This window comes from Phodopus roborovskii, unplaced genomic scaffold (genome assembly GCF_943737965.1).
Source record: "Phodopus roborovskii unplaced genomic scaffold, PHOROB, whole genome shotgun sequence".
Classification (NCBI taxonomy): Eukaryota; Metazoa; Chordata; class Mammalia; order Rodentia; family Cricetidae; genus Phodopus; species Phodopus roborovskii.
Genome location: NW_026126447.1, coordinates 6,372,847 through 6,517,025, shown reverse-complemented (window position 1 = coordinate 6,517,025; position 144,179 = coordinate 6,372,847). Strand labels below are relative to the sequence as shown.

Below are 144,179 nucleotides of genomic sequence, written 5' to 3'. Positions count from 1 at the left end.
GCCATTGCCCCACCCAAACAGGGTCATCTGTTAGCCATTTTAAGGGTAGGGATTTTGGTTCCTCTGTTTGTTTGGCACTTGTATTCTGTTTTTGTGCAGCCTGGATATTTGGTGTCTGTCTTGAATAATACTTTATAATATTTTTTCCACAATCATGAGGTCCTTTATGGTTCCTATCTAATACTGGAGGAATGTTAATCTGTGTATTCCATTACTGTAATAGATCATGACCCCATAAATTCATCACTATATCAGCCACTTATAGTCTCAACCCTCCTTTCTGTCCAATCCTACACATTCAATCCATCTCGTGTTCTGTTTTACCTGAGACAGGGTTCCATCCCTAAAAATTGAGCATTTACCTCTTGCAGGGGCCATCTTCAAGGCCAAGATTTATTAGTATGATAGTTATGTCAGCTCCCATGTCAACAATGCCTCCAAAAAGTCTGTTATTCATCTTAACTATCAATCTAGGCCTTTGACTGTTTATAGAGGTTTGCCAAAATATACATTTTCATATTCTTCTTTCATGTTTGATTCAGCGTCCATCACTAGTTTGTCATCCAGAGCGGTATGAGTTTTTACAATAGGCACTGGATTTTCTAATTGTCCTGTGGGAGATTGTCCTCCACAGTGACTGGGAATGTGTGGACCACCTTTGACATGGGGCCTTCAAGAAGACCCCCAGGGAGTTTCCCAATTTTAAAGTGTTTCCTTGCTTGACTCTTGTCGATCTACACTCATTGGTCCATTATCAGCCTTTGCCACACCTTCTACATAACCCAGAAAGGCTGAGGCCTTCTGTTCTATTCATTCCTAGGAGTGTTATTTCTAGAAATGTTTTGCCTACAATTTCTTTTTAGATGTCCTATCTTACCACAGTTAAAACAGCTGACATTTTGATATCATTTCAAACCTTTGGAGATGGCTTCTCCTACCCAAGCTTCTATGCCACCATAGTTAAGACCTCTATTATCTTGATGTCTTCTCAGACCTTTAGATATGGCTTCTCCTACCCAAGCTTCAGTGTTATTGTCATTATACTCAATGTTTCCTGAATATAGGATCCATTCATCCACCGGTGCTGATCTGATTTTTAAAGGCCAAAACATTTGTTTGCATTGTGGAGTCACATTCTCATAAGCTAAATATTCAATGAGTATTTGCCTAGAATCTGTGTCTGCTATCTCTAATTGTACTGCCCTACACAATCTTTCCAGGAATACACTAAAGTGTTCCCTCAGTCATTGCCTTATCTTTGTATAGGATTCTATCCTCCCCCCCCCCCAGTTCATGAACCATATCCCAAGCATTCAAGGCTGCTGTACTGCATAGAGACAAGATGTGTTCATCATAGGCAGCTTGGTTTCTGAGTCAGCATAAAGACCCTCACCAAGAATTTTATCTTGGGGAGCTTTATAACCTTTATTTAAGCCCTGAAGTTCAAGAGCTTTTGCTTCCTCTCTTCATAAAGCCCTCCATTCTAATTGAGAGGAGTTTTCAAGGAAAGCTGATATTAATGATCCCAATCCTTAGGGATTACCTTGTTATTCCTTGCCCATGATTCTATTAATTGCTTCACATATGGTGAGTGCATGCCATAAGAGACTACTGCTTCCTTTATACCTTTTAAATCTTTCATACATATTGGTTCCCACTGATATGCAATGACACCTTTTGGGTAGGTTTTTTTTTTTTTTCTGGTTTTTCATTAATAGATATAGGGTTTTTTTTGCTGCTTTTTCATTAATAGATATAGGAAAAGCTCCCCTGACTGTAAATGGTGTAGAAAATTTTAAGTCTCTTCCATGCCTTGTTACCTGTAGTTTTTCTTCTGATGCATCAAATTGAAGGTCTTCTAAGGCCTGCAATCTATTTATCATTGACTCTTTGAGTATATGAATTTCTTGAATCATATAACTTTCTAGAGACTTCATTGCATCAGTTTCTTGCTTTCTCCAACTATGAATGAGTCCATGTTTTTAATATTCTCATCCTTAGATATTATCTGAATGGCATGCAAACTGTCTTCCAGAAACAGTGTTCTATCCACTAGCTTGCCATTATCCTCAGACATGGAACAGATTCTATCTGCTAGTCTTTCTATTTGATGTTCCAGGTATTTAACCTTATTAGTAGCTTCGTCCAGCCAGAAACAAGCTGTTTCTGCTAGCATGTTAATGCATTGCATTGTTTCTGTTTTGGTTATTGAGGCATTGGACATGGAACAAATTATGTTTTCTACTTGGTCATTTTTATGTTCCATGTTTTGTATTCTACCTGTCAGCTATATATTGCCATCTTCAATATTCTGAACTTTTTTTTTTCTAAGCATTCTGTGGTTTGCATTCTGTTTCATTTTTGCTTTGTTTGTTTGTTTGTTTGTTTTGCTCTCTATTGTCATTTTCAATATTTTGAATCCTTGTTACTAAGTCTCCTATGGTTTTTACAAGTTCCTTATTGTTTGCTCTAATCTCAAACCATTTCTTTAAGAATATCATATTAATGATGAAACCCATTGCTATTAAAATAAATGTTTATATTGGTTAAGTCATGATCTTCTGCTAAAATTCCTTCTACATATGAAGTAAAAGAATCCCTAAAGTCCTGCATTGTAAGATTATCCGCCATAGGTATGGAACAATTGATCTCGGATATTATATCAGCTTGAATTGCGAAGGATGTTGCAATTACCTTAGGTGTAATTCTGCTGTCCAGGAATTTTGATGCTTTTAGTTGTAGGTCTCAACTTGTGTACCATCAAATAGTGTCTGGCAACAGACAATCCTTCTGATCCCGGTCCCTGTAGAATAGCTCTTAACAAACTAAGGGAAGCAAAATTTTGTTAAATGAAAGAGTGAAACAAGCCTTGTGCAAATTGCTGGGACCACAGGGCTAACAGGTGTCACCTCCAACTAGTGCAGCCGAGCTGCAGGAACCCACAAGCAAGGCAGGTCCAGACGCTGGGCCATGTGTGAGAACACACAAGCGGGGCGAGCACCACAGGATTCTGTGCAAATGCAACGTGAGGGAATGGGCAGGAGATAAGCAGTGGTCTCAGGGCAAAGATGCAGATAAAGGAGTTGTAGGGCAGACACAAATGTCTCACAAGCAGTGTATCCACCTAGTAAGGCAAGGGACCTGCCTGTTAAGGGATGGTGGGGGAAGGGAATTTTGTCTGCCACCTGGGTGAAACCCAGGTCCCATGAAAATCCTGATCCCACTTCTTACACCAGATATCATGGTTTAATAATGATCAGGATAAACAAACAAACATGTTTATTCGGGGAGAAATAACTTACAAAATAGACAGATGAACACTAGCAGATTCCTGGTCCCAAGGATGCTTCTGGATCCTCTCCTGTCTGTGGCCTGCCAGCAAGAGAACGCTCCCAGGCTCTTCCTCAGACCTAGTTTCCCAGGTAACTTCTGCCCTTGTCTCCACCCACAATGGGCATGGTCAGTGTCACAGATGCAGACAAAGTGAATATCTCACTACAGCAGAGGGATGAGGATTTCAACAAGCTAGAGACCAACCAACACTAGAGAGTGAGATAGGGACTAAAGAAAGATTAGATGGATGTAACACAGTTTGTATGTAGCCTGTTGAACTGACATGCAAGAAACAGAGAGACTGGGCCCAATAACAAATACATAAATCAGGCATGGTGGAGTATGCCTATAATCCCAAAATTCAAGAGGTGGTGGTGTAAAGATAAAGAATGCATATTATCTTCAAGAACATGGCAAGTTTAAGTTTAAGTTTGAGGGCAACCTGTGATATATGAGGCCTAGCTAAAACAGAGATGTAGCAAGCTTTCTTTTCATACTACCTTTTTATTGCCAGACTGTAAATGACAACATGGCAACTTACTAATTATGAAAGCTTGGCTTTTAGCTTTGACTTGTCTCAACTAGCTCTTGTAACTTAAATTAACTCATTTATATTACTCTACATACTGGCACATGGCATTAACTCTTTTCTGGCTGGCAACTTCAGCTTTCTTCTTCCCAGAGTTATGTCTCTGCTCAGAAGTCCCATCTATACCTCCTGTCTACTTACTGACCACTCGGCTTTTTATTACACCAATTACATCATCATGTCATGTGCAAATATCCCACAACAAAGAGAGCTAGGAAAGGAAGGTTTAGAGAGAGAGAGTGAGAGGAAAGCATGAGTGTGAGAGAGGAGAGATATAGTTGAATAAGAAAGAAAGGAGTCTAAGAGTAAAGAGAGACAAAAAATAAGTGAACAGTAAAAGAAAGAAGGATATAGAAAGGGTGAAAGAAGAGACAAGTGGGAGATAAGAAAGATAAGAAGAGAGAGATGGGACAGGAAGTGAATATGTATGAAAGAGAAGAAAGAAAGAGGGGAGAGAAGGGAAGGGAAATCTAGGGCAGAAAGAGATGAGATGTAGAGAAAAAATCTGGAGACAATGAAAAGAGGGGAAATAGAGAGAAGTGAGCTATGAGAAAGAAGAGAGAAGAGAGAGCAAAGAAGGTAAGGAGAGAATAGAAAGGGGGAGATATGAGGGAGAGAAAAGAGGCAGTATTAGAGAAATGAGAGGAGTGTGAGAGAAAGAATACAGAAAGAGCAAGAGTAGAGAAAGGAGAAGAGAGAGTGGAAAGAAAAAGATAAGAGAAAGACTAGAAAGAATTGATAGTGAGGGTAAGGAGAGAGAAGTGAAGCAGAAAGAGGTAAAAGATCAAGGAGAGGGGGCAGAAATATGATAGAGAGAAGAAATACAGAAAATGGAGGACAGATATTGGAGAGAGAAAAGAAAGATTAAGAGGGATAAAGGTGATTGACACGAGAGATAAGGAACAAAGAGGGGAGACAGAGAGGGAAGAAGGAGACTGAAAGTGGAGATGAAGAGGAAAAAAAAGATAGAGAAGAGAAAATTCAAGAAGAGAAGTGAGACGGACAGACGAGGAAAGGGAAAAGGGAGGAGCATGAGAGATGACAGAGAGATAATAGAGATTGAGAGTGACAGTGAGGAGAGAGAAAACATAGAGAGGAGATGGAAAGGCAAACGGAATAAAGAAGATAGAGAGATGGGAGAGATAAATATGAGAGATAGAATGAGGACAGAGAAGACAAAGTGGAGTGAGAGAAAGAAGAAAGAGAAAGGAGTGGGAGAGATAGGAGAGAAGGATGAGAGGGGGAAGAGTGAGGACAAAAATGTGAAAGATGAGTGAGGACGGGATGGCGCAGGGGAGAGATAGGAGAAATAGGGAGAAAGATCAGAGAGGGAAAAGACAAATGGGAGAGGAGGGAGACAGAGAGAGGAGAGACTGTAGAGATAATGGAGAAAGATGGATTGAGAAGGGAAGGAGGAGAGAGAAAAGAGAATGAGGGTGAGGGAGAGAAAATAAAGACAGGGAAAGGCAGAGGGAGACAGAAAGGACACAGCAATGAGACCTAGAGAGGAGAGAGGAGGAATGCAGATGCAGATTGAAAGAAGAGAGATTGGAAGTAGAAGAGTAAGGGAGGGGGAGGAATGAGAGTGGTAAGAGGGAGACAGATAAAGGAGAGACAGATGTGAAATAAAAGGGAAGCAGAGTGGAAAGAGTGAGACAAATGAGAGAATGAAAGAGAGGGCAGTGAGGGGACAGAGAGTAAAGATATGAATAGGAGGTAGAAGAGAGAGTGAGGGCAGAGGAGTTATAGAAAGGGTAGATAGAATTGGGGAGGGAGAGAGGAGAGAAAGGGGAGAGCAAGATAGCAAAATGAAAGATAAAAGGATGTGAGAGATGAGTAAGGGGGAAGAGAAACTGGAGCGAGATCGGGACTAATAGAAAAGAAAGACAGGAGATAGAGAGAGGGAAGAGAGGACAGAGGAAGACAGGAAAATAGAGAGAGGTGGGGCAGAGTGTAAAGAGAGAGGAGAGAGATATAGACAGAGTTGAAAAGAGTAGGGGAGAGAGAAGAGACAAAGAAGAGGGTAGAGACACAAGAGTGCAAGAGGGAGAAGAGAAACGCGCAGAGAAAGGAGACAAAGAAGGACAAGAGATGTGAGCAAGAGAAGAGAGGGAGATGAAAATGAGACACAAGAGAGGAGGGTCAGAGAGGAGATAAAAGAAGAAAGGGGAGAGCAGATAGGAGACATAAGAGACATAAGAGAGAGGATATAAGAGAGAGATGATAAGAGAGAAAAATAAAGAAAGGAAAGTGATGTGAGAGAGGAAAGGAGAGAGAAAAGGAAAGGGAATACAGGAAAGTGAGAGGTATGGAGAGGAGAAATAATAAAGAAAGATAGGAGAGATAGTAGAGAGAGATGTGAGAGACGGTGTAGAGAAGAGCTGAATGGATGAAGAGAAGATGTTAAGAGGGGTAAGATAGAGGAGGGAGTGAATGAAACAGGAGAGAAATAAGAGAATGGAGAGATTTGGGGACAGGGGAAGTGGGGAGAGAGAATGAGAATAGAGAGAAGGGAGAAGAAGCAGAAAGAGGAGAGATACTGAAGACATAGAAGAGATAGTGAGATGGAGAAGAGGAAGTGAGAGGAGGGGGAGAGACAACAGACATAGAGAGCAAAGACACAGAGAGAAGATAGATATAGAGAGGAGAAAGAGAAAGATTTTGAGTGGTATAGGAGAATATAAAGAAGGGAGACATGAAAGAATGAGAATAGCAATAACAGGAGGAGGTGAGAGAGTGAATAAAGTGTGGGAGAGAGACACAAGAGGGGGATAGTGAGAAATAAAGACACATGGGGAGATCAAGACAGGAAAGTGAGGGAGTATGGGAGACAGGGTTGATATATGTAATTGATATGTACAGAAAGGCAGGAGAGAAAGGGAGTAAGAGGGGATAAAGAAAGGAAGTAAGACAGAGAGAGGGGAAGAGAAGAGATTTGTGAGGAATAGAGAGGTATTATAAAGGGGAAAAGATGGAGAAAAGTGGAGAGAGAAAGGAGATTAAAAAAGAAAGATTAGAGAAAGGGGAGTGCAATATGAGAGAGACAACGGAAAGGGAGGAGAGAGAAAGGAAATAGAGAGAGGAAAGGGGACTGTGCAGATAGAGAGAAACAGAGAAGGGAAAGAGGGAAAGACATAGGAGAAATGGCCAAAAAGGAGAGGCAGTAAAATGGGAATGAGGGCAGAGAGAGGAGTAAGAGGGTGAGAGAGCAGGAAGAAAGATCAGAGTAAAGACAGAAAGTGAATGAGAGGGAAGGCAGAGGAGAGAAAAGGGAGATAGAGAGAGGAGAACGATACCAAGGGAAGAGAATGAGGGTAAATATAGGAGAGACAGGGAGAAAGGGGGAAAGATGTTGGAGAGAGAGTGAGATAAGAGTGATGGGTAGAGAAGAGAGAGCAGGAGAATGGAGAGAGGACAGGCAGAAAGATCAGAGAGAGAGATACAGGCAAAGTGGGAGGGGAGACAGATAAAGGAAAGGGGGCATATAGGAGAGTAATAAACAGAGAGAGGCTGGAGAGAAAGAGGGGAGATAGGAGATGGGAGAAAGAGAGGCGTGATGAGATTGAAGAGAGAGGGAGATGAGACATGGGAGAGAAAAGAGAAAGTAAAGAGAACAAAAGTAGAACAAAAGAATGAGGGGTGAAGAGATAGAGAGACAAAGTGGGAAGAAAGAGTGGGGAGAATGAGAGTGGAGAGATAACAGAAAGAACATAATTCAGAGAGGTCAGAGATGAGAAAGATGGGAGAGAAAGGACACAGAGAAAGAAGAAAAGGGAGGGATAGGGAAAGAGAGAAAAGAGATGGCGGGGATATGGGAAATACAAGAGACCTGGGTGGCACAGGAGAGTGGTAGCCACAGTTGTGAGGGAGTGGGGAAAAGTGAAAAGCAACAGAAGAGAAGTTGGTGAAAATGAGAAAAAAAGAGTGAGATGTTGGACAGGAGACAGTATTAGAGAGGGGAGAAGAAAGAGCAGAGACAGCAGAGTAAGAAGAAAGAGTGGATGGAGAGTATGGTAGTTTGAATGTAATTGACCCCCATAATCTCAAATGCAGTATCACTATTAGATGGTGTGGCTTTGTTGGAGTGGACATGGCCTTTTTGGAGGAAGTGTCACTGTGGGAGCAGGCTTTGGGGATGACTATGCTCAGGATACTGCCCATTGCCTCAGTCGACTTCCTGCTGCCTTCAAGACGCAGGACTCAGCTCCAACACCATGTCTGCCTGCATGTCACCATGCTCCTCACCATGATGATAACGAATTAAACCAATGAAACTGTAAACCACCCTCTATCAAATGGTTTTCTTTATGAGTTGTCATGGTTATGGTGTCTCTTTACAGCAACAAAAACCTAACCGAGACAGTGAGAATAGGGAAATGTTGTGTATTTGTAGATTTAAAAAAAAAATAACCATGAGATCAAGGAGATGCTAAGGCAGAGCAATTGATCGCTTTTTTATTGTTTAGGATGCATTGGGGCTGTACATTTCACCCTTGCCTGCTTTCATATGACTACATGAGTGTGTACCAGTGTACTAGTACACCCACAAACAGTGATAGGTCAGTAAATGCATCTTGTATATGTCCGCTTGTACATTAGTGTGCACTCTAGTACCAGTATATCTTTGTTCACTGTTGTGTAACTGCATCCGTATGCACTGATGTACCAGTACATCCATATGCAGTGCCACACTTCAGCATCCGTGTGTCCTGTTAGTATTTGCATATTGTACACACTACAAAGACATCATCCATATGCTCTGGTTCTTATGCACATCCATGTGCTAAGCTACACTGGGGTATTTGTGTAGAATTCTCTCCTCTTCACTAGTACAGTGTGTTTAAAATGGTACAAAAACATCCATGTGCAGTGCTGTAAGCTGCTCTTCCTGATTTAGTGTGCACTACAGTAGTAGCCACATTAGTGCTTACTTTGATACCAGTACATCCAAGTGCACAGCTGTAGTGCATATCCATGCATGTTCTTGCCTAGTAGTTACTTGCACTCTAGTTCACTTGAACATACTTCTGTCCTTCTGTCATATTCATGTGTGCTTCTATAGTGGCACATCTGTGTGTATGCATGTCTTGATACATCGAGTGTGTTGCTGTACATCCATGTGCACTGCTTTTCATAGGTATCATCTGTTCCGCTGTACTCATATATACATGTACAGAAACTTAAACTAGATCATCAGTGTGCAGATTCTGCACTAATAATTCCACATCAAGATTCATTGCTACAGTAACATACTCGCTGCATTACTTTCTAATAGAGTTACAGCAATCCATGTGCAGTTCACTTGTGTTGCAACCTTTCTTCCTGGTATACTTTTACACAATTTACACTGTGTACATGTCCGGTCAATTTCACTTCTCTACTCCTTTGTGTGCAGTGCTGTTCAAATTCAAGCATGTGCAGAATTTTACAAGTTCTCATGCCTACTCTGTTTTCAGGGATATCAATTTACACAGCAGCATTAGTTCATCTGTATTTGCAAAGATGATATTCCTTGGTGTTTTCCTAATAGCTCTGTTCTTTTAGTGCCTCTGTGTACCATGACATACTAGTATATGTTTATGTGCTCGTGTCTCATACTTCCATGCATGCTAGTGTAATTCACCCATGAATCCTGCTGTAGTAATATATCCATGTCATTTTTATAAAGGTACATCTATGTAGACTGTACTTAAGGTCCCCCAAGTCTGCTGCTTTGTGATACCATGCTCAAGTACTCCTGTAATGTGGAATCTTTCTGAATCTATTACTTGATTTTCCATGTGTGCTTCTGTACTATTACACCATTATGTAGGCTCTACTCGTGCATCCATAAGTGAAGCTTCAGGAGAACAAGCATAATGACTCCTGTATTATTGAATCTATGTGTATTTCCATGTGTGCTGCAGTACTAATTATACCCATGTGCAGTGCTATTCACAGACATCCATGAGTTCTTGTGTACTAGCAAATACATGGTCCTATCAACTAGGATGTCGATGTGCAGTATCTACTTGTGTATTAGTACATCTATGGCCATGTACAGTGCAGAAATAATAAGTCTGTGTGTTTTTCTTTACTACTGAATGCATTTTCACTGCTGTTTGTATGGATCTATTTGTGGTACCATAGTAGTACATCCATGTTTGCTGCTATACAACCAATGTACTAGAACATTGAGGTAAACTGATTTACCACTAAATATGTGCATTGTTTTTCTAGTATAGGCACGTGTACTCCTGTATGAGTGTGCTCTATTATCTTAGTTAATGAACACCTATTTACACTCCATTAACAGGATTTTGTGTTTCGCTAAGACACTGATATGAAGTGCACTAGTAAGAGATACTTTTATGTTATAATACTATTGCATCCATGTTCAGTGTTATACATGTGTGCTCCTAATTAGTACTTCCATGAGTGTTGGTTTATTAGTATATCCATATATACTGCTATGGTAATATATTCCTGTGTGCCTTTGTAATAGTATATTTGTGTATAGGGTCCAATAGTACATGTAAGCCCCTTGAGCCATGGGAGTGGTTAGGCCCCTCTCCCCAAGGACCTCTAACTGCCAGGTTCCACCCACAGAATACTCTATTGCCCTAGCTTCTGGAACCTGCCCTCCACCCTATACATTAAAAAGCCAAATCTATGGACATGAAATCCCATCAATCTCTACCCTAAAAAGTTTGCCTCCTTCCCAAGAAACTCTATATAAGCCCTGTATCCTGGTCAGCTTGCTGCTGTTTCTTGCCCTACCAGAGACAGCCACTCCTCTGGATTTTTCCTCACCCCTCTTATGTGAGGTTTGGTGTGTGGTGTGGCTGTGATAGTTCATGGCTCCCAACTACCAGGATACCCTTCCATCCAAGCTGTAATGCTTACAGTACATGCATGTGTGAAATTCTATAAGTACATCCCTAATCACTACTCTACTATTAAATTTGTGTGTCCTTCTTTACTAGTACAATCATGAATATTTCTATAGTACATAGTAAGTTCCAGGACAGCATAGGCAATCCAGATCTTAAACAAAACAAAAATAAATAAATAAATCACTTCGGACCATTGAAGTGAAATGGCTTATATGGAAAACAAAACAAACAAAAATAAATAAAAACAAAACTAAAAAAACAAAAAAAAAAAACAATGTCAGTAAGCCTGACTACCGAAATTGCATCCCTGGGCCCAACATGATAGAAGGAGATAAAAGACAAAGAACACCTGTATCTGCCCTCTGACTTTCACATACACACTGTGGAACACCCTCCTTACCCCATACATATAAAATGAATTTATTTACTTATCAAGGGGCTCCAGAAACGTATTGCTCATGTCTGTGTCATGTGTAATGGTTTCAATTCAATGGTGAAAAACTAAAGGTGGTGTTTGTGCGACCTCTTCTGGCAAATGGGCCTCCTTGCATTTTTACCTGAGAAATTCAGAAGTGCATAGCAGGCTGAGCATGCCCCCTGCCTTAAGTCCATTTTGTCGAATGTCATTGGTCATTTTTTTTTTTCAAAAATGACAGCCTAGGTTCCTCTAACCTGAAAGATAGCCCCCACTGCTTCCCATTCATCTCCCTCCACCCCTTTGGACTGAGAAGACCATGATTTTTTTCTTAAAAAATTGTATGAGTATATATTCACAACCATAGTAACATCTGGAGGGGCTTACAGTTATAGGGATGTTTCATTTTTTAAGTGGATAGTGTAACCTTACCTTTCATGACTATTACATATATTCTTGTTCATGGGAAACACCAACATTAAACTGCAGGTGAAGTTAAAGAAGCTATGGAAAGTCAAAATGTAGAAACAAATAAATAAATAAATAAATGAATAAATAAATAAATAAATAAACCCAAAAAACTATGATAAGGGCCAGGGGAGAAATAGGGAAAGAAATCTGGACAGTTAAGAGCACTGTATGTGGATCTGGTTCCAAGTACCTATATAGAAGCTAACAATCACCTGTAACTTCCAATTCCAGGATATGCAATAGCATTTTCTCTCTGCCTGTGCTTGGCACTCATGTGGTGCACCCATAAACAGCATAGTAGCAAAATACCCATAGACATAAAAAAAAAAGATTGAGAAGAGATAGGGGGCTATGGAGGGAGGCAGGGCAACAGGGGAAGGAGGAGAGAGACCACACACACAGATTAGATACAGGTACAAGTCCCAGTTACAACCATGTTGGAAAAAATATTTCCTATGCAGAAAACCCAGGGTTGGGCTTTATTCAACTAGAGCCATAGAATGTCAGAATTATGCAGCCAATCAGAATTACCTGTAATCTGATAACACACACACACGCACATACAAGTGCTCTCATTTACACAGCAAGAACTGCTTGTTGGGAAATGTTAGGCAAAGTTGTTCATCCTAACCTAAAAAGGATTATTTTGTAAGACTAACCATGAAACCATAAACTTTGATATGTGTTTTCAGATTACTATGTAATGATAAACTAACTTTAGTCAATGGAACTATGTAAGTATGTCTCAAAGAAAACTCCTACCTTTAGTCAATAATAATGGTAAATGTATGTCTTCCTATAAATACCCCTATAAATAGCAATTGTCTCAAAAAGCACAAGAGGATGCTATAGGATATTTGGCAAGGAAAGAGGTATCTATACAAAATAATACTGGAGTTGGTATAAATAACTGTATTCTAAGCCAAATACATAAAGGTTTATAACCCACTTGTTTCTCCTAACATTATTACAGATTTATTGAATGTGGCCTACAAAGTATCATAGGGAAAACATGGTTTGTAGGCTTTGCATTTTTATACTAATGTTTTATTCACTTTAGTTCTTGTCTTCCTGCACTGGTTGCTAGGCTTCTGAATCATCTTGTCATGATGAAGTTTGATATTACACTCTGTATCTAGCAGCGAAACAACACTCTTCATATGGAATGTCAAGTTTATCTGGGAGTCTCTTTACTGAGAGATGTACCTTGGAAAAGGATTTCATTCTGTTTGTGTTTAGCCTGGAACTTTTGGTATAGATCAGGCTGGTCTCCTTCTCCCAGAGATCTGCCAGCCTCTGCCTTCCACCTTAAGTACTGGGACTAATAGCATATGGCATCATGCTAGGCAGTTTTTTGCATCTCACAACTACAAATGATTAAGTTCTGATTAGCTCACTATAAAATATGCCATTTGTTTATGGGATTTATGACAATGATTGAATTCTTCCATGACATCTGACATGGCTGAAGGTGGATGTCCTTATCAGTACATAAAAGTGAAAAACTTTTATCTGGGTATTTGGAGGTCAGTGTCCCATTGAACTAGACAGGCCTGGGTTGTCTAATGTCATGTCCTAGGTTATGAAAGACCTTTGGAGTTTTGCCAGGCTGAGAGGTGAGCATGGATCCCACTGGAAAGCAATTGTGCCTTTCCTTGACTAGGGTTGGGTTTTCATTAGAAAATGGAGGGGAGGGTGACTCAGATCTGCCCTCACAGTTCTGAAACAAACTAAGGCAACTATGCCAGACACTGCTCAAGTGCACTGAATTAGTACTTCCACTAGGTGGCAATCTACATTTGATATTCACATCCTCATAGCCTCACAACAAGCACAAGAAGACATTGTATAAAAAGAGTTCAAAACCAAAATACCACCCTTCTTTTCCCTAATGTAGAGTGTGGCTACCATGCCCAGCTGCATCTTTATACACAGCACACATCTGTAGTCAGAATGGAAAAAGGTGATATTTTAAGCCTTTACATTAGCATGAATTAGAAGGTGGATAGGACCCTATTACATCACATAATGTAATACTGGAGGCTTTAGCTAATACTACAGCACCTGCTGAATCCTCCTAGACCTCCACCCCCACCTCCAGTGAATCACACAGATCTTCTACTCCAAACTTTCTCCCCCTGCCCAACCCATTGCCTTGTCCCAGCCCCCAATTCCAGCAAGTACTCCCTGGCCACTCTGACCAAGGAAGCAAGTAGGCTAATAGGAGATTTTATTATTATTATTATTATTATTATTACTTAATATTTTTCTTTTTTACATATCAATCCCAGTTCCCTTGCATCCTCCCATGCCTCCCACATCCCCTCCTCTCCCCAGGGAAGGTGAGGCCCTCTGTGAGGGATCATCAAAATCTGTCAAATCATTTGGGGTAGCACCTAGGCCTTCCTTTGTGTCTCTAGGCTAAGAGAGTATCCCTCCATGGGTAATGGGCTCCCGAAGTCGATTTGTGTACTAGGGATACATCCTGGTTCCACTGCCAGAGGTTGCATAGACTGCCCAGGCCTCCTAACTAACACCCATGTTCGGGGGTCTGGGTTGGTCCTATGCTATCATCTGGGGTCCATGAGCTCCCCCTTGTTCACGTCAGCTGTTTCTGTGAGTTTCTCTAGCCTGGTCTTCACCTCTTTGCTCATCACTTCTCCCTCTCTGCAATTGGATTCCAGGAGTTTGGCTCAGTGTTCAGTTGTGGGTGACTGCTTCTGCTTCCATAAGCTACTAGATGAAGGCTCTAGGAAGGCATTTTAAGGTAGTCATCAACCTCAGAAGCAAGTAGGCTAATGGAAGATTTTAACGTTTCACTCCAGTCTTCTTAGTCCAATCCTCCAGTCTCATCCCCAGCTCTGCAGCAGACCTTTACTGTGGCTTCTCCTCATTCTCTGCTCCCATTCCCAGGGATGGACTAAGCATATTGTAGTGGAACACCTTGCTTTCATTCCTCCTGTGATTCCCATCCATGCCCCTTCTCAGCCCCTCCCCATTCACAAGTGTCAGAAACACATTCTACCTGGAACCACCATACTATTCAGGACACCAGAAGAATTTCCTATGTGGCAATGTACAGCCAACACACTTTACTATAAACCAGAGTGGAAACAAAAACCAAGAAACAAAACACCCACCCAACAAAGACAAGACCAGATATCAGCACCTAAATTTCCACTTTTCCAATGTGAGATGTCTATATTCTAGCATAAAAACAAAATCAATAACAGCCAGGACAGTATGTCTCTACTAGAGCCCAGCAACCCTACTATAGAAGTCCCTGAATATTTCAACATTGTTAAAGCACAAAAAAGACCTTAAAACATCATTTATGAATATGATATAGATCATCAACAAGGAGATGAATAAATCCCTTGAAGAAACCTATTAAAACACAAACAGTGGAAGGAAATGAATGAAACCATTCAAAACTTGATAGTAGAAATAGAATCGATAAAGGGAACCCAAACTGAACAATGATTTCAAGAAATTTGGAGGCAAATGGATGGAACTAGAAAAAATTCCCGAGTGATGCAACACAGACCCAGAAATACAAATATGGTATGTACCTACTCATAAGTGGATGTTAACTGTAAAGTAAAGGACAACCAGGCTACAATCCACAGAGCCAGAGAGGCTAGGTAGGAAGGAAGGCTCGAGGTGGGGGAAAGGGTCACTTGGATCTCTCTGGGAAGGGGAAATTATAGAGATTTCTTGGGTGAACTGGGGCTAGATAAGGATGGGAACCTGAGGGATCAGGTTGGAGGGGTGGAATAGTAAGAAGAGTGAAAGAGACAATGGCAAAGGATAAATATTATATGTCTTCACTAGTAAGGGGATGTAAGGCACTAAGTAAATAATGGCCAAGCTACAAGCTGTAGACCCAGAGAGGTTAGACAAAGAGTAAGGGACTAGAAGAAACAGATAGATCTTCTTAGGAAAGAGAAATAAAATAGATAATTATGTATGGATGGGAGGGCTGGAATGGAAGGATCAAATGCAGACAGAGGGGGTTGAGGGAAGAAATGTGGTGAGAGACAATTGAAATTAAGGAATATTTTGAGTAATAGTACGTAAACCTAATACAACAAAAACTTCCTAAAATACATACATACATGAAGGCACTCTAAATGAAATCTCCCAATGAAGGAGACAAGGTCTCAATTGGCCATTTCTTGTAACCAAACAAAGCTTTCAGTTACTGGGTCTGGATTACATCTAATTGAGTTGTTGGCCAGAGGGGTCCCATGAGAATCCACAAACAACCCAGTTTATTGCCAAGACAATAGGTAATTATCTACACACTGATAACAAGGCCTCATTACTGAGGACAACACATACACAACTCATTGACCACAGAAAAGTGGAGCTGCTGCCTACCTAGAGCTTTCAACCATGCATGCTAGCATCTTTGGTGCAGGGAGGTACTCCCCACTCTACTATAGAGTAACATAAATATCAACACAGCCTGCAAGGTATGCTAGGGCAATAGTGGCACAAAGCTTGTGGGAGTAACCAACCAATATCTGATCTAACTTAAGGCCCACTCTATGAGATGAAAATTTTCCCTGACACTGTTTGCGTGACCAAGAATCAAAGACTAGATAGCCCATGGATCTAGAGTAAAACTAAGAAAATAAAGTGATAAAACAACTCCTAATGATGTTCTTAGATCAGTGCCTTGCTAGGTCATCATTGACGTTTCCTCTTGCAGCAGCAGATGACAATAAATACAGAGATGCACAGTCAGACATTACATAGAGAGTGAGACCTTGGAACACTCAGCCCTAAGTGGAATGTCTCCATCAAATCTCTCCTCATACCCCCAGAGCTCTGGGAACCCAGTGAAAGAGGAGGAAGAAAGAGTGTAAGAGCTAGATGGGATGGAGGACACCAATAAAACTAGGCTTTCTAAATCAACATGAGCAAATCTCATATGAACTCACAGAAAAAGAAAGCATGCATGGGGCCTTCATGGGGCTACACCAGGTCCTCTGCATATATATTATGGTTTACAGTTTAGGAGGTCTTTCTTTCTCTGTCTTTCTTTCTTCTTCCTTTCTTTCTTCCCTCCTTTCTTCCTTTCTTTTATTCTTTCTTTGGGGATTAGGGAGAATTCGAGACACAGTTTCTCTGTGTAACATCCCTGACTGTCAGGAGCTGAAAGGTATAATTTGTTTCATGTCAGATACCTCAATAACCAAAACCAAAACAATACAATACATTAACAAACTAACAAAAACAGCTCACTCCTTGTCGGAGGAAGCTACTAATAAGTTTAAAAAACTGGAACATCAGTGGTCAAAGATGCACACGTGGTCCCCGGGAGACAGGGAAAGGGACAAGATTTCCCTAGCAAATTGGGAGCATGGGGGGGGGGAGGGAGTTAGGATAAAGAGAAGGGGAGAAGAGGAGGGGAGAGAAGGGCATGAGGGAGTAGGAAAATTGAGTCAAGGAAAGAATATAAGAGAGCAAGAAAAGAGGTACCATAATAGAGGGGTCCATTATAGGTTTAAAGAGAAATTTGGTACTAGGGAAATGTCCAGAGATCTACAAGGATGACCCCAACTAACAATCTAAACAACAGTGGAGAGGCTACCTTAAATACCCTTCCCCGATAATGAGATTGATGACTACCCTATATACCATCCTAGAGCCTTCATCTAGTAGCTCATGAAAGCAGAAGCATACACCCACAGCTGAACACTGAGCAAAACTCCTGGAATCCAGTTGCAGACAGGGAAGAATGATGAGCAAAGGAGTCAAGACTAGGCTGCAGAAAACCACTGACACAGAAACAGCTGACCTGAACAAGGGGGAGCTCATGGACCCCAGACTGATAACTGGGAAACCAGCATAGGAACGACCCAGACCCCTTGAACGTGATTGTTAGTTAGAAGGACTGGGCAGTCTATGGGTGGGGCCTCTGGTAATGGATCAGTATTTATCCCTAGTATATAAATGGATTTTGGGAGCCCATTCCACATAGAAGTGAAACACTTAAACTAGCAAAGAAATGAAATGAAGCCCAAATAATTGGAATGCCGGGCGGAATTTGCTAACCATCATCCCTAAGATATCAGGATACCAAGAATTCACACTGTCCCTCCTTTCAGTGAGTTAGCAGGTGGTAAATAGGGTCCTTAAGAAATAAAGAGATAGCTGCAACTCCAGTTTGCCCAGACAAGATTAATTAGCACACCCCGAGGCCCTAAGGTCTGCTGACCCTAACAGCGAGACCATCTGGCCTCAAAGGGTCACATACTCAATGGACAGAGGGTCCCACCCCCTCCCTAAGCTTGTGGGTTTTGCCTTTAAAAATGCCTGGGCCTGGAGAATGATGCTTCTCTCTAGCCTGTGTGCTGAGGGGGCCCATTTGTGCAAACTTTTCCTGTTCATTAAAGCCTCTTGCCTGTTGCATCAACTGGACTGGCCATTGAGTTCTTGGGGGTACCGACTGAAACTGAGAGACTCCTCATTCTGAGGGTCTTACAGAGGGTTTCTCTTCAGCCTAGACACATGGGGGGAGGGCCTAGACCCTGCTCCAAATGATATGACAGTGCTTAAAGATCCCCCATGGAAGGCCTTACTCTACCTGGGGAGAGGAAAGGGGATGAGAGGGAGAGTGAGGAAACTTGGATTGACATGTAAAACAAGCTTGTTGAAAATTTAAATAAAAAATATTATAAAAAGTGGGCAAAGTTGAAAATAATTAAGTTACACAAATCCCTACAAACACTGACCTTAGAATGGTGACTTTGAATTAGAAAACGTACATGAAATTGTTCATGAGAAATGCTCAGATTAATCCATTGTTTGAACATGAAGATCAATGAAATTGAATGACATGAAGTAGAATATAATACCCACATACAAACCCAGACAGACATCATCTCCTGAGTTTTGACGAAGATGAAAATAATACATTGAAAGAAAGATGGTGTTTTCAACAAGTTTTATTGGGAAAACTTGAAATCCACGTGTAGAAGAATGAAACTCGGTCCTGGACTCTCAATCTGCTTAAAAAAGCAACTCAAAATAATTGAAGGCCTTAATATACAACCATAATTCTAAAAATATTCAAAATACTAATAATATTTTTGGGTTACCTCATATTAAGTTCCTTGTCTACAGTGTTTTGGGGGCTTTTCTGAAGCAAGTACAGGCTTATTAGAAGCCATTTTATAATTTAACCAGTTAAAATTAGCTATGTTAGAAGAAAGGACAATAATTCCTTGTGCATGTCCTTAAGCAGCCATCTGGGCTGGGGTGACTGTTCCAGAGACATATTCCTACTCTCTTCTGCATAACTTGGTCATCTCATACCCAGCTATGAACTGTCTTCTTTGTCTTCCTCAGCACTGCAGATTCTTCTGTTTAACCCTTGATCTTCCTTTTAACTACAGGCTTGGTTCTCAGTGTAACATCCATGAGCAGCGTTCATTCTCCATGTTGAATGTTTTCACAATACCTATAAACAGTTCCTGCCTTAATCTATACTACTCCTGGTTACATTATACTTAAGAAAAATGCATAGGTATTTATTGTCACACTATTTACAATAGCCAAATTATGGAAACACCCTTAGTATTCCAAAGGACATGAAAAGAAAAAGAAAAGGTGGGTTACATACATAATGAAATTTTTTAAACCATAAGGAAGATTGAGCTTGTATATTTACGAGAATATGACGCAACCAGAGATAATCCTATTAGTGAGAATAAGCCTGTCTCAAAAATATAAATATCACATGTTCTTTTTTTTATTATTCAACATTTTTTTCTTATTTTACATATCAATCCCAGTTCCCTCTCCCTCCCATCCTCCCATAGCACCCACTGGCCCTCCCATCTCATCCCCCATCCACTCCACAGGGAAGGTGAGGCCTTCCATGAAAGATCATCAAAGTCTGTCAAGTCATTTGGGGTAGGGCCTAGGCCCTCCCCAGTGTCTCTAGGCTAAGGGAGTATCCCTCCATGGGGAATGGGTTCCCAAAGTCCCTTAGTGCACTATGGATACATCCTGATTCCACTGCCAGAGGACCCATGGACTGCCGCAGGATATTTCAGTCTTGGTAGCTGATGTTTTATCTAAATAACAGACTTGGGCTCAGGTGTGTTTACTCTTGACTCTGCAGGCCTAATGGCAGGTGTCGCTACCAAATGCCTGGAGGATTAAGGGAAGTAATTGTTTGCCCCTCATACATGATAATAGAAGTCTTCTGCCATTATCCCCACTTTTGGTTGGGTACTTAAGAAAGTTGAAGAATAAACTCAGGGCATTCAGTATGGACTAGATTTTGCCCTCCCAATACTGTGCTATATATCTGTCTTTTCTTTTATTGTCTTTAGCTAGCTTTTTTCAATCCACACTACCCCTCTCAAGTATGAACTGTGGGCAGGTCGGCTGGCTCCAACTGCAGCCACGAGAAGCCCAGCTTCCCACATGTGTGCTTACATAAATTACACATGTGCACACATAAACATATATATGCACACACACAAACATAAACATGGACACACACTAACATAAGCATACACACATAAACATAAATACATACAAGTGCACATACCTTAAATACATACATAAAAAACACATAAACATGCACATGTATGCCCACATAAATATTCACATGCACACATACATGAATATAGTTATATACACATATGTAAATATACAATATAACATATAAAACCACACAGACGTACATATATACATGCACATAAGTATGTACATATATATATATATATACACACAAAATATACATAGTATACAAACATAAATATACACATGTACACAGATAAATATGCACAAGTACAATAACACAAACATGCAGTACAAATACAAACACTGATATATTCAGATAAATATATACATGTAAACATAAACAGTTACCAAAAAATATAGGCCTGAACAAACGCAGGAAATTTTACATGTACACACATATAAATACACTCATGTACACACACATTAACATACACTTACACACACCTAAAACTACACATATATACACTATGTACACAAAGATAATATACCCATACAAACATGTGCACATATGTAAACACAACCATAAAACATGTACTCACACATAAATATATATACATATATACACACACAGAAATGTACATATGTACACTAATACATACACAACCACAAACACAAGCATAAATATACACACACGTCACGTCTACCTCGACCAGCAAGGAAACACAACCACTACTCTTCTTCAAGCAGTTTATTCAGGAACTTTGTACATCAGCTTCTGCTTCTGCTTCTCCTTCACCCAGCCCCAGCAAGCCCTTAAATGTGTGCTCACTGCCCAATCAGCTCATGCCACCTGGCGATCCCAGATAGGCCACAGAAGGAGGAAGCACACCAGATCCATCAAGCACTTCCAAATAAGGCTTGTTTACAGCTAAGCTCTGCAGCTAAGCTCAGACTACCTGGCATCCAGCCAGGCTCCACCTTGTATGGGCTTCCCACACACACATACACACATATGAATACACACATAATATATGCATATACAACATAACTTTACATAAGTACTGTTGTACATCTACTCATCCTAGATAGGACCAAAGGAAACTAAGATAGTTTTATTGGTGTTACATATAGGAATATGGGTGAGGGGCTACTCAAAGATAGCTGCATTAAAAATCCCACCCCAGCTTGGGTGACAGCTCACAAAACTAGCAACATGGAGCACAATGCAGTATACAATCATCTCAACAGGTTAATGAATGTCCTTCCAGGTGCCTCTGCTGATCTAAATCGCTTCAAGGCAGCTTGGCTGGTTTCTGCTTCTTCCAGGCAACTGGTCTGGTCTCAGTCTTTGCAGCTTTTCTCTTCTGAGAGGTTTCTTTGCCCCTCAGTTTCCTTTTACCTGAGGACTGGCAGAGAGGAACCTACTAAATCTGGTCAGTTTCAGGAACTTCCTGAAGCCCATTTGAGTTATTTACCTTCCTTCTTACAAATCTGCCCTGCAGGATAGAATGTTTCAATCTCAGAAGCAGCTGTTATGCAACACCTTGCCCCCTTCTTCAACACTTACAGTCTTTCTGCCTCCACTTCCACTGTGATCACTGAGCCTTGGAGGGTTGAGTATAGATGTTTACCTATTACTAAAAATAGATCATCATGCTGCAGTAACAGTCATTTGTTCTCAGGAGCTTTTCCAGTGGTTATGAGTTGAAGTTGATAACAGCAGTCAGTGATCTATGAATAGAAACACATATGTTTAGAAGTCAGTGTAATAGGCACATCACATCTATCTAGAAAAACCATAGAAATTGCTTCACTGTTGGGATCTACGACCTACCCAGCTATAGGTTTTAGGCCTGGCTTATATTACCAGATTTGAACTACCTCTTGTGGAGCAGGCCACAGCCCTCAGCCATAGCTTTCTGAACTCCCAGTGACTTCTAATAGTAAGGGGCATTGGAGTGGGGGGGCAGCTGTTTAGCTTGCCCTACAAGGATCTTAGCCTACTCAAAACCCTTTTGAGCTCTGTCCCAACCCCATATAATAATTTTTATCAAGTTATACAGAGGATGCAAGGTATGATATGAAAATCTTCCAGAAAATGGAAAGATCTCCCATGCTCTGGGATAGGTAGGACAAACATAGTAAAAATGGCAATCTTGCCAAAAGCTATCTACAGATTCAATGCAATCCCCATTAAAATCCCACCACAATTCTTCACCGACCTTGAAAGGATAATAATTGACTTTATATGGAAAAACAAAAGACTCAGGATAGCCAAAACAACCCTGTACAATAAAAGAGCTTCAGGAGGCATCACCATCCCTGACTTTAAGCTCTACTACAAAGCTATAGTTCTGAAAACAGCCTGGTATTAGCAGAAAAATAGTTAGACCAACAGAATTGAATTGAAAATCCTGATATTAACCCTCACACCTATGAACACCTGATTTTCGACCAAACAGCTAAAAGAATACAATGGGTCAAGGACAGCATCTTCAACAAATGGTGCTGGCACAATTGGATGATGGTGTGTAGAAGACTGCAGATAGATCTATGTCTATCACCATGCACAAAACTTAAGTCCAAATGGATCAAAGACCTCAACATAAATCCACACTGAACCTCTTAGAAGAGAAAGTAGGAGGTACCCTTGAACAAATTGGTATAGAAGACTGCTTCCTACACATAATTCCGGGGGGCACAGACACTGAGCGCAACAATTAATACATGGGACCTCTTCAAACTTAGAAGCCTCTGTAAGGCAAAGGACACAGTGGACAAGACCAAATGGCAGCCCAGCCCACAGACTAGAAAAAGATTTTCACCAATCCTACATCCAACAAAGGGCTGATTTCCAAAATATACAAAGAACTCAAGAAACTAGTCAACAAAACACCAAATAACCCTATTAAAAATGGGGTACAGAACTGAAGAAAGAATTCTCAATAGAGGAAATCAAAAAGGCTGAAAGACACTTAAGAAAGTGCTCAACATCCTTAGCTATCAGGGAAAGGCAAATCAAAACAACTTTGAGATACCATCTTACTCCTGCCAGAATGGCTAAAATTAGAAACACCAATGACAATTCATGCTGGAGAGGATGTGTAGAAAGGGGAACACTCCTCCACTGCTGGTGGGAGTGCAAACTCGTTCAGCCATTTTGGAGATCAGAATGGCGGTTCCTCAGGAAAATGGGAATTAGTTTACCACAGGATCCGACAATACCCAAATGATCCACATCCCTGCAACAGAGACATGTGCTCAACTATGTTCATAGCAGGATTATTTGTAATAGCAAGAACCTGGAAGCAAGATGTTCCTCAACTGAAGAGTAGATAAAGAAGATGTGGCACATCTACACAATGGAATACTACTCTGCAGAAAAATAAAAATAATGGAATCTTAAAATTCACAGGCAAGTGAATGGTTCTTGAAGAAACCATCCTGAATGAGATAACCCAGTCACAAAAAGAGGAACATGGTATGTACTCGCTCATATATGGATTTTAGACCTAGAGCAAAGGATCACCAGCCTATAATTCACACCACCAGAGGAACTAGGATACAAGGTGTATTCTAAGAGATTCATATAAAGTCCCCCACAGAAGGGGGAAGGGAGAAGTCCCCCAGGCCACAGGGGAAGTGGGCGGGGCAGTGAATGGAGAGAGAGGTAGGTGAAAGAGGAGTAGGAGAAGAAAGCACATGCAACTAGGAAGAATGAGTCAGGGAAGGAATAGAAGACAGAAGAGAGAGAGAGGACACAAAAGAGAGAGAGAGAGAACATTATTGGTTTGAAGGGAAAACGGAACCTAAAGAAAGATCTAGAGACCTACAATACTGCCACCAACTAACAATTTGAGCAACCGTGGAAAGGCTACCATAAATGCCCTTCCCGGATAGCGAGATCAACAACTAACTTATCCATGGAGCCCTCATCTAATACCTGTTGGAAACAGAAGCAAACACCCATACATAAACACTGAGTCGAATCTGAATCCAGATACAGATGGAGAGGAAAAGACCGGGTTGCAGAAACACAGAGACAGCTGACCTGAACAAGGAAGAGCTGACAACCCCCAGACTGATAGTTGGGAAGCCAGCATGGGACTGACTCAGGCCCCCCTGAATATGGGTCTCAACCAGAAGGACTGAGAATTCTAAGGGACCTCAGACAGGATGTATCCCTGATGCACAAAAGGACCTTGCGAACACATCCCCCATGGAAGAATACTGCCTTAACCTACATACTGGAGAGAAGTCCTAGTCCCTACTTCAAATGACTTGACAGATCTACATGACTCCACCTGGATGGCTTTGCCCTACATGTGGAATTGGGGTGGGTGGAGGGGTGGGGAGGGTGGTCAGGGTGCATGTGAGGGGGCAGAGAAGGTAAAGGGAGGGAGGGAGGAAGAGGGAACTGGGATCAACATGTAAAATAATAAATTAAATAAAAAAAATAAATTAAAAGAAAAGAAAAGAAAAAAACAGTCAAGGAATACTTCAGCAGCCTCCCACTACTTCACTTAGGCATAACTTTCTAGCTCACTATGCATGCTTTCAAGACCCTATAAAAGCCTGGGCCTTGGCCTAGCCCTCTACTCTCCAATAAATACCTTGTGTGAGGTTTGTCTAATGGTGTAACTTTGTGGCATTTCTTGACATCTGATTGCTAAAATGCCATTTGTGTCAGTAAAACCCTTTCATTGGCGTAGTGCCTCAGACTTTCATTGTGTCTGTGCTCCCCCTTGAGATCTAAGCCATACTGGGATCCTATCCTTCATCTCTGGTCCACCCTCAACAAACTCATCTTCCTTTCCTGTGGATGAGAACTCATGTCTGAGCTTGGTTTTCCATTTTCTTCTGACAAGCCTTTGAGCCTCACTGAAACCCTCGTACAAGGCCCCAAGTCTCTTTGGGAAGTTAGCCTTGACCCCCACAGAGTGCAGTTTTGACCCATTAAATGACTTGGTCTCCTTTGGTCCTCCCTGAGTCCTGGGCACACCCTCAACTAGAGACTGTTGTGACCATTTTTTTCTTCCCCACCCCTTCTCATCCATGAGAACAATGACATCCTTACCCTTTCATTCCCCTTTGGGATGCCTCTTAGACAATTTCCAACCTCTCCACCTAGCATCTAACCTGAAAGGCCCCAAATTTATTCACTATTGCAATCAAATTTTTCCTCAATATTCCTTAGTTAATCAATCCAAATGACTTCTTAATAACACTATAGATCCCAATATTATTTGGGACCTTTGCAACTACTGCAAATGATCAGGGAAATGTAGCTTACCCATTCCCTACTTTCCAGTTTTATCTACATTCCAGCTCTCTCTTATTTCCACTCCAAGCTCTCTCTGTTCATCCTGTTCCTCCGCCCAGCTCATTCTAGCTATGAAGCCGGAACCAGATGATTCCTCCACTATTTCCCATCCAGCTAACAAGCCTCTCCCCTATTTACCTCAATCCTCAGCTCCTCCTCTTTCTCTAATCCCTTCCTTTTCCCTTTTTCCTCTCCTAGAAACAGGCCACCTGAATCAACTCTCCTTGCTGCCCATTTTCACCCTAGCAGCAGCCCATAGTCCTCCTGTTACTTGTTCTCAACATGTGACTCCCTCTACTTCCCCCAATCTGGTCTAACCCTGGCATGGTTCTCCCTTTGTGGGAAGTAGTTGCTAGGGTGAATGGCTTGGTCAAGATACATGTTCTTTTCTCATTACGTAATCTCTCTCAAATAGAAAAGAGGGAGGTATTTCATACCATTAATTACTCTACTTTAATTAAAGAGTTCCAACATATCACCCAATCTTACAGCCTTGCCTTCTATGACATTTACATAATCTCACCAACAGCATTCTCCTTGAGGAGCATGGACCAGGATAGGACAAATACAGATGAAATTCACTAAATTAACACTGCCCACCAAGTTGGTAATGAGGCTGTTCCCAACTGGGAGTCTGAATGTAACTACAATACCCACCATGGGTTGAGGGCATTCTAGGTAGGGTTCAATGTATAATTTGCCTCATTGCTGGTCTCCACAAGGCTGTCATTAAAGCAGTGAAAAAAATCCAAGAGGTCCTCCAGGACAAACATGAAAAGCCATCTCAATTTGTAAGGTGCCTTACAAAGGCATTCTTATAATATTCCAATGTGGATCCTAAGACCTCAGTTAGGAAATAACTCCTTACCACCTATTTTTTTTCTCCCAGAGTTTCCCTACATTAGGGCCAAATTTAAATGCCCACACAGGGGATGCAGAAGTCTTAGTGCTGATCTTTAAAGTGTAGCATAGGAGTTTGTTTGGGAAAAAGTTCCCAAACAAAAATGTCTGATGTTGGTGGATGCCTTTCAGTTGGCTATAGCAATTGCTCAGATTCCCTCTCCTCCCAAAGCCTGAGAACCTCTAGGTCCCTGCTCCAAATAATGTGAGGTCAGTCACTGTACCCAGGCATGCCCAAGCCTTCATAAACCACTTCAATCATGCCCAAAGTGCCATCAAAAGGGAAATTTGTCTGTTAGTGGCCCCATGTCCCTCATGGCATGGTGACATTGAACCTCTTTCACCATTCAGCTGACCTAGGTCTGGCCATGGACAACTGAGGGGACATGGGGCTCCCTTGGCTTGACCAATGCCCTCTCAAACAAGGAGCCATGGTAGTTATCATGGTATCATAGTAACCCATCTTCTTCCTTCAGGACACTGAGGCCACTTACTCAGTCCCAACAGAATTTGTCAGAGTAGTGAGACAGCTTTGGGAATCTCACCAAATCCTACTACTTAGCTGTATCTTTAGGGGTATCCCCCTTTACTCATTACTTCCTAGTTGTACTAACCTGACCTGCCCCTTTGCTGGAAAGGGAACTCCTAGTCAAAGAGAGAACCTCTATTTCCTTCACTCCCCCAATCCACTTGACCAGTGGTTCACCAACCATCTTCCTCTTCTTTCTCCTCCAAACCACACAATCTGACACACTTTTCACTTTGCTTGCCTCTCAGTTGGATCTCCAAGTATAGGACACACAAAACTCCTCTAAAGCCAAACATCATTGCCCTCTTATTACCCAATTACAAAATCCTATTACATCACCCAGGCTCATTACCTACTCTCTCTCTCCAAAGTCTCAGGGGACTTAAGACTCTTATTTATGACCTCTTAAGAAAAGGCCCTTTGTGCCCCACCTCTTCCTCTTTTAAAACCTCTGTGCTCACAGTTTAAAACCCCAACAGAACCTAAGGGTTGCTTCAGGATCTCCAATTATTGGCTCTGTAGTTGTTCCTCTTTATTTCATAGTGCCCAACACCCATACTATCCTCTCTACCATCCCCTCAGGGACCTCTCATTTCTCTGTCCGTGAACTCAAGGGTGTCTTCTTTTTCATTCATCTTGACTTCCAGTCACAAAATATGTTTACCTTTACTAGGACTGACCCAGGCATTCACATTTCCACCCAACTCCCCTTGGACCATCCTACTCCATGGGTTCCAGGACAACCCACATCTTTGGGCAGGCTTTGGCCTCTGATGTACTCTCTGTCTCTTCCTGAATCTAAGCTCATCTACAATATGTAGATGATTTTCTCCTCTGTAATCTGGCCCTTAAAATTAGCCAGGCTGCCACCTCTGCTCTACTAAACTTTCTATCTGTCAGGCAATATAGGGTCTTACCCTCTAAGGTCCAGTTGTCCACCCCTCAGGCCATTACCCTAGATACAAATCTAATTCAGTCACTCACAGTCACAAGCAAGGATTCCAAATTCTATTGTTCACCTGTTTAGCCACTTCTTTCCTCCACCTGTTCTAACCATCCATCTCTCCTTGCCTACTTGGTAAATGTCTTCTCTCTGGCTACTGGAGCCTGCTACTCCCTCCAGTAAGCCCACCACATGGGCATCTCCATGCTTTGCCCTCAGAGGCCCCACAACATAGTCAATTCTCTATTTACTAAGATACTTACTCCTGTCCCTCTATTGGAACCTTCCATGTTTCCTTGCCTCCTTGTCTCCTCTCTCTAAGAGCTTTCTGCTAAGTCCTGCAGCCTCTTTGTGCCCTTCTGAGCCTCTAGGACCTTGTCCCTCCTGTCTTCTGGAAGTCTTAATAGCTTCTCTATGCCTCTCCTCTGCTTCTCTTGTCTCTCAGCTCCAACTTGGAACTTATAAAACTGATTTTGGTGGATTTTGTTTTACTACCCTTTCCCTCTCCTTTCACAGACTTGGATTTTATTAAAGCCTTGTTTTGTTACTACAAACAGCTTAACCTCATTACAGCCCAATGATCAAAGCTGGCATACTGAATTTTAAAATTGTCTCTATGGTAACACCTTCTGACATGACACAAACAAGTAATCTGAAAACAATTATATCTAAACATGCTCTCTCCTCCTCTATTTCTTCCTATCTACACATGTCCAGGGTAGCTCTTGCATATAGACTTTTAATATTCAGGAGTCCCCCTACCTCTAACCAACAACCCTTCTAATAGGGTTAATAAATTGCTTTGTAGCAGGCTGTCAAAGGCTGATCCAACTCCCTCTAACTTCCTTATCCATCTTTCTTTCATAGGGACTTACCCCCATACCTGTTTTCTCTATGGCCAAAAAGAAGATTACTGTAAACAGTGGCCAGAAACTTATAGAGGTTGCCTATATTGGTCCTAAAAACACCATGGGAAAAAATTTGTGCCATTCCAATCCCCCTTCTCTTCTTTACAGAAAGATCCTTCCACCTCTACATTTTCAAGACTCATGGGACACCAGGTGAAAGGAGAATATCACTGGCAAACTATAGGAGCTGGTGATAAAAATACAGAGTATATACACCAGTCTCTAAACATCTAGGTATAGAAAAATAAAAGATGTGATCTAACATTCATCAAAATATCTTACCTCTATACTACCTCTCCTCTTGGATGATACTAATCCCACCTCTCTGTCCTCTTGGTCACTCCATCTCTTGTTTCAGATCTTAGCTGCCACACATCAGCTACTGCATAATACTATGCCTGGCTGCATTGAAGATTGCGGGTTTTGTGTGCCTTCCACGTCAAACCCATTACCACCACTTATGGCCTCACCCATTGGTCTATTAGACTCTCTCATCTCACCACTTATTAATTACTCTGAACCAAATATTACTACAGCCCTTTATCTCTCCTACTCTTTGGTATCAAAGACTGACTCTTTAGACTGTAATAATACCCTAACCCTCAGCACTACCCCCCACCCAGCCTCAGTACCCAAATGTTCACAATGCCACTATCTTTTGTGGCACCCATCCACTGCCTACTCACCAGGTTGGCTAGGAATTGTGCCCTGGTGTTCCTCCTTTTTCAATTAAAGGTGATATCCAGTAAAGAACCCTTGCTAGTTCCTCTCTTCATTCAAGACCTCCAACAGGTGGTTTAGACCATCCTCATACTTTAGGGCCAGAGATCTACTAACAATGGAGAAGGGTGGCCCTTGCCTTTTCCTCAGGGAGGAGTGTTGCTTCAATATCAACCAATTGGTTATAATGAAGGACAAGATCGGACAACTCCAGACAGATCTCCAAACATGTAAGGAACACCTCTATGTTTCTAGCCCATGGATCATTGATGGTCCAATGTGAAATGGGATACTTTCTTAACTCCCTTTCTCTTCCTTTTCCTAATCCTACTAATTGTTTTCTGTCTTATAAATTTTTTCTCTAGATTTTTCAACATCAATTTCAAAAGAATTTTAACCAGACCTTTCATCAGTTGTTATTATATGATTATCAGCTTTTGGCTATAGAAGCAGAGGCCCATGACACCTGACCATATTCTGACAGTGAAGATTAAGTTTACCTCAAGGTCTTAAATGCCCCCAAACAACAGGAAGTAGTCCAATGATAAAGTTGCCCTCTCTTTTGTTACCTGATTATTTGTTAGTAGTAAACAAAAGGGGGAAAAATTCATTAAATTATGTCAGCTATATAACAAAGCCTTTTCCAGCATATCCCATAACTATCCCATAACAAATATTGGGGTTACAAAGATAACCTTGGTGAAGCACTGTGAACATTTGCTGTCATATGGTATAAGCCAGTGTCAGATGATCCCAAAGGTTTACAACTAAGAAGATACTGAAGTTGAACAAAAGCCAGAGTTGACAGAGCATGGCAGGATTCCATCCATTTATATTAATTGCTTTCTCTACAGATCAAAGCTTAGTACAAAGTGTGGATAGGAGGCACTAACTTAATTAGCTTTCTGTAGTCCTCAGTCATTCTCTCTGAACCATTATGTTTTCATATCCTGGATCCTCCACAGAACCTCCCTACATTTCTCCACACCTAATAAACTCAGTGGGCCTGACTTAATATGTTCAGCCCTACTCAGGGCCAAAGGTAAATATAGTCTTTCTCTCAGCTGCTGCACCTGCTTGCTCTCTAGGTGAGAGAGACTGGGTTGTCACTGACCTTGCAGCTGTGATTGCCTCTCCATCCACCATACCTGGATGTTGGGGGAGTCCTTGGCTAGGAAAACAATCTCCACACCTAGCATATTCTTTTGCTGGAGGGAATTGTGTACTACTTAATCTGCAAGTATAATTACCCACCCATGGAACAGATTTGATTGTCTTTACCTGTAATGTTCTATCATGGATGTCTTCTGTGAACTGTGTACCTCAGGCTTTAAAGTAGTTGTTCTTAGCCTGTGGGCTTTGGCAACATGGAGGTTGCATATTATATATTCTACATACTATTATTATTCATAACAGTAGAAAAATTATAGTTATGAAGTAGCAATGGAATACTTTTATGGTTAGGAGTCACCACAACATGAGGAACTGTATTAAGGGATATTGGCATTAGGAAGGTTGAGAACCACTACTTTAAAGCCTTTTAGCTCCTTAGTGCACAATTTGGCTTTCTGTCATTTCTTTCCTGCTACATTTGTCATCAAATAACCCAGACACACTTCTTCCTCTGTTGTACATTTTTCTTATCTCCTCTAGCTTGTTGTTTTACTTTAGAGACACTCTTTACATGCTGGTCTAAGTCACTGAAATCTGTCAAAGCTTTTCCAACTTTATTAAGATCCTGTGCCACCAAAGGGCTCAGCAAAGCTGCTGAAGTTCCACACCAGTCTCGAGACCCTGCTGGATCAACATTTCCTTTAACTCCTCTGTGAACACAGTTTATGTGGTCCAGTTAACCAGGGTTCAAACACAGCTTCTCTTATTCCTAACCCCTTCAGTAGCCTCTGCCCCTCTTCTGTAGTCCTCCAGTTCCTGATGTTTATGGGAACCTCAGAGGGCGATAACTAAGTTTTCCTAATGGCTTTGAAAAGCCAATCCATCATGGACTGATTTCCTTCATACTGTCTTGGGTTATGCAGTCTTTGCCTTAAGGAAGGATGGTTAGTTATGTTACTCAGTTTTCCTTTCTCCACAGCAGTATCTACTTCCATTCCTCACAGCTTCACAAGCCAGGCTGAGGCATGTTCTTTCATTGCTTAAGTCTTCCCTAATTTCAGCAATTTAAATTCTGAGTATTTCCTATTCACAGTAGCATCTTGCATTAGCCCATGGTTACAGCTTTTTTTTTCTATTAAAGGTTGAGCTTGAGAGGTACTGTTTATTGCTTTTATCATCTCTCTTTCATCCACTTGTTTATATAATTTAGTTGCCAAATTAGAGGTTAGCACAGAGGATGCTAGCCACATCTTCCTTTATTGTTGCAACTGCTCCTATACTTGAACAAGTTCCTGCTTTACACAATCAAGTTCCTGCTTGGCCTCCCTCTCAGCCTCAGAAGCAGTTTTTGCTACACACAACAATGCCAGACAAACTCTACCACTTCTTGCCAGAAGTATTGCCTCTTGTGAACTAATCTCAAAGACTACAACATTTATTCTAAAACTTTGAATGTTTTCAGGGCATCTCCAGATTATTGTGGTGGACCACACTCATAAAGTAGGCATGCCACCCTATGCCATACAGAGAAATGAAGACTGCCTTCCTGCTATTCCTTCTCCAGATACTCCTAACACTCATGGTTACTGTTAGTTGCATGTCTTGCCACCTGTAGCAAGAACTTTCCAACTGCTGACATAGCATAAAGGCAAAATAACATACACAATATAGAAAAGAACAACTGTATCAGCATTTCTTACATAAATGTTCCTCCCTCAAGTTTTTCAGCCTCAGTAACATGCCTTGTTATCCATACAGTGCACTCACTCCTCCCCAGCTCACCTTTGGTTCTATTGGGCCCCTATTTGGGTACCAACCATGTTTGTTATCTGACAAAACGTTTCCTGGGGAGACACAACACACATGTCCACTCTCCCCTGATAGGTTTTCCATGACAGAACAAAGTATGGATATCACCATAGTCCAATCTGGAGAAACATAAGTTGTGTTATTGGTGAAGGGTTACTTACAGAAGCAGAAATGACTCAAAGACAGCTGCATCAATAAAATCCACCCTAGCATGGGAACTGGGAGGATAATGCTCAGCCTGCAGGCATAAAGAACATCTTTCGAATGCTTTGGTTGGTCTAAACCTCTTCCAGGCAGCTCAACTGGTTTCTGCTTTTTACAAGCAGCTCAGTTGAACTCAGAGTTTTCTTTGTACCTAAGCTTCCTTTCATTTTAGAGGGAAGCTCAGCCTTTAGTTCTTTATTCTGCCAGGAAGGGACCTAGTGAACCTAATCCGTTTCAGGGACTTCATGAAGATATTTGAGTTGTTAACCTTTCTTCTTAAGGATGGTAAATTTTCAGTCAGAGAGGAAACTATTACACAACAATTATACACTCAGAAATATACACATGTATACACACAAAAATGTGCACAGGTAAAATACATAAACATATACACTAACACACATATACACATATAAACACACTTAAATATACACATGCACACATACATAAGTATAAAATGTACATATACATTAACATAACCATATACATACATAATCATTGATTTGTATACAGAGATTATGTATGTACATGTGTATATTTATGAGTAAACATGAGTATATGTATATATTTATTTTTGTGTTCATGTGTATGTTTTGTGTGGACATGTATCTATTTAACGTATGTTTACAAATGTCTATGTTTATGCTGGTGTATATACATGGGTATATTAATGTTTGTGTATTTACATGTGAATGTTTATGCATGTGTTTATATGGTGTATATTTTTGTATGTATATATGGACAATTATGTGTGTGTACATGTGTACATTTATGTGTGTACATGTATATATTTATATTTGTGTTCATGTGTATGTTAGTATGTGTTTACACAAGTGTATTTATTTGTGTGTACATATGTGTATATGTATATTTGTGTATTTATGTGTGTGTGCATGTGTATATTTATGGGTGTATCGATGTGTATGTTTGTTGCTCGATAAATATAATAAAAGACCCAGAAACTGATATTGGGTTTCGGTTTCAAGCTTCAAGCTGAAGATCAGAAAAGCAAAGTAGCCAGTCATTAGCTTTTACCTGTTCCTCAGGCTGAAAGGGCTGATCCTGCTGCCTCTCCTCAGGGTGGCTGGAGAACCCTGAGACTGAATATCTTCCTGTCCTCAATGTGGGAGAATGAATCCCTCCTGTCTTCATTGTGGCTGGAGAATGAATGCCTGATACAGTCCACTGAAGACCCTACACCTATCTTTTATACCCCTCTAGTGCTGGGATTAAAGGTGTGTGATCCCGGGTGCTGAGGTCATCTTTGCGTGCGCTGTTTCTCTTTAGGACTAGATCAACCTTGTGTAGAGCTAGGTGACCTTGTACTCACAGAGATCCCTCTATCTTTTAATCCTGAGTCCCAGGATTAAGGGTGTATATCGCCATACCTGATCTCTATAGCTTCAGGCTGACGTTGCTTTCTGAATCCTCAGGCAAGCTTCAATAAGTCATAAATAATATATTATCACATATGTTTATGCTTGTGTGTACACATTTACACATATTCATGTTTGTACATATGTCTAGTTGTACACACATGTGTTTTTTATTGTGTGCATGTGTATTTTATGTTTGTGCATACAATTTATATTCATGTTTGTATATATATATTTATGTAGTTCTCCAAGTGTATGTTTATATGTGTTTATGTGTGTACATGTATATATTTCTGTGTATACACATTTCATTTATGTGTATATGTTTATATATATGTTTATGTGTCTAATTATGTTTATACATGTGTGTTTCTACATGTGGACATATGTGTATGTTTATGTGAAAATTTATGCGTGTATATGTGTACATTTATGTATGTGTATGTTCATATGCATGTATATTAATATCCAATTATGTATATAGATGTGTATATCAATTTGTCCATAGTCATGTGTATTTATATGTGTGTACATGAATATATTTATGTATGTACATGTATATGTATATGCTTGTGTATATTTGTGTTTACATATGTATACTTACATGTGTACATGTTTATAATTATGTTGTATGTGTGTATATCTATGTGTGTACATGTAGATTTATGTACTTGTACTTGTGAATATTTAGTGTGTACTTATACATACTTATATTTTTGTACATGTACATAATTATATCTGTACATGTGTATATTTATGTGTGCATATACCTATATTTATGTATTTGTACATGTGAATATTGTGTGGGTGTATATGTGTACATTTATGTGTTTTTGTACACATTTATATTTGTGTGTATGCTTGTGTTTATGTTTTTGTGTGTATATGTTCTTGTTTTGTTTTGTGTATATATGTTCATGTTTTTGTGTGTGCACATATATATATTTATGCGTGTCATGTGTATGTTTATGTGCAAATACATGCTTATACTTATGTCTACATTTGCATGTTTATGTGTTTGTACATGTGTATATTCTTGTGTAACAGGTGCATGTTTATGTTTGTGTGTCCATCGGTATGTTTATGTATATACATGTGTATATTTATATGTGTGAATACTTGTGTGTATATCTATGTGTATGTACAGGTACATGTTTAAGTATGTACATGTATTTATATGTGTACATGTGTATATTTATGTGTGCAAGCTTATGTGTATGTTTTGGTTTATGTGTGTGTACATGTTTATATTTATTTATGTGTACAAATGTGTGTGTTATTCCTCCCTATGATTTCAGAAATAATATTCAATCCCCAGAGAGGCTTTCTCTGAATACTGTGAAAGGCTATTGCTTCATTATTCTGTGCTTCTAGTTTCCCTTGTAACATTTATTATCTTTTCTAGATATCTGGGTTATTTACCCATTTATGTGTTCATCATTGGTCCCACTTTCTTTACTCTAAGTACCATGAGTGAAAAGTTGGGTTTTGGTTGTTTTTCTTGGTCAGTGTTTGTACATTTTTTGGTGTATGAATGAATAAATGAATGGATGGATGAGTGAATTCTCCTAGCCCAGACATTTTGTGGATCCTATACAGGACCATAAGACAGACTGAGCCTGGGTGCAGCTAGGCCCACAGAATTGTGGACTTTCCTAACCATTTTTTTCTTGAAGGGAAATGATTCTGGGCAGCAAATGCAGCTTGGCTGAATAATAGACTAAGTCCCCAAAGGGAAACCGGATGGCAGAGATTCCAGTGTTCCTACCTCTTAAGGAGGTAGGGCTGCCAACGTGTGGCTAAGGATTACATCCAATTCCAAATTCCAGACTGCACTTGGGGCATTGCACATCCCCAGTAAGTACCCAATGGTCATCAGAACAGTGCAGTAATTGTTTGGGAAAGGAAATGAGACCCAAGGTCTTAAGAGAACGCCTGATTTCTGGGACCCTCTTCAGACATTGTTCTAATTTTGGACTCATGGTATGACAAAGCTGTTTTTACTTCCCTTACACAATGTGGCTGAATTTGGAAGATTTTGTCATTTTTCAGGCCACTGCTGATGCCTGCAAGCAGGCCCCATTATTTTCACTATAAAAGTCTGCCTTCCCCACTGATGATAAGCTGTAGTCGAAAGCCAGCTCTGTGATTCTAGAATGGCAGTTTCTGTAGAGAGAACTTGGTATTGTGAAGAGAGCCCTGGATCAGAAGTCAGAAGTGGGAAGGCCCATGGGCCTCCAACCTAACTGGAGGGCTCTCATTGGCCCTCAGCTGTCTCCCATGTAAGGAGCAAACTGAGTTTGATGGTGACTTGGGAGTTGGGGTGGGAGGAGGGAGGGTAGAATCTGACCCTGATTCAGCAGCCATTTTTCAGTGTGAGATCCTGTCAAGACTCATTTTTTTTTTCTGTAAGTCTCTGTTTATCGTTCACACTCAATGAGTTTAGAGGGTCTGAAGTGCAAGGTCATCCTAGCTGTGAAGGTTCAGTTAAGCTATTTCATCACCAAGCAAAACCGAGTATATAAAGCACTGAGCCAAAAGCGTCCTAATAGTGACCATTCAGTAGTGACCTGTCCTATTTTGACATTTGTTCCTTTTGTAGCTCCTTCATTCTTGTTTCTTTAAGGTGGGGTTTGTTTATCATTCAGCAGCCAGCACTTACGATCAACACAGTTACGATGAAATAGTCAATCAGAGGACACAGTAGTCCCAAAGGCCTAGGCATTCTCAGGGGCACCTCAAATAGAAAGGGAAGTTAGGTGTCCACTGTGCCAAGTCCTCCTCCAGTGCTGGTGCTGGGCTGAGGGCTGAGGGCACAGGATGGGAGGAGTGTGACTTCTCTGCCAGTCTAGAAATTCTGGCAGCAGAGACTTATGGACATTGAATTCTCCTGGCCCTCACCTATATTAAAAAAAGACAAATTGAGAAATAGCAGCCCTATAACAACATTTCTTGAGTGGTCATGATTAGTAAGTCTTTGGCTGAATGCTTTATATATTTATTTTTGCTTGGTGATACTTATCCTACCAAGAGGGAAACCAGGGCACTTAGCTGAAATATGCAGTTAGAATGACCAGAACTGAATCAAGGTCTCTTTACTGCCAAATTGATGTCTGTCCTAACAACAAAGCTTTACACACACACACATATATATTCAAAGTGAAAGGAATGCAGTAAGCAGTGGTGGAAATCTTGGACCTTCCAGTTATTACCTTGGCAACCTTGGGCAGATTATTTGACTACTTTGAGTGACAAGATACTTCCATATAACATGGGTATAATCAATCTTTACTTCATAGCATAAAGTTAAATGATTGCACATATCAAGTGTTTCCTGTTAGTGTCTGACATGTAATAAATGATCAGTAAATTCCAGTCACTGTTAGTTTTATTGCTATTGCTATTACTTCCATCTTCCTTCGAGGATTGTTACAAGGCTGATAGGAGAAAGTGGCTGGGAAAGTTCTATTTGCTGTGTGCTTGTCAGCAATCTCCTTTGTTACAATTATAGCAGTCTAAGGAAAAGAGTTATTCCAGGAGCTCAGACCCCATTCCCTCACAGAATGGTTCAAATTCTTTGCTTTGCTGCCAGCAGTGATGACGAGCAAGAGTTTGACTCGGTGCCCACCGTGAATGACGTCCTTCAACATCTCCAAGAACGGCACAGCAAATGCTTTTTCTGGGCTTATTTTAACATCATAGGGACTTTGAAGCTGGATTTCAACATTTAGCATCATTATTTAAAGGTGGTGCTTTTCAATGAATTTAGGTTTATGACTTAGAGATACCAGGGGGTGGACCAAGAACACCATGGAAAGACAACTTAGATTCAAGCTAATTCTGTTGTTTATTGTTATAGATTTTGAGAACAGTGTAAGTGCATTGTAAAAAAAAATGAAGAACTATGAGGAGATAAATTTAAAACATCCAAAATGCAGTCACTCAGAAACAAAGAATGCTTATGGCTCAGTGTATTTTGACTTGGTTCTTTATTCTGTACTATCATTTTACATTTTATATAATTGTGATCATCTCAGTCATATTGTATGTTTTGTATAATTTCCTGCTACCAAAATATGAATTCACTTTTGTTTTAGATTTATTTATGTTTACTGAGGTCTTTGTGTCCTGTGTGGGGGGGGGGGGGATGATGCAAGGATCCCGGATCCCAAGGTGTTGGATGCCTTGGAGCTGAGTCATAGATGATGCTGGGAATTGAACTTGGGTCATATAGAAGAACAGCAAGTGCTCTTAAATATTGAGCCATCTCTCCAGCTCCATGAATTCATTTTCATATTGTAGATGCTTCATATTCCAACAAGGAAACATAGAGCACAATATACTTAATCAATTCCTCTTTAATTATTTAGTATTTTTCTAATTCTTATTAACCATTTCCCTCCCTGAGGCAGAATCTGCAGCATAGTCTTAAACCCTGCCTCTGCCTCCCAAGTCTTAGGATCATACGTATCTGCCATCATGTGAAGCATTCCATTTTTATACACACACACACACACACACACACACACACACACACACACACACACACACACATTCTTTGGGCAGAATCTTAAAAGTGGGAAGTAAGAGTCAAAGAAGAGAATGAACAAGTTCAAGACTTTCTAGAGAGGCTGCATTCTATTAATTTTTACAGTCCTAACAACTGTAGGTGATGTTCTTTGGTTAGTAGCAAGTATAACTAATTCTTAAAATTTTTGATGTCACACAAATCAGTAGGTTTAAAAGGATAGCAATCCACCATCTTGATTTGCAGTGTTGACTATTCTAGCTGTGCACACAGCATTTCATGCTATGTAATCTGTGTTTCCATTTCTGGGAGTTGTCTGCCAGTGTTCTTTGCTGGGCAGACTTGATTAATAGTGGCCCTGCTAACCCTACAGTTGTCTGCAGAAGATGCCAAACTTTGAATTCAGCTACATCTTATAGGAGACCAAGTTCCTGAATGATTAGTAAGAGTCTGTGCGATCACTGATGTTTCAGTGAAACCAGAAAGTGCAAAGTGTCCTGTGTACTTATCATAAAGCCTTAGCTATCATATTTTTATGCTTTCTGACTTCCAATCTCTCTCTTGCTCTCTCTCTCTCTCTCTCTTTTTTTTTTTTTTTTTTTTTTTTTTTTTGTCTTAAACACTGCTCTAGCAGGAGGGCTAAATTTGGTGCAAATCTCTGACCTTTCCTTAGCATTTGCCTTTGGCCTCCTGCTATGTGCAACACCCAGTGGCCGCATTTAACAGACTCTATTATAGAGACAAGAATTGGCTTTCAAGTCAGGCAGACTTTGGTAAAGTCTCAACCTTTTAGAAGTTTAGTTTTCTTTTTCTTTCAAGCATAGGTGACAGTCCCAACTATAAGGAATGTGTTTCTGTTTTTAAGGTGCCATGCATGTAAGGCCATCAGTCTGGTCAGCAGGAGTGCAAAGCTCCTGAACAGTGCTGCCCCATCACATGACTCCTCTTACCTCAAGGATTCCAGAACTGATGCTTAGCTAGGGCCTGGCACAAAGGGCAATCAGTCTTAACCTTCTACAGCACCTGCAGTTACTACAGGAGATGGTGGTGCTGCTCAAATGGACTCCAAGCAGACCTTCTCTGGATCTTTGTGACCTTAGCTGCCATAGTGGGGTGACAGCTCCCTTCTGGGGCAACAGGAAAAGTACTGGACCCCATTCTGACAAGCTATGTCAGAACTGTCACTTTTGTCTTCTTTTCTATTTCTAACATAATATCATGAGTATTTTCCCTTTATAGTTAATGTTGCCAGCCTGAATGTAGCCACTCTTTCTAGCTAAGGAACCGTAGGCAGGCTGCCCAACTTCTCTGTGTCCTAGCTTCCTTATCTGTAAAATACAGATAATAAAATGGTATAGAATAATTTTGTGCCTCTCTAAGGCATGTTTGTTGAAATCTGAACACTATTCCTAAATAGTATTTTGAGGCCTTTGGAAAGCACTAGGTCAGCAGAGCAAAGCCCCTGTGATTGATATATTGATATATATATATATATATATATATATATATATATATATATATATCTCCGCTGGCCCCAGTTAATGCACAGAGACTCTGTATTTGATATTATACTATTGGCCAGTTACTACTTTCTTATCGGCTAGCTCTGTCTTAAGTGTTACCCCTTTTGTGTTAATCTATGTATTTTCACATGGTCTTCTTACTCGGAGCCGGCTGCCGCATACTGCTCTCTCCAGACTCTCCATCTTGGCTCCTCCTTACTACTTCCTCTTTCCTCCTTGTCTCCTAGTCCCTCCTATCTTCCTTTCCTATTGGCCAGTGCTTTTTTTATTAACCAGTATGAGAAACATATACAGAATGACATCTCCCATCATATATATATCACAGCTCCTCTCTCCTTTCTATCACAAGAAGACATGAAAGGATGGAATCTGTGAGCTAGGAAGAAGGCTCTTACACTCTACATCTTTATCTTGGATTTCTTAGCCACCAGAACTGAGAAATTAAATTGACATTGTCCTAGTCTTTGCCATAGTAGTCCAGACAGTCCAGGACATAAATAGCTATTTGGTGGGGTCCTGAGGGTTAAATGGAATAAGTTATGCATATCTCTTAGTATATTGCCTGGCACATGTAAACTCTATAATCTGCTATTAATATCAGCTGCTCTATTTTCATAGCCACCCTGATAATAATGTTACATAATTAAATTGAACAGATGTATATTCCTTTTTCTGATGCTGGATATTTATGGTATTTCCCATTTTTAAATATAAACTAAAAATTTTACTTAAAAAATAAGTCATGTTGGGCATGATTTAATAGCAGTACTCAGGAAACTAAGGTAGCAGATTATCATGAGTTCTGACCTAAACTGGGCTACATAGGGAGTTCCAGGCCAGCCTGGATTTCGGAGTAAAACTTACTTTCAGAAAACTTAATAAAACAAGCCATCTTGTAGTTTGTGGTTTAGAGATAAAAATCAAAGCAGTGAATCAAAAAAATGTGGGTTAGTGAGATGGCTCAAATAATAAAGGTACTAGATACCTTCCCTGGCAACCTGAGTTTGTTATGTGAAACCCACACAGTGGAGAGAGAGAACCAGCTCCCCAACAATGTCTTCTGACTTTTGCTGTAAGCCATGGATGGGATCATGTGCATACACATAAACACAAACAAAATATGTTTTAAAAAAGTAATAAAAGGAATTAATATTGAATGGAGTAATAGTAGTATGTTCAAGTTATCTTACAGAACCGGAATGGTGGTTATATCTGGATGCCAGCACTTGGGAGACTGAGGCCAGTCTAAGCTTCAAAGAGAGACTGTCTCAAAGTATTATCTTAAGAAAACTCAACAGTTCCTTGACATATTTCTGGTCAGTTGTCCCACCTGAGAAGCCCAGCAGGAAACATCCTTATCTGAGGCACATTAGCAGGCCTGGATCACTCTGCAAGATCGTCTAGGCCTTTGTTCTGGGATCCTCCTGGCCAAAAAGCCAAATCAGCTTTTCTCCTCTAGTGGCAGAGAATCTCTGATACAGCACAGCTCAGGCCAACCCAGCAGTTTTTAGATATCCTTTGGAAATATCCAGTAGGGCAACTGTCAAGCCCTGTCACCTGATCTGCAGTTTATGGGACAGAGGTTTCTGCAGACAGAGGTTTTCTGTCTGTTAGTCTTTCAGCTAACAAAACTCAGAGTTAAAAAAAAAAAAAGCAATGGCAATTGAAATGTGAAGTGACATACACAGAATGCAATTTGAGTGTGACACTTTTTTTTTAAAACAAAAACAACAACAACAACAACAACTTAAGTTTGATCTCTTCAAGGAATTAATGGCCTCATTTAATAGATCAAGAAACCGAGGTTCAAAGAAGGCAAAGTTTTGCTCCAGGGAAACTTGATGGGAATCTGTGGCTGTAAAGGCACAAGCTTTCACTATGAGCACAACAGGAGTTTAATCAGCTTGTATGCATGCCCACTGCTAGGCACTGGCACAGACAGAGCCTGATGAAATAGAAAGGGGGGGTTATTAATCACAAGTTCTAGCCCTAAGGTTGATGAGTGCCCAGGAGAAGTAATTAAGTCATGTGGGTGGTTCATTTTATTTGTGGTACATATATCTAAAAGTCATCATTAATCCTTTTAGAAACAGGCAGGGGCTGATAGATCAGGGCTATAAACAAAGAGCAGTAAGGAAATAGGAGTGGGGGAATGAACTCCCACTCAGAAATTCAAGTCTCCTAGAGGATGTGGCATTTTGTTGGGGTTGAGGAACCAAAAGAATACCAGGTAGGGGGCAGGGGATGCCATGTCCACTCCCTTACTAAAGACAAGTAAAAACTGAACCTTGGTCAGTGCTTGCTAAATAGTGGTCTTCTGAACAGTATATGGTCCTCTCAATTTGCCCCCTCTTTCTTACACAGATAGGTCTATAAAAACACACCCAGAGTGAACCACACATTCAAAAAACCGAAAATTCACACAAAACACACACATGCACACATTATTAATATATTAATGTATGAAAATTCATACAAGTTTTTACATTCACAGATTCACAGATACATTCAATCTTCACAGAGAAACAAATGTGTTTATGCTTTCATACACAAGCTCGAGCATATCCTCTCCTCACCCAGGCAAATAAATGCATGCTTTCGTTAACACACACGAGTTCACACACAAATCTCATCCTGCCTGTCTGGTTAGAGGCGAATGACTAATGGGAAACATGCACAAAGGCAAGTATCCTAGGAGAGGCCAGGAGGACTGCGTTTAGCAGTGAGGCTGGTAGGATGGGATTAAGCCATCAGATGACAAACTTGATCTGCCAGCCTTCATCTAGAAGTTGCTCAGCTGAAGCTACAGAGTCGGAAACTACACTGGATCCTGGGTGATGGTGCAACTTTGCCTGCCTAATTTCCAACTTGCTCCAGAGTTTAATGTCATCCAGGGTCAAGTTCTGCTATCAGCCCCACCCCAATGCCGACAGCAGTCTGGAATCCCAGGGGATGCAGAGACAGTGTGGGCTGCTTTCCAACCTTGGGCTTGTCCTGACACAGTGCTACCCCAAGTGGTTAGCATTAATGATGGTTTACAATGGTGGGCCAAGCACTGGGTTAAGCCCTTAGTGCACATGATTTCATTTTCACAACAGCTCTGTGAGGGGGATGGGGTGCGTCCTCTCATCTCACCATTTAAGTGGTTGAGAATACAAAACCTTTCAGCAAGAGAGGCAAAGAGCTTAAATTCAACCGGGTCCCAATCTATTCTTCCCGAGGTTCAGGTCATAGTGTGCAAGCGAGTGTGTCTCCCCCACGACAGAAGCTTACACCTTGTGCTCACGACAAGATTCTGGACTGTCCCATTCAGCTTAGTCTAGAGCCAGGCCCCTAGCAGGTGCCTGCTGGGGAGGGGGGGGGGGAGACTGGGGTTGGCTTGTTGTAGCTGTCAGCAAGAGCTTCAGTTTCTCCATCTCTGAAATGGGGGTGGCAGTGCTAACCCTGCAGGGCGGGGGCCAGGCTCTCTTGAGCAATAGAGTGAGTGCGGAGCTCGCGTCTATATACCGTTGCCACCTCCTGCGCCCATCGCGGGGAAGCATCCTAGTCCCCGCCCGAGTCCGGGTGCGGCTCGGGGGCCCCCATTGTTTAGGAGGGCGGAGACGCTGCCCACAGGGGACTCCCCGCCCCGGTTCCAGCTCGCAGCCCAGTGGAACAGATGACTTGGCCCGGCGTCTGCCGCGCGAGGCGCGTCCTTTGTCTGCTCGGCGGCGCCGAGTGCCCGAGGCCCGCGCCCGGCTCTGTGGGTAGACAAAGCCGGGGCAGCCGCGAACCTGGCCGGCTCCAACGCCGCTCGCGCCTCCCGACGTCCCGCCTGCTCCCCTCTGCGTCCTCTGATTGGTCCGCGCTGTTACAAAGAGGCCGGGAAGCGGGCGGGTCACGTGGGTAGGCGCGGCTTCCTATTGGTCAAGATTGGCTGTCAATCGAGGAGGGCGGGCAGTGCGCGCTCCGCCCGGTCTCTCTCTCCGCTCTGAGGCCCGCCCGCGGGGCCGGCCGCCTGTCAGAGGGAGGTGGCGATGGTGCGCTCGGTGGCCGCTACGGTGGCGACGGCTTCCTTGGTCGGACGGCAGGGAAGAGAAGATGACTGACCGACCGACTGGATGAATGAATGAATGGCGGAGCCGAGCGCGCCATGAGGAGCCTGCCGAGCCTGGGCGGCCTCGCCCTGTTGTGTTGCGCGGCGGCCGCCGCGGCTTCAGCAGCCTTGGCGGGGAATGTCACCGGTGGCAGCGGGGCGGAGGGGCAGGTGGTCGCGTCGCCCACCTCGGGGCTGCGGGACCAAGCCAGCCACCCCTTCCCCAAGGCCGCGGCTCCCACGACGCAGGCCCCTCGGAGCGGCCCCACGCGCACCACAGTCGGCAGAGCCGGGACTGCGACCCCGGCAGCCGGCTCCCCGGAGACCACCCCTCTCCGCACCACCGAGCGACCCGCTGCCACCACCTTCCCGGTTCTAGGCCCCTCGCCCGCTACTCCTTCGGAGGAGGGACGCACTCCTGCCACCGAGCCACCACCCTCCAGCCCCGCGACCAGCACCCTTGAGAGCACAGCTGGCCAGGCGCCGACCACCCCCATAGTCACTACCGCTCAGGCGCCCAGCACTCCCTGGACCCCGACCGCCGAGTCCCGGGACAGCAGCAGCGGCGTCCCGCCCACAGCACCTGCCACCGAAGCCCCTGCTCCTCCTCCCCCAGGTGAGTCCCAGCAGTTCCTCGACCTCTGTACCTTTCCCATTCACTGTCTATCTTCACCCCAGCCTCTGTTGCCCCATTTTGACCGCTTGATCTAGACTCTCCCAAGGGAAGATCCAGGCTCCAGCTAGACTCAACCTCAATCCCTCCAAATCTAGAAAGTGTTTTGTCCCCCGACCCGCTGCTGGTGCTGTGCTCCATCCGGAGGAGGGAGCGGCTTCTTAGTGTGTCTTCTTAAAACAGGGTTTTTTTTAGTCCCCAGAATGAATGTAAACTTTTGGGATCCGCCCAGAAGGCCACCCTGCCTGGGTTATTCCGGGGAAGTTTGAAAGCTAGAATGGTGCTCTGTCAATGCACAGGTAAAACCTAAAGCGTTTCCTCCAGAGCTCCAATTTCCTTGTTCGTTTCTTTTTCACTGGTGTAGTTTACAGATGCTGGTGTGTGTGTGTGTGTGTGTGTGTGTGTACACACACATACATACAGAGGGAATTTCGCTTACAAGCAGGCCTGAAATTAAAGATAAAACCGGCATTGTAATCCATGTTTTCTCTGCAAATAAGTAGACTTGGTAGTCATCTGGGACAGGTGTGTATCTAGGTTGAGCATGTTTATTAAATTAGGTTAAATCCCTTCCTCTAACTACTTCATTTTGTCTGAGTTCCAAGGTCAGTGCTTGGGCAAATGCTATTTAAGCAAGGATGGCCATTTTTGCTCTTTTTAAGTTGGGATATTCTTTACTGCTGATGCTGATATGCCAATTTCAGCTCACAATAGATAATGTAGCTCTTCTGCTAGTGAAAGTCTTTAAGCAAAGTTAAGAGTCAACTGCTGTTCTTTCATCCCTTTGTATCACAAGTGGGCCAGGGACTCAACCAATAACTCTTACCTCTTTAAGACATTCATCAAGTTTCTGAGATCTTTTGCTTTGCATTTGGGGTGGAGAATTGCTCAAAGCACATGTCTAGCTTGATCTGATCATTGACCTAATTCTTTGGCTCGGTGGTTTACTGTGGAGTCAGGTATGAACTTTGGACTATAATTGAGTTGGTAGAAGATATTTCCCCAGATGGTTAAGTCTTGAATTGTATGTTGGAGCTTGGCAAAGGCATAAATAGGAATGCAGATTATTCACCCCCAAGAAGCCACATTTGGATCTCTTTCAGTTTCCAGGAATGTATTAACTAGCTATTTTTTTTAACTTGTGATACTATTTGACTTTTATAAAAAGAGATTGACATATTACTAAAGTTAGACTAGTAGTTTAGTTGAGGCTCTGAAGTCCATTTTTAGGTTTGAATTCCAGCTTATTGTTCCTTTGCCTATGTAAGTATAGACAGATCACTTAATCCTTGTGGTCTCATTTCTTCAGCCTTGAGCTGAAGGTTATCACAGCTGAGTTCTGCTGTGTAAATTATGAAAGTTGGGCTGAGTGTGTATAGTGTGTACTGAGGAAGCAAAGACAAGGGGGTCAGTTCAAAGCTTGTCTTGGCTACATACTGTTTAAGGCAACCTGGACTACATAGCAAGATTCTATCAAAAAAGACAAAAACAGTGGAGAGAGGTTAGGAGAGGAAAGGAAAAGTTCACTGTTAACGCATACCTAACTTAGTGCTTAGAATAGTTCCTGGAACGTGACAAGCATCACATCTGTCGCTTCTCACTTATGACCAGCTCTTTTTTTCTGATCGAAAAATATTAGAGAAGCTGAGTGAGAATTTGTGATTTTGTACTTTGCTTTTAATAAATAGAAAAAGGATATTAGAATTTCTGGAGTTTTAAGCACACCATATTTAAGTAGAAACTGTTTGCTTTTGTTAGTATCTGATAAATAAACACACAGTCGATGTCACTTCACGTTTATTATTTTAAATTCTTACTGTCAAAAGAAATAATCAGAAGCCTACAAACAAAAAGATAAGTCCCAGTCTCTAGAGGTTACTCCTCTTAGCAGTTTATTGGATCTTTGAAACAATTTTCTGGGCATATATCCATACAAAAATACTTTAAAGTAATTTTTAGGGCTCAGGGGTAAATATTTGCTTAGTGTGTACCATCTCTGACACCATCAAAACAATCAAATTGTTTGTAAAAGTAAAATACAATAATTCTATACATATTGTTTCATCTTGATGTATTCACTTAACTATGTAACATAAAACTTATTTCTTTCATGTCAGTAAGATTCTACCTTATTCCTTCCAATAGTTGTATTTTTTCATTGTAAATGTACACAGAATTAGACTTGTTTAACCAGTTCGTATATATATATGTGTGTGTGTGTGTGTGTGTGTGTGTGTGTGTGTGTGTGTATTGCTTTGAAAATCACAGAGAAGAATGTATTCTTAAGCCTATCATGTATTTATTATATTCGCTGATACTTAGATACTAAATCAGTACTTAGAATTCAATTCAACCTTAAGTGAAGCAAAGATGGGGTGATGAATATTAATCAATTTGAACTTTTTTTAGTAGTTTTTATGGGCTAATATAGGAATGATTGTTTTATTGTAGCAAACACTTGAGGATATCAAACCGAGGTCATTCACCTTTGTTAAATAATCTGTAATTGAGAGTCTTCTATGAATTCATTCTGTTGTCTGTTTAGTTCTCAAAGGCTTGACTGACTTTGTGGCCTTTTGGTAGGCAATTTTGGCCTTACAGTGATATAATCAAGTGGAACTTTTTACTTGTACCATGTACTCCATTCCACTTCAAATAGTAAGCATAACTCTTCAACAGTGGAACACTTCTCTATGCATTTTAGAGAGCTGATTTGGCTTGCAAAGCTGGATTTCCTGCCATTGGGGAAGATGGTTGTAGAATTTTATTTCAACATTTCTATGAGAACTGGATACCATTCACTGTATCATTTGATTGGACAGGTCTTATAGCGGCTATATGAATCAGTAAGAAGAATTCTCTCCTGGAGATTTAGCTGAAACCTCTTACCTACTCATTAGTTAGGGCCCAGTTGTTTACAAGGACACTGATCTGCAAACTGAAACTAATTACCCAGCAAGCAGGCACTTTCCTCTCACAAACCTGGTACGACATTCTACAGATTAGTTGGATAAAGGGTGGAGAGAAATGCTCTGATCTTACTAGCGAGTAATAATCAACAGTGAGGCCCTGAAGTAACGACAAACGCTTGCCTGCTTGTTTGTTTTAAATAGACTTCCAAGGCTAGTAGGAGCTTAGAAGCCACCAAAGCCCAGCATGGCTCTACATATTAAGAAATACTTCTATAGCCTTAGGTGGAACACCTCTGCCTGTACCTAACATTTAACTAGGCAGAATCTGGCCTTTGAGAACACATACAACAAGTTTGTTTACCCTGTGCACTTATTCAGATTTTGTGGATGTGATCATATTCTGAGTCTTAGCTAAATTCTTCATTTGGTCTTTGGCATGATTTCATATTTCTTCACTATCCTGGTCACTTCTATTCTGAATCTTTTCAGTCTTTGTGTGACTCTACTAAAACACAGAATAGAATTGAACCTAATAGTCTAGATGTACTTTAGCATAGCTCAAAGCAGAAAGAATGGTTACCTTATTTCTTCTGGGTACAATACTGATTATGTATTTAGTTCCCTAAGGACAGTATCTCTCTCTCTCTCTCTCTCTCTCTCTCACACACACACACACACACACACACACACACACACTCTGCAGCTAAATTATGTTGTTGACTCATTGAATATATTTTGACCATGTTAAGTTGTATATATTTCTTAAAAATATGTGTTAGATAAATTATCGTTTATCTGGACTTAGAAATTTTTGTGATTTTCTAAATATAATCTGAAACATTTGCCAAGCTCTTAAGATAGATTATATTCAATTCAGATAATCTTTTTTTGCTCCACATGTGTCTACATGTACTACATTCAGGTTGTTCACATGACTTGCAGGGTGTTGCTATAGACCAAGTCTAAGGACAAGTCAGGGCAGGTTATCCTTACCTTACTGGAAAAAGAAATTCATGGATGTTAAAACAGTTTGGAATGGAAGGGATAATAGTTCAGTTTAGTTCTTAAGGTTTTCTTCCAGCTCTTCAGTTCTGTGATGTACATGATTCAGGGTACATTTATACCCCATAAGGAGTGTTAATTATTTACTTATGAGTCAGACTACAAGAATAAATAGATTTTCTCTAAGCAACTCCCAGAATTTAGTTGAAATGTCTATGTCTATTATGATATATGAATACAATATTACAAATGGATTCTATTTGATTTGTTATATTTACTTAGTTTTGTTTAAGATAGAGTCTAACTGTATATATCAGGCTGACCTCTGACTTGTCATCCTCTTGATGCTATCTCCCATGACTGGATGTGCCACCATGCCTAGTTCTTTAGAATCAATTTGAAAGGAACATTCTAGAAACCCAGGATCCTCTTAACAGTCTCTAATATTAAAGCTCAGAATCTTATTATATGTAGTTATTTGTGTCTGTAACATTTATTTTGTGGAAGTACAAACTGTAGAGTATCCAAAGATAATAAAGATACAGAATCTTTTATCTAAAACCTGTACATCTTGATATATTGGAGAATATTTCAGATTTTAGAAAGTTGACAAATATATCATAGTGAAGCTAGGAGAATATCTAGTAGCTAGACTAATGAAGACTCATATCAACATATACATTCAATTAAATAAGTACCATGCCTTACATTTGATCAGGTCAGGCTTTGTTGGGATACACATTCAGGGAAGGGCTTCAGGACACATAGACTGGTTCTTTACCTGTCTTTGAATACATGCAAGGACTTCCCTCCCACATTTAGATAATGGCTCACTACGTTGCCCATATTGGCCTTATATTCATGGACTCAAGCCACCCTTCTGCCTCAGCCTAAGTAACTGGAATTATAGGAGCTCGCCATTATACCTGGATTCATAATAGTTTTTTTTTTTTTCAATATTTGTTGAGCCCAGGCCTTGTAACAACTGGCCAATGTTTTAAAAAACACACTGAGCCCTATCTCTGCTTGTGGCCATTTGGCAAAGGAGGGGAGGAGGTAGAGCAAAGTCCTGCCTCAACCCTGCCAAATGAGGAAAGAAGAATCCTGTGGTCAATATTTCTCTGTGCCTGTGTCTATCTGGAAAGAGGACTAGGTGCCCAGAGGCAGGCTCCTCTGTCTTGGAAGAGGGACTCCAGGACACTGATATTAAGAGTAGTCCAGAGCTGGAGGATTCTCTGTCAGCACTGCTTAAAGCTTTATGGGTTACCCCCTCATCTGAGCTGTAGTTTGGATGCCCATCTTAAACCCTGTCCCTTCTCTGGACTAGTTGTGGCTTGGTCCTAGAATTGGGCTGTCCCACCTACCCTCTACACCCTGAGAATTGGAGTAGGTTAGAGGGAAAACATGGGCATTTGTGTAAAGACAGGTGGGCCCGGGAGACTTGGAAAGTCCTGCACAGCCTTCTCATTTGAAGACAAGATGGGAGTCTAGTGGGCTCTGTGTCTCACCTGTCACAGGCCCAGACTGAAGTACAGATTATCAGTGGCTGGGCCTCATCCTGTTGTTGTTAGCAGGGGGGTCCATTTGAGGCTAATGAAGCTTGAGCCCCTTTTGGTATATGTTCTAAATCTTGGTATTTTTGCTACTAAGATTTACAGAAAAAATATTTGGTTTTGGATCTTTTACTACTTAGCATTAGGTTTGAGAGTTGTGAATTACACTATAACAGTAATTGCAAACATGCTGTGCTTCTAGCACAAAATATCTTACATGTGTTATTTAATTCTTAGAACAGTGAGGTACTGACTGAGTTATATAGTATGATCCTCATTTTGTTTTCTGATGCTAGGGATTAAATCCAGGCACTTGCACTCAAGAAGTACATACTCTGCCTTTGAACTGTAACCTCAACCCTTGTTTTATAAATAAAAAAATGGAGGGCCAGAAGCAGTGCTCTTTGATATTTAGTCTCTTATGTGCTGTACCTTCGCCTTTATCTTTTTGCTTTATAGTGATTTATGGCTGTGATTCTAAACTGTCATTCATCTTTTTGATCAGAGTTTATCTTGCTTTGATGGATGTATTTGTTTGAATTATCTTTAGGTTCAAATATAGGAACTTCTTAGATTTACTTTGTTTTATTCCTGGCTTTAGTGCCTAGTTTTGTGTAGAAATTCCTTAGTCTGATTAGTTTCTGGAATAGCACAATCTCCATAACATTAGAATCTTTTCAATAATGTCTCCAGGAAGCTTTCTGGCTAGTTGAAAATTTACACATTGAAATAATCTGACTAGGTCTTTTTTTTTTTTTTTTTTAATCTTGATTTAGCTAAAGACTCATAAAATTAAAATGCACTTTACTTTTCATCTCAACATTCTAAACATGTGTGCATTACATTCCAGATGTCTTGGCACCATTATAAAAAGAATGGACTGAAGTATTATAATGCTGTTTTTACTGATGGGTAAATTATGGGTAGAGAGATTATTGCTCTAGGAGTACTTCATAGAGCAGTACTAAATAGAGATGATGATCTTGTTTAGCAGAAAGATGACATTTTCAGTTGCATATGGCTTTAATCTATGCTTTTTGCCTTGGTTTTGATTTTTTGTTTGCTTTTTTGGGATATAAAAATATCTTTATTGTTAATTTTGGCAAAGGTACTTCTGTGGCTACTTTTAGGTCTCTTTAAAATATAGATTTCAGTTTACCTGGTTTTATAATTTTTTTTTTTTTGTAGAAACAGCTACACCATCTGCACTTGTAACTTTAAAAAGAATTTTTTTTTTTTAAATTGTGATAAAGAAAATAAAGGTTATACCAAGGTCCACACGTGTTTGAATCACAGTAAATATTTGCTCAAAAGTGGTAATCTTTATCATTTAGGTCTCTCCACCAAAGTATGTCCAGTAAATTATATCAAAATAATCTCTTTAGTAATGCTACTCTTCCATGGGTTACTGTCAGAGAACTCTTCCCTACTTTTCTTCTCTATTTGCTTATGTTTTCATTGCAAACTTCTCCTTGTGTTCCACTGACTGTCTCATTCTTGGGCCCTACCCCTCTTTCCGTGTTATTTAAGGAGCCAAATTACCCTCTCTAGTGAACAATTTACCACTTTGTCCTCCTTCAGTGCCTGCTCAAAGCCTGATTCTTCTAAGAGATCTTTCTAGATGAACAAAAAGTCCTTGAAGATGTCTTGGTATCAGGGTGCACAGGGTTGAACCCTTTTCCAGCAGAACAAAACCTGTCTGTTTTTTTCTGTTACTTTGAAATTTTTTCTCCTGATGATTTGGTTTTAGTCTACTTAGTTTGGATTATTAAGCCTATTTGATAAGGAAATATCTTTTATGTGATAAACATATGTACTTTTTTTCAGTACATGGTATTGGGAAAAAATGGAGAAAATATTTCACCCAAGTTTTTGTTGTTGTGTTTTTTGCTTGTTAGAGCTGGAGATCTAATTCAGGAGCACAATTTTGAATACTAGGAAAGCACTTTACCACTGAACCATATGCCCAATAATGAGGTCTTCTTTATTTTTTCAGCTTTCCATTCCTTCTAAGGAATAATAAAGAATAATGGAAACTTTCCTAACAATTAAATATAAAATATTTTAAGGAGCAGTTTCCTTTTTCTGTTTATGAATAATATGAGCTACATCTTGATACATTGATTCAGTATATGAGGCTTAATTTGGTTGAGAAACAAATGTTTTGATCCTTCAGATGAGTGCATTTTCCCTGTAGGAATACATTTGAAGTTAATAGTGAACAGAATGTGTCTAATAATTAACAAGTATGGTTCTCAAACTACTCTTAGAATCCTCTAGATTTTTCCATCTACCTTGGGTTAATTTCTGTGTATTATATGAGTGTAAAAAGGCTTAGTTTCTGCCCTCTATTGATTCTTTTATTGGTGAGTTGATAGGTTTCACATTTGATCATTTTTATTTTTAGCTCTGTTCCTTGGAATTTGTTTGTTGAGTTTAATTCTTTGGCTGGTGTACCTGCTCATATTTCAATAGCAGAAAGAAGTTGGTTAGAGATTAGGATTGTCTTTCCTAAAAACTAAATGGGGGTCTAATATACCCAAAAGAACTTAGTCATAAGTGAATATAAATGGTGCTGGAGATAACAAGTTAAGCTATGGAACTTGATTGGGAAACTCAAGTAAATTTCTCAAGTAAATGTTGTTCAGGAATAAGAATAATAGGAAGCTAATCTACCTCTTCAGTTGTGTTGTCTCACATGAAATTGCTGGTATAAAAGAGACTTCTATTTTACTTCTCCTTTCTTGCTTTATATTTAATACTGTGGAAAGGAATATAAAGTACTTATATGGATGATTACTTGTCAGGATTTTAAAATATATGTCATTCCTCAAGCAATAAAGTAGTTAATGTCATCATCCTCATCTTATAGATGGAAAATACTGGGACGCAGGGAACTTGAAAGGAAAGAAGAGCAGTGAGATGACTCAGCTGTGTCACCAATCGATAATCTAGGTTCAGTCCCTTGGACTTATGTGGTAGAAGGAGAGAACTGGCTTTTGAAAGTTGCCCTCTGATTTCCACATGTATATGCAAGCACACTCTCATGTGTAAACATGCATGCACACCCCATCCACCCCAATAAATCAATATAAGATGGAAGGAGAGAATTGACTCCTACTTGTCAATTCTCCTACTTGTCCCACACACTCAGCATCATACATACACACAAAATAAATAAATGCATTGATCAGCATCAACTAGATAATCATTATTTAGTGATGAAATGAATGAAGAAGGAGTGGTTGGTAGTTAAGAGTAGGAATGCTGTATATTGTTGAGGAAAATAATGTAATCATGATTTTGTCTTTTAAAACAAACTTCCTTCTAGCTTTTCCCTTTGGTTGTAATAACAGGGCATGTGAAACTCTGAGAATTCATATATTAAATTAATTATTCATTTTTTATTACATGACTTTTTTCATTCATTTATCTTAGATAAAAGAAAAGCTAAAGTAGATAAATGAGTGACTTTTGTGGAAAAAAATTGCTAAGTTATAAAGCTGAGTCCTTGTCTATAAGATATGGGACATGAGGTTCTTTTACTTACTAATCTTATAATTCAGGCAAATAATTTCATGAGGTGAGAGTTTTGGCTTTGTAAATTGTGTTTCCTCACTTTTCACTCCAGTCAGCCATGTTCTCATCTGGATTGTATATTGGGTACAATATAGAGATTTAAATAGGAATTCTCCAACTCTATAAAGTTTATGGTAAATAAATTATACTAGTTTCTGAGTTATTATATAGTCATTAAAAGCCTTTAATGGGTAGCAAAATACATAAGAAAGAGATCTACCAAAATAGTAATTGACGAAAGGTAAATAATGGGATTATCAGTAAATTATAATTCTCTTCGTGTTTTGATGAAATTTCTAAGTTGTATTTTTGTTTACTGTATCCAATATTAATTCTATATTCATAATATTAATATAAAATGAGAACAATGAACAATAGTTGTAATAGCACGGTAAATCTATGCACATGAGCTTAAGTAAGATGAAGTCATTTACCTACAATTCTGTAATTGGCTTAGCAAGTTTAATGTTCATCTGAGATATTTACTCAGTGTCAGTGAGAGGTAATTCTGAAGAGAACATCTTCAGAAGAGTCTCTCTTGAGATAGGAAGCCTCCTTAGGCAGGTAGAGATAATGAATGAATATATATTCATGTGTGTGTGTGTGTGCGTGTGTGTGTGTATGTGTTCTTTAGGAAATACTAACTGTGTTCTTTAGTACAGCTGAATGCAGGAAATTTGGTCTTTTCTCCATTTTATTCAGTCTAAAAGATTTGAAACATGCACTTTAAAAATCAATTTATCTTTCACCTTGTATAAAAATCAATTCAAAATGGATCAAAGACCTTAATTTAAAACCTGAAACACTGCAGCTTCTATAAGAAAACATAGGTGATACCCTTCAAGATATTAGGGTATGCAGGAACATTTTTAGTAGAACACTGATATCATTGGAACTAACCTCAAGCATCAATAGATAGGACTTCATGAAAGTTAAGTTTCTGTACAGTGAAGGGAATAACCAACAAGGCAAATAGCCCACATAATGGAAGAAAATCTTTACCAGCTGCACATCAGACAGGGTGCTTAAATCCAGAATTTACAAAGAATTGCTGAAATTAAATACCATGGAAATGGAACAGCCAATTAACAAATGGGCAAGTGAAACATATACTTTTCAAAATAAAACAAAACAAACAAAAAAACCCACAAATGGCCAATAACTAATTTTAAAAATGTTCAATATCCCCAGGCAGTGGGAGAATATATTGAGAATATTTTGAGATACCACCTCATCCTAATAAGAATGGTTGTCATAAATAAATATGACAGCAAATATTGGACAGGATATAGAAATAAAGAAGCTTTATTCACTCTTTGTGGGATTGCAAATTAATAAATAATTGTGAAAATTAGTTTGGAAATTTCTCAAAAAATTAGAAATAGAACAACTATTTCATTCATTCCTGGGCCTATACCCAGAGAATTCCACATCCTACCACAGAGATAGCATCCCCAATTTTAATGCTGCTTTATTCACTATAGTAAAGAACTGAACTCAACCTAGCTGTCAATCAGCAGATGAATAGATAATGAAAATTTGATATACATATAAATGGAATACAATTAGAGTATATAATATTAAGTATGGCTAAACAACCTCAGAAAGAAATAATATTTTCTCCCTCATATGCAGAATCTAGCCAATAATATATGCGAATATGTGAACAATATGCATGTGGGTACAGTATAGCATATAGAAACAAAGACTAGAAATGCTGAATATTAGGGGATGAGGAAGTATTGTACTGCAAGGCAATGGACACAGGTTATGAAAGAGAACATAAAGCTAATTGTTCTTCTAGTTCTAATTCTGTCATACATATTTTTGAAGGTAGATAAATGCATAAAAATATATTTGGTAGTGACAGTGTAAAATCCAGTCCGAAGCCCCGTAGCTTCTGTTCCCAATGCTATTCTAGCTGTATAGAAGTTAATTGAGTTGTACAATTTTGGTGTCTTGTTAATTTGGGTTTGTAATTTTTATTTGCAATTTTCAAAATATATGAAAAAATTTTAAACTTAATTTGTTAAAATACTGTTTAAACTGAGCAACATTTAAATGCATGGCATTGTTCACTGTCTTTACCAATAATAATCAGAGTTTTTCCCCTTAAAGACACAGAGCCCCCTAGAAGTTTGGTTTCAGTCTGCCCATATGTTTTGCAATTATATCAGATGGGGGGTTGCTTTTATACTGGTAATAGAACAGCTGTTCTATATGATGTCTTGCCAGGGAGACAGCTAAGCTCCAAGGAAAGGAGAAATTTATTCATTTGGAAGAAGGAATGTATTCTGCCTAGTCAAAGAGAAAGTGATAAGGAGCAGGAATGTTTTCAACTTGCAAGAGGAATGTTAAATAAAATTTAGTCAACATTAGGCCCTTAAGATAACTGATTTTGAAAGTATGTCTCAGTCTCATGTGGCTCTTAGCAACTAGCATGATTCCAGGGATATTCTTATATTTTCATGATTTATTTTAAACCTGATTCTTTTACTTCATGTATGAGTGCAAAGAGGAGAGAGGTGAGCAGGATATGATAGTCCTAAGTTCCTTATAATTTTAATATTCATTGTATATGATGTTTTGTTTTAGTATATTCTAGGAAATGTTTGGATGTTGGTCACTGGAGGAAATTGGATGAAATGAATAAATTTTTAGGTTTTCTTCGGTCATGTCAGTCATTTATAGAAATGTAATCCAGTTGTTATTGGGAATAATAGAGGGAAGTAGGGATGCTCTGCATTCCAATGTGCTGCTTCTGACTTATTTTTCTGTTGAGGCTTGGTTAAAAGAAGTTATCAGGACTTTGCTGCTGCACATTTCTCATCTGGCTTTATGTTCTTTACAGTCCTAGTTCTGTGTGTACAGCATTAATAGTACAAACCCCCACCCACTAACAATGTGTGGGATTATGTACACCAAACACAAAGCAATTTGGCTGTTGGATATTATTATATTGAATTGTTGGTGTATTGCCTGCAAACCTATCCCGTTTAACTGGTTTTAATTTTTATGTTAGTTTGTTGTTTCAACTTGTCCACACATGCAGGAATGAATGGTCCAGCTAATCAGTGGAATGGCAGTCAGAACTAAATTCCAGTCTTCTTTCATTGGTTTTGTGTACTATAGAACACATTTTCTGATGGCCTTATCTTTTAGTTTTTCTGTCTATAGAATGAAATATATTGTTTTCAGTCTTCCAAGGTTTTTGAGAAGTAGTATATTTCCAGATTACATAGTTTATAATATAATGTGAATGAGATAGCTTTGTTGTTTGTAAAATACTACAAGAACAAATTTATATGTGTCTTTATGTTTGTTATGTTTTATGATATTTTTGGCTTACTCTCTTGTATAATAAAGTATGCTATGTTTTTTAAAAGTTTGAGATACTTTAGTGCTATTCTTCATTGAGTACCTTGGTGAAATAAAAATAATAAATTAAGCTTTCTAAATGGTTTGTGTTATTTCAGTCGATTTTAGTTTTTTTTTTTTTTTTTTTTTTTTTTTTTTGCTTATTTTTAATTTTAGGACAGTATCTCACTATCTATTCTGAGATTTCATTGAGTTTTGAAAATAGAGGGGCCTTGAGTTTAGAATCCTCCTGCTCTAGCCTCTTAAATTCTGGGATTATAGGCACATGCCACTAGGCCTGGCTTGTGGTTTTCCATTTTGAATGAATTCTACTTAACATTTTTATGTCTAAATATATAAATATATATTCATTTTATAAAATGTAAGCAATTATAAAGTTTAAAAGTGAACCCAGAGATAATGAAAATAACGTTTTAGTGTTAACCACAGGTATTTTTTTATATTACCATTGTTTTTATCCCCTTTCCTGCCACTGAGATAATTCTGTATGGATATAATGCATAGATACCATTCATTCACATAACTTCACACATTTCATTGTTTTAAAGTGAGATTGCTTCTAATTGAAGTTGGAAGTAGAACCTTTGGTGTTATTATATTAATTTATTTTATCAAACTTTGAGAGCTTGGTATGCTCAAATTAACATATTAGGTGCCTCCTAATATTTACAGGGAAAAAAATCTATCCTACAAAGCTTTTTTTATCACTGAGTTTAGTATTTTATTGCTATTCATATTGCTCCATTTCTCACAGCAATAAATGAGATCACTTTTTGTTAAGAAAACAAAAATGCCAGTTGGATTTAGCATTCTGAAGTCTAGTATATGACAGATTTACATAGAAAAATTCACTATATTTAAATCATTTATCTGCTGTCCATAAAGAGTACAAATCTACTTTAGATAGTGACTCCCTATGATACTTGGCTTGGTGTTGTCTGGCAGTGACATATCAGGGACTTGCTTTTTTTGTGTTTCTCCAGTACAAACATACTTTTTCTTGGGTGCAGGGGGACTAGGAAGCCTAAAGAAGTCTAGAACTAAGCCTGGCATGTGGTATTTTTAGTCTTGTAGTGAGAAGCCAAGGTGCCCATCTGCCCAGCTCATGTATTGCCAAAACACATAGGTGCTATGCTGAGAACATGACTTAAATGTAGCTCTGTCCTTCCAGAAACTGGTATCTGTCCTAGACAATGATCTGTATTTTCTAAATTTTGAACTTTGAAATCAATAGTGAATCATAATACTATTGGGAAAGTATTAGATTAAGTAATGAATGTAAATCAACTTGACAGTGTTAAATGATCAAGACTTAGATTAATAGATACCACATACTAAATACTCAGTTATCATTATTGTTAATATTGCTTGCTTTATTACTTATCAATAATGTTTGGGTAACATGAGAGAGAACATTATCTGTTAACTCTAGATTAATAACTTTATCATTTTCCTTGACAGTCTGATAAAACTGTTATAATCAGGAAGATATACATATTATTAAAGATCAAACATCTCTAATAAGTGTTTTTAATATGCATAGTAGGACCATTGTTGTTGCAAAGGATATGCCCTATCCCTTAGAGGGTCCAAGTTCAAGTGAGAATCATTCCATGCCGTGTTGCCAGACAACAGTACTGGTACTGCTCAGTACTGGGCTACCTAGAAGTTGTTTTCAAAAGACATTTGTAAGCACTCAAGAGTAAGAGGCAAGAGGATCTGGATGCCAATAACAGCCTGTGCTACATGGGACCCCACCTCAAAGGAAAGAACAAAACAAACAGACAAAAAGCAGAAGAAAACCCAGCAGCAACAAATAAAAAAATGCAAATGTAGAACTCTAAGGAATTTCTGGAATAGCCATTGTCCACATTGTCCAGTATGTTAAATGTACATGCCCCTGAGATCTTTTGTTAGTATCAGGCCATAGTCAGAAAGGACCTAACAAAGTGAAAGTAGGAGTCTATATGTTCAATTCTGTATTGGTAGCATGTTATTCTTAAAGGATATGAAATACACTCTGCTTGTAACAAATGCAAGTTACTCAAGCTCCCTGGGCTTCAATACTACCCCTGTAACATGAGTATAATAATGCTTACTTAATAGAGTCCTTGAGTATTAGCCCTATCATTTAAACCCAGCTCTGCCTGACTCCAAAGTCTATGCACTTTTTCCTCTGACTAAATTGTGTTACATTGCCACAGCAGATGGGAGTAGCAGAAAATGGAATAAAGCATCAAGTGGGTATAAAACTCATTTTGGCTTCCGATTTTCTCACCTTTTCTGGCCTCCTCCAGCATGCACATATTTATTTTTCTTTCTCGACACTTGACTCCAGTTGTACACAGTGATCCAGTCCATGTTTGCTTTCAGAAGCTCCTACAAAAATCAAAATTAGACCAGAGTCTTTCTCAAAGGCAGATATGGGTGAGAAGTAGGAGTAAAAAGAGGAGTTGGTGGTGAGAATAAGATGAGGACAAACATGTGGATGAGCATGGAAATTGTAAAATAGAACTGAGAAGTGACTGTGAGATTTTTCTTCAACACTAGATGGTTAAGGCTGACCATGCCACATGCTCGTTAGAATTTGGTAAGTGATACCACACACTGTGAAAGAAAAGTATTGATTATTCTTGACCAATAATAATAAGACATTTCATAATTAACATAATATAGACTCCAGATCAAGATGCTGATTTATATTAACACTACACAAAAGTCAAAGAAGACTCATATTTGTAAATGTCAGACTTCTGCCAGTCACTTCAAGTTATAACCCTCTCCCTATTTAATTAACTTCTCAGTGAAAAGTTAGTTTCTCTCCGACAAAGGAATAGTTATCATTTCCACTGTAGACCCAACTCCATCTGATCCACTCATAAAACACATGGACACTTGATGTGTAAATTTTTGGAGGGTTTGTTTGTTAGAAAGAATTGAATAGCTTCAGTGTATGGGGAATAAATATCCAGTAATAATACTATCACATCTGTAAGTGAGTAAGAGCAGTGGTCAGGTCCAACTTTAGATGTAGGGAACAAATATACAATGCAAAACCAAATCATGTCACTCTTCTAATTAATAATTTAATATTTATATTGCAATATAATAGTCCTGTTAAACAGTAATTCCAGCCCATAAAGCTCAAGTTGTTTAATATGACTTTAAAGTTCTCCATTATCTATCTTTGTTCTCATTGCTACATCCCTCTCCTTGTGCTTTAGACCAGTAGAACCCAACTGCCATATTTCCTGCCATATACATACTTAGTACTGAAGCAGTCATCTGTGAAGTCTGTGAATGTCTTTCTCTATGTCAGACACTAAGCTTTAGATGAGTTGCATGGCCTCATTTAATTCTTAGAAATGTAATAAGAAATATATGTTTTAATCCCAACTTTGTTAAGCTGGAATTGAAGTTTTGAGACTTTAAATAGAATGAGCAGATTTTCATGGCTACTAGAATGTTGAACCTTGATTTCCATTCGGATATTTCTAGCTCCAAAGCCTGCTTTCTTAAGCTAACTAGTCTCTTTGGCTTTCTTTATGTCATTCTTCTGCCTGGAATATTTTTCTCTTCCAGTTTAGATAAGAGTTTTAATTGTATGTATCTGAAATTACATTTTGATTTAATCAGAAATGTAATGGGGTTTATTACAAGCAATTTGAGGAATTTACAAAATTGCCAGGGGAACTAAATGTAGGCCATGGTGCCTGATCACACCACATGGGCTGCTGACAGTGCCACTGAGCATTAGCTATAGCTTGATGAGAACACTGCTGTCTGGGTACTGAACATAATAGTAGGCACTACTGCCCATTGTCACACTGCATCACCCCCTCCACAGTCCCTGGAAAGGGCCTCATGGTCATTCCTTGAGCCATTAGTTTCTAGTTTCAAGACAAGGAAGGTACATTTGATTGTTTCATCTTCTGTCACTGTATGTACTGTCTTCAGGGAAGACCAGCCAAACAAGACTCTGACTTGAACCACTTAGTGATGAATCAGTGCTAAAAATGGGTGTAATTCCTCTATGGAGAAAGTGATTCTGAAGTGGTGGGAAATTATAATAGCAGTCTTCTAAAAAAAAAAAATACTAGAAGTCAAATACCTCTTTCAGCTACCTGATAGATTTATTTGTCCTTGAAAAACAGCATTTATGTACCTTTCACTGCTATTATGCCTCATATATTCTAACATTACTGAATGTATATTATGATTATGATCACTTGCTTTTAAAGGACTCTTGTTTTAAATATCAATAGTCTGTGTACTGGCTCTGTCCTCTTATCTGTAAGTCTGTGCTTTATTGATGTTTGCACTTTGACATCATCTCATGTTTAGCATGGAGGGTTACATTCCCCTGAAGTGTACTTCCTTCCCACCTACTATCTCTACAATGTAATTTTTATAAAGACAGTCTACCACCACTCAAACACAGGCTACTAGATTAATCCCTAGTGTGTGTAATTCCTCAGTTACTACTGGATAGGAGAAAACTCCTGAAATAAATTATTTATCTTTGGGAATGGAACCATAGCCAGAGAGACCTTTGAATGAGGATAACCAGTTCACAGCGTTGTGTCATAGTTTCCAATTAGACTACAAACAATGAGTGGGTGGAAACAGCCTATTTATCTTTGGTTACCTCTCTTCATATCCAGAGGCATAACCAGAAAAGGGTAATTGGGAATTTTTTTCCTCAGACCTGCTACTATGGTCAGTAGCAAAATTCCCTGAGTGTACTATACTTACTCGGTACAAACCCTTTTGTTTTTTTCTCCTTTATAACCAGCTTTATTCATGATTATTGTCTACTATGGGAATAAAGGCTGTTAGACAAACTGCCTTAATTTATGCTTTTAAAAAATAATATTAAAGCATTAGAAATAGAGCCTGAGAGAAGTCTCAGTAAAGTGCTTGTTGTGCAGACATGCAGACCTGGGTTTGATACACAGTACCAATGTAAAAAGCCAGGAGTAGTGGTGTAGGAGGCAGATACAGGAGAATTTCTAGGGCTGACTGAAGCCACTTCAGCTGAATCATCAAGTCCCATGTTCAGAGAAGGACTCTATCTCGAAATATAAGGTTGGGTGTCATCAAGGAAGACATCAACCTCTGGCCTCAACACACAGATATATGCATGTGTACACACACACACACACACACACACACACACACACACACACACACACACACACACACACACACAACTTAAAAAATCTATTTGAAGAAATGGAATTTAATAATTCTGAAATTAATTTGTATAAGGGAAGTGGAATAGTAGAATGCAGACTGGAATTTTGTAGCTTTTCAATATTGTTTAGCATCAGCAAAAGTACGATTTAGTCAGATTGAAAGAAAGCTTTCAAGTTAATTTGAGAATCATTGTCAGTGGCAGCTGTCATCTCTGAAGCAAGGCTACCCCGTTAATTATTTTGGGCTGTGCTACCTACCTAATGTCCTCATCTGTAAAATGGGCATAATGGGAGTTATTATATTGATTAAATAGTAAGTAACATATACAGCACTTACAATTTCTGACAAAAATTGGTCTTGTATGTTAGCTGTTCTTTTTACTGCTATATTTTGAATACCTGTTTCCCTTTACTACATCCTATTCTTAATTCTTCTGCACATATAATCCTTCTATTCTGATGATTAGTAATGCACTAACTTTTATAATGGAGAATCAAAATCTAAAATGAGGTTAGGTTGTTTACCCAGTAATCATGTGGCTGAGAAGTGCTAGTTATGGGATTCAAACCCAGATATTTTGAAGTCTTTCCATCATGACAAAATTACATGCTAGATTTAGCTTAATGTTCTCTATTATACCTCTCTTCCACTCCTGTTAGTTTTAAATGCATTATTCACCCCTTCAACATCTTTGCTTCTCTTTTCTCATATTTGTAGTCATAGTTTTTTTTGTCTACAACATAAATCTGTTTACTATTCTTGTTAGCTTTACTTGTGATCCTGTGCATTTATTGTAGAAAGCTTGCACATGATCAGAGAGAACAAGCAATGTTGTTCCGCACTATTATGTCCATTTTTATTTTGTTTTCTTTTGTTGTTGCTGTTGTTAGCCTAACTGGTGTGTATAGTGGGTTAGTTTCCAGAGGACTTGTTATGAGTCAGATGAGTAAACATACATTATCCAGGTTGGCAATTAAGGAAAGTATCATACATTCAAACACTGAGAGCCATTTTAGCTGGTATAAAAGATGAGAAATAAGTTGTTTAGAGCTAGAGGCAGTAGGAATGAAGATACTGATATACTACCGTTTTACAACCTGGGCATGGACTTCTGTGTGCAATAATCTTTCTTAAAACTTGTACACAAGACACTTGAAAATTTTCATGTAGGTTCTAGACATCTGCAGGAAAGAAAGGGGTTTGTTAAAGTTGCTGTTGCTGTTCTGGAGACTTATTTTTGATACCAACCCCCTGCCCCCATTTTTAACAACAGTTCTTTTAATGACTTCTCAGAAGGTCAACATTTGTATTTTCCGTATTTCTTTTAATTGATATTCTGTGTAACAGTATCAATTTACAAATATATACAATTCAAGTAAGTGATTACTAGTTTTCAGGGAGAGAAGTTACAATTGTCAGGATGTAATTCATTTGTTCCCTTACTGTTCAACCAACTTTCTATGGTACCTTCCTTTTTGTTAAGTTAATCATGTAAATTTTTAGATCTTTTTTTCAATTTATCTATATCCATGCTCATTTTTCAACTACATTTCATTAACATGATTAAACAACACATTACCTTCTCATTTATTGTCATTTTCAGGATTGAACCCAGGGTCTTCAGCATGCTCAGTGAGGGTTCTACCACTCAACTAATCATCATATTTATTATTTATGTAATAGGGGAAAGGGTGCACTTTTGTTAATAACTTTACACTTGCCATACTCATTGTTATTGTTGGCGGTTCTTTTTTATTCATTCATTGTATCTTTGTTAGTTTTCCACTGGGCACTGACTGCCTGTTAATGTAACTACTGGGAGTGGGGGGGGGACCCAAATAAGATAGGATTTGTTTCCTTAAGCACATAGTGGAGGGTAATGAAAATTAGATTATAGACTGGTATAGAATTAGAGGAGCAAAGAAGGGACTACCCCATTCAGAGTTTTAGAAGGTGTAGGAGGATGATGGGTAAAGCTTTCTGGAGAAAGTTTTCTATGAGCTGAGTCTTGAAAATAAATAGGAAATGTCCAGGTGGTAGCCAAGGTAAATCTAGGGAAATTACAAGGGAAAAATTATAGAGTTAAGAGAAAACATGGATGGGGCCTTTGGAAAGTCTTGAGTTGCTAAAACATTGTCAGGTTGGTACAGGGAATGGTGAAGTTTGAAACTGGAATGAGTTAGCAGTGTCAAATCATGAAATGCTTTCTATGTCATTTTCAGAAATTTACTTGGAAAGCCATGATGAATTACAGTGTAAGCCAGGAAATGTCATGTTAAAGTTTGTGTTTTGAAAACATTGTTGCAGAAATTGCATTGTTCTTCCAAAACTGGGCTGACTCCCAGCAAACATAACTAGAGGCCACTGTCTATTTCTTTTCTTCTTTTCTGTCACCAATTTTGGATTAAAGGGCTTATAGGCAAACACAATAATAGAGGGGGCATCAATTAGTTCTCTGTTCTCTCTTGTTAAGAAAACATTTGAAAACTATTTGGTTTGTTGATATAATGTCTAGCCTTAGATGACTAAAGTAAATCAAATAAAACCAATAAAGTCAGCAATTGATGCTGGAACTTGCAATGGACCTAGTGTTAGGTATGTCAGGCTTTGTGTTAGGGTCTAAGGGAAGATGATAAATGACTTAGGCATTTGCAGCTTGGTAGAGGAATAGGCTTGTGCACTAATAATTTGAATGTTCTAGGTAATTACATATTATATTCTTTTATATACATTTAACTTTCTAACCTTACCATAAACCTATAAGATCAGATAAGGAAACTGAAGAGAAATAATGAAATTTCTCTGGGTGGTATGATATTTAGTAATGTATAGTTAATAAGCACAACTCAATATCTGATCTTTTTTTTTTTCATTTACCCATACCATATTTCATTACTTTTCCTGACAAGGCAATATTTATACACTTCTCCCCCTTAATCATTTCCAGTGCCAACCAAACTAAAACTAATGCTATGAGAAAATGTTGGTAAAACACTTAAACAGTAAGAACTCAGAGACCCTTACAGACCTTACTTGTTAGAATCACTGTTGGAGTAGCAACTTATCAACATTCCAAACATTCAGGAAACTTGATAAAGTACATTTAAACTGTTTTACCATATTCAAACTAATCTTGGTAAGGAACCTTTGTCTGGCACATATTTGAACTCTGGTTTCTTGTTCAGGAGTTCAGGAACTTTGTCATCACAAATACAGATTCAAGAAAGTATGTCATAAGAGTAGTTTAAACTCTTATGTTAAAACTCTTAAAGTTAAAAATAACTTTATTGTGGAAAAAAAGGGGCATTTGCCAAAATTAACATAATACAATCATGACATCTTTTGAACCTATTGTTTACCTGGACAACCATTTTCTGGATCACCTGAACAAGGTATTGTCTCATGGATACTTTCATCCATTTACCTTATTCTGAAATTATTTTCAAATAAATACCAATCATTATATCATCTGTAAAAATTTAAGAATATAATTTTGAAAGAAATGGGTACTCCATTCCTAATCATATTTAAACAAGAGTTAAAATTTTTCTTAATACAATTAAATAGAGGTTTATAAAACTATTTTCATTTTGACTAAAGAAATATTTTTGTTTGCTTGCTTTTAGAAGCATTTAGAGGCATGACTTTGAATATATAAAAACTGTACAGTATAGTGACCTCCTACCCATTTGGACTGCCATTACTGAATATTGAGCCTGGTCTTATCAATACTCCCACCCATTTACCTTGCTAAAGTTAAATCTAAAGGCTAAACTTGTCCCTTATTTTTGTTGTTGTTGTTGTTGTTGAAAATTGGTGGTGTTTTGTCATTGTCTCCAGCCTGCTAAATATCTTTTATAGTCTAATTGAGGATAGAGATAGCAAGGAACTCTGGGGATGTTTTGATAGTATGGGGTACAGATTATTGTTCACTTTTTTGAATGTCAGGAAACTGATTGACATAGATGGTTTACCAATATTAAAGCATTGAGTATTTGTTGAAGTTTGTTTTTGAACCATGCTCATCCATAAATACACATTAAATGCAAGAAACTATTTCTACTTCTTTTTTGAGATATAATTTTATATGCATATATATGAATACACCACATATATGCCTTGTTCCTATAGAGAGTTAGAAGACAGTATTGCATCCCTACAAACTGGAGTTACAGAAGGTTATGAGTTGCCATGTAGATGCTGGGAATCAAACCTAGGTCCTCTACAAGATGGCCAAGTGCTCTTAACTACTGGGTTATCTCCCCAGCCCCTTACATTTCTTTTTGAGTGCCTATTACCCACATAAATTTTACAATTATGCTACTTTTGTCTTTGAACATCTAATTTCTTCTGTCCTTTCATATATTCTTCTCTCTTGCCCTAACTTTAGTGACTTTAGAGCTAATAGAGAAGAAATTTTGGTCTCCAACAGAGTGTCAGTTGCAACTATGAAAACAACTCAAGCAAATAGTCTATTGATAGAGGAACTTTTCATTACAAAATGTTCTTTTTAAGCTCCAGGATACTGGTTGCTCGGTCACTGAGGAGTCTGTACTGCCATTCAGTAGCACCCTGGGTGTCTGAGCAGACCTGGACAGGAATGTACTGTTCATTTTGAATGAGAGAAAAGGATAGGGAAGCTGCCTCAAACATTGCATCATCCAAGCCAAAACATTCTATTTGTTTGACAGAAGCTATTGATCTTGAGTATACCCTCAGATATAAATAGGTTTCATTGTAAATAGACTTACTTTTCCTGTCTCTGTGGGTAAGTAAAATTGTTTAATGTGTGTTAGGCCTGGTGTTGTCAGAAAATACATTCTTTGGCTACCTTCCTTATTTCTGTTTAATTTTCAAGCCCTGGGGCCTCATAATTACCCCAACATTTGCATACTGTCCACTTAACAATTAGAATGTACTGCTAATGGAGTATGACTTTGATATTAGTTCAGTTATATATCTGGATGTTTATTCCCCAGAGCTTTCCAACTGAGGGAGCCCAGCATGAACTCCTACTTTGGAAAATATCTGAGTGGGCAGGCCTGTTTGCCACATTACCCTCATTGTCTGTCTTTGTTTATTCAGCTGAAAAGCAGTACTTGCCTCTTACACAGCCAGGCACAAATCTCCAGGGTTCAGAAGCTATTCAAGTGGGTAGGAAAATTGTTTGGGGAGAAGAAGGGATGAAAATTGTTATCAGACATTGACACACTGTACATGTGAAGGTGCTCTCTTATGTGAAGAGTATAATGATTTTTGGTGATTATGCAGCCTAATTCTGGAAACATTTTTTTGTAGGCTGTTTAATTAGGGTCTTTGCTTTAATTTCTCTTCTTACTTTCTGGATAAGAGGCACTGCTAACTTACTACACATTTTATTTGTTTTTACTACAGTGAAACGTTTTTAAGACACAAACTGCAATGAGGTAGAGGTGATGGGGAAATGCCTGTGTCCAGATAAGCAGGGATATATTCTTGGCAGTTTTCTCTGGTTGTCTTTGTCTCTCAAGTAAATTGTTTTAGTAGGTGCCTAAAAATTTCTTTGCCTTCATTCTTTCACAGATTTTGTTCATATTGCCTTGCAAGTTAGAGTTTTATAATGTAGATCTATGGTTCTTATGTAAAATTCTCCCATAGCTACTCAGCCCTCAGATGTCACCACCACTTCTGCCTTATTTTCTTGCCGTAGTTACAATGAACTGTTTTTCAAACTCTAGGGTACTTTCCTCATTTCCATGTCACCTACATACACACGGTCTCCTTGCCTTAGTCATTCTTTTTTCCTAGGTTAGATGTTTCTCCTTCAGAAAGCCTGGACTGGGTATTTGCATGTGCAAACACATGTACATAGCTTTTCTTTAGCATCCTGTGCATATTTCCATTTATTACTTAGAATATATTACTTCTTTGTTTTTCTTTATTCCATAAGACAGAAAATTGTTGGAGATCAGGGACCATCTCTGTCTTCATTGTTATAGCTTCATTTCCTAGAAATTATAGGCTCCATATCAGAATGATTAATTAATAAGCATGTATTTTTCTGAGAATTTGTTTTTTTAGTGAATGCAGAGAAGATTTTAGCTTTCTGCTCTTGTGTTCTTGAACATTTTCTCCTTATGTTCTGTTAATTTTCATTTGTCAGTGGGGCAGAATCTGGAATCACCTAGGAAACAAGCCTCCAGATTCACCTGTGCAGGATTATCTTTATTAGGTTCATTGAGATGGAAAAACCCACCACTATAGGTAGCACCATTCCATAGTTTGGTGTCCTGTACTAAATACAAAGGGCAAAGTGAGCTGATCCATCTGGCCCTCCACTTCCCAACTACAGATACAGCATGACCAGCTCTCTCAACCTCCTGTTGCTACTTCTTTCCAACCACAATGGACTGTATGCTTCAACTGTGAGCCAAAATAAATCCTTCCTTCCCTAAGTTGCTTTTTGTCAGGGTTCTTTATCATAGCAGCAGGAAAAGAAAGTGAGACACCCAGTTATTCAACAAATATTGCTTTGAACTTTTTGAACCTCCATGCCTTTTCCAGAAGCACATGCAGAAATCTTCTAAAAGAAAAACTATGGCTATTTAAAATTGCACTATTACAACAGGAGGGGGCCCTCCTAGGTCCCCTTTCCTACACTGCTTTTCTACCTTAGCATTTAACAAGTTTCTAGCTACTAGATGTATGATCAATCTTGGAGCAGGGTACTTTATTTCATCGTTTCCTTTAATGTCTGTATTTTGTACAGATGAGAAAACTCAGGCTCAGGGTTAAATGTTAGAACCATTGTTTGGATTCTAGACTATCTAGCTTCAAGACTGGTTTGGAAAATGTGTACACTTCTCTTGGCTTCAGCTAAGCTTCAGGCAAGAGTAGAAATGAAGGGAATGGTAGAGCAGGTAAGCTGATGTTTAAGTAGCAGCATTTAAGACGTTTTCAAATTTTTTGGTGGGCAAAGAAATGCATGCAAACATACTATATAATGCTAGTTTCCCCCCTAAGAGTAGACTAAAACTTTGGAATTTACCATTTTATAATATAATTCAGTAATATTATGTTATCTCCAGGACCTTTTCATCTTGCAAACCTGAAACACAGTGCCCATTCAGTAGCTCCCTATTCCTCCTTACCTAAGCCCTGCTAACCCCAATTTCATGGTTTGTTTTTAATTTATTTTTTTATGGGGGGGGTTCGAGATAGGGTTTCCCTGTGTAGCTTTGGATCTTATCCTGGCACTTACTCTGTAACCCAGGCTAGCCTCGAACTTACTGCTTCTGCCTCCTAGTGCTGGTATTAAAGGTGTGCACCACCACCACCCAGCCCATGGTTTGTTTTTATGAATTTAGTTACTGCAGATAATCTCCCTCTTGATAGTTATACAATTGTTGTCTTTTTTGTGTTTTGTGGTTGACTTATTTCACTTAGTAACTGAAAGTTTCACTTAATGTTGTAGCATCCCACAGTCTTTCATTTTTAAAGTATTCTGGTGTCTCTCTGTGTGTGTGTGTGTCCCATTTTAAGTAAAATCCATTTACTTATCAGTGAACATTTAGGTTCTGCTATGCTTTGAAAATGAAACATTCCCCACAGTTGTGTTTGAACAATTGGTTCTCAATTAGTAGTGCTGTTTTGGGAAGTTGCAGATCTTTAGGAGATGGGGCCTAGTGGGTCACTGGAGTGTGAAACTTGAGGAATATACCCAATACTCCTGTCCCAAACACAGTGCTTTCTGATCCACTGAGTAAGCCTGGCCCCATGTGCCCATGGATACCTATTGCAATGTCTTCCCTGTCATGATAAACTGTATTCACTCAACCATGATCGAAAATAAATCCTCCCTTCCTCAGTTTTCTTTGTCGAACATTCTGTTAGTAGCAAGAGAAATAATACAAATTGCCTCTTCCTTGTGGCTGTTATGAACACAGCTGTTTAAAGTTCTCTGTGGAGCCTATTTAATGCTTCAGACACATATACTAAGAAATGTTGGGTCATCTGAAAGGTCTATTTATAATTTCTTAAGGAACTGCCATACTGTGATGGCTAATTTTGATTGTCAACTTTTTAGGATTTAGAAACACACTTCAAAGTGTGTCTATGAGGGTATTACAATAAAGATTTAATTGAGCAGGAAAGACCCATCCTAAATGTTGGTGGCTGGGATACCAGACCAAAGGCAGGTTAAGCAGCATTGTTCACAAGTCATTGCTTCCTGTTCCAAGTGCAGTGTTAGCCAATTGCTTCACTTTGCTTGCCATAATGTGTTGTATCCCCTCAAGCTATACACTGAAATATATACTTCCTCCTTTACTATGCTATTGTCAGATATTTGACCATAAAACTGAGAAGCATAACTAATACACATACTATTTTCTTCTTTCTCCCTCTTCCAGTCCCTTGTGCTGGAAATCAAATCTAGGGCCAAGAGCATGTTCGATAAGCCTTTAATAACTGAGCTTCATTTTCCCCTACTTCCTTTTGGAGGGAGTCTCTCTATGTGGCTTCATACTTGTGATCTTATGTCTCTGGCTCCTAAGTTCTAGAATTATAGGACAGAGCCACTACAGCCAGCCTGCGATACTATTTACTACTGGGACTGTTGATATACACAATGGTAAATTGAAGGAATAAAAACAGAAATGAAGTAAGAAGAATAGTAGTTTTCTTAGTATGGAGGAAAACATCACTTAGCCAATTTAGTTCCTTTATATTTTTCAGCTAACACTGCCCCCACCAAGTGCTATTACTTCAGGAAAAAAAAAAAACGACAAAATATTTTCAGTTATAGTTAATTATCACTGATCACTGAGAATTTCTAAGATAACTAACTTTGATAGTACCTTAGCAGTTATTAGAGAGGAGCTTGAGGGTTGTGTGTTGCATTTTTCTCTGAAGAAGTTCATTTTGGAATGATAGTAGTAAGAAATGTTGTTAAGAGTTTTGATGTCTTTGGCTTCCAAATTCTTATTTATTTTTGAAGTGAATTATCTTAAGCTATCCTTTAGCTGCTAAAATTTAGCATTATGACTTCTGATGTCTTAGCTTCCTCTTGAGGATTCTGTAATTGTGTGTATTGCTGAGGAAGTGATTGAGTTCCATCAATGTGTGCAAGATGAGGAGCAAGCAATGTACTAAGAGGGATTCTTTTTTTAATATGACGTGCAAGCCAGATGCTTAGTCATGATTATAAAGCAAAGAGCTTGCAGTTTGCAGAGTAGAATAGTGCTACAATGATCGTACTGAGTATTTGATGATACTGAAGGGTGGCAGGAGAGTGGGAAGCATTTGTCAACCATTTGGAGGGATTAAGAGGATTAGCTAAAGAACACAAAGTAAAGATATCACTCTTCTAGTTCCAATGGTGATACGTAGATCCATTCAAATGTTCTTTGAAATGACTCAAAGCTCATGTGTTTTCTTACCTTAACTCCAAATAGATTAAATTTGTAGTCCTCTCATCAGCTATACAGGTGTGTTTTTCTCTTTGCAGTATTTATTCATTCAGAAAGAAAACAAGTAGACTTAATTATATAACACAAAGAGAAACTCAACTACTGTGCCAAACCTTTTTTGTTTCAAGAAATAGTTTTTACTAATGGCACTGCTCAAACTTGGATTGTCTTTAGACAGCTACAATAATTTACTAATAAATATATTGCCTCTAGTATCTTTCCTCCAATTCTTCCTATGCCCTGCTCTTGTAGATATTCTAATCCCAGATGGACTCCATGGCCATCTGACCTTTGGAAAGTTACTTAATATCTCTATGCCTCCATTTCATTGTTTTATCCTGATAAAGATTGTACCTATCTTTTAATTTCCTAGTAAATTTACAACAACTTAGAGATTATAGAATGCATAAGACAATGTCTGATGTGTAATAAGGAAGTAAATTAATAAAATAGTAAATAGTAGTAGAAGTAGTTACTGTTGTTCTCATTGTTATTATTACTTGTTTTTGCTTCTGAGTTAGATTTCTGGCTACCTGTTTCAATTAGTTTTATGTCAACTTGACACAAGTTAAATTCAGCTGAGAAGAAGAAGCCTCAATTAAGAAAAATGTCTCTATAAGATGTGGCTATAGGTTGGCCAGGCATGCCTTTAGTCCCAGCACTTGGGAGGCAGAGGCAGGAGGATCTCTGTGAGTTCCAGGCCAGCCTGGTCTACAGAGTGAGTTCCAGGACAGGCTCCAAAGAAATACAGAGAAATCCTGTCTGGGCCAGCGGGGTGGGGGTGGATTTGCTGTAGTCAAGCCTGTGGGCATTTTCTTAATTAGTTATTGATGGAGGAAGACCCAGCCCATTATAGGTTGTTTCATTCTTGGGCTGGTTGTCTTGGTTCTATTTAAAAAAAAAAAAAAAATGCAGGCGGAGAAAGTCATTATGAACAAGCTGGTAAGCAGGTCAATTCCATGGCCTCCTGTCTCCAGGTTGTGCTCTGTTTGAGTTTCAGTCCTGATTCCTTTCACTGATGAACTAGAATGTGTAATTGTAAGCCAAATAAACCCTTTCTTTCCCACCTTGCTTTTGGGCATACTGTTTCATTACAGCACTAGAGAAACCCTTACTAAGATACTACCTTATTACACTGATAAAGAATTTTGCATTTTCCTTTGATTGTGACAAACCCTTCAGGCACATTAGAGTGATTTTTTTTAAACTTGTAACATTGCAGAATTCTGAGTAAACCCCCCCACCCCCCAGATCTGGATGAATCCCAGGAATCAGTGTATTACTGAGTTCTCTAGCTAGTGGTACTAGGATCTTCAGTGGTGAATCACTCCATGTAGGAGCAAATGTATACTTATCCTAGATTTAGGGACCCAGATAACTTTTTCTCCTTCTGTTCTTCCCCATTAATTTTTGCTGCAGCCATGGTAAGTAAATTGTTTCTTTACTCAACTGCCTACTACTATAATTGGAGTTTCTTAGGATAGTATGGCACAACTAGGATCAAATACATATATCCTCAGTAACATATGCATTTAGTAATATGTTTAACAATTGGCTATATATGTGTTAAAATATAATATGTATTCTTCTTTAGGCTACATCATCAGCTACCTCAGGACAATCGTTTTTAATAGACCTTTCCTTTGTTCTCTTTGTACTCCTCTGAATGACTTTTCCAGGCATTACAGTGAGTAAATAGTTTCAGGCTTTAAGTTGCTCAGCTGGCTTCTGAAAACAGAGAAACAAAGGCAGATTCAGTCCAATGACAAAAACAAATTGTAGTATTTGAAATCAAAATTCGTTTTTATGTTTTCTGTTATGTTGAGAATAAGATTAAGACTTTGTTGAAATTATTTAGAGTATTTTGAGTATATTCAGCTATCTCTGATCTTTTTAGTCTACAATTTTGTTGTCTCTAGTTATACCTAAGTATGCTGCTTTCCAGGAAGATTGCTTATAACAAAAATGTAGAGTGGAGAAAAAAAAACTACTTTTGTAGATATTCTTTTGCCTTGTATCTTCTAATCCTCAAGACATTCCTCAGTCAGGTATCAAGTACCCTAGTTTACGAGCAGACATGAAATTCAAGATTACAGAGCAGTGAACTGTGGTTTTAGGTTTGACTCCACATCCCATGATCCCACATGATTTCTTTCTACTGTTATCTGGAGCCAGATTTCAGGCTGTCCAAATTCCTGTATTTACTCCTTCAACCTTTTCCATCCCATTAAACTCAGGGCAACTGTGATCAAGAAGTTGACTGATAGTCATACTTGCTCGAACAAAAGAGATCTCAAAGCCCACCCCCACAGTGACACACTTCCTTCTAATAAAGCCATACCAACTAATAGTGCCACTCTCTTTGGGAGCCATTTTCTTACAAACCAGCACAACCCCTAATAATACCATAAGATGATTCATCAATCAATTGATAAATCCATTGATTAGGTCAGAGCCCTAATGACCTAATTACCCTGAGTGGATCCATCAATTGAGGATCAAACCTTCAACACCTCTACCATCTGAGGGACATTTTATGTTCATATCCAAACCACAATACTGACTTAGTTATTTGAAGTAGTTTATTGACAAGGTACTATGGTCAAGGAAAGCTAAAATATGTTGTTAACTCAGATAAGTATGACCTTCAGTGGGTGACCTTATAACACATAGCTTAGAAATAGGAGTATTATAGAGCCAAGGAGGGAAACCACCTAGAATAAGTTCATCAGAATGTTTCTGTGTTATCTCAAAACATAGAAGTTAATAATTACTAGTAACTAATGCTCATTAAACGATAAAAATTGGAAAAATCAGTTTTAACCACTGCTAATAATGAATAAACAGTTTAAATGTAATATCCACAAGATTTATATGAAACATATATATAATTTTAATTATAAACTTTATTGGGTGATATAAAAATCCTGGGTAAATAAAATTGAGAGATATATCAATATTTCTAATTGGGAAATTCAAATATTACAAAATCTACTCATTCTTGGTAGATTAATTTTTAGGATAAGTGAAGTTGTTATGGAAATTACTATAGGATTCTTTGGAAGGAATGTGGCAACAAAGTTTAGAAATATCAATGATTATGGAGAACTAAAGGCAAATATGGAGAACAATAAAGAATATGTTATAAAGCTGTAGTTAGTAAAATCATTTTTATTCTACTGTCATACAAATAGAGTGATTTCATAAGTTAAAAATAGATTTTGATGTTTAAAATTGTATAGTGTGTGTGTGGTGTGTTTATATGTGTGTATGCTTTCATATGGGTGTGTGTGTGTGTGTGTGTGTGTGTGTGTGTGTGTGTGTGTGTGTGTATGTAAATATATGCATGTGGGTGGAAGCCACAGTCAACCTTGGGTGTTACTCCTCAAGTTCCATTCACTTTGTTTACTCAATAAGGTGTCTTGCTGTGGTTACCTGAGGGGCAGGGAAGTCCTGTCCTGTTGTCCATCCTACCCCCACCTGAGCAACCACTTAAATAATGGAGGCCTAGTAACTGTGATTGGTTAATACATTATCTTAATTTGGTGAGTGTTCATACTTCCTTTATGGGGAGGAAGCATATTAAAGGAGACATGGAGAGTGCAGACTCTTCTGCAGGACAACCAGCAGCTTCTCATGCTACTTCAGAATTCAGGGTTCTGATTTCTGGGGCATGGTGTGCTATGCTTCTTATTTAGAAGTGTAGTATATCAAGTAGGCTGGCTTCTAGGGCATGTCTGTATTTTTCCCTATAGTATCTCTAATAGATCTGGAGTTTCAGGGGTAGTAATCTCAAATATATGCCACCACACACTCCTTTTTTATGTGGGTTCTGAAGACTGAACTCAGGTCCTCATCTTTGTATGGTAGGCATTTTACCATCTGAGCTATCTCACCAGCCCTGATCTTGAAAATATGTTAACATAAGATATAAAGAGGACCACAGTTATTCATCCAATCACTGGTTAAAGCACATTTAGGTTATTTTCAATTTGATGATTATGAATACAGCTATGTAAACATTTAGTTATACTTACTTTCAGGAACATAGTTTCACTTCTCTTGGTTAAGATTATTGGGTCACATAGTAGGTATATATTTATTAGAAAATAACAGATTATTTTCCATACTAGCATTATGTGTGTTTTAGTTGCTCAGTACTTATTATCATTTTTTTTAATGAATTTTAGCCAAAGTAGTAGTAGATGTTCCATAGTATTGGATTTCATTATGAATGTAACTAGTATTTTCCCAATGAATAATACTTTCCCCATTTAAAGATTTATTTCCTTATTGTTAGAACTTCAGAGTTCTTTGTGTATTGTGCAATAAATATGATTTGCAGATATCTTCTCTTAGCCCATGACTTGTATTCATTTTCTGAGCAATCTTTTGACGAATATATTTTGTTTTGTTTTAGTAAAGTATAATTTGTATGTTTTCTTTTTGTGAATTTTATTTCTATTTAAAAGCTCTTCATATAATTCAAGGATTTTTCTAACTAAATGAAAATTTTTGGGGTTTTCTTCTAGTAGTGTTGTATTTTCTTAGTGTGTATTTAGGATGATGGTCCTTTTGATAAAATTTTTGTGTAAGGTATGAGGTTACATCAAATTTGGCCTTTTTCCTATGGAAACTTGTGATGTGTTAACTGTCAGTTTAACAGAATTTAGAATCATCAGGGAAATGAGTCTCTGAGCGATTTTTCTCACTGGGTTATTTAAAGTAGGAAAACCCACTCTGAATGTAGGCGGAGAGAACTGAGCAGCAAGCATACATTCCCTGCTTTCTTCTAACTATGGACATAGATAGTGTAAATACATGCCTCAAGCTCCTGCCTTCCCAACAGTAATGGACTGTTAACTAGAACTGGGGGATAAAATAAAACCCTGTCTCCCCTAGATTGCTTTTATCAGATTATTTTGTCACACTAACTAGAAAGGAAACTAAGATAAACCCAAACTATTTAAAATGCTTTATTTTTATGGGGGAAAAATCCTTTTTACATTCGCTTAGCTTTTCTCTGTCAAAAGTTGGTTGATGTCTGTTAAGGACTAGTTTGTGGCTTTGGGAGGGGTTGAGGTGGGGGTTGGAGTGGTGGACCACATCACAGGTGTAGAAATCAGAGAATAATTTGTGGAGTTCAGTTTTCTCTTCTACCATATGGGTCCTGAGGATAGAATTCAAGTTGTCTAGCTTGGTGGCAAGCACTTTTGTCCATTGCACTCTATATCCAGCTCTTAATGGTTGTTCTATGCTGAAGAAACAGTACCCAGATTGCTGCTGCTTTACAGGAAGTCTTAAAAACACTTGTTAGAGTTCTATTTCTAAGCCATTTCTTTTTGGATCTTTGCTTCTTTACCTATTATATTCATTTTAAAATATAATTATAAATATTTTCTCCAAAAAATTATTCTGGGGCTCTGATTCTGATTCATTGTCTCTGTAGATGTAATTATTATGACATGTTTTATTTTCCAGTTATTTAAGTCTTTTTTTTCTTTCACTTAAAAATTTGTAGCTTTAAGCATAAAGGCTATAAACATTGTGTTAAATGTATGCCAAATATTGCATATTGGGTAATATTCTTGAGTATTTTAAAATTGAATTTGTTCATTCACAATATGTGTTAATACAATTGTTTTGTTAACAATTATTTTTAGTGTGTGTGTGTGTGTGTGTGTGTGGTTGCCTATGGAGACCATGAAAGGGCTGTAGATTCTCTAGAGCTGGAGCTACAGGCAGTTAGTTGTAAGCTGTAAGGAGTATGGTTTTTCCTCCCGCCGCCACTGGTCTTGTCCTGCCGCCGCACCAGCCCCAATTAACGCACAGAGACTCTGTATTAGATATAATTCTGTTGGCCCGGTACTAGTTTCTTATTGGCTAGCTCTGTCTTAAGTATTAACCCATTTCTGCTGATCTATGTATTTTCACATGGCCTTCTCTTACCGGGGAGGTGGCCAGCATTATGTTCTCTCCAGACTCTCCATCTTCACTTCTCCCTCCTACTTCCTCTTTCCTCCTTGTCTCCTAGTCCCTCCTATCTTCCTTTCCTATTGGCCAACAGTGCTTTATTCATTAACCAGTATGAGAAACATATACAGAATGACATCTCCCATCAGTAAGCCACACAATGTATAGGCTGGGAACAAAACTTGGGTTCACTAGAAACGTAGCAAGTGCTCTTAACTGCTGAGTTACCTCTCTAGTCCCCTAAAATACAAAGTCATTGTTGACTTTGTATTCAGCACTGCTTACTGATGTTATTTGTATGTAGTAGTGGTGGTGGATTTTGTTGTTACTTTTTTTTAACAGTATTGCCTGTGCTGGCCCTAAATTTGTTGACTTAGGTGATTTGCCTAAACAGCTGAGACAATAGGCATGTGACACTATGACCAGCACAGGATCATTGATATAAAAAGAGTTTTGTTTCTGATACTGAATTATCTCTTGATATTAAGGATAATCCCAGAATTTATTTTTTTTTTAATTTATCATGGTATGAAAGCAGTATGCATCCATAGAAACTTTTTTAGATTTTGAAAGTTGACCTTTTCCTGGGTTAGTAATGTATGCTATGACATTCTTGTGATATGAGGGCAGTGGCAGTGAAGGCTAAGCAATGCACACTCTCCAGTTGCTTCTACAATTGCTAAGTTAGGTGTTTGGGAAGTTGTATGCATTTGACACAGTATTTTTGACTTTAAGTATAAATAATATAATTGTAAACTTAGGAACATGTGTACTTGGTAATGTGTTTGCTTTGATTTTAAATTAACAAAGTTATAAGTTGTTATTTCCTAACTCTTAAAATATTATTTTAAAGCAATTCTTTTTTTAAAAAAATTCAAAAGTTAATAAACAATTCCCTCACTGAGTACCCTCCTTTTGTTAATATTTTTGTAATAATATTATCAAAATTGTTGAGACCAGGAATTAACACTGATTAACAATACTGTGTATCAACTATGGATCTTATTTTAACTTTACTGTTTTTTTCCACTAGAGTGCTTATTTGGTCATATAATCTAATACAGGATCTCATATTGTATTTATATATATATATATATATATATATATATATATATCTTCAGACACTACCAATCAGGGATAGTTCTATCTGGATAGTCCTTATTTTTTATGACCTTGGTACTTTTGGACAACACTGGTCAATAATTGTGTACAATATTTGAGTTTGGTTTTGTGTCTGAGTGAGTATTCATGAGTGTGTGTGTGTGTGTGTGTGTGTGTGTGTGTGTGTGTTGTGTGTAGAGGCTACAGAAGTTGACAATTAGTGCCTTCCTCGGTCTTTATGAACTCATTTTTTCTCTTTTTAAAACATGACTCTTTATTAATTCTTTGAGAATTCCACATCATGTACTCCAATCCCTCAGTCCTTCCATATCTGCCCTTTACCCCTACAGCATGCTCCCAAAATTAATTATAAACAAAATAAGCAAACAAACAAGCGAACCACCTCACTTCTCTGTCTTTCCAAACACCTCTTCATCCATCCTAGTGACATTTGGAGCTGTGGTGTATCATACAGTATACCCTTTTGTACAATCATCCCCATCTGCAAAAGTTGCATTGCAATGAGTTATTTGTCTGGTTCAAGGCCTCTGGTACACCATCATCACTGAACCCTCACCAAAACTCCTCTAGGAGGATTTCCTGCTGTTGCCCCAGTCATGGAGATACTGCAGTTATCTTCTATAGGACCAGTACCTTCATGTCCTCTAGTAGGTCATATATGGAGTAGGTGTTAGGGTGGGTCAACTGAAGACCCAGGATATGGGTCTGTAGTTGGGGCTACTGTGACCACCCTCTCAGGTGAGGGGCAGATCCAGCTCTCCTAGGCCCATGCCATGGGACCAACTTTTCCATACTTGTTGTGAGAGGTAGAGCCATCACATCTAAGTGTGTGTATATGGGGAAGCTTTCCTGCTGCAGTGTCCAGTGAGGGGTTGGGTCAGTTATCCCAGGGCCAGTGAGGTGTGGGGGCCAGCTCAGCAGGCCCTCAGATTTCAACATGCATGATTCCTATTATCCCCAGAGGTAACAAAGGCCATGATGTCATCACAGAACCCAGTTGTAGCAGAAATACAGACACAGGTATGCCTTCAGCAGCAGCTCCTATCAGAGGTTACCATGGCCCAGGTAATACTATAAGCCACCAAGATCAGTATGATCCTGGCAGCAATAAAACCCTTGGACACCAACATGGTTTCAGGTGGTTGTGTGAACTGTATTTTTGAGACAGGGCCTCTCATAAAACTTGGAGATCACCAATTGGCTAAAGTGGATAGCTACTGAATCCTAGGGATGGATCTACCCATCTACCTCCCTGGCACCTGTGCATAGCCATTTCTTTCCCCTCTTTTTTTAAAACTGGATGCTGGGAAGTGAACCCAGGCCCTAGTGCTTGTGTAAACATTTTACTGACAGAGCTATCTCCCCAGCCCTGCCTGTTCTTTTTTCACGATGAATAAAGTTATTTAGTTATTTAGTTTAGGTAAGAATACTACAGAGGCAATATTGTGGCCTGGACACATGTCAAAGAAGGCTCCTTTCTTGTTATTTAATTTTGATCATTTGACTAATATAATGTCTGTCAGAGTTCTCTACTATAGTAGTACTGCAACTGTTTCCCATTAGTTATTACTAAGCATCTGATTGAGAGAGATTTTTGAGCCTATGCCTGGTTCCCAAAGTAACTGTTGTTCTCTAATTTTGTTTACATTCTTGTTTCCAGCCATTATCCCAGTAGTGTGTGCCTAATGGAAATTTTCTACTTTTTTTTTTTCTTTTTATTTTCATACTGGAGATTGACCTTAGAGTCTTACATGCTTGCTAGGTAATTGCTCTGTCCTTGAGCTACATCCCCAGTCCCAATGCTTCCCCCCTCCCCAAGTTGGAAAAGCTCATTTCTAAGTTAGATTTATAGAGAATTTAAAGCCATGGACAAAAGACTATTGGTATTATGCTTTAAGTATGGATATTATCTGTGTTGTGATCAGCTGTTCTGACCATATGAAGCTTTAGCATCTATTTCCCTGAAAGGAGGCAGAAATTTACACATACTATTTCTCGAAGGTCTTTGGCTCTCCTTTGGTTGTTCCTTAACAGGCACTCACTGTATCTATAGAATTTATTCATGAAACCCTGAACCTGGGTTACTCTTCTACATTTTCTAGGTTTGTAAGAACAAACTGTATCAGCCTTTCGTCTGCTTCTGCCACAAGAGCTCTGGTAATCAGGGAAAGAATCCCCAGGCTTAGCACCACTGACTCAGCTGCCATGTGCCCCCACACACTTGCTGAGCCTCCTTCAGATGCCAAGATCCACATCTTGCTCTTTCTATCATCCTATATTTATTAATTTAGAATGTTAATATTACAAAGAGCTTTCCCTTCAGCCTATTTATCAACTTGTTCATTTAACTTATCTAGATCATTATGGACTCATGACATTTAGTTGTTTTTAAACTGTTAACTCTCTTTTTATATATTTGGATTTTGGAGTAAAGACACAAACCAGTAAAAAAATAAAATGTAATAAGGATATAGAGAGTGATGTAATCACTCAAATAGTCTAACTGCACTTAATGATACCTAATTCTACACTTAAAATTTTTTAAATAGTAAATTTTGTTATATATATTTTGCTGCAATTGAAGAAAAATCTCTTTAAAAAAATAAAAATAATCAAGGAACTAAGAAACCAATAAGTAAGAAAAGTGTCCCAAATATCCATTTAGTGACATATACCTTTTTACATACTATCCATCTTTGTATAAATATTTAGCCTTGGATATTTCTAAAAATTATTCAAGTATTTTAATTGAACTTTAATTGTATTGTATAATATATTGTTATAAATATTAAATATCATGGTGGCTCATTTTCTACAGTGTACTATACTTAAAAGTTCATTTTACGGACTACTATAAAGTAGTGTGTGTATGCATGTATGTGTGTGTGTTTGTATGTGTGTCATGACATATGTGTGCAGGTCAAAGGACAATATTGTGTTTATTTTCTCCTTCCAGCTTCATATGGGTTCTGGGTATTGAATTTGGATCTCCACCTTTTTAGCCAGTCAGTGTATAAGGTGCCTTTTGAGAAAACAAATATAAAAACAAACAGTCTAATTACTACTTTTCTTCTGTCTTCCCCCATCATACACACACACACACACACACACACACACACACACACACACACACACACACACACACACGTTTTGTTTTTGAGACAGGATCTCACTATATAGCTCTTGCTATCCTGAAACTCACTGTTTAGATCAGTCTGGCCTCCAACTCACAGAGATTCTCCTGCCTTTGCCTCTAGAGTGCTGGGATTGAAGGTGTGCACCAGCCATCTCAACAAGTATCTTTCTTTCTTCCTTCCTTCCTTCCTTCCTTCCTTCCTTCCTTCCTTCCTTCCTTCCTTCCTTCCATCTTTCCTTCCTTCCTTCCTTTCTTGCTTTCTGTCTCTCTCTGTTTCTGTCTTTCTGCCTATCTTTCTTTTTTGTTTTTTGTTTGTTTTTGTACAGAATCTTGCCATGTAGCCCAGAATGAACTAAAACTTGTGATGTTTCTGCCTTAATCTCCTTAATGCTGGTGATTCAGGACATACTGACCTTGCTAAGAAAGCAGTGCTTAATGAGTAGATGGAGTCTAGTAGATGGAGCCCAGAAAAGACAGTAAAGACAGTAAGAGTTTTAAAATTGTAATTGTTGTTATTTGTGATTCTGGGAATGGAACCTATGTGTGATAGACAAGTGCTCTACTACTGAATTACATCCTTAGCCCTGAAGCCTTTTTTTTTTTTTTTTTTTTTTTTTTTTTTTTTTGTGACTGGCAGTGATGAAAGTGTCTTATTTAGGCCACTGGGCATCAGGTGTCTATTGCTGTATGACAAAAAAAAATCACAAATCTCAGAGTCATGAACCAACATTAGTGGTTTATTTCTGTTTCTGGACGGTTTTATTTGTTTCTTCTGAGCGTACTCATTATTTTAGTTTGCTTTTCTCTTGCTGTGATAAGACACTGGCAAAAGGGAACTTGAGGAAGAAAATATTTTATTTATTTTACAACTTCCAGGTTACAGTGACTCCCAGGTCATTGAGGGAAGTCGGGGCAGAATTCAAGCAGGAACCTGGAGGTAGAAACTGAATCAGGGAACATAGAGGAATGTGAATTACTGCTTTGCTTATGTTTTACTTCAGTGACTTACATGCTCAGCTGTTTTTTTTTTTATATCACAAAGACCCTCCTGCCTAGGAATGACATTGCTCACAATGGTCTTAGGCCCTTCTATATCAATTAGGAGTTAAAAAATGGCCCACAGGTATGCTCATAAGACAATCTGATGGAGACATTTTCTCAATTGAGGTTCTCTTTTCCCAAATGACTAATTTGTATTTTGGTGACAAACCAATACATCCATCTTGTTACATTGGCACGTTAACTGGAGCCAGAGAATCTAAGATGGGCTCATTCATGTTTGGTGCCCCACTGAGGATGGGTGGAAAACCAACTTTTCTGTCCATATAATTTCTTTAGAAATTCTTTTAAATTAGATTGATTTATTTTGCTTTATGTGTATTTTACCTGCATGTATGTATATTCACTATGCATGCGATTGGTACCCTCAGAGGTCAGAAGAGGATATCAGATAGATCCCCAAGAACTGGAGTTAGAATTTGTTGTGAACTACCCTGTAGGTTCTAAGAATTGAACTATCAACTCTGCTAGAGCAACAGATGCTTTTTACTCTTGTTCTAGCTCTCTAGCCTCCTGTCTGTAGAATTTTTTATTCTTCCTTCTCCTCTTCTATTTAATCCTCCTCCTTCTGTTTGGTCTTTCAAAACAGGGTTTCTCTGTATAGCCTTTGGTTGTCCTGGAACTTGCTTTGTAGACCAAGATGGCCTCAACTCACAGAGATCCACCTGTCTCTGCCTCCCAAGTGCTAGGACTAAATGTGTGCACCACCAACTCCAGCAGAATTTCTTACTGTATAGTTGATTAGCACAGATTTCTCAGTGGCAACTGGGTCTTAAACTAATGAAGGCAGGAGATATAAAGTTCTCTGTGACCAGGTTTGGAGCTGTTGCCTCACTTACGCCTTATTTATAAGGCCAGATCAGGGGTTTCAAATGGACACTATCTTTTGATGAGAAATTACAGCAACATCATAGTGCAAAGGAGGTATAGACACAAACAAAATTCATTGAGAATCATTATAAGGTTCTTCAGTGATCGGAACACAAGCAAAAGGGTAAGAATGAACAGTACATTCTCAGTGAATACTTAAAGAATTACTAAAAACTTAAATGGAGACTTAAGGACCCAGAAAAAGAAAGAGGAGGTGTGAGAGTGTAGCTTAGTGATGGAGCATGTCCCTAGCATGTGTGATTCTCTGGGTTTAATACACATGCACGCACGTGCACACACACACACACACACACACACACACACCAAAAGGAAGAAATAGCAAAAGGTTAGGAAGGCTGATGTTTTGCATCAGTAATTTTCAGGAATTCAGAAAAGATTACAGAATATTGAAGAACACTTGGTTTTAAAAATATAATCTATTTTATTTTGAGACATTTTATTTGGAAGATAAATGGTTGTTACATGGGACAGAAGATTAAGGAGAACATATTTTAGGCTCTTAGGGTACATATTTGAAGGTAGAATCTGTAAAAAGTAAGATTGAAAAGGTAGAAATTGAGTTAAGTAAAAAGAGGGCAGAATCATGGAAAGAGATGGGAGAGTATGTGGTAAAGAGCACAGTTGGAGAAACCAGTTGGTTCATCTTGAAGGAGCTGGACAGCCTGAAACTGGAGAGAAAATTAAGTGGTTATACAAATGGGGGGAAAATAGTCTGTGTTCATGAAACTGGAAATAAAATCATTTGTATTTCATAAAGAAAAGTATTTTCAGAATTACTGGGGTTACTGTTTAAACAAATTTCTAGATTATAAAGCAAGTTTCTATGAGCCAATAGCAGTATAGATTATTTGACACTTTATATGTTTATTTTTCTAAGGTGGATGATGAGAATCAGAGAACATGCCGGAGCACTCTAGACTCATTAAAGGGCACAGAGCTAGCCAATGAGCCCTAAAGTATGACTTTAAGTGGTTATGGCTTTGTCTAATGGCGTTTCCTAATTTATCAGGTCCTGGTTAGTTGCTTGATATATTTATTTTACTGAGTATTGAATTTCTTACTCAAGATCCCTATGTCCCAAGGTTGTAGTGGATAACAAAGAACACCATTCGTGTTGTTTCTTGTGTTATGTCTAATATATGTAGCACATGCTCAATAACTGGTGAAATCATTTTGTTATTAGTAGTAAAAGTTAGCTGTAACCTTCTTGAACTCTGTAATCTTGTCCCATTAATTAGATGAATTATTCTTGTATTGCAGAATTCTGGCAGTGAGACAGGGGTAAGCCACACCAACAACATAGCCTTCATTGTGATATAAAACAATTTCTATAAAAACTTTGTTCTTTATTCTCAAATGTCTACCATAAAATAAATTACTGTAGAAAATTGTGATGGAGAGTTTTGTGGATATTTTAAAAAGTTAATCTTAGAGCTTTTCTTTACAAGAAATGGCTCTTAAACTTTCCACATTTCTGTGAAACCTGCTTTAACTCAAGAAACTCATCAGCTCTAACACTGTTTCCCAGATTTTCAAATATTTATGACCTACCCTAGCATAATATAAACATGCAATGTAATTTGAGTATCAATGCTATGGTAGAATAAGACATGTTATAAAAGCAACAACCCCCCCATTCCTTTTCCTTAAAATAAAGCCTTTCCAAGATTCCTTTTCTCCAAATATACAAAAATGAAATAGTCTTAATTAAAGAAATAAAAAAGTACATTTTGAACGCACCATAATTTTAGGAAATCAAGCCCATGGTCAAAGTATGTGTTCTAATCTTTTAGAATCACTTGATGTGGTCTGAATCAGCAATTGACATGGATGTCCCTCCCCCACCCAGACTTTTGAGTCTGAGGGGTCTACAAGCAACCAGGTACCATTGTACCAAGTACTCCCCGGGGTCTCTAGGCCCTGGTACAGGAAAGAGGAAAGTCTCTGCACCATTACTTATGGCTAGGGTGGGGCAGTGTTCAGGTGACTCCTGTGACTCAACCAAGAGCCCTGGTGCTGAGCATAGGGTGGGGAGGTAGAAGAGAGGAAGAGGCAGAATGGTTTGTGGGCTTGGGAGAGAGGTGGATCAGGAGAGGTGAGGGTGGTGAAGAATGGGCTGAAGGGAATGACCAGCTGGCTAACCAAGTCTAGAGAGATATGTGGGCCAGGACTATGGCCAAGTGCTAGGTCTTAATCCAAGGCCCTAGAGCAGCCTAGGGAGCCTGAGTTAATTTCTTTGGCTCCTGTTTCCATTAAGGACCCTGTAAGGTCCTGTGTTGGGATCACATTGGTGTCCAAGGGCCACACTACTGCACAGGGAAGACATACCAATCTGGGTGCCTGAGGTCTGGGCTACAACCTGTGAGCATGTTAGGTATCTAGGGGTTATGCTGGTACCAGTGCCAGGTCAATTGGGTGGCCAGGGCTGTCAGCTAGGGTCATGGCATCTTCTGGACCAGGGCTGCAGATAGACTTGTCTGAGCCCATGGCCCTGCCACATTCAGGGTCTATGTTGGTGTCTGTGGCTCTGAGACCATCAAAGACTATGCCAATGCTGGGAGTCTAGGCTGCCATCTGGAGCCATGTTAGTATCCAAAGGCAATGCTTCTGCAGAGGCATGCCAGTCCAGGTTCCCTGAGCTGCCACCTGGGACCATGGTGATATTAGGGCCAGGCTGCTGCCTAGCACTAAGACTGGGTCTGTGATCCTACCACAGCCAGGGTCATTATTGATATCCGTGGGCCTTGTTGCCACCAAAGGCCACATAGATGTGAGGGCATGAGCCACACCTGTGACAATAAGGGCCTCCAAGGGCTATTCTGCCACTGAGATGTCCTAATCAGGGTAGCCTGCACTGTTACCCAGGACCATGATGTCATCTGGGCCAGGACTGCTGCTGAGGGCCATGTCTGGGAGGCCCTACAACAGCCAGGGTCTGAGTTGATGCCCAGGGCTTCCAAGGTCACCAAGGACCATATGGAGGACTAGGATCTTGTAGGCCCCCTCTGATAATGTCAGTGTCTGAGAACAGTGCCTCGCCCAGGGCCATATTGATCTATGTGGTCTGTGCTGACTCCTGGAGCCATAAAGACATCCTGGTATGGGCTGATGCCTAGGCCATGTCTAGAGCTGTGGCCTTGTAAAGGCCAGAGTCTATGGTGGTATCCATGGCTCCAGTTGCTACCAAGGGCTCTGCAGATACCCAGGGTCTGACCAGTCACCTGGGACCAGGTTGATGTCTGGGAATTAAGTTGCTGCTGGGAGCTATGCTGATCTGAGGCTCATATGCTACCACTGGGGCTGTGGTATCATCTGAGCTGATGCTGAGGGCCATGTCTAGGCCCGTGGTCCTGCTGCAACTGGGGTCTGTGGTGATGTCCTTGGCTGATGTTAGCATGGAGGTCATTGGGGCCTTGCTGTGCTGAGCCAGCCATATGCTTCACTGTCCCTGAGATGGCTGGTCCTTTTCCTAATTGGATATTGCAGTAGATAAGCTTGCTCCCCCACCCAGAGGAGAGCTCACCCTGTGCTCACACTTGAAAAAGATGGCCTCACCTCTCAACATAGGTGTGCACTTCACCTGGGAAGCACACTAGAGCTGACCCTGTGATTGAGGACACAGGTGAGCCAACCTTGAGGGCTTAAGACCCATGGTGATATGGGTAAGGGAAAGATACCTTGCCCCATCTACCCCTTGCTACCTGTAACAGGTGAGGGAGCTGGCCCCAGGATGAGAACTAGCCTTGGATCTGGGAGGCTGAGAGCAAGAGAACTGGTCCCAGCTCCTTGCTGTAGGCTTCATTGGGCGAGGTTAGCTGAGGCAGTGCTGGGGAGCTTATCTGGGAATTGACAATGAAGGAAAGCTAGCAAGTTGACCAACCCAGCTACCAGCCCGGGCTAGAATAAGGGCTATGAGTTGGCCTACCCCAACAGCTACCAAACCTTTTTAATAGTTGGAGCATGTGAAGGGAACCCACCTACAGATTCAAGACAGCAGGGTCTCTATGACACAGGACCACAACAAAATATCCAAGAGGAGCCCAATGAGAGCCCATTATCAGTGGTGTAGCAAAAGCCAGAGGCCTCAAGCCAGACCAATGACTCCTGTAATAAACACTTGCAAGTAAAGATGGACAAACTAAAGGGTAAACTGTATCTCAGTGGACCATACTAGAGCTTCCACAAGATTATTCTTTTTGTTGTTTTTATTTTTGTTTGGTTTTATTATTTATTTGTTTCTTTGTTTTTTGGTTTTACTTTTAAACTTGGTTTTGTTGGGGGCAGGGTGGGGGGAGTGTTGCAAGAGCAAAATGCAGATTCAAGGGACCAGGGAGATAAATAGGATCGAAAGGCATGATGTGAAATCCACAAAGAATCAATGAAAGGTGGTAAAAAGACAAACAAACAACAAAAATCCCTACCAAGAGCAGTTTTTCATTTTCCTATTCAAATCTTTGGTTTACTACTTTTATAGTTCTTTTTCCTTTATAAAGGGATAACACACTATTGTACAAAGTGGTCTGAGTGAGCCTTTGAACATCACTGTTAATTCTAAGATTTATAACATTCAGAAAGAACTTTAGAAAAAAGCATGGGGGAATGGCATGTTAGCTAGGATGTGCTAGCAGTTTAGAAAGCACATACCTATCTTTTTTGTTTTGTTGTTGTTTGCTTGTTTGTGTAATTTTTGAGATAAGAGCTCTGATAGTTCAGATTAGCATAAAATTGCTATGTATTCAGGGCTGGCCTTGAACTTCTGATTGTTCTGCTTCTATTTCACAGCTGCAGATATCAAAAAAAAAAAAAAAAAAAAAAAAACACTGAAAATTCTCTATGTGTGATCCTGGTGACTGAACTCAGAACCTCAAGCACTCTAGGCAAAATCCCCTTTCATGAGCTATATCAACCGGAGCCTTTTTACTATTTTGAGACAAAGTCTCACTAAGTTGCCCAGGTTGGCCTCAGACTCATAATCCTCCTAAACAGCTTGGATTGTAGGCATGTGGCACCACTCCCAGCTGAGCAAAGACACAGATGATAAAAGTTAGAGAGAAAAACATGCCCAGTATGTAGGAAGCCCCTAAAGGTCAGTTATATGTTAAAGAGGATAATGTCCTTCCAGAATAGGTATTTGCATATGAAGAAGAGATGGGGTCTGCAAGAAAAATCTCCCCTGAAAGCCAAAGAGATTTATCTCTTGATCTTTTTGCTGAGGAACATTTCAAGTAATGTGATGTTGAGTGTAGATTGAGTGATTCCCATGATACTTTTACATCAAAATCATTTCATAAACTCAAGTCCTCAAGGGATCTACTTCCTGGGCCTTTACATTTCTATTCTCAAACACTTAAAGCAGCTTGGTACTAGATTTGGGGGTTTTGTTTTGTTTTTGTTTTTATATGGGGTTCAAACTTCTATATAACATTGTTCTTAAAAAAAAAAAAAAAAAAACAGACAACAAAAAGTTGCCTAATATTGTAGTCTGTCTGTGAGCACTTGTATTACTCCTTCTAATTATGTCTCTGTAGAGTTTTCCCCTAGAATTTCAAGGTCTAGCTACCCATTTGACAAACAGTATTCCATATTCACTCCAAGGAAGCTGAATGAGCTTTTCATACTGTCTGTGATTAGCTTCTGTTATTTCATTTCCATTAGTGTGCACTGGTAACTTACCATTAATCATGTCATAGCTCCTTTGTGTTACTCTGATGTCTGTGATTCTCCCTCATTAAAAGTCAGTACTTGCTCTGTTGTTCAAGGCTACAGGTCCTTCCTATTACTTTATCAGCTGGAATTTCTTTTTTTTTTTTTTTTTTTTTTCATTTTCATAGAATTTTCCATTAAGGGGATTGCACAATTTCTGCATTACATCCCGTGGTTCCACATGAATGCCTAGAATTTTAAAAGGTCTGAGATTTTTCTTACAAGTTACTAAATTACCTTGTTCACAATGTTTCATATTTATTGCATCTGCTCATCCTTCATTTGGCATGTGCCAATTTTATTTGAGGACCATCTCTGAGATAGATTCCAAAATTCTCAGCTATAATTTAAAAGATGCCTATACCTGTTCACATTTTCTCTAGCTTCCTTTCCTTATTTATTTTTGGGAGATTATCATGATATTGCATCATTCTCTTTTCTATCATTGAGTTGGTCTTTTGAGCTCAAATATTTGTCACTCACTTTGTTACTGTTAGTATGGTATACTGTTAGTATACCATAAAACTAAGGGTATCTAATCAATATATATATATATATATATATATATATATATATATATATATATATATATTCATTCTTCTTGAAACTCTGTCGTTATGAACAGTTTCCATGTCAGTCCCAAAATAATAGAGACGTTATTAGTTATAAAGCTGTTGGCTGGTTACTAGCATTTCTTATTGGCTAGCTCTGTCTTAAATATTAACCCATTTCTATCAATCTAAGTGTTTCCTCGTGGTCTTATCTTACTGGAGAAAGGGTCTGGATATCTTACTTCTCTCATCTCCTACATCTTGACTCCTTTCTACTGCATCTCCCAGAATCCTCCTTGTCTCCTAGTCCCACTTATCTTGCTTTCCTATTGGCCAACAGGGCTTTATTCATTAACCAGTAAGAAAAACATATTTACAGAATGATATTTCACATCATTCTGTCTTAAATCCTTCTAGTCTCTTCACTATATCATAGGCATATATATCAGTACTGTGTATAACCCATTATATATAGGCAATTGTAACAGTACTACTTCTGTTTTCCAGATATTGTCCAAAAATGATCTTAACCATAGGCCATAACAAAGCTGTGTCCTGTCAATCTAACATCTAAATTACATTTGTGCTATTTTGTGTGGTATCACTTTCCACTCTTTTCCAACTCTTACATTAGTTATAACAGTACTTCTGGCCACATTTTGGAGCTATAATACAAATGCTATTATTCTGCATTATTTACAGATGAAAAAAGGAAAGCAAAGTAGAGTAACTTGCCTAAGACTGTACAGTTATTAAGTAAGAAGACAGGATTTTAAACTTTTACTCACTGTCTCTACAGTCTCTTTGCCTTGCTGTCCTTAAATTTCTCTCATATGAGAGCTACAGAAAATGTGTAGTATTTTGTTTCATAGTGATAAAGTAAATTTCAGCTTTTTCTTGGAATAGAAGTTGTAATTTGATTGTGTGAGAGAACCTCCCAAAATGTAGCACAAAATGAACAAAGATTCAGAGATAGGCTTGATGAGTATTTTTAGGGAATAATGAAAACATTGGATTTACCCTAGATATAATAAATTGCCAGTAATTTTGACATTGAAGGTTTATCCATTAGAACTCTATTAAAAATACTTAGTTTTTAAAATATATAGATTTTTAGGTTAGATTAAAAAAAATACTGCTAATTGGGACTAAGAGATAACTCAGTAGTTAAGAGCACTGGCTGCTCTTCCAGAAGATCAGGTTTGATTTCCTAGCACCCTCATGGAGACACACACCTATCTGTAATTCCAATTCCAAGGGATCTAAACTCTTTCACCTCAGCAGGTACCAGGCACATGTATGGTACACAGACATACATGCAAACAAAACACCCACATATATAAAATAATAAAATAAAATAATTTAAAAAGAAAATATGTCCTAAAAAATAAGATAGTGCTAACTATATATAATTTATTGAAAATGTGAATTCATTTTTAATAGTAAAAACTTTATTAGTAAAGAAATATTAAAATAGCAGTATTTATTGTAGGGCTTCTTCACTTTTTTTTTTTTTTTAAGACATTTCTGTTCAGTCCAGCATTACTTGTTTAGTATAACAGGTAATGAAACTTGGTCCAGCAAGAAGTATTGGATATATGTTCAATTTCTGTCAAATTCCAGAAGAGAGATGTTATTTTATTTTGTTTTAGTCAATTTTGGTCCAGCAGAGGTCTTGCCATGACACGTTTGCAAATTACTGAATGTGGCTTCATTATATTAAAAAAAGACTACCCACAAACCCAAAGTATATGAGTATGTGCATGCATGGATAAGTGTGAGTGTGTTTACTGTGACTTGCATCAAGGGCCTTTCACATGCTAGGAAAATGTTTCACTAGTTATTATCCTCAGGCCAAAAATAAGAATCCTGATTCTGAGGTAAAGCTGAGTTCTTTCCCTAATCTTGGAACTAAAGATATTTGAACATCCTATTAGGTTTTATAGTTTGCCACCCATGCTTGAAATATTCAAAAGAAAACAAATTATCAACTAGTATATTCATTATGTCAACAGATTCAAAGGAAATGGGACTGATATCAAAGCTTAGGAACTGATAAAGCATGGGAGTTGTCCAAATGGGGATTTTTTTAATTATTATTTTTATTTTATATATCAATCCCAGTTCCCTCTTCCTCCCTCCCTCTTACCTTCTCTCCCCCCTCACATGCACCCTGACCACCCTCCCCTCCCACCCCCCCACCCCCATTCCACATGTAGGGTTATGCCATCCAGGTGGGGTCATGTAAATCTGACAAGTCATTTGAAGTAGGGACTAAGACTTCTCTCCTCTCTCTAGGTTAAGGGAGATGTGTCCACAAGATCCTTTTGTGCACCAGGAATACATCCTGGTTCCATTGTCTGAGGTCCCTTAGACTGCTCAGTCCTTCTAGCTGAGACCCATATTCAGAGGGTCTGAGTCAGTCCAAATGGGGATTTTGTATGGAAATTTTTGTTTTCACTTATATGGATATGTTATTTTGAAACCTATTTCTCTTTCTAGAATAAAAAATTAAACACCTTTATAACTTTCTATGTAAGACTCTGGATTTGCTGCTGTCTGATTTTTTTTTTTCTTAAATGATCAAGAATAATGTTAAGATTACTTTCACAAGTTAAATTTTTATCACTACAATTCTATTTTACATAGTGCCTTAACTATTCACAAATATAGTTTTTTCTTTCACCGACTTTATCCCTATTTGGGAATGAAAGAAGCTGGTCTGTAGAATATACACAACATTTTTTTTGTACAAGCTTGCAAAGTCCTATGTTAATATATTGTTAAAAATATTTTCCCCTTGCTAAAATAAGTAGAAATACTAGCAAAGACTCCTAAACAAGTATTTGCATTACAAGGCTAAAACTGGAGCCTTCTAAACCATTTTCATTCAAAGAAAAAAAGAAAGAAAAGAAACCTGTTTGAAATCTACCTAAGAAAATGCTTATGTTCTAATATTTTAATTTAGAAAAGATACTTGACTTGGAATTGATTTCTCATTAGGGTGAACTAGTACTTCTATCTCTGGGCTTATTGTTTACTTCCCTCTCATTTGAGTTTTTATTCTTCATTTCCTTGTTAAAACATTAAACTTCTGATTCCAGCTATGACACAGTTTTATATGTATAGCTTACTGGACTTAGTCCCCTGAGACTCAGGCCTTTGCTGCTCACAGGAGAGTGATTTATTATTTAACATGCTGTCATTTCCAGCATGTACTCCAAGAGCCATGTAGATAAGGCAGCTTTTGGAGGCTTTAGTTCAGAACACACACACACACACACACACACACACACACGCACACGCACACGCACACGGGGGGAGAGAAGAGACGGGGCAGCTAGGGTAAAGAAGTAAGCAATGAAAAGTACTGGAGAGGAAATTGAGAATGTCAGCTTTATAATTAAACTATACACATGTTCTGTACTCTGCTGTATACATTTCCCAATTTAAGTAAACTGAATAATATAGGAAGTCAAAACCAGAGTTAATTTTATCTGACCTCACAAACGTTTATTAAAAAAAACAAGGGTTTCATAATGGCTCCTTTCTTCCCTTTTCAGAGTATATATGTAACTGTTCTGAGGTTGGAAGCTTGGATGTGAAGCTCTGCAACCAGACATCAGGGCAGTGTGAGTGTCATCCGGGTTATCAGGGTCTTCACTGTGAAACCTGCAAAGAGGGCTTTTACCTGAATCACACTGTCGGTGTCTGCCTGCCATGTCACTGCAGTCCACATGGATCTCTTAGTATCCTCTGCAACAGGTAAGCAGCAGAGGGTAGAGGTGAAGTCCATTGTATTTTAGTAAGGAAAAAATGTACTGGGGAACTAGGAGGAGTCAGAGGAAGAGAGTAGGGGATATGGATGGCTAAAATTACATATATGTGTGTGCATATATATATATATATGTGTGTGTGTGTGTGTGTGTGTGGGTACATATATATATGTATGTATATAATATATATATGAGTAAAAATGAATTAAGGTTTCCATTGTAGAACATCAGTCATTTAATTAAAGGGGCAAACCATTGTGTCATAAATTTATAAAAGGTTTTATAGACCTTAATTCTGTCACTTGTCTATTATATTTAAAGTCAGGATTATAAAACTTTTGTTTTCTGTTTAGTTCTTTAAGAGGACCTGGGTTTGTAATAGTTTCTCTAAGTTTCCTGAAAAAAATAATATTAATGAAGGATTCTATGTACAAAAAAAGGGTTCCCTTTCAGGCATTTCTAGTGGAATACCTTATTTATTAATGTGTGGCTGCAGATTAAGGAAACATATTCTAAATTTACTTTTTTCAATTATAAAAGTCTAAAATTTGCATATACTGTTTATTGTTGTTGTTGTTTTTGTTTTGCTTTCTTACTGTGGGATGCTGCCATTGCACTCATGCAATGTGAAGGTCAGAGGACAACTTATGGAAATTGGATCTCTATTGGTATGGATCCAGGAAATTGAACTCAAGTCATTAGGCATAGTGGACAGCGTCTCAACCCATTGAACATCTCAGCAGTCCTACATCTATTTTTTTAATGAGTGGGTGACAGACTTTATTCTTGTGGAGGTGGAGGGGAAATACCAAATTAAATTATCTTCTATTTGCAGGCGATCTAATCTTATGGTACCTTAACATATTATCTGACATTAGCTTTATACTACACAAAAGCAGTTATTCTTTGACATTATATGAGTAAATACCTGGCTTTTTATGGACCACAAGGCAAAAAACTGAAGAGCCAACCTTACATAGTGACAAGAGCATAAATAGTAGAGTTAATGTAATCTGGATATGGGCCCAGTATCTGGAGCTGTTTCTGAGCTGCACTGTGCTGTGGGCAGTTCCTCTCACTTCATTGACTTGGTTTCTTCTCAAGGCTTCTTCTCAAAGTTAAGTGAGTTGGTATTTATAAATTGTTTAGCACACATAAATCTAGAAATTCAGATTTATCTTCATTTCTAAGGAATATTGTTAAATTAATTAAGGGAATTTTTAAAAATAGTATTTTAAAAAATTCTTTGAGACTTTCATATATGCATACAATGTATTTTTATTATATTATCCCATAATCCTTATAATGGACTATTTTAAAGGAACTTTTATAGCTCCTTGGTTTAAAATATTCTTTAGAGTTTACCAATACATATTTTAAATGCTTCTAAACTATCGAGTTATTATACAATAATATATGTGCTTGTACTAACATATAGAAATGAATTTGACTGAGAAGTTTATAATTTGAAATGCAACAATGTTGAATGTTTATGATATTTAGTATCTTCAAAGTTAATGTTGCCTTAATCCTCATAACTCTTTATATATAGGTTAGTATATCACAAAGATATTAAATGGTAGAAAAAGAATTCCAAATTCTGTCTTCCAAGTACAAGTCCTAACTTTACCACTGAACCACATGTTACCTATAATGAGAAGACTGATACTCTGTTTTTTTGTTTGTTTGTTTGTTTGTTTTTTCACTATTTAGCCCTGGCTGGCTTGGAACTCTTAAACCAGCCTCTCCTCAAACTAATGGAGATATATCTGCCTCTTCTGTCTCTGTTTCTGTCATTTCTTTCTCTGCCTCTCAAGTCATATTCAGAAACTCCTCACTTATTTTATTGTAGTATGAAGTGACTGAACCCAGGATCTTGTATATGCTAGACAGGCACTCTACCACAAATTTAAACCCTCAGGTCAACACACCTACCATTTTAATAGGTAGAATGCTAACAAGCTGATAATTTTCTGACTAGCTTAATAACTTGATTAAAATATATATACTTTCTGAATTTCAGTGTTTAAATTTATAAAATATGATCTATATATTCAAAATGATGGATATCTATGAAAATTAAACTTTTGTGTGGTATATACGCTGAGAGCAGTATATAAGTTCAGCTCAATAATTCCATAACTTTAGGAATTGAATCTGATTTGTTTGTTTTGGTTTTATGTATAAGTGATAAGTAGAATTAGTGCTTCACAAAAGTGAAGGATTAAGTCAGCCAGGCTGGGATATGAGAAGAAAAAAATGGAGTTCTTTGCTACTAAGTTACAGAATAAATTATTCATTATAAAAGAAAAAAATCAGCTTTTTTTTTCTATTGTCATAAGCCTAGTTATGACATGGAAAACTAATAGTCTATATTTTAGAAAATGATTATCTAAAATTAATTGAATATATGCTAAACAGTTACCTTGCTCTGCACAGTTATTCATTTAATCTTCATATCAAACATATGAAGTAGACACTAGCATTGTAGTTATTATTACATTGCAGCTTTGAATATTTGCCTGGGTAGTAGCTAGTAAAAGATAATGAGCATTGTATTATTGAATCCTGATGCTTAACTGCTAATGCTCAAAGTACTTGAATTGTTAAGGAACTTTTTCCAGTTGCCTTCTGGTATTCAGATCCTAACCGTGGTGATGTAATTCATACTAAATCATAGCTAATCCCAGTGTGGGTATAGTAGATTTAGGAGGTAAAAATCAGCCCTGTGAATAAGTTTCTTATGTGATACTTATGTTGCTTTCTCCTTGCAGTAGCAACTTGAAGTAAAAATATAATTTTATTTTTATCAGGAAACATATATTCTATGCAAAACTAAGGACATAGACTACTAAATAGAAAGTAACACAAAAGAATATCTGCATGCAAGCATTGCTTATAGCTGAGCATTTTAGCTACCAAAGGAATGGATTCTTTTGGGTTCTGATTTAAGAAAGTACAGAGATAAGACCTTATTTTGGGGAGGGACCCAGAATTAGAGAATTTTATAAGATGATGCAAGATGAGATACTTCAGCTCTTAATTCCTGCCAAAATCTTTTTTTTGTCTTGACCTCTCTGTTCTCATTAACAGTGAGTAGAAGTAGAGTTCTAACATGACTCTCTCACACACTGAAGGTCTACAGAACAAACAACTGACTTTTTTAAAAATTTATTTCCCTATTCTTTCTGTCCGTATATTTCAGTGGGAGTTGCTCCAGTGAGGGTAGATTTTGGCTCTAGGAGCCAGATGTGGGTTGAGCAATGTCTTTGTATGCAAACACAAAGTCCTCTATGTAGAAAAGGTCACGCCCTCATGTCAGCATTGGTGTTCTGGTCTGTTTCATTGGAAAAAGTTGGTCTGCAACATCTGAACTTTTTTATTTTGGATCACATTCTTAATGTTTTCCTAATTCACATTCTGATCTTTGATAGAGAAGAGGCAATATTTTATACAAAAAAAAAAAGCAGTCTGCTAGTAATATCCTAAATCTCTTCATATATACTTCTTAAGAAATTGTCAGATCTGACTGTATAAATAATTAAATGTATCTGCCATTTTAAAATGTGCATAATAGATTAAGATACATTATTTGGTGTTTTAGATTATCTTAATAAGGTAAGTTCGTTCATGATCTAATATTCTTCTCCTTAAAATCTATGTTTCCTATGCAAATCAAAACAACTTTGAAATACCATCTTACTCCTGCCAGAATGGCTAAAATTAGAAACACCAATGACAACTTATGCTGGAGAGGATGTGGAGTAAGGGGTACACTCCTCCACTGCTGGTGGGAGTGCAAACTCGTACAGTCATTTTGGAGATCAGTATGGCGGTTCCTCAGGAAAATGGGAATTAGTTTGCCACAGGACCCGGCAATCCCCCTCTTAGGCATATACCCAAGTGATCCACATCCATGCAGCAAAGACATGTGCTCAACTATGTTCGTAGCAGCATTATTTATAATAGCAAGAACCTGGAAGCAACCTAGATGCCTCTCAATTGAAGAATGGATAAAAGAAGATGTGGCACATCTATACAATGGAATACTACTCTGCAGAAAAAAATAATGGAATCTTGAAATTTGCTGGCAAGTGGATGGCACTTGAAGAAACCATCCTGAATGAGGTAACACAGTCAAAAAAAGAGGAACATGGTATGTACTCACTCATATATGGATTTTAGACCTAGAGCAAAGGATCACCGGCCTATAATTCATACCGCCAGAGGAACTAGGATAGATACAAGGTGTATTCTAAGAGATTCATATATGGTCCCTTACAGAAGGGGGAAGGGACAAGTCCCCCAGAGCACATGGGAAGTGTGTGTGGGGGGACAGTGAATGGAGAAGGAACTAGGAGAAAGAGAAGGGAAGGAGAGGAAAGCACGTGTGACTAGGAAGATTGAGTCAGGATAGGAATAGAAGATGAGAGAGAGAGATAATGAGAGAACATAAAAGAGGGAGCCATTATTGGTTTGAGGAGAAAACTGAGCCTAAAGAAAGGTCTAGAGACCTACAAGACTGACTCCAACTAACAATTTCAGCAACAATGGAAAGGCTACCATTAATGCCCTTCCCTGATAATGAGATCAACAACTAACTTATCCACCATCATGGAACCCTCATCTAGTACCTGTTGGGAACAGAAGCAAACACCCATAACTAAACACTGAGTCGAACTAGAATCCAGATGTAGAGAGAGAGGACAAGACCAGGTTGCAGAAACACATAGAGACAACTGACATGAACAAGGAGGAGCTAACAGGCCCCCAGACTGATAGCTGGGAATCCAGCATGGGACTGACTCAGACTCCCTGAACATGGGTCTCAGCTAGAAGGACTGAGCAGTATGAGGGAACCTGAGACAGTGGAACCAGGATGTAATCCTGGTGCACAAAAAGACCTTGCAGACACATCGCCCATGGAGGGATACTCCCTTAACCAAGAGAGGAGAGAAGTCCTAGTCCCTACTTCAAATGACTTGTCAGATTTACATGACCCTACCTGGATGGCATAGCCCTACATGTGGAGTGGGGGGGGGATGGGAAGGGAAGGTGGTCAGGGTGCATGTAAGGGGGCAGAGATGGTAAGAGGGAGGGAGGGAAGGAGGAAGGGGGAACTAGGATCAACATGTAAAATAAAAATAATTAATTAATTAATTTAAATAAATTCATGTTTCCTGCTATATAATGTACCTTATTTATTTGCTTTTTCAATCTTTGGATGCTCCAACTTAGAAGACAAATTTTAATAATGTCATAAACCAAGGCCAAAATTAATTTCAAATAGAAAGATGCCAGATCTCCTCCGAGGCTTATGTTCATATAGAGCACAGAAAATCATTTTTGGTTTGTAGTATTTAGGAGTAACTGCTGGTACAAAAAAAAATCACTGCTTTATTATGCAGGTCTAGAAGATTTTAAAAGCTGTTTGATTACTAGAAACAACAATGTGGAAAGTTTTGTTATTTCATCCACTCATTGTTTCATGGAATATAGACATTGCATTTGCCAGTCATGTCAAAAGATACTGTCCCTGTTCTCAAGAAGTTCACTGATTAGTAGAAGGGTAGCTGTGAAAACCAAATGTTAGAGCTTTCAGAGTATGCCATTAATTCTGGAAGATCTTATTTCTTGAAGGCAAAGATTGGTAGTGGTAGGGAGATAGGGTTGAAAGAGAATAGGAAATAAGACTCTTGTCTGTTTTTATTTTCTGTTGTATCCCCAAAGCTTTGCTATAGTGGACATCAAATAAGCATTTGATGAGTGAACAGAATAGATGAATGAAGAATAAAGAGACCTACACTATGAAGGAGCTAATATATCATCACATTCACTAAATACAATTAAATAGCAGGTGATATGAGATTTGCTTTCTAGAAAATCATCTGCCAACCATCTGGTGAACAGAAAGACTATGCTCAGGCATGGAGACCAGTAAGAAAGCTGTTTAACAATGTAAGGAAGAGAATATAAGGTCTTAGCTAAAGCACAGAGAAGGGAACAAATTTAGTGTTAAATGGTTGCTTTAAATGTATGAAGTGATTGATGGATCAGTACCATGTATCTCTCTTGCTTGAGCATAGAAGAGAAAGAATACTCCATTGCCAGATGAAAAAAATACAGATGTAAGGAGCAAGGTTTTTCGGCCCGCCGCTGGTCTTGTCCTGCCACCGCGCCAGCCCCAAATAAAGCACAGAGACTCTGTATGGCCAGTTACTTGTTTCTTATCGGCTAGCTCTGTCTTAAGTATTAACCCATTTCTATTAATGAGAAACATATTTACAGAATGACATCTCCCATCATACAGATTTAAGGTAAATTGAAAAAAGGTAGTGATGCTGTTTCATTTTACTCATGTAGATTTTGAAATGACTGAAAATTCAAATAGAGATGTCTTGTTGATACTTTCTTATGTGTTCTCTGTGAAAGTCAAGAAATATTCTAAGTTATTTTTAAAGAAGTTTTATTTTAAAGTCTGTGTGTGTGTGTGTGTGTGTGTATGTGCGTGTGCGTGCATGGGTGTGTTCAGGTGAGTACAGGTGCCTGTGGAATTCAGGAAAGGGTATCAGAATCTCTAAAGTTGAACTAACAAGTATCTGTGAGCCATGTAATGTGGATGCAGAGAACTGAATTCAGGTTTGCAAATGCAGTATGCACATAAGATACTGTATTTTTATGTTGTTTTGTAGAAAAATAAAAAAAATATTTCATAACATTATTCTATATTCCAACTATTATTCCTAAAATCATCAGCCTCATCTGAAGTACCCCCCCCTTTTTTTTTCAGGACAGGGTTTCTCTGTATTGCTTTGGAACCTGTACTGGAACTAGCTCTGTAGACCAGGCTGGCCTCGAACTCACAGAGATCTGCCTGCCTCTGCCTCCCAAGTGCTGGGATTAAAGGCATGCGCCACCAAGTCACCAACACCTGGCTGAAGTATCTTTTTTTAATCCTTTTATACTTTTTCTTGGAAGTGGAATTTTTAAAGATAATCATAATGGTAAAAAGATGGTATGTAGGCAGGGCAGTGGTGGCACACGCCTTTAATGCCAGCACTTGGGAGGCAGAGGCAGGCAGATGTCTGTGGTTTGAAGTCAGACTTGTCTACAAAGCTACACAGAGAAGTCCTGTCTCAAAAAATAAAAACAACAAAAAAAAAAAGTATTAACCTTTGTCTTTGATCATGGTTTTATTTGTTTTGATATCATTTATACATTGTCAGTTTATGCTGTAGGAAGTATATTAAGCTCATTATACCAAATGACATGTTGACTAAACTGTAACTCTTAAGCGGTCAGAGAGGTCTTGCTCAGAAATGTGCACTGAGGTTTTTGTGGAAACTGCATAATTAATGTAGTCTGGAAAGTATCTTAAGACTCCATTTCATGGCAGGCACAATTTTACCTCCTAGTCATCTAAGTATTAACTAGATAGCAGCTGTAGGCAAATGAATGAGAAAGGAAAAAAAAAATCTTTTCAGCCACTGGTGACCTTTGTGACAAGGTATCACAGTGAGCTGAAACTGTTGTTGAACAAACATGTTACTGTTTTTAAATCTTGTCATAGACTCCTCTTGATCAACTTTAAGCCAATTTTTAGGATAGTTTGGATTTTTGAAAGTATTTTAATGTTTTGTTGTTGATAATACTAGATAATCATTTATTTTGCTTCTAATAGTCTGCTTCATCAGTATTCCAATGGTAAAATTAAATTAATATAATGTAATAGCATCAAGATACTAAATTAATATAATGTAATAGTTAGCATCAAGATACTATTCGCTTAATGTAAAAGCTGACTCATACCACAAAATATGAATATAAACATTTAAAATGATTGAGAAGCTGGCAGACATCAGTTATAGCTGTGAAAACACAGAGCTGAATTCTTTGAGGCATTAACATTTAACCTGTTTTTGAAGAATAGAAACAATTTAGACATACAGAGTAAAAAAGGTGTTAAAGGCCTTTTTAGAATATGAAGCAAGAGAATTAATGACTCAGAGAAACACTTAATGTAAATGTCAAGTAAGCTAGGATAAGATATGCATTTGATTAGTTTTTCTGGGATCAGGTCACAGAAGGCCATATAAATTGAAATTTACTCACTAATTATTTAAAGAGGTGTGTGTGTGTGTCTGTGTGTGTCTGGGTGGGGCTTGGACACACAAGTGCAGTGTCCATAGAGGCCAAAAGTGGGGATTGGAGTCCCTGGAGTTGAAGATATAAGTGGTTATGAGCTGGCTAACATGGATGATGGGAAATGAACACAAGTCCTCTGAAAGAATAAACCAGTACATGCTCTTAACTGCTGAGCCTTCTCACCAACTCCATAGCAAGCTAGCCTCAACAGCAGGAGTAAGTTCAGCACTGTATTATAGCAGTATCCAATGTGCATTTGTGTAATGGTGAGTGATGAAACACCCAGTAAAAATTAACAATGTAGAAACAAAATTAACACAAAAATAAGAGTAATTTGAAGGACGAAGTGTTATAATAGCCATGTTTCTGTGCATAATCTCTAGGAATCAATGCTTTGCATTAATGTAAACAAATGAAAGGGTATAAACTGAATTTATAGAAATGTGCATCAGTCCCAGTCTCCTTCTCAGGTCTATACCCTCTCTGTGTGCTTTCTGTTCTATTGCTGCAGGCTGCAGGGGTTGACTTATTACACTCACTACATCCCATGGGATTTTAATCTACCCTAGTCTTGCTGTTGAGTATCAAACAGTGCCTCTATACCCATGTTCTTTATGTGCCGCTGAATGTAAATCCAAGGGCCCTTTACCTTTAAAGAGTTTTAAGAGCTATTATTCTTTGTAGGGAGGCCTTTGGTGTACAAATATAATAGATGTGGGAAAGTAAAAACTGATATGGTTGATAGTCTTTCAAAAAGTTTGAATAAAATCATACTTGTAACTGGTTTTTTTACTTAATTACTCTTACCCTCATATGTTGTAGCAGTAGTGCAGTGCCTTCCTTTTAAAATCACCCATTCTCCAACTGTTAATTACTCATTGTTAACAACTCTGTTGTCTGTTCTCTTAGGACAGTAAGTATAAAGGGAATGGTTCTGATCAGTTCATTGATGTTGTGTTTTGGCTGATATGTGAATTACTAATGACAGCTTCGTCCCCAATAAATTGGATGCCTGATGCATGCTCACTGTTTTGATGGTACTTTACCAGTCTGGATACTTACAGGTAGCAATGATCTTTTTGTTTTAAGGGATAATGAATTTAATCTCTCAATGTCAAGTTTACTCAAGGATGCTCTAAACCTTGCTTCTTAAGTTACAAATCTTAACGATTAGCATCTTGGTTTACACAGACTGCCATATCCTCTGGTGTTCTTGCCAGGGCCAAGAACATTTTTTTAGATGCTTCGCTAACAAACTTGAAATCCTCCTCCTTCCCTGAGAGTGAGGAGCATTTCATAGACATTCAAAAATGCAAAGGGTTTCGTTTACCTAGAAGATCTCTATTTCCCCTTACTAGAGAGATCCATGTGCCCCTCTTTGGACCCTCCTTGTTGCCTAGCCTCTCTGGAGATGTGGATTGTAGCCTAGTTACACTTTATAGCTAATATCCACTTATGAGTGAGTACATACCATGTTTGTCTTTCTGGATCTGGATTACTTCACTAAAGATCATTTTTTTTCTAGTTCCATTCATTTGCATGCAAATTTCATAGTGTCATTGTTTTTTATAGCTAAGTAGTGCTCCATTGTGTAAATGTGCCACATTTTTTTTTTAATCTATTCTTTGGTTGAGGGGCTTCTAGGTTGTTTCCAGGTCCTGGCTATTACAAATAAAGGGAGGCCATTTCTTAGGAAGAAACTTGGTGCCAGGAAAACTTCCAGGAATGACCCCGGCAACAACGGAGAGGGTGCATTGTACTGGCCATTTCTTATCATCAAATTGGTGACTACCATAAGTGTCAGCAGAGAGCCTTTATCCAGTAACTGATGGATGCAAATGCAGAGATCCACAGCCAAGCATTGGGCCAAGTTCTAGGAATACTGTTGAAGAAAGGAAGCCAGATCCAGATGGGTCAAGGTCATCACAAGGGAACCCACTGAAACAACTAACCTGGGCTCATAAGAGCTCACAGACTCTGAACCTGCATGGGACCAACCTAGGCTCTCTACATATGTGTGACAGTTGTGTAGAGTGCTCTATTTGTGGGACTCTGCTTAGCAGCAGTGGAATCAGGGCCTGTCCTAATGCATGAGCTGGCTTTTGAGAACCTGTTCCCCATTCTTGGTTGCCTTGCCCAGCCTTAAACCATCAGCAGTATTATTGTGGCCTTCAATATGTATGGTTGGTTCAAAAATTATATTACTCATTAGTTCTCGGCTATGATACAATGCACTTTGGCAATTATTTACTTAATTACATTTTTACTCATATAAAAATAAAAGTTATAAAGTACACGTGTATATTATTCTATTCACATTTAACATATATGTATCTCTTAAAGCATTTATCTTTTATGGTTAAAAAAATTTAATTATTTCATCCATTTGTGATAGTGCAAAAAAAAAAAACAAAATCTTTCTTGTGTCCTTTTGAAATGCATAGCACATATTTAATATCTGTAGTTACCTTAGAGTACAGTGGCACCCTGGAACGCCCTACTCTTAGTACCCCCATCCACACATCCTTCTTTCTCATCTCCTAGCCCTTCTACTCTTCCAGGACTCTGTTAACTACCATTCTATTTCCAACTTCAGTAAGATCAACTTTCTATTCTACACATGAAGGAGCTCATGTGGTTGACTTATTTCATTTAACATAATGATCTCCTATATTACCACAAACGACAGAGTTTCATTATTTTCTATATCCGAATAGGGTTCTGTTGTGCATACTTCTTTATCCATTTTTCAGCTGATGGACAGTTGGGTTGTTCCCATTTGTAGATTCATCTGAACGGTGCTTCAATAAACAGTAGAGTACAGATTTCCCTTTGGCATATAGATTAAGTTTCCTTTGGTTATATTCCAGTAGTGGATTTCTGGGTCATATAGTTGATCTTTTTTTAATTGTTTTAAGAAACTTTGTACTCATTTTCCATAATAGGTGTATGAGGATACATTGGCACCAATAATTCAGTGCTTCCCTTTTTCCACTGAGTTTTTCAAGCTTCTACTTGTATTAGTAAATTTAGTATATTTTGTGAGAATGTTTACTCAATATTATCTATAGAGCAATTTACAATTCATAGTATTCTTCTAATTTGAAGCTCTGAAAAATAAATGTGACTATCCAGCAAATTACAGATAAGAAATAATAATCAAAAGGTTATATAAGGCCAAGTTTTGTTGTCTTTTAAAAGCAAGAATGAGAAGAGTCAATTTGATAGTTTCTAACATGTTCTTTCACTACTTTTAAACTCCCATGAACTTCTACCTGTTGTGGTACATAGGAGACAAAGCAGGAAAAGGCCACAAGGGCAGGCAGGGCTAAATAGCAAGCCCCAGTCTCAAGGAAGAACAACAAACAAGTAACAAGAACAGAACCCTAAGGACTTTCATGACATTCAATGCTAGATTAGAATGTGTCTCTGTGCTGTAGATCAAGAGTTCACAAGTAAGAGGAAGACATGCAAGAAATGCATCGATGAATAAATAAAATTTTCAGTAGATAAGTTCCATAATACTGAACAGGTTCTCAAAGATACCCCAAGGGATAGATTTTATTAAAATTGCTATTTCTGAAGGGCATAAATATAATTTCCATGTTGTCAAAAAAAAAAAAAAAACTATAAGGAAAAGAAAGCTTCTGTTAATGACAAACCTCTTCCCCTTAATCTAATTTTCAACACATACCATAACCATTTCATTAATTTTTACTTTTTAAAATTTGAAACAATCTTTTAAAGAGTTCAAAAAATGAATAGGATGTACAACACAACACATGCTATAGCTATTTGCAGTAAAAAGTTGACAGAGAAATATATTACTTTTCTTGACTGACTTATTTGTTCAAAGAAGCAGCACAATCCAGGAAAAGTATCAGGAGGAATAAGAAGATTAATTTTAATGAATGTGGTTAAATCTCTGCATTTGATGCTTTATGTGAACACTCTCCAACTTCTGACAACTCAATCATCATTCTTTCAGAAACTAAGTTACTTAGCTACATGGAATAACTAGTAAATAGCAAAGTTTCTATTTGAGTTGAGGAAAGATAAACCTAAGGACTTGCACATGTTAGAAAACTGCTTTTGAGCTTTATAAATGGAATTTTAGAGTTAAAAAAAATAGTTGAACTAAGATCTGTTCAGTGCAAAGGCTCTTCCCACTGTGCATTGAAATATAACAGGACAAGATTATATATTGGAGTGTGGGTATCTCATGTAAGTGCTAGGTTGGGTGTGTGTGAGTATGTTTCATTGGTGTAAGAGTTGGTCACTGAAGAGATATATTTAGAAATCACTTTGAACCACAATAAGTATTTTATAGAAGAAAAGTAGTGAGAATATGTATTGTGAATTATTTGAAAGGAAAAGACGAGAAATAGAACATATCAAATCAATTTGAAGAGTCAGAATATGTCTTGGAGTTTTAATGACATGCATTTTATTATTTTTGGAAATCTGAACACGTGTCATGGAGTGAGAAGAACTAATGGGCAAGCATTAAGAGCTAGGGACAGTAATTGTAATTCAGTTATTGAAAAGCCTGAAGAGTAAGGTAAAAGGGACTCCTGCCATCATTAGCCTTAAGTATCTTCCTCTTAGATTGGGATTCCTTTCAAGTTAGTAGTGTAATACTAAGCCTAGAGATGGAACTTTTACTAGAAAGGGTTAAGACTATAATCACTGTGAAATATCTTGCTGCACAAGTTCTAATTGGTCTTATTAATTAAAACAACAGAGTCAGATATAATGAGAAATCCACTCCACCCACACCTGTTGCACTGACCGTGTCTGTTTGGGCATGATCACAGGTGCAGATGTGGGGGGCCTTAGGTCTGGGGTCCTGGACGCCCAGCTTGCCCTCTCTTGATTCTGGTCGGGTCACAGAGCAGCCTTGGCATGGATCCTTGGAGTGGGAACTTTCAGATCATCAGTTTCCCCTGTAAGTGACTTCTCCCTGAATAAAATATAATAACCCATATTATAACCTTGTCCCATGTATCTTAATCTGTACATATATAGTAACATATTAGGGGGTAAAAGCCAATCAGAGAAGCAGGGCAGCCAGCCACTAGAGTTCTTACCTCTATGAAATCTTCAGACCAAAATGAGGCTGAGTTCCTGTTTCCTCCCACCGTATATTCCTCTCTCCATCCAGGCATACCACTTCCTGTCTGCCCAGACCTCCAGACCTCTATGGTTAACTAGTGGCTAGTTACATCTTCTGATCTTCAGGCAAGCTTTACTAGAGCACAAGCAAAATATCACCACATTTCCCCTTTCTTGTCTAAAATGAAAAAGATTATTAACTAATATATGAAAAACTATATATAATAAGTATAATAACTATATACAATATTACAGGCAATAAATACATCAACAATGTCTCATCCAATAACAACTGACAAATTCAGAGTAAATGCTCCATATCTATCCCATCTTAGTGAGTCCAAAAGTTTGTACATAATTCACTTTCTATTCTAACTTGCGTTACTCACCCAAAATTATCTTTATATCTCTCAACTTTTTATATTTCTTTAGTGAATTTCTTTTCTGAATTTGTTAACAAAGAAAACTGTAAAGTCTGCAACTCCATCAGATACCCAAGAAAGAAATAATATTACCTGAGTAAATGGAAGTGCAAACAAGCAACTTCCAAAAAATACAAGAAATGACAGAAACAAATGGCTGCCTGAACAGTCAATCCAAGGTTTTTTGGTATTGTTGGGGCATCCATCTTTGGGCTATAGGCCTAGCTTGTCTGACAATATATAATGATGTTTTTCAAGTTAATTTCATAGAGTGATTCTCCAGTTTTGGTCCCTGATCAACAGTATGAGCATAATCTGGATACTGGTTAGAAATATAAATCCCAGGCTCAAGCAGACCTTTTGAAACAAAACCTGTGAGATAGGACTCAACAATGAAGGCTACAATAAGTCCTCTGATGATTCTGAAGCATACTACAATTCAAGGACTACTGATAATAGTGGCCATTAATAATCATTGTTGTCAAAAACATATGTATGGGCAAAAAATGCAAGTGAAAGAGAATGCTAGATAGGGCTCCCTCTTGTCTTTGTTTATATAACCTAATGAAACCTGTTTGGTGGAGTCTTAATTCATTAAGCAAATTTATTAGGAGAGGTTAACTACAGTGGTGGGTAGCTCACTTGGTAAAGCACTTGCCACAGAAGGACCTGAATTTAGATTTTCAGTACCCATTTAAAAATCGGGGCAGAGTGGCACACACTTGTAAACCAAGCACTGGGAGGGCAGTTACAGGAGGATTGCTGGAGCTTCCTGTCCAGCTAGTCTTGTTGATTAAGTGAGCTTTGCATTTAGTAAGAAACCCTTTCTTAAAAAAGCAAAACAAAAAATACAAGAAACCCACATACAGTAGAAAGAATTGAGGAAGCAGGGGAAGACACCACCATTTCTTTTGGCCTCCACCTGTACAGGCACACACAAACAAACATTTATATGTATATATAACACATACAGGAAGGTTTAAGCAAAATAGATTTTTCTTTGAGGTATTTTTTTTCCCTATAAGCTTTTCTTTGTCTTGTTTTAAAGTACACATTTAAGATCTCTGATGACTTTATTGGCCCATCAAGGACCTGTAATTAAAAGTTTTGTTATAGTCACCTAGAATGATATTTCATTCCCAGCATTTAAAGGGATTTGTGAAATGTGATATAAAGTACCAGGACTAAGTGCATGGGAGATATTAAATAGACTAAGGGCAAACAGATTTAATACTTTTAGAGATTATCATGAGTTAATGAAGAAATGACATGAATTTTTGATCCAAATGAAGTTTGAATGACTGGCTGTTGCGACCCAACAATCCATGCACTGGAAATGCAACAGAAGACAAAGCACAGAACTGACTTCCTAAAGTAAGAGAGAACAAGGTAACAAGCAAGAAAATAAAAATGCATTTATATAAAGAAGTAAGAAAACTTAGAATTTTTAGTGTGGCTAAGTAAGTCCTTAGAGATAAGAAACAAAATAGTATAGGGGCATATCATGGGGATCCCTTGTGGAAGAGTAATGCCAATGTCTCTGATAAAGGAGTGTGCTTAGGTAGCTGAGCAATGTAACCATTGGGGCTACAGTGGTGAAAAATTGGAAGTAGGTGTTAGAGAAATGGGATGCTCAAAAAGTATATTTCAGAGATATACATAGTGCTGCACTTTTAACAGGTATACTTTCAAAAGTACCCTTAAGAGCACTGGTGCTAAATTAAGATGACAGCAATTCAGAATTCAGACAATGTCACTGTAGCTCTGAGACAGGCATAGGTAAACCAATGTGAATCCCTACACAGCTTATATGCACAAAGACGTGAACATGTGGCAGAAGTTCTCAGGAGGCAAAGCAGTTTACTTCCCAGTGGATCTTATTGGAGCTTTTATTAACTGATATGATAAAGAGAGTATGGTTGGACCTCTAATTTGTAGCATACACAAAGGAAAGTTTCAGGTGGATTAAAGACCTAAATGTGAAAATAAACATAAAGCTGTAGGAGAACATCTTAATGACCTCGAGGTCCAGAGAGATATTTCAGCAGTCATATAAAAGTAATTACAGCACATACAGTTTTTAATGTGTCAAGCATTGTTCTACATACATGCCCAACATGTTTACTAAATTAACCTTTATGGCATTTGTATGAGATACTTTCTCTATCTTATAGCTAGGAAAATGGATTAAGTAATTTACACAGAGATAAGAAAAGGGATTAAATGACTTACATGGAGCTAGAGAGATGGCTTAGCAGTTAAGAGCACTTGCTGTTTGTCTTTAGTATTTGTCCTGTTGCTGTAATGAGATATGACCACAGCAACCCATTTAATTGGGGCCTGCTTATAATTTCAGTTTAGTACATTGTCATTATAGTAGGAAGCATGTTGGCACATAGACAGACATGATACTGGAGAAGTAGGATCCTCAGTCAGTAGGAAGAGAGAGAGAGAGCTACTGGGCCTTGCTTGGATTTTTGAAACTTCAAAGCCCATCCCCCAGTGATACACTTGTTCTAACAAGGCCACTCCCTGGTAACCATGCATTCAAATCTATGAACTTATGGGGTTCATTTGTATTCAAACCACCACATTCAACTCATTGGCCTTGTAGCCACATCATAACACAAAATGCATGCAATCCAACTACAAAAGCCTCAATACTGTATCACAGTCTCAATACTGTTTAAAAGTGCAAAGTCATGAGATTAAAAGAAATCTCTTCCTTGTAACCCCTGTAAAAACAAACTCAAAAAGCAGATCACATACTTCCAATACACAATGGCACAAAATATACTTTACCTTCCAAAAGGGAGGAAATGAAGCATAGTGAGGAAATACCAGACCAAAGCAAGTCCCAAAACCAGAGGGCAAACTCCAAATTCTGTATCTATGGCTAAACGTTTTTTCAGATCTTCAGCTTTTTTTTGACTACAGCTCACTTTTCCCTCTTAGGCTGGTTTGACACTCAGTCTGCAGTTTTCATCAGGATATATTCCATGACTCTGGCTTCTCCACATCTTGGGGTTTCCAATGAAATCCAGGCTTCACTTTTGCAGCTTCACAATACTAAGCTGTCTTAAAATCTCTGCTAATACCATTAATCCAAAACTCTTCAATTTAGTGTCAGGGGGATCTGTGTCTGAAAAAAAAAGGCAAAAGCAGCTGTTATTCTTTGCCAAAATATCACAAAAATTTGGGGGGGGTCACTTACTAATATGCTTCCCTTCTGAAACTGCTTGAGGTGAATTCTCTGAGTTTAAATTGCCCTCAGCTTGTCTTCCATGCTCCTACCAATATGACCCATTAAAGGTTCAACTACTTCTCTAATCCATAGTCCCAAAGTCTACATTCTGCCAACAAATAGCATAGTCAGGCCTATCCTAGTCCTCTATTGCTGTAAAAAGATACTATGACCACAGCAACAGGAAACCATTTAATTGAGGCTTGCTTACAGTTTGAGAAGTTTAGTATATTATCATGATGGCTGGAAACATGCGCATACATAGACATGGTGCTGGAAAAGAAGCTGAGGGTTCTACATCAGGATCCCCAGGCAACAGGAAGATAGAAACCAGAAAGCTGCTGGGCCTGGTTTGGACTTTTGAAACTTCAAAGCCCATTCTCCAGTGACACACTTGCTCCTCCTTTCAAATAGTACTACTCCCTGAAAATCAAGCATTCATGTCTGTGAACCAATAGGGACCATTCTCATTCAAACCACCACACTATCTTTCAGAGTAAACTGAGTTTAGGTCTCAATACTCATGACGGAGTTTCATGCAATCCCAGCTTTAGGGGATCCTGCAATATCTTCTGACCTCTTTGGGCACCCATGTACATATGCATGTGTATACACAAATTGAAAATAAAAGTCATATATATATATATATATATATATATATATATATATATGTCTGCATTATATGCATGTGCAATGCTTATGTGACTGGTATCCATGGAATTCAAAAGAGGTATTAGATCTCCTGGAACTGAAATTATGTATGGTTGTTAGCCACCATGTGGTTTCTGGAAATTAAATCCAGGTCCTCCACAAAAGCAACAAGTACTCCTAACTGGTGAGCCATCTCTCCAGTCTCATAAAAAAATCTTAAGAGCATGATTTACATAGAGTCGTATATGACTAGTGAGAGAATGAGTATTTGAAGTCAAGCATTCTAACTCCAGAGTTTGTGTTTTTATGTTTATTTTTTACTGATACATAAAATATAAAAAGTTTTACATCAGTGTTTTACATGGAATACTTCACTGCTTATACAATTTGTTTTTTCTTTAAATCTGGTTAAATATATCTGTTTTGTCAACTACTTTTCCATGACTATGCTGAAAATTTTCAAAATCCTTTCAGTTCTTTAGTTAATTAACACTTTTTTTTTTTTTCATTTGAATGGGTGCTTTGCTTGCAACTATATCTGTGTATCTCTTGCATGCAGTACTCTCAGAGGCCAGATGTGGGGACATAGGGTCCTCGGGGACTGGAGTTACAATTGTGAGCCACCATATGGGTGCTGAGAATAGAATTTGGGCCCCCTAAAAGATCAGAAATTGCTTGTGACTGTTGAGCCTCTCATCAACCCCCTTAGTTATTTTTAAAATGTATGAAACATAATTATTCAAGTGTATATGCTCAATTTTCTTAAACTATTCTCCAAAATATAAAAAGGAAAATTCTGATCAATTTGACTATATTAAAAGTAGAGAATTCTGTTTATGAAAAGAATTTATAAAGAAGGTAAAAAGACAAACCACATACTGAGAAAGGAAATTACAGCATTTGAAAGTGACAGGACTACTTTCCCAGAAACATTTCTAGAGTTTCTAGAAATATTTGTGAAAAGTACTTGGGAGACCCTTTACAGAAGAGCAAACTCACATGACCTGCAATTATGGAGACACACTTTAGTAATCAAAAGAATGCCAAGTGTGGTGAAGCACAGAGCACTTTCCTTCATTGCAAAACATCCACTGCCTGGTGAAGTCGGTTGCCTAGTAATTCATTCCTTGGTACATTCCTTAGGGAAAACTGTACTCAGGAGCATAAGGGATATAAGAGAGATTCATAAAGTTAAAAAGTTGAAAACAAACCAGGCATGGTGTCCCATAACTTTGATTCTGGCCCTTGACAGGTAGAGGCAGGGTGAATCTGTAAATTCAGGGCCAGGCTGGTATGCATAGCAAGTTCAAAGTCAGCCAGGGCTACAAAATGAGACCCTGTCTCAAAAATAAATAAAATGAAGGAAGAAAGAGAAGGAGAGAGGAAAGGAGGGAGGGAGAAAAGAAAGAAGGGAGGGAGGGAGGGAGGGAGGGAGGGAGGGAGGGAGGGAGGGAGGGAGGGAGGAAGGAAGGAAGGAAGAGAGGGAAAGTCACTATCCGAGTAATGAAATAATTCAGTAGGCTGAGAATTCTTAGAGCTCTATTTCTTCTGTTTAAAAAAAAAAAAAAAAAAAAAAGTGAAGGGAATGAAAAATAACTTTCCTATCTGAATTGAGCCAAGCTTCTGAATTATGGCTCTGGGAAAATGATATTTTTGATGTGTTTTGCCTCTGACTTTTCAAATCTGCTGGTATTAAAATTAGTTATCAGAAAATATTTTTGTACTTCGGCAACACACTTTAATTATTAGGAATTTCTGTCTGAATTTGACTTTCCTCTAACATATTGTGTACTATTTTCCCTCAAAAATACTAGGAATGTTTGGCATAATAGCCCACTGTTTTCAACAATAAAGCTATCTTGTTTTTTTTCCTCCATAAAAGGAGCTTTGCTCATTGTATAATGATATTTTCCATGATTAGAAAGATAGGGGAACAGACAATCTTCAGCCAAAATGTCCATTTGTTGAGTATTTTTGCTAAGAAGGAAGGATACTATTTTTTTTTAATCTCTTTTACAAAGCCATGGCTCAAAAGTGAAATGAAAAATTGTCAGAAATTTTTCATTTATCTTCCTATGTAAAAACTTTTTTAATAGTTTGAGAGAAGTTATAATCAACAGGGATTTTTTTTTAACTCTATTTTAATTAGCAGTCTCAGTCTCTTGCCAAACTAAATTGTTCTTTCTTCTTAAAAAAAGGAAAGAAAAAAAATTGATAAACTTAGTTAATTTTTCTATTTCTTGTTCTCCCTTTCAGAGTGCCATCATGTAATTAATCTGATGAAGAAAGATATAAGAGTAAGGCTTTTTAGTGACCAAATAATGTATTTATTTTCTCTCTCTCTCTCTCTCTCTCTCTCTCTCTCTCTCTCTCTCCCTCTCTCTCTCTCTCTCTCTCTCTCTCTGTGTGTGTGTGTATATACATGTGTGTATGAGGGTACCCATAAAGGCATTGGATCCCCTCCAACTGGAGTTATAAACAGTTGTAAGCTTCACGATATAGGTACTGGGAACAAAACTCTGTTCTCCTATGAGAACATCAAGTGCTGTTAATCACTGAACCATCCCTCCAGATCCTAGTGATCATAAATACATCAATTAATATATTTTAGTTAATTGCATTGTATCTAAATGTGTGTATAAACATGTAGTTTATATCCTGCCAGTCTTAAGAATCATATAGACAAAACATGCCATGATATTTTATATTAAAAAAAATCATTAGCTTGTTGATACAAATATTCTACCTGGCTTTGATTCGGCATAATGTAGGACTTTTCCAGAGTTTTCCCTTCAGAATAGTAAGATTTTATTTCCAGAAACTATAACATGTATCACAATATGTTCTTTCTGTAACTATTTGTTGCTACAAACTAGTGAGAAAATTAAGTGCTTTTTACTTTTTAAAGGGGGGCTTTAAAAATAGAATCTAAAAAGTAGGTAACTTGGAATTCTTCCTGTATTTATATACTGTGAATTCCAACCTACTCTAATATGGCTAGGGGGGGGAAACATGATAAAAGAATATTGTCACCATCTTCACATTTGCTTTCATGTTTGAGATGAAGTTTGTACTAACATCATGCATATGGTTTTTAATTCTCACAATAGTCCATCACATAGAGGTTGTTGTGGTAATCTTTTCTTCACAAAGAAGACCAGCTAGGGTAAAGGAGAGTATATGCTTTGTGCCAACTACTCACCAGGAAAGCTGGATGAGAACTAAGCTCTATCTCCTTAGGCTGTTTTCCCATAAACTCTTACACCTTCTTTCCTGCCTTCCACTCCTCCCACTTAATCAATATAGTTATAAAATAATGGAAATTCTGAATATTAAAACAGAACCTTTTTAAAAACCTGATTAGTGAGTACATTTTTACATAGCTGTGTGTTGTATCTTGAGATAACAGATTTTCAATTTTTTATTTTTTTGAAAAATGAGTAACTATTCATGTTGGAAGACAATCAATTTGTTTATATACTTTAAAAAGAAAATACACTTTTGGGGTAAGATTAATCCAGGGCATTATACATGTTTGTGTGCTCTCCAAATTGAGCTATTCCACCAGCTCTAAGGAATAACTACAAAAGTTTTCCTGAGTTTTTGACAATATCATCAATGTATTAAACCTTCCTGAAGAAATAACTATTTAATTATTACTGATAACGATAATTGTGCAAATTCTGTAACTAAGCATTGGTACCACAAGAAAATCTAAAACCCTATTTGAACAGTTTAAGGTATGTGGGATATATTTTCAGTTTCCCTAAGTAGAGTAAGCTTATTCTCTGTACAGTGTCCACAGGTTGCCTGAAATTCAAGACCCTAGGAAATGAAACCAAAGAAACAAATTCCACCTTAAAAAATGTCTTGCCATCATATCTTACAGATTTCTGATTTTTGTTCAAAATGGAGTGCTGTGCCCTTCCTGTATAGACAGAGATGAAGCTGTGAGTCTTCAATTCTCTCATTTCTGATCTATGGATAAGCACAAGCCATCTTTTTACAGCTCCTCCCCTGCATTTATGTCATTGACCTTTGCTTCAGAAAGCATTCAGCAGTCTGTAACAGGGAGCCCATGAAAGGGGGATGTTGTGTGGCTTTATTCTGTAAAAGAAGTCACACAGGCAAAGCTTTATGTTAGCTGAATGATTGAATTCTTATACATTCTGAAATTGGCTGTGAGCCATGAGTAACATGATGGAAAGGCACTTTTAGTGCAGATCTCACAAGCAAACTTCCTACTCTATTTCCTCCTTTCTTATTTTTTTTAAAAAAGTGAAAAGGTAGCATCTCCTTTTCTGTTATCAATGTACCCAGGAAAAGTGAGGCATGATATCTAGATTCAATCATTGGCTTCATCAGGATACCTGAAGTTAACTATAGTTGGTTTTAAAATAAGTATCCAAAAGATAGACTCTCCAGGGAGAAAGATTCCAGCTGACATTTAGTGTTCTGAGCGCCCAGACAGAATTCTAAAGGGAAAATACCTTAACAACCATCGGTCCTCAACATTCCCAATGCTGCAAGTCTATGTTAATAGAGTTCCTCATGTGGTAACCTTCAAACATAAAATTATTTTGTTGCTATATCATAACTGTAATTTTGCTACAGTTATGAATCATATAGTAAATACATAATATAGAGAATATCTGGTATGTGATGTAAATATCTAATATAGAGAATATCTGATATGTGACCCCCCAAAGGGGTCATGACCCACAGATTGAGAACTGTTGTTAAAGAGGCAGCAACCACTCAGGAAACATGGCTATAGCATAGCTATGGGATGTTTATGATTTATTGTCTCATGGTAGATCCTCAGAAGTAACTCCTGATCTATTTGTATACTAGGTAATGTCTTAGAGGAATAAAGAACAAACATGTTTTCATAGATACTTCAGAATGCTTGAAACTTGGCTTGAAACTTGGCTAATGAAATACAGTTAGCCATCTTCAGTATGAGTGATAGTTCTTGTTTCCTCATGTAAAAGGACTTAAGTGATTGTTTCTTGCTGAATCACAAGATCTTCCTGTGTTTCATCTGTGATGAATGAATGTAAATTTTCTTTGCCAGATAATTTACTAGCTTTGGGGGTAACTTTAGGTAAGGCTAGATATGTATTGGGAACATCTTTTCCATTTTTCAAAGTTACTTATGATGTGTGTTTAGTAAATGTCTAACTCTGAAATTTACAGAAGAGCAGTGCTCACCATCTATATGGATAGTACAAAGTGTAAAACTTATCTAACTTGAATATCTAAATATTTGCTATTGTATCCTGAAAACCTTGGGCATTACTACCCTATCACAGCTTTTCAAACAGGGGATTGTTCATCTTCTGTTGGGAAACATTTGGCTTTTACTGGAAGTATGAAAGATGCAATATTTATTTTAGATCAGGGAGAAAAGACTCACTGGTGAGACCTGTAAGGGCAGTGAGCTATGATGCTTAGGATCCACAGAATGATAGTGACAAATAAACCCAACTACTGACTATAAACAATAACTGCCTTGTCAATAGCAAATTAAAGATTATACTTTCATCTAGAAGAGTTACCTGGAGAATGAAGAGATTATTTATTAACATAGGTCTTCAACACAGGGGCTCATTATTTTTATGTTGTTATTGTTGTTGTTATATTATTCCTACTTTTAGAATGCCTCCATTTTAGTATTTTTCCTGTAAATTCACATATTTGCCAGAATTTCGTGACTGAATAGATTAGGTAGCTTTAAATAGAAATGCCGTTTGATACATGATTTTTTTAAAGATACAATATTTGGGAGGTGGTAAGTATATAATATTAACACAAGACTGACCTTTTTTTCTAGATTAGATTTATTTGAGTAAAGCCATATTAACTTAGTTTCTACTCCTTTTTACCAATTCTGCAGATAATCATGACAAGCAGAAGAGGGAAACTATCTTAATTATTCTTCCTGTTGTGATAAAATACTCAGGCAAAAGCAAATTCTGGCAGAAAGGAATTATTTCAGCCCTCAGCTCCAGGCTACAATCTATAATGGTAGGAAAGTTCTGATACCAGAAGCTTATGGCTACTGGTCATACTGTATCCCCAGTCAGGAAGCTTAGGATGTTGAATGTTCATGCTTAGCAGCCTTTCTCCTTTTACTGCATTTCAGAACCCAAACCACCTTTAGGATGGGTCTTCCCACCTCCAATAACCTTGTCAAGATAATTCCTCATAGGTGTGCCTCAAGTCTTGCCTTTTAGGTGATTCCAGAGCCTATGAAGTTGGCAGTCAACGCTAACCAAAAAAGCAAAGTTCAACTCTGTTTAAAATACTTTCTTAGGGGTAGAAGGTAAAAATTTCTGGTTGGACTAGGGGCGTAGTAAACTGAGAGGCATACCTTAGTTAAATAAATAAATAAAACCCTTAGATTTGTAAACTATAAGTAGAGTATCCATGGTTAAAAGTTATATTACTTCTTTTTTATTTAATATTTGTTCTTATTTTACATATCAATCCCAGTTCCCTCTCCCCTCCCATCCTCCCATTAGCTCCCCCCCCCCATCCTATCCCCCATCCACTCCCCATGAGTGGCCTTCCATGAGAGATCATCAAAGTCTGTCAAGTCATTTGGGGTAGGGCCTAGGCCCTCTCCAGTGTCTCTAGATTAAGTGAGTATCCCTCCATGGGAAATAGGCTCCTGAAGTCCATTTGCACTAGGGCTGCATCCTGGTTCTACTGCCAGAAGTTACATACACTGTCCAGGCCTCCTAGCTAACATCCATGTTCAAGGGACCTGGTTTGGTGTTATGTTGGTTCCCCAGCTGTCAGACTGAAGTTCATGAGTTCCTACTTGCTCAGGTCAGCTGTTTCTGTGGGTTTTTCCAGCATAGTCTTGACCCCTTTGTTCATTACTCCTCCCTCTCTGAAACTGGATTCCAGGAGTTTGGCTCAGTGCTTAGCTGTGGATCTCTGCTTCTGCTTCCATCAGCTACTGGATGAAGGCTCTAGGCATTTAAGGTAGTCATCATTCTCATTATAGGGGAAGGGCATTTAAGGTACCCTCTCCACTATTGCTTAGATTCCTTATTGGGTTCATTCTTATGGATCTCTGTACAATTCCCTAGTGCCAGATTGCTCTTTAAACCTATAATGGCTCCCTCTATTGATGTCTTTTTTTCTTGCTCTCCTCTATTCATCTCCCCATTCAATTCTCCTGATCCCTAATATTCTCTTCCTCCTCCTCTACTTCTATTCTCCAAAATTTAGTCCAGAGTTCCAATAATCTTCAAGTGTAGAACTTCTAGTTTTATTACAGTAATAGAAGTGGGGAGGTAGTAGGGAATTGCATTAACTGACATGCATAAGAGCTCTGTAAGTATTAATAGTGTTAGCTTGGCCTGCTGAACTGAACCAAAACTCCTTAGGCAATCATTATTAGCAGCTAAATCTCTAAGAAAGTTATTTTTAAATATAGCTTTCAGTTAAATTGTCTCCGATCCAATGTGTCTGCTGCCAAGATCTGCTCAGACAAAGTGTAAACTTTTGAGATCTAGAATGAACATGTAAAGAAATACATTTTCCTCCAAGTGTAGTAATTCACACTTGTAGTCATAGCATTCAGAAGGCTGAAAATGAGCTAGAGGCCAGCCTGCACTCGATAACCTACTAAATGCCTATCTTCTAAATAAATAAATAAATACATGAAACAATCAAACAAAAACAGTATCCCTATTGAATGTTGTGTGATTTCAGTCCATTTAACCAATAATTTACCAGACTTGTGGATTGACTCTACAATTGAAGAAAAGAAAGGACAAAGAGAAACTACTTTAGTTTTTGTCCCCAAGAACCATGTTTTTTTTTTTGGGGGGGACACATAAATGACAGTCATGTTTAGAAACAGCCATGATCACAGATCTTCCATGCAAATAGCTTACTCAGGACACCTGAACAATTACTGTAAAAAAAAAAAATAGGAGGATCTCCCAAAGATGCCTTTCACCACAGACAACAAGAGGAAGTCTAGAGAATAAAACATTCATATTCCCAAGAGGTGGGATGTGTATTTTTTTGTTATTTGATTCTCTGTGGATATTTGTCATCATTTAGGGGGAATATAAGATAAAAGATATATAAACCTCAAATATTTTACATTGATATGGGCTTTACTATGTAGTGAGTAGTTTCTCTGCCAGCCTGACCCACTGCTGTGCCAGCCACAAATAACACACAGAGATGCTGTATTAGATATTAAGCTGTTGGCCTGTTACTAGTGTTTCTTATTGGCTAGCTCTGTCTTAATTATTAACCCATTTCTATTAATCTAAGAACTTCCACATGGTGTTATCTTACCAGAGAAAAGGGCTGGTCTTCTGCCCTCTTTCTGTCCTCCATCTTGATTATCCTCACTACTACTTCCTCCCTCCTCATCTCCTAGTCTCACCTATCTTGCTTTCCTATTGGCCAACAGTGTTTGATTCATTAACCAATAAGAGAAACATATTTACAGAATGATATCTCCCATCATCTCCTCTTTTTTGTCTAAAATAAAAAGAATGGTTTTAACTTTAAAATAGTAAATTGTATAACAAAACAGTTATCAAATAAGAACCACAGTTAACAATTTTTAGTTCATTAACATTTAGCAAGATTTAAACAAAATATTCCATCATCTATCCTATATTTGTGAGTCTAAATTCTTCTGTGTAACTTATCTTTAATCCTAACTAAGAAAACTTTAACCATAACTATCTGTGTTCAACTCCTTCAAAGACCAAAAAAAAAAAAAAAAAAAAAAAAAAAAAAAGGATAATATATAAACTCTAGAAATGACAGAGACACGTAGGTACCTGATCAGTCACCTGAAGTTCTTCTGTAATGTTCCATCTTCAGCCCATAGGCCATATGGTGTCTGGTAGACTCCTCAGCAAAGCAGGAAACTTTAAAATGTCCATCTGTATTGACAGTTTGTCAGTCATTATTCTCTGTGTCCTGCAGACTGTCTGTCAGACTCTTCCATGGAGCAGTCTGTAGCAATGTCCATCTTGTATCAGCAGTCACTTTTCTGTGGGTCCTACATGTCCAGTTACACAGCCCAAGTACCCTGTTAGTGTTTTTAATTTTTTACACTTCCCATACCTAATTCCAAATTTTAATATGTATATTTATTGAACATTCACCAAGTATTTATTAAATATCTATAACAAACCAGACATTTTCTGTTTTTACATTTCTGAGGTTACCAAGTTTGTTTACATATAATCCTTGAATTGAAACACACACTTAACATGATGTGACAGAGCACAGTCTCTGTACTTGTGATAGGTCTTGATGATAGGAAACTGTGATAAGCCTTTGTTTCAGCAGTTTTATAATACAATGAGGAAAAAAAACTTAACAACTTAACATGTTGAAAGAATATAGAACAAATTACAGGTGAGATTAAAATATAAATATGGGGAGCCACAAGACCTCTGTGGACCAACAAGAGAAAATTTTCTTTGGAAAAGGAACCTTAAAAGCAGGAAAAATTTTAGAGCTAAAAATGAACAGAGACCATTCCAGGAAAGTTTACAGAAGAAATAACTGTGCCAAAAGTTACTTGAGGAAAATTTTATAGAAATGTGTGACAAGTCACACATAAGTGAATGATTGTAAGAACTTGGAGTAGAAAAAAGGAAGTGAAAATATCCAGAGGGATTATTGTGAAAGTAGTAAATGCTGTCAAAGTTATACATGATTCAGCCATTCTGAAATGCTGTGTTTTATGCCACATGTTGCAGTATCTTTGATGACTTCAGTGATGATGGGTAGGATATACCAGTCAGCAGTTTTCCCCAGGCATGCCTAGAATAGAGCATCAGATACCCTTGGGCTGGAATTATGTATGGTTGTGAGCCACAGTATAGCTGCTGGGACTTGAACTTGGGTCCTCTGCAAGAGCAATAAGGCAATAAGTGCTGTTAACCACTGAGCCAACTCTCCAACACATTACTTTGTATAGTTCTGCCCCAACTAGCTGTGATTTTCCTAAAATCCATGTCATAATTTCTCCAGGAGACACTAAAGCCTTTTTTAAGTACCGCCCCCCCCCAGCTCCTTGCCATGGGTTGTACTACAGGCCCAACAAGGGTTACTAAGGCTTGTAATAATCAGACATTAGAAGCAACCTAAATTCCACCAAGAGAATTAAATAAGACATGGGACACTTAAAAAATGGCATTGTATATTGCTATAAAATATTTGAAGGCTGGGCATGTCATTCAATGGTATTTTGTCTGGCATGTATCATGCCTTGGCTTTAAATCCTCAGAACTGAAAAAAAAATGTATACTGATATGAACCTTCTCTACTAGATATTTATGTAGATGACAACCACAAGCACATCTTCCTTTGATCTCTCTTGTTCAATGTTGGTCCTGTTCCTCCTGTGTATCATGGAAGGCTGTCTCATGTGGATCACAGCAATGAATGTCCTCCTGTATATAGTGAAAGGCTGTTTTTCATGGGTCACATTACTCTTTGACTTCTGTTTTTATTCATTCAACAGGAGTCCCTAATTTAAAAACAAAACAAAAATAATCTGGGTGTTGTAGCACATGCCTTTAATTCCAGTACTATGGAGGCAGAGGTAGGAAGATCTCTATGACCAGCCTGGCTTGCATTGTGAGTTCCAGGAAATCTGGGACTACATAGAGAGACCCTGTCTCAAAACAAAAACAAAAATTTTTAAAAATTTAAAAGGAAATAGCCAGAAGTTTTATGTTTTAATGATTATTGGGGAGAACTGTTATTATTGTTACAATCATCATCTAAGAAAAGAAAATAAATAGAAATTGTGGGATACTGAGTAAAATTTTTAAGTTCTTTATATTTACCTTGAGGGTCTGGTTAGTTAGCAACCTAGAATATTTTTGGGATTTAATGCAGGAGCTGGAGAGATGGCTTTGTGCTTAAGAGTACTTGCTCTTACAGAACACTAGAGTTCAGTTTCTAGTACCTATGTCTGGCAACTCACAATTGTTTGTAACTTAAGCGCCAGGGCATCCAGTGTCATCTTCTGGCTTCTTTGGGTTCCCACAAACATGTTCATATGCATATATCCAGACACACAAGCACATAAATAAAAATAAAACTCTTAACAATTTAGCGTAAAATGCATCAGACATCCCCATTCTAATTATGATTACTTAATTGTGAACTCCAACTTACCAGAACCATGATTTAAATACATTGTAGGCTCAAAATACAGGATTATATCAAGTTACTAGTCTAGCAATGAGTGTGAACTAGTTCATTTATCAACATCTTTTTTGTTTGTTTTTGGTAGGCTTTTTGTTGCTGTTGTTATTGCTGTTTTTCAAGAAAGGGTTTCTCTTTGTAACAGCCCTGACTGTTCTGAAACTAGCTTTGTGGACCAGACTGGTCATAGAGATCTGCTTGCCTCTGCCTCACAAGTACTGGGAATAAAAACATGTGTCATTATGTACAGCTCTTTTATCAAGATTTTAATCTTTACATTTATGAGTCAGAAGCCAGGTAAAGACTGGTTTATTTCCTTCAAATTGGAACAGATGCCTGTAGAGCTGTGGGGAAGTCTTGAAATGAGATACAGCACTGGTACAAGTTCTAAGCCCCAGTGTTCATTAAAAAAAGATTTTACACTGGGAACTCCTATTCTCCATGGATCCTTTGCCATGCACTTTAAACTATCCAAGCATAAAGGTTGGAATTGTCATAAAATGTTATTATCAATAGTATTAGCTGAATTATATCCATAAAGTTCTCCAGTTTTGGAGGTTGAAGCAAGTGGATTATGACTTGAGGCAAGCTTGAGCTACATAGTCAGAATGGGCTACAAAGTGAGACAGGGTTCCAGGAAACAAAACTAATTAAACAAACAAAAGCCCTAAAAAAATCCATTTTATGCGTCTGGAAAGCAGAATCTAGTAGAAACACTTGTCTGTGTTAGGATAATCTGCAGAGCATTAGACAATACAGTTTTCAAAATCACTTAATTTTATGCATTGTCCTTTACGTTATTTGCAGTTCTGGGAATTGCCTGTGCAAAGAGGGTGTCACTGGCTCCATGTGTGACCGATGCCAAGATGGACATTATGGCTTTAACAAGACAGGCTGCTTGCCCTGCCAGTGCAACAATCGGTCTGATAGTTGTGATGTCCTCACAGGTATGTAGTTTCCTTAATTGTGTATGAAATTATTTATTTCTTTAATCTTGAAGTCTTTACATATTGTTTTCAAATGGCTTATAAGTCCTTGTTCTTTTCAATAGATATAATAAGGCATATGGCAAGCCAAACTATTACAACAACTTAGTGTTTTATTAATTTCAAAAACTGTATTGATTGAAGAGCTATAGAAGTACAGAGAACAACACAAAATGAAGTGAAGACTGGGAAAAACATGTTAGAATTCCTCCAAGTGAGCCAGGCTCACTTGAGACATCCTGTATGAAAGAACTGAGGCTCAGTAAGACCTGAGGAAGAGTCAAGTGGATCCAGGATTACAGAATGCAGTTAACTGGTGGCTTATTTACACAACTAAGGGTAAGGGTGGTAGCAAGACTGGCCAGTCCTCACAATGTGGATCAGCAAGTTGTAAATTAGTGTTAAGGACAATGGTGACTTTCGTTAAACCTAGAATGTAGGTAGTTTATCTTAAGTTAACATCAAAGATTCCAAACACTTTTCTGGTGATATCAGACAGGTTCTAGTATTAAAGTTCCATTTATTGTACCACTCTTTTTTTTTTTTTTAAATCTGCAGTGTGTAAGGAAACTACGTAAGGAAAGAGCATAGGATTACTTATGCATAGTCATGAAAGTTATGGTTCATGATATCTAAATTAAATCAGGCTGTATCTATACACCACATGCTTACTTTCCAAGGGAGATTTGCTGGTTCTGAACACAGGTTAGGGAGTAAGGGTTGACTCAAGGGAAGGATTTGTCCTTGAAGAAGAGCTTTTGACAACCATTTGGAGCCTGAAGGATAGTTGGAAAGTAGAGGAGCTCTAAACACAAGAACAGTTTTCCTAAAGTTGACTATAAAGGAAATGGATGGCCTGACCAGAAAATTTTTTATGCTGAGAAAACAAAATCCTTTCAGAGAGAAGAGGACTTGTTAAAACATACAGCCAACTCTTTTTAAATCCCTTGCCAAACTCTAAAGATGCATGGAATGAGTCTGAATATGTAAAGCCCCAGTGGCCAGTGCTGAATCTCTCAAGTCTTTCAGAGCTGAGGAGACAAAGATCTGCCAAATTCTTAATCTAAAAGGTTATGCCAAGAAATAGTGAAGAACTAGAAGTGAACTGGCAGATACGAAAATTGCAGTCTGTGTGCAGCCCACTTCCATGCCTGATTGAATTGAGACTGTCATTTTCTCATATTTGCCTAATACAGGACAAGAAAGCCCCCTTTGGTTCTTTTATATATCAAGTGTGACATACAATAAATAACAATACAAAAATGGAGAAATGTGGCAAGTAATAAAACTATAAGCAATGGAGTCTGCTCTATGAGTAATACTGTTGTTACTGTTAACACTGAAACTTTAAAATAACTAAAACTAGTATATTAAGGAATTAGTGAGAAAATCAGACAAAACGGGTAAAAAGAGACAAAATTTTACTAGAGAATAGCACTGCACTACACTCACACACTCGCCACCACACACACATAGGCTGGGGCAGAGATCATGAAGACTAGGGAGATAACTCAATTAGTAAAGTACTTGCTCTACAAGTATGAGGACCTGAGTTCTAACCTCAGAACCCATGCAAAAATGTAGTGTGTGGTTTTATATGTTTGGGTGCTTTGTCTGCATGTATATCTGTGCACCACATGTGTGCATTGTCTGTGGAGGTCAGAAGAGGGCGATCCCCTGTAACAAGAATTATAAACAGTTGTGAGTCATTGCCATGTGGGTACTCAGAACTGAATGTGGGTCCTCTGTAATCCTAGTGCTGGGGAAGCAGAGACAGGAGAATTCCTGGTAATTGCTGGCCTTTCAGTCTACTGTAATTGGTGAGCTCCAGGTCATTGAGAGGCTCTCATCTCAAAGGAAGTGGACAGCAATTCTGAGGGTTACTCTTGAGATTGTTTTCTGGCTTACACTTGTGCACACATACAGGTATACTTGCATGTAAATAAACCTATTCACACACACACACATGCACTAAAAAGAATCAATCTAGAACTGAAAAGTAATGATGTTTTAAGTTAATAACTTACAGAATGAGCTTAAGAGCAGGCTTTACCCATTCATTAGCATTTCCTGATGCCCTCACTAAATGTAACATCCTCTGCCATACACTGTCACATGCACTTGCAACTTTTCAGAACATTGTCACAATTTATGTTTACATGTTTACTTGTGATCATCACTCTCTTGTGCTTACTCACACATGGTAAGTTCTTTCAGGGCAGGAACAGCCTCAGCTTCATCCCCCATTGTTTACACAATCTCTAGCACAGGTATTGGCACATACTGAGCACTCACTGAATCTTTGATGGATAATGAACAAACTAACAGAAAAACATGAAAAAGAAGAGTGAGATTCAACATTAGATAACAAGAAGAATGCTTCATTGTGCTGAATAATTAGTTGTTCCTGGGTCTTTCTTTTGCAGTACCAGAAAGCTATGGACAAGATTCTTTCTCTTTCTAACAATGAGGCAGCTCTCACACTGGCCTGAACATCTGGAGATAAAGTAAAATAAATCCTTTGAATGATTCTTGTTTCCAAAAGAAACAAATGGTTTACCATATGAAAAATAAAATAAGATAGAGTCCAATGTAAGGGAGTGAGCACCTGACTTAGAGCAGCCAGTTCAGGTACTTTAGTCACAAATGAGTTTTCAACAGTGCTGTGATATGGTTGCCATCTGGTGGCCACATTGTATGTTTGCACAGTTGTTCTTCCCACTATTTCTGGAATTTGTTTTAGATTGATTTACATTTTCAAAATTCTGTTTTTGTAGTAAAAATAACTTGGTGAAAATATCACATGGAAATTTTTGACAATAGGTGTAAAAGGGGTCTTAAAAATATTTGACCCAGAAATTCTATTTTCAGGAACCTTCCTAGAAAATAATTCTAAGTTCATAAAAAAAGGTTTTTAGTTAAAAAAGAAAATGCTTACCAGAATGGTATTATGATCATTAAAAAAAAAGCCTAGATACCCAAATTTGTAACAATAGGTAGTTAGTACTGTTACCTGGATAACATATGGTTAGGAACTTAGAAAATCAAAACCACCTAGTAGGTTATTGTTAAATTAAATACAATTGTATATCTACAGTACCTTGATGATAATAAACAGCCAAGAAATAGTACCTATTTGAATAGGTACTCTATAAATAAGGAAAACTTTTAAGGAATGTGTTCCAACTGTTAATAAAACTGTTCAGGGCACTTTTCTTTTTTTTTCTTTTTTTTTTTTTTTTACTTGTTTTCCAGATTTTTGTTATTTAGTACATTTTCCTTAAATGAAAATGTCAGAGAGTCAATTATTTTTTAACTGCAAACTTTTCTTTCAAATAGTAGATTCATTTTTAAGAATGCAAGGCCTTTTTTTGTCTTGGTAGTGTCCCATGCTAGAGAGACTACAGCAGCCTGACTCACTGACTAGCTTGACTGCTCAGAAACTGCTTTGCTTCAGAATGTCACATTCTCCTGGCTTTCTTCCTATATGGCTACTTTTCCTTCTATGCCATCTGTGCTCCATCTCCCTTAGTCAGTGTAAACTATTACCTTGGAGCTTGGCGATTATCACATTTGTCCTCTACACATGTACTTTCCCTCTGAGAGATCTCACTCAGGCCCCAGATGTAGCTTAAATGCCATCAATATATATATATATATATATATATATATATATATATATATATATATATTGTTGTCAGATTTGCATCTCCCTTGATCTCCATGCTCAAACATCAATGTCCATTCTTCAGTTTGCTTTTCAGCCAGTTCTATGTTTTGTTTTTTCTCTTTATTACTTACTTTGCATTTTATTTCTTTTTTTTTTTATTTTATATAACAAAGTCCAAGTAAATGAAAACAAACATTTATACACAATATTTGGGAATTTGGGCATTGTTCTTTCCAGCCAGTTCTATCTTTAAGATGCTTGTTTGTATACATAGGTCATTATTTGACTGTGAAATCCAAACTATGAAAGTGCCACAATTTATTTACTCTTCTATTAGCATATCTTATTTTTTTTTTCTTTGTACAAAGTCTGATTTTAGTGTGTAGCTAATTAGCCAATAATGGCAGAATGTGACTATAATCACATACCCAGCTTTTTTCTTATTGGAGACATTAAATTCATATACAAGGCTAGTTCAGAAATAAATCAGGAAGGGTTAGAAAATGGCTCAGCAGTTAAAATCACTTGTTTCTTGCAGAGGTCCCAGGTTGGGTTCCCAGCACCTGCACTGGGAAGCTCACACCTGTAACTCCAGTTCAAAGAGCACCAAATCCCTCTTCTGCACTCTGAGGGCACTTGCACATACATGGTGTGCAGAAACATAGGTAGGCAATATATACATACACATAAATAACTAATTTTTAATTAGATGTATTTATTTTATTGTTTTGTGTGTATGAGTGCTTTGCCTGCATGTATATATGTGTGCCTGATGTCCAGGGAGGTCAAAAGAGGGTGGTCTCCCTCCCTAAATCTTTTTTTCTTCCCTATTTTTGAAATAACAAAATAGAAACCAAGCACTACTCCTGTTATTTTTTCCTGTATAATTTTATGGTCTTCTTGTTACAGGCAGGATTTCTGTAAGTTCCTTAACTCTGAAACAATAATTTGATTCTTTTAGGTGCTTGTTTAAACTGCCAGGAAAATAGCAAAGGGGATCACTGTGAAGAATGCAAAGAAGGATTTTATCAGAGTCCTGATGCTACTAAAGAATGCCGCCGCTGCCCTTGTTCAGCAGTAACTTCTACAGGCAATTGCACAATAGGTAAGGACTTTTTTTCTAGGACTTCACTTCCTTCAGTGAAATACACTGCATTGATGAATTAGGTTCTGTAGGATGTAAATGAAAGTGAGGTATAAAAATCACAGCAATTTTCCTTTCTACAAACTTACAATAGAATCCTAATACATATCTGAAATGATACCTCAGATGTCCCAATAGCCAACACTATGCATATATCTGGCTTCTTTCATATAACATATTTTCAAAGTTCACCTATATTGTAATATATATATATATACACACACACACACACACACACACACACACACACACATATATATATATATATATCAGTAATGCATACCTTTCTTGTTGAATTATATATATATATGCTACAGTTTATTTGTTCTTCTTTGAATTGGTGAAACATTCAACAGTTATCTAGTATAAGTAATGCTGCTATGTACATTTCTGTTTATGTTTTTGTATATGTAATGTTGCCAGTACATACTCAAGTCAGTGGTTATTGGATGCTTTTCCTACTATTAAATATTGAGCCCAGGAATTCATTTGTGTTTACTGGATAATCACTCTACCTTTGAGCTGCATCCCCCCAGTGGATATGTGTGGAAGTGTTTTGATTTCTCTGGGATATATAAGCAGGAGTGAAATTGGTATGCCATATATCAGCTCTTTTAACTCTGTAAAGAAATATCAGATTGTTTTCCAAAATTAAACACCCCATTTTATGTTATCATTTGGGGTGGGTGTTATATGTATAATGTGTACAAGTTTTGTGGGTACAAGCATGTTGTGTGGAAGGCAGAGATGCACATTGCAGCATTTCTCCACTCGCTCTCCAACCTATTTTTTTAAGATGTTTAAAAATTGTGTGTGTGTGTGTGTGTGTGTGTGTGTGTGTGTGTGGTATTACATACATGTGAGTGTGTTGCCTACAGAGGCTAAAAGAGGTCATCCAAATTCCTGGGGTCCCCAGGGGTGGGGTTACAGGCCATTGTGAGCTATCCTATGGGTGCTGGGAACTGCACTCTATAAGAGTAGTACTTGCTCTTAATCACTGAGCTTTTTCTCTAGCACCACTTCTTGGGGGGCAGGTAAGATTTCTCAATAAACATGAAACTCACTGGTTTGGGTTGGCTAGCTAGCAAGCTCCAGGGATGTACCTGTCTCTATCTTTCCAACATACATGTGTAACACCATTGCAGTGTTTTCCACGTGGTTTCTAGGGCTCTGAACTCAGGTCCTCATGCTTGCACATCAGCAATTTACTGAAAAAGCTGTCTCTCTAACCCCTACAGTATCACTATTAAGAAAAATATATGACAGTTCTGAATTGTCCACAGCCTCAACAACACTTAGATCATTTATACCTGTAGTCATCCCAATGGATATTAAATGGTATTGCATTGTGGTTTTAATTTACCTGTCTCTGGTGGTTAATTATATGTTTATTGACCACTTTTGTATTTCTTTTGAGCAAATATCTATTTGGGTATACAGATATTTTCTTTATAATCTAACAAATAAAGGTTTCCTGAAGATCAAAGAGCAGAGCTAAGCTACTAGTTAGCCACACACCTCGTTAATAGCTTAGCCACAAGTTAGACACACACACACACACACACACACACACACACACAAAAGCCAATAGTTAGCCATAAAGAACAAGTAATGGTAACCATACTTCTAATCCCAGCACTCAGGAGACCGAGGCATAAGGATCTCTGTTAGCTCAAGACTACCCTGGACCACATAAGAGTGAATCATTTTAAAAGAGAAACAATTCACACATTTGATCCCAGCACTTGGGATGGCACACCTTTAATCCTAGCACTAAAGAGGAATATGAGGCAGGAGGAGACAGGAACTCATTGCATTCTGAGGAGCAATGCAATTGGGAGCAGTTCGAGGTTCAGTGGATTGCCCCTTCTGTCTGAGTATTAGTAGAGGTGCGAACTCTCTAGTGGCTGGGCACTTTGTTTCTCTGATCTTCAGCTTTAACCCCAATATCTGACTCTGGGTTTTTATTAATCGTTTTGTTCATTTTAGAACTATAGTATTTTAAATCTTTATGTTGATAGAGTTATAGGTACAAATCACTTATCAGATGCACGGTTTGTAAGAAATGAGGGCATAACTCTATGGGAGAGCTCTTACCTAGCAAATAGGAGGTCCTGGGTTTGCTCTCTAGCATTATAAAAATATTTGAATAAAAAAGTTAAAAAAACAGTAATTTGTAAATATTTTCACTAATCCCATGAATCAATTTTTTTTACTTCCTTGATGTCCTTTTTTAAAAATATTTTCTCATTTTACATACCAATCCTAGTTCTCACTCCCTCCCCTCCTCCTGCTTACCCCCTCCTTCCTTCAACCTCACCCACCACCCACCCACCCTCAGAGAGGGTTTCCATGGGGAGTCAACAAATTCTAACACACCTTGATATCCTTTTTTTTTTTTTAGCACAAAGTGCTGTTCGTTTCATTTCAGAGGCATTTAGTTTAATATTCTTTCGTTGTTTATGTTGGCTTAGAATTTCTCATGAGATTGTAGTCAAGATGTTAGCCAGTGCTGTAATCAGTAGTCAGTTGCTATACCTAGTAATAGAAACTGATGCATTCCTCTTTTCATAGGAACCTCTGAAAAATTCTTTCATTTATTTCACAAATAGTAATTAAGCACCCAGTAACATGCTTGTCATTGTGATAGAAAAGGAATACAAATATCTAAAAACTAAAACATGGTCTTTGTTTTAAAGGAGTATTCAGTGTCATAGAGAGGAAAATATACAAAGCAAATAAACTTGAGTATGGACCTACAGGACATGAAGGGCTCTGCCATTGTCCTTGGGACTGAACTTATTTTCCCTATTTTTTCCTAAAAGAGATGATACTTTTATATAGCATACTTCATTGTTTACCACTATGTACATATGTGTGTATATTAAACATTTAGGATGTTAGGCTATCATCTTGAGTCAGGAGTATGAAAATTGTATATTAATATTGAAATTTGCATCAGCAATATCAGAATTCCAGAGCATACATATTGACATGCTGCTAGTGACAATTTGATATTTAAGACCTTTATAGGATTTGTAAAGAAGAACTTGGCTGAATAAGCTATTGGCTCATCATGAATAACTTTTTTTCCTTTTCTTTTTTAAATGTTAAGAGCAGTGGGATGGATTCGTCTTAAAAAAATAATTTATTCTTATTTTATGTGCACTGGTGTTTTGCCCGCATCCGTAACTGTGTGAAGGTATCTGATCTTGGGGTTACAGATAGTTGTGACCTGCCATGCTGCCATGTGGGTCTTGGAAATTGAACCCTGGTCCTCTAGAAAAATAGTCATTGCTCTTAACTGCTGAGCCATCTCTCCAGCCCCATGAGTGACATTTTTTAACATTTTATTTAAGAAGTTGCTTTTTACTTGTTTGAGTAACTGCCTGAATTCACTTTCATATGAAGAATTTAAAATGTAGATTTTCTCTGTGAAAAGAAATGTGCTTGAAATCCTTTGTTCTTATATCTCTTTCCAAATACTGTATGCTCCACAAGGGTAGAGATGATGTATATATATTTAAGAATTTGATACCCGGTATACTGGTAATGCCAATAATGTATATTGAATAATTAGAAAGGGATATAACCATAACTCAGGGTATAAGAGTGGTTAGGTATGTAAAACTGGAGTTAGGAGACTTTGGTGAGACTTATATTGTCTACTGGAAAGTACTGAAAAGTCTTTATGGAACAGATTATGTTTAAACAGGGCCTTGAAAAATAAGGACTGGGACACTTAGAAATTTAGCCATGTAAAGATAGTAGATCACAGCCAGAGACTGAATTACAATGAAAGCAGTCCAATTAGGCATGCATGTACCTGTAGGGGTAGAAAGTTCTAAGTCAATTCAGTTTGATGCTTTCAGAGATTATAGCTGGCTTTTCTTACTCTTTACTCTTTGCCTGCCATCCAGCTACCAAATAATCACAGGGAGGCTTATTTTTTTTTATGAATGCCCGTCTTTAGCTTGGCATGTTTCTAGCCAGCTTTTCTTAAATTATCCCATCTACCTTTTGCCTCTGTGGTTTACCTTTCTATATACCTTTCTTTTCTTATTACTTCATAGCTTGCTGTGTAGCTGAGTGGCTAGCCCCTAGAGTTCTCCTCTCCTCCTTCTTTCTTCTTGCGCCTCAGTCTTCTCCTCTTCTCCTTTTCTCTTTCTATTTATTCTCTCTACCAGCTAGCCCTACCTATTTACCTCTGCTGCTTTGCTGTTTGTTCAGCTGTTTGTTCTTTATTAGACCAATCAGGTGTTTTAGGAAGACAATAACACAGCTTCACATAAAAGAATGCAACACATCTTAAAATAATATTCCATAACAAGAGATCACTATGTCTAATGCACAACAACATACAAATAAGTTCAGTGTAGTGATTTAGTCTATATACAGCGGATACACTAATAGGGTGTCTTAGTTAGGAATTCTATTACTGTAATAAAACACCATTACCAAAAGCAACTTGGAAAGGAAGGGTTTATTTCATCTTAAAATTCCAGGTAATAGTCCATCTCTGAGTAAAGAACTCAAGCAGGAGGCAAGAACTGAAGCAGAAGCCATAGTGGAGTACTGCTTACCAGCTTGCTCCTCCTGTCTTACTCAAACTTTCTCATAGCATCACCCACAGTAAGCTAGGCCCTCCCACATCAATCACCAATCAATACAATATCCCAGTCTTGCCTATCGGCCAGTCTAGTGGGGACATTTTCTCAATTAAAGTTCCATTTTATCAAATAACTCTACTTTGTGGCAAGTTGATATAAAACTAGCCAACATAGAGGGGAACATTCTAGGCTAGTGAGGGAGGTTTAGTAATAATCTCAGAAAGTCTATGTAGGAAGGATGTTTCAGGTAAAGAAATCATTATCCCAGCTTAGCAGTAAGGAAGACCAGAGAGAAGGATCATGAGTTCAAGGCCAGCCTGGTCTACACAATGACCTTGAAAACAAAGAAGATTAAAGGCACAACAGGAATGTTAAAATCACTGATGAGAGAATTTAGGTGTGGCAGAAGGAAAGTAAAGCCAGGAGGAGTAAAACAGGCAGCAGATGGTGAATATCATGTCATGAGGTCCACAGGGTATGAAATTAGAGAGATGAGATACTCTTACAAGCCTTAAGTTTAGCCCTTCAATCTATTTTATCTGGAATTTTTGAAATGAGTTTGTGTGCTATAGTTGTTAACCATAAAAATGTAACATATGATACCATTGTGAATTATAAGCTTCTTGAAAACAAGAAGTATAAACCTTTTGTTGAGTATTTTTTTCCTACATATCACTTGCAAGAGTTATGAATTCATTCAATTGTCATTGTTTTATGCAAAGTAATTTAAGAATTTCTGGTTTAAAATCCCTTACTTAAAATATGGGAAACCAAGGTTCTGAGTTTATTGACCTAACTTGATACCAAACAGCCAACTTGGACTATAAATACTGTTAAATTTGTTTATCACTCATACAACTCTGTGGCTTATACTCAAAACCCTTGACTTGTACAATGACCATGACAAATTATGGATTGTTTTTCAAATGAAACTCACTTTTCATACAGAACCTAAGGTAAGGTGCCTTGCTGCAGCTTTCATGATCGTTGTAAATTATTCTTTCTGGAATGAATTCACTATGCAAGATGAAATTATACAAGTAGTAAACATTTACTGAACAAATACTATGTCAGACACTAGGAAAAGATTGAAGGTAAAGATGGAACACAAGTAGCTTATAAAGTGATGGGCAAGATAGACAACTAATCCAATTATTACAACTTGGATGTTATGTGTTATGACTGACTGCTGAGCTCAACCATTCCCGCTCTGCTCCCCCATGGTTGGATTTTTTAGCATAAACTGACCCAGCCAAGGGAAACAGGGCAGGGGCAAGTATGGGCCGGCCAAAGGTGGTTACTGAGTGGTTTTGAGTTCGAGTGGTAAGAAAACCTGGGAGACCATTAGTGGACAGCTCAGTTATTGGGAACCAGTTACCTAGTAGGAATGGCCAGTTGGATCCATGCAGTGATTTATCACTGTTTGGGGCAAGAACATCTAGGGTATGTCGTTTGCATACTCAGGGGCAACAGGGGTCAGGGGAAGGAACCTTATATGGTCATTTAGGAAGTCCAGCATGGGATACTTTGGTGGTCAGATAAGCAGCAACTACACACTGTAGCCTTAGAGACCTGTGATCTCATCACTTGCTATGTGCATTGGACAAGTCTGCACTTGGGGAAGCCTGCTTGGGGCAGAGAGCAGGGAAGTGGAGCGTGACACTACTGCTGCCCTTAGGATGAGAAAATCCAGGGCTGTATTTATGCTTTGACACCTTCTTAGTTTCAGGCCAGCCATGCACCTGAGCCTAGAGTATCTCTAACCTAGAGAATCAGGAACCTTTTGTGCTTCTGAGAAATGATTCCTGAGTTAATTTCTGCAGTTTACATTTGCAAAGTGATTAGGGGTAAGGAGGCAAGAGTATGTTGTAAGCTGACAAAACAGTATATACAGCATTTCAGAGAGAAGAAAACAGGCAGTCTTTTGGAGTATCCTAAGCTTGAAACAAAGTAGATGATGAAGTGTGAAGAGAAACAGAAGAGCTAGGAAAAGTAGGCAGTGCTTAGATCATTTTCAGTAGAAAATTCTATTGTTTTCACTTAGTCTGGCAGCCCATTAGAATTGAAGCAACTTTTCTAGGGTGTTAGTATATTTACTCAGATTCACTGTGAAGACCATAGAGACTGTAGGAGTGTGCTACAGTAAAGAGTATTAGGAAGTACTAAAAGTGCTGAAGGTATGAAATGATGACAGCCTTACCCAGGAGCATAACACTGGAGTAGAGTCACACCAATATAGGAATCTTTTAAAGTATCACTGAAATGAACTGCTAACTGCTCAGAAGTGGGAAAGAGATGGAGAACTGAGAGTTGGTTCTTAACTTTGGGACCTAGGCAAGTGGATGGATGTTGGGACCATTCACTAAGATGTTAAGGACAGTCATCCATGTTAAATTTGAAATGTGTGTAGACCTAGGTATAGAGGCAGTTTTATATCATATACAGCTTGTAATTTAAGACAGGAAAATGGAGTGGAGATACAAATTTTACATTGTTAAGTGTACAAGTGAATGAACTCATCCATGGAGAAATGGATAGAGTGAAAGGTGAAAGAAACCAAGCATAGAAGCCTAAGAGTAATGATCCTGGGGGTAGCCCAGTGTCACAGAGATTGCTTGCACACTGTGGAAGAGACCCCCAGATTCATACCTAGTACCATACAAAATAAAAAGCGTAGGAGTATCAATATTTAGGGAGAAAAGAGATAGAGAAAGGTTTTGCTTCAACCACATTTTATGTAGTCTTCCATGCCTCAGAGAAATAAAATTTAAAAATTAAAAAACAATTATATAGGGATCTATCAGGTGGTTCAGTACATAAAGATACAGACCAGCAAAACTGACAATCTGAGATTGATCTTTAGACCCACGTAGTGAATGGGAAGGACTCCAGCAAGGATGGTGTCTTCTGACATACATATGCATATTGTTGCCCAAGTGCATAAAAAATACATACTACATACATATGTGTGTATACACATACACACACAGAGAGAGAGAGAGAGAGAGAGAGAGAGAGAGAGAGACTACTTAAATGACAATATATCACAATTACTGAGACACCTGGTAAAAACCTATTACTTTTACCCTCTATTTCAATGCACTTTTTGGGCAGGCCCGTCATTCCTTCAATATGCTTAAAAGTTAATAAGCTATCTAGAATATTGCTTCTGTATATCTCTTAACATAGAGTGAGAGAAGATACCACAGAGGATTTGTAAAAAACTATCAGAGGGAAAATAATTTACAATTTTTTAATGTAGCTTGAGATTTTACTAAATTATTTTGATGTTCTTTCTATTTTAGAATCTGGTGAATTGGAGCCTACATGTGTCCAGTGTAAAGATGGTTACACAGGACAGAATTGCAATAAATGTGAAAATGGCTATTACAATTCTGACAGTATCTGCACACAATGTGAATGTCATGGCCATGTGGACCCAACTACAACTCCAAAGATTTGCAAGCCCGAGAGTGGTGAGTGCATCAATTGCCTCCATAACACCACTGGGTTCTGGTGTGAGAACTGCCTAGAAGGTTATATTCGAGACCTCCAGAGAAACTGCATCAAGCAAGGTAAAACTCTCCCTAAGATTGCATATTTAGTATTTTATGCCAGCATTGAATGTTTCTAGAGAGCTACCATTAGCTTTGTAAAACTTCCAGTCCCACCAGAGGAGTTTCTAGAAATAAATTTTGATGGGCATTTGCCTTAAGAGGTTTCTTTCCCTTCATGATTGTCTCCTGATACTCCAGTATCAACTCTAGAAATATGAAGACTAACAAAGTTGATGACAGAGTGTGCTCATGTTTCCCTTCTTCGAGTTGTCTAACTGAAAGGTCCTGTCATTTCTTTTCCTTTGCTTCTTGATGTGTCATCAATGATCATCAAGGCCTTTTCAGGAAAGCAGCTATGGTCTACTTAGAAGTTCTATCTTGGAAACTAGAGTTCATTCTAGCCTCTTCACACTTTAAGCTGACATGTATCTGTCTGTGGTATATGAAATATTATTAATATTCCCTTTGATTTTATTTATTTATTTTTGGTTTGGCGAGACAGGGTTTCTCTGTAGTTTTGGTGCCTGTCCTGGAACTACTAACTCTTGTAGACCAGGCTGCCTCCAGAGTGCTAGGATTAAAGGTGTGCGCTACCACTACCCTGCTCCTTTTGATTTTTAAAGAAAACGCCATTCACACAATAGAATGTTTCTTGTAGAGGGATTCAGTGAGGATTTAGAAAGGTTAGGAATTCAGGAAATATTTAGGGATTATTAGACTACAGACAGGTTAGACCCTGCTCTTGTACAAACTACTCCTTCTGATATTCTAATGCACACTGATTACTGAACTAAGGTTGGTCTGTGGCCTGTGGTATCTTTCTGCCATATTCTTGATGTTTGCACTATAGTAATCAAAGTGAACCACACCACTAGCTAGAAATGTTGTCACTCTGCATTCCACCTTGTGGGAGGCATACCTTGTCCAGACCAGTGAGTACCAAGAAGACAGACTGATGGATTTTGTTAGTCATGAAGGAATACAAACTTTGCCCGTTTTTAGATTCATTGATGTAGTGGACTGTGGTGATGAATAATAATAGTTATTTTTACAATTATTGAGTACTTATAATGATCATTGAAGTCTTTCCAAGAACTCTGTGAAACATTATTGCTAATGTTTAACTGAAAAAAAATCTAAAATTCTAAGAGATTGAATTACCTGTAGCAATACAGTCCTAACCTAGTCCAAAGATTTTATCCTTCCATTGAGCTATGCTGTTGAGTAGAAGCCTAAAATGTAGACTTGATTATAAAATAGTTCAAATACACACAAGGTGAGAACTGTACATATGGAATTAAAGGAAAGCTCTTTTATTTTTAGGCTGAATGAATTCTGAGCATTTAAATTCCTTTTTTAAAAATAGATTTGTATATTTCCTTTGAGAATTTTATGTTCATGAAATGCTATCAGATTTATTGGGTATGTTTTGAGTCAAATAATTGTCATTTTACCATGTGATTTAGAACTTGGTGGTGACACATTTATTGCCTTTATAGAAATGTCTGTGACTATCATTGAATAAGGAGAGATAGAAAACTCCTGTGTTAGAATCTTCCTAAAGTTTCAGATGGGTGTTATACATGTTGGAGAATAGACCTAGATGTAATAAGTGAGCTTTCCAGACCCCATATATTATCATTATATTTATTTAAAAATTATTTTAACTTGCATTACCCTAAGCAGAATATCATGCCAACATCCCACCTCAACTTCCACTCTCACGTGTATTTCTTTTATTGTTTCTCAAAACTAGATAATTTTGTCTTTTACATTTCATTCTCTTTTTTTTTATTTTCAGAAGTTATTGTTCCAACTCCTGAAGGTTCTACCATTTTGGTTTCCAATGCCTCTTTGACCACATCAGTGCCCACCCCTGTTATAAATAGTACATTTGCCCCCACAACCCTGCAAACTATCTTTTCAGTAAGCTCTTCTGAAAACAGCACCTCAGCTCTCGCTGATGTATCATGGACCCAGTTTAACATCATCATTTTGACAGTCATCATCATTGTGGTAGTGCTGCTAATGGGATTCGTAGGAGCTGTGTATATGTACAGAGAGTACCAAAACCGGAAACTCAATGCTCCCTTTTGGACCATCGAGCTAAAAGAAGACAATATCAGTTTCAGCAGCTACCATGACAGCATCCCCAATGCAGATGTGTCAGGACTGTTGGAGGATGATGGCAATGAAGTGGCTCCCAATGGACAGCTGACCCTGACGACACCCATTCATAATTACAAAGCTTAAGGAGATGAACTGTCCTGCTGAATTGTCAGAACACAATGCTCACTAAAATGCATCTGCCCTCCAGCCACTCATGGCCTGAGTAGAGTTTACTGAGAAAGACATTGTGCAAATGAGCTGTTCAGGTACAAACTGTAGTGCGCTTAGCCTATCTATTGCTCTTAATTCCCCATGAAGATCTGAAGCACTCATCATCATTGAGGATGTGAAGTAAAGTATATTTTTGTAGCAAATACATGTGTGTATGGAAAGACTGAATCCCATACAGTAGCCCAAGTTTACCCAGCCTCTCAAAGGACTGCTGGGAAAATGTTCATCTCACCAGCTGTGACAGATGTTGATGTGGAAGGAGAACAATAGAAGACTTCATCTCCATTTCGGAAACATTTTTTTAAAAGAGAGGCAGGGATTATGTTCATGTTCATTTTACTGTACTAAACCATGTAACTGAGGACAAGCTTGTTTCTAGGATATACCACACTAAACGGTCATGGTTCTGTGTAGACTAAGGGAAGAAAATTCCCAAGAGGGTCTGTAGAAGAGCTTGGCTTTCCTCCCACAAGTCTCCTACAAGGATGGGATTAAAGCACAAGATAAGCCTCTGTGGTGAGGGCAGGTGCAGCCCCAGAGAGCAGAAAGTTGATGATCCTCCTCAGAGGAGGTTCCTGCTTCTAAAGAAACAAGGTGTACATAGTTAACGTAGCATACCTGCTCAACATTGTACTTGTATCTATTTGTAAAATAATCATGTCCTATTTTATCATCTAGACTTTATTTGTATAGCAGTTAATGGTGTTGTAAAAAGAAGATGTGGAAATTGGTTAAAATACTGTAAAATAGGTGGCAATATTGCTAGAGCTGGGACTCTGGTGAGCATCATCCATTTTTAGTCCCTATTTGGATACTGTTGAAATTTATAAGAGGTCAAATGTTTCTAATATTTCCTCTATAAACCTATAGTCATATGCTTTTTGACTTACCATAGATTCAAGCAATAGATTTGAAGTCTGTAATTATTAAACTGGGACACAGGCTGCATTCTCAAGACATTCACCTAATTAGCCACTCTGTGTGTTTTACATTGTTCAGTGTAAACATCCTCAGAAAAAGACTTCTTTCCTGAATGTAAAAGACAGTCTTCCAAAGGATAGAAATTTTAAATTAAAAAAGAAAAGCCATCACATTACTTGGGGCCCCTCATTTTTATGCCCATGAAATATTTATGTGCCTCCCATAACCTCCAAAATAAAGGACTCTGGCATTTGAACATAATCTGTCACCCACAAATCATGAGGTATGTTTGGCTTCTTCAGTGCTAAAAGTCATCCATCTTCTTGTCTGGACAGAGGGTTCCTCTGATTGAGTGTGCATTTAGTCCTTGCATTTTGATGCCATTTTCCCCTGAGGCCAGGTAATGCTGCTTTCATCTGTTATGCATCAACAGGTTGTAGATTAAGCAAGTCAAGAAAGGTGGCCCAGACTACAACATGGTTAGGGAAAAGCAAAACAAAGACTAGACCTAGGAAACTCAGACTTAACTTCCTCAGAGAAGTTTGTTCATCCTCTGTAGGAGACCCCCACCTTTTTCTCAGGGTTTGGAAATGACTGTAGACTAGAAGATCCATAGGTAACCTGAGGGTGTTCTGCATATGTGGCTGTCTTTATTAAAGTAAACATTACACCTCACTGTACTGATATAATTTATGTGAGGTTGATTGCTCAGCTAACAGGAGTCTATAGGTTTAATCCCAGAATTACAGAATAGAACAGTATTTTTATTGTCCTTTGTTATTTGCAAAACACTTTTTCCATGTGTATTATTTGATCCTTACCATAGCCTCCTAAGGAAGTAGTCTTGTACCCATTTTATACATGAAGAAACTGAGGCACAGAGAGGCTAAATCATTCAGGGCTATACAACATTTTTTGGTTGGATTTAATTCTCATCTCTATAGCATAGCCATCTGGCTATATAATAACATAAGTCTACTAGTCATGGGCCCTAGAAAGCTGGAATGAAGAGAGAGAGAGAGAGAGAGAGAGAGAGAGAGAGAGAGAGAGAGAGAGAGAGAGAGAGAGAGAGAGAGAAGAGAGATTTATGTGACTTGAAGGCACAATTCTGGGCCGCATAGCTACAAATGACTTTATGGAAAGAACACATGAGGATTTCTATCTAAAGATCTAAAGTCAGAATTAATGTTGAGAAGGGGAAACTACCAATTAGTTCCTTAAAATGAATGAATTCTTGTAATGGGGGGGGTACTTTCCCTAGCAGGTGCTGCACAGGTGTATATCGACTTCATCACGCAATTCCAAAGCATTGTGCACAGTAATTACTTCCCTGATACTCAATCTGTTGCCAAAAATAAAGGTAAGGAGATCAAAACCAAACATTTGTTAAACATATGTTTACCCAGTAAAGAAATAAGGAATGGTTGTAGGAGTCTAAGAGCCTAAGTCAAGATTCCAGCTAAGTAGAGATTCCTTGAAACAGATTTTAAATGATAACACAGAAATTAAACTACAAAAAATGTTTATCAAATATGGCTCCTGGGTCATGTTAATATTTCACAATGATGAAAAAGTATAGCTTTAAATAACATTATTTAGTGGCCCCAGCACTCTGCTTGTAGAAATAGTTTTGCTCTAAAGATCAACCATAAGGCAATCATATCTTGAAATTAGAGTAGAAAATCATTGTAAAATACAATGCAAGGTTTCCTTTCTCTGGAGACATCACCATCCAGCACCAGGCATCCTCTGGAAAGTCTAGTGTTTGAGCAATGTTTGTCTAAATATTAGTAACATATTCTTTTTAAAATATAATACTTACATGAACCTTACTGAGAAATAGTCATCATTGCTATGAATGAACTGATGCTTGCTTGCATCTTCATTGTCTCACTCTAGTAAGCCCTATCCATTTCTGATAGGTGGATGTTGTAGTAGATGTCAAACATGCCTTTGACCTCCCTATTAATACTGCCCTCCACACTACTTCCCAGTGCTCTCTTATTTACAGTCTTTCCAATTATAGAAAAGGCAAAAGGATAGTAAAGCTTTTATTTATTTGAACATCATGTGGACTCAGTGCATTATTTTTCCCAATGATACTTGGATTTTAAGAGAGGACAACAGGGCAGACATGAGCTAGGAGGTTAGGGTTTTTGTTTTGTTTCTCTTAACAAGATTATCTAAGTCCCAAATCATATCGCTATTTTCTAATTCCAATATTTCCAGAATCATTAATCATCAAAGCAATACTGACCTGTCAGTTAATTTGGCTTATCTGATTGTCAAGTGTTGTGTTTTGAAAGATGATAGACAGAGCTTGACTACTGATCATCCTGTACTTTTTAAATTATTTTATGCTTGTAAACATAAGGATTGATTCTAATTACTGTCGTTGGCTTTTTATATTTTGAAGTAGTATGTAGCTAGGAGTTGAGATTCTATGTTTCTCAAAGAAAGCTCTCTGAAAAATATTCAGAATACGTTAAAAAAAACAAACAAACAGTGCAATCATTAGGGCAACAAAAGTCTCATCCACACATGCTTGCACATGCATGTGAGCACATATGCGCACACACACACACACACACACACACACACACACACACACACCAAAAAAACAAAACAAAAACCCTTTAGTCTGTTGCTACTTTTGGCAGCAAATGGCTTAGGAGCTGAAATGGGTTTAGTGTCTATGTTCAGAGTTGGGGGAGGTGATAGAAGGTTAATTCATCTTTCTCTTTCACTCTGAGCCAAAGACTGTACCATGGGAAGAAGCAAGAAAAATAGTTATCAGTCTGAAGAAGTCAAATAATATCAAATGGCTGAAGTTATGTATCATTGAAATGTCAGTGGTTTGAATGATAATTTTTCAAAGGCATTGGGGATCTTTATTACTTATGCATATGCAGAAACTGCAGCAGCCCTGGAGTGAGCCCAGAGCTTCAAATTCAAGCTAGCCCAAACTTAAGTGACTTCTACTCAACTTTTAATGCTAGGCACAAGCACTCTATACTCTTAAATTTCAGCCCAACCAATTAGGAAATGTTTCTAAAACATTAAACTTGTGTTGATGTCACTAAAATCCTAACCCAAAATTTAAAAACATGTCTCATATATGTACTGTACTAGGTTTCATGATGCATTTCTAAATTTGTTTATGATTTGAATATATGAAAGAATTTATACAAGAGTGTTATTTAAAATTATTAATAAATGTATATAATTTGTACCTATTGTAGATTTGTTTCACTTTTTTATGTAGTAATAGATTTTAGAAGTCTTCAGGTAAGTCACCTCACTTCATTGGAAGACATGTACTGACCAACTTTTATTTAAGTTCATTAAAGGTATATCTACCCCTTGGGGAGAAGATACCACATAGGACAATTCTTTCTCTTAAAGCAAATTCATACCAGAGATGAAAACATATATTAAAATTTATTATTCGGCTAGGGTTATGGCTTTGTTGTAGGACACTTGCATATTATACACAAGTCTCCAGGTTCCATCCCCAGCACTTCAAATAAACAAACAATAGCAATCTGTTTTTGTTTATGCTGTTTTCTGTCCTCTTTCCATTCCCTGGGATTTCTAGCAATTTTATTGAGCTCGACTCCCTTTGAATTTCTGACTTACACATGGGAAGACTTTCTGAACTCTGGAAATGAACAAACTCTGTGTTTATTAGGTAACCCCTAACAAGAGTGCATCCTTATGTTATTTCAAGGTTCCCTTGAAGAGGCTGTTTTGACAGTTAAACCATGTTTACTGAAACACTGTCTCATTATCCCATTAAACATCCAAGGGGTGTTTTGAAAAGAGGCTGCAAGAAGCTTGTCATTTCTTAGTACTGAGAACTTTATAATCTTGAATCAACTTATTCTACCTCAACTGCTCATGATAGCTCACACCTGTGATCCCAGCACTCAAGGTGAAGGCAGGAGGATCAGGCGTTCAGGGTCATCCTGCCTATATAGTGAATTCTAGTTCAGCCTAGGCTACATGAGACTATCTTTAAAAAAAATTATATTTTCAATTGTTAGACTGGAATTTTAAAACATAGTTTACTGT

The 144,179-nt window shown here is 38.1% G+C and overlaps 1 protein-coding gene across 2 annotated transcripts; it reads left to right on the top strand.

The window, feature by feature from the left end:
* Positions 1-44,012: 44,012 nt before the first annotated feature.
* On the top strand, positions 44,013-143,337 carry Megf9 (multiple EGF like domains 9). Of its 2 annotated transcripts, none has more exons than XM_051188039.1 (6): positions 44,013-44,740; positions 93,868-94,069; positions 123,685-123,824; positions 128,495-128,638; positions 136,593-136,763; positions 138,646-143,337. In XM_051188039.1, the coding sequence occupies exons 1-6, from the start codon at positions 44,158-44,160 to the stop codon at positions 139,095-139,097; spliced, it is 1,692 nt and encodes a 563-aa protein (XP_051043996.1). In that variant the 5' UTR covers positions 44,013-44,157; the 3' UTR covers positions 139,098-143,337. The 2 variants fall into 2 exon arrangements, with proteins under 2 accessions (XP_051043996.1, XP_051043995.1); XM_051188038.1 differs by having other exon boundaries at positions 44,015-44,740; positions 136,593-136,862.
* Positions 143,338-144,179: the final 842 nt, after the last annotated feature.

Coding starts and splice junctions, on each gene's coding strand:
- Megf9 (XM_051188038.1), top strand. CDS start 44,158: ATGAATGGCGGAGCCGAGCGCGCCATGAGGAGCCTGCCGAGCCTGGGC. Junction 123,825..128,494: donor TAGTTGTGATGTCCTCACAG/GTATGTAGTTTC, acceptor TGATTCTTTTAG/GTGCTTGTTTAAACTGCCAG. Junction 128,639..136,592: donor TACAGGCAATTGCACAATAG/GTAAGGACTTTT, acceptor TTTCTATTTTAG/AATCTGGTGAATTGGAGCCT.